Source organism: Hyla sarda, chromosome 1 (genome assembly GCF_029499605.1).
Source record: "Hyla sarda isolate aHylSar1 chromosome 1, aHylSar1.hap1, whole genome shotgun sequence".
Classification (NCBI taxonomy): Eukaryota; Metazoa; Chordata; class Amphibia; order Anura; family Hylidae; genus Hyla; species Hyla sarda.
Window position 1 is genome coordinate 472,921,813 of NC_079189.1, and position 144,179 is coordinate 473,065,991.

Consider the following 144,179-nt stretch of genomic DNA (forward strand, 5'->3'; position numbering starts at 1 on the left):
AGGTCATTTTCTGATGACACATTCCCTTGTGGAGAATATATATATATTTATATTATATAATATATATATATATAGTAAAAGCTTCTTGTACAGCCTTTGTGATTATGTTGTGACCAGACTGAACTATGGCTGGTTCTTTCTTTACCATTATGTTATACAGTACATATACTTGGTGCCTATTGATTGTAGAAGTTGCTTTTTGAGCATTGAATGTTATCGACAGCATTATCTTTTTTGTGTTTCGTTATGGTATTACCTTTGGGAATACTACTTCTGGGACTTGTGTGTGCCTGTGTTGCATTTTGAAGATTATCACTACAATAGAACTTCTTTGATATTGGCTTTGCCAAGGTGAGTTGTTTTTCATTTCCCATGAGTCAAAGAATGACGTCTGTGTGTTTCTCCTGGGTCCAGCTGGTGCAAAGAGCATACCTGATATCCTTGTTGTGTTGTGTTGAAGAGGGGAAATAAGCAGTGGGGACTCGGTCCTCAGTCAAGTGCCATCTGTTTGTGGCTGGTTTCTCTGGTGATTTTCCCCTATCTGAGAATGGTTCCCACAGCAACTGGAGAAAGTTAATTATCTACCTAAATGGTGTGAGAAATGATTAGTTGGCCACCAGGGGGAGCTAAACACAAAGCCAATAGAAATCTGTCAGGCGACTTTGTATGTGCACATGAAGCCACCCCTTATGAAGATATAATCTGCACAATATTGTGCTACAGGTCTTGTAATAAGATAAGTTTGCACGTGCAGAAGTTATGGAACAGCTTTTACTGTACACTATATGACATAGGAATGTAACTCATGGGGTCTGCCGCTCAGGACAAAAACAAGCCACTACAAAGAGCATGGAGAATACCTTGTCCCCTGGTGATGGTTGATTTTCCTGGAGGGTGGGGGGTTGTCTTTAATGGAGTGTAGTAGATATGTAGTGCAAAGTTAAAGAAACTGCATTTCAGATAAAATGGACTCCCTTTTCTGACCTTTTTAAAAGAAGCTGATCAGTGTTAATATTTCTCTTATGTTACTGGTGTGGTCTACCCACCAGAACAACCTGCAGCTTTAAAAAAATAAATAAAAATTCACTGGTATTGCAGAATACCCGTAAGACTTTATTCACACTTGAACATGACTTTTTCTGTAAAGAGTAGATCTTGAATACTGCACTCTCTGTATACAGCAAGCTCCGTTGAATGTTATCTCACACCCCTACCCCTTAATTCCCTGGTTGAACTTGATGGACATATGTCTTTTTTCGACCGTACTAACTATGTAACTATGTAACTAAGTCTGAGTGGATCTCTCCATTTGGCTCTTTGTTCCGTGTCCTATCTTCTATGCAGACCAATGGGTCTCCATGGTGACAGGCTACAACAATCCACCTTACTGCAGTTTTACTACTTTTTTTTTTTTTTCTTGTATGACTTCAAGATCAATATATGATATCCTGCAATAATGTAGATGAAAGTGAAAAAAAAGCTTACTAGGTGTGGGATGGAAAAAAAGACTACACTGACCATGTAGTTTGGGTATAGATTGGGAAAAGAACTGTAAATTAAGCTAAAATAATCCATTTCCATTATTTTTTCACAGTGGATTTTCCAGCGTCTGTTCGAATACATTTGTTAACAAAGATGGCTGATATAGAGTAAGTATCTTGCACTAGCTTATGTAAAGAGCTTCTTGTTAACACCAATACAGATGAAAGTGCCAGGCATTCCCTTTTTTACATTTTTTATTAATAAAAGTCATATTGGCGACACACACTTCCTTTCTGAATTGTGTATATTGATGGCACAACAGGGTGTGTTCTTTATGGCAGCTGTGATTACAGGAGTTAATGGTCAGAAAAGTTTCAATAGACTGAGAGACACTGGAGCTGATAGACTACATCACCAGGTAGTGGCAGAGAAGACACATACAGAGTTAAACCTGTGTGTGTATAGTGTTACTATATCCTTATCCAGGCCTCCAGGTGCATAAGAGAGCTGTCATTGCATACCCCGCCTTCCAAAGCTCGTCAATACACCTTCAGTTACTGTTAGCTGAATGTTCATGCGGCCAGTCTTTATCTGTCCTAATTCTTTCATGCACACGAGTCCTTGGCTGAACATTTGTGTATTTTTAAGGAGAAGGGAATTAAAGGGATATTCCAGGATTTTTTTTTTTGACTATGCTAGAGGGGCTGCCATGTTAGTCTAGTTTATAATATAGTGTATGTACCTGTGTTTGATAGTTGGTCACACAATTCTTATGTGATCTTTGCCCCAATGTTCATTTTTAGCAGCATACAAAATGAGTGTTGTCTCAGGCTTTTCCCAAGTTGGATTGCAGCCCAAGACATAACATCACTAATCAGGTGTTGAAAAGGAGCCTGTCTGTGCTTCAATGGGTGGAGCGACCTCTGGGGGAAATGGAGGGGTGCTTAGCTGTACTCTGATGAGTGGGGTGTCTGGGTGGGAGAAAAGTGACCTTAAACTTACAAACAAGGGATCCTGGGACTTGTAATTGGAGGGAGGGAACTACATCAGAAAATAGCCATTTTACATAAAGAAATCAGCAGCATAATGGTGGATTTGCAACACATAGATTTAGCCCCAAGATGAGCACTGATCCTAAGCATGTCTATTACTGTCTGGCAGGTAAGTACTTAAGTCACCTTATCGTTGATAACCTCTTTTAAGCCGTTGCTAAATAGCTCTCTAGGCGGCTCATCAACCTGAGAACAAAAGGATCGGACAGTTAAAATCCAACATGCCCAATTTTGTCTCCCCTCCAATCTCATCTGTTGAAGATTTGAGGCCCCCCATTTACATTAAAGCAGGGTGCCAACCATCTTCCAGCATTCTGGGAATTGTAGTTCTGCAATAGCTGGATGCGCACTGGATGGTAAACACTGCATTGTCTGTTCCCTAGAAACCAGTAGGATAAGTTTGTTGACTTCCCTGATCGGTAGATGACATTTTGGGATGAAACTGCAGATTAGCACGTGTTAAATCTGCAGTGAATTACTGTAGCCTACAAATGGATAAGGTTTGTTAAATCTCATCCAAATGCTGCAGATCCACAGTATATCATACTAGGTTATAAAAGTAATATCTTAATTAGTGATATTGCAAAAAGTCTCGATGGTAAAGTGTGTCTTTTTGCTGATGAAACAAAGATATGTAACAGGGTTGATGTTCCTGGAGGGATACGCCAAATGGAAAAGGATTTAGGAAAACTAGAAGAATTGTCAGAACTCTGGGTACTGAAATTTAATATGGATCGGTACAAGACAATGCACCTGGGGCGTAAAAATCCTCAGGCAGAATATAGAATATTTGACACAGTCCTGACCTCAGTATCTGAGGAAAGGGATTTAGGAGTAATTATTTCAGAAGACAATTATTTAGGAAGACAATGTAATAGAGCAGCAGGAAACGCTAGCAGAATGCTTGGATGTATAGGGAGAGGTATAAGCAGTAGAAAGAGAGAAGTGCTCATGCCGCTATACAGAACACTGGTGAGACCTCACTTGGAGTATTGTGCACAGTACTGGAGGCCGTATCTCCAGAAGGATATAGATACTCTAGAGAGAGTTCAGAGAAGAGCTACTAAACCAGTACATGGATTGCAGGATAAAACTTACCAGGAAAGGTTAAAGGACCTTAACATGTATAGCTTGGAAGAAAGAAGAGACAGATGGGATATGATAGGGACTTATAAATACATAAAGGGAATCAACACGGTAAAGGAGGAGAGCATATTTAAAAGAAGAAAAACTACCACAAGAGGACATAGTTTTATATTTGAGGGGCAAAGGTCTATGCAGTAATATGAGAATGTATTATTTTACTGAGAGAGTAGTGGATGCATGGAATAGCCTTCCTGCAGAAGTGGTAGCTACAAATACAGTGAAGGAGTTTAAACATGCATGGGATAAGCATAAGGCTATCCTTCATATAAGATAGGGCCAGGGACTATTGATAGGATTCAGATTATTGGGCAGACTAGATGGGCCAAATGGTTCTTATCTGCCGACACATTCTATGTTTCTATGTTGGGTATTGCCACTCAGAAACTAAAGTTCTTTCAATGTAGCAAGGGTGAAATTGGCAGCGCATCTCCGCCCAAAAAACCTGTACATAACGTGTGGATTTTGTGTTGCTATGCACAGCAGAACTTTTCCAATATGTGTGAATTGGGGAAAGTATATTCATTAGGACAGGTAAGCAGTTACAAAGAGGGAGAGTAAGCTGCAGCAAGTGTCATGCTGTGCAAGTACTGATAGATGCAAGATTTGTTTCTTTAAAGAGCAGTCAAATTGTATAAATAATATCTACAACAAAAATCTGGGATAAGTAACTTCCTAATGCTATACTCCCTTTCATTGTTAACTCAAGACATTAAAGATCTAGATGGGAGCAGTAAATTGTTTAGGCGTTAGACCCAACATTTTCCTGATTCAGCAGTTTTTCTCTTTCAGGTACAGACTGGCTTCTGGGACTAGTGAGAAGATTCAGCTTAGCTCCCTAATAGCTGCGTTCCAGGTCACCCGAGACATGATTGCTGCGGAAGCTTAGAGTGGGATGTGGCAACTTGACAGATGTGTGGTCAAGGTTACTCAAGGACAATACAAAAACTGTAACTAGAACATACATGGGTTGTTCTATTTTTGGAACAGAGACTGGATGTTTGCAGTTGCAAGAACATTTGGGAACAGCTCGTATACTGCATGGTCCCTGGGGGCATGAACATTACATTGCCTGACGGGTTCAATGCAGAAATAAATAAAATGAATATATTTTTTTTCTTGAAGTTATTTTTAAGAATTGTGGTCACTGCACAGTGCTGGGTCAGGAGTGCACTGTATAAAACGACTTTTATTTATTTTTATTTTTTTGCATGCGTTGCAAAAGACACATCCTGTGCTGGGAGGTTTCCTTATCTGACTTCTACCATATTGTGAACTCCATAAAATGTATTGCCCCACAACATTGCACAATTCCATTATTTTTTCCTTTTACCCTACATATCTTTTTAACAAAAATTTTTCTTTTCCATCCCTGTGGATGGGGAATCTCTACCCAGAGATTTTCTGGGTGTAGATTCCATCTTTGCCGGGCGTCAGGAGAGCAAGCTGGCGCTAGGATAGCTCAGAATAAATAGCAATGCATTTCCAAGCAGATATTACCTAAAGTATGAACAAGTTAATTCTTTTGGTGGAGTCTGAGATCCAGAATTTCTGCTTTAGAACATCTGCCATGGAAACAATGGGAGGCTGCTGCACTGTAGATTCTGCAGCAAAAATAAAGTCTTAAACCAAAACCGCCTCCATTTTTGGCTGGAGAACTTCATTTGCTTTCATGGAGCTCTTGTGTGGTGTCAAAATCCTAAATATACTTCAATCTCCCCAAAATACATTGCCCTAAGTCAAGTTGTCTGTATGGCTTCTTCTGCTTTAGGGCCTCATGTCTTATATATCGGCTAACAGGTGATTCCAGGAGTTCTCCAAAGTTAAGACTGCTGCAATGAGTTTTTATGAAGAACATAAGATTATTCTTTTTTCAGGCAGACCCCAGTTAGGATAATATGTACATATTGAACTATTACAGTAGTCCCTCAAGTTTCAATATTAATTGTTTCCAAGACGACCATTGTATGTTGAAACCATTGTACGTTGAGGCCATAAGTCTATGGAAACCTGGTAATTGGTTCTGAAGCCTCAATGTCATCCAAAAATAGGGGAAAAAAAGAGTATTAAAGATAAATAGATAACTAATATAGATAAAGCAAGTCCTTACACATAAAAGTAACAAATGGCTGCTGGGAGCTGTAATCACTGTCTATTTCAGTGTTTCCCAACCAGGGTACCTCCCGTTGTTGCAAAACTACAACTCCCCGCATTAGGGATCGACCGATTATCGGTATGGCCGATAATCACGATTTTGGGCATTATCGGTATCAGCAATTATCTTGCTGATAATGCACCGCGACCGCCACCCCCGACCCACCGTGATGCTAGGCGGTATACCGGTATGGATTTTTTCCTATACCGGTCGGGCCCCTCCCCCACCCTCCGAGTCAATAAAAAAAATTTAACTTACCTGTAATGGTGGTGGTCCAGGCCATCCTTCCTTCATATAGTGTCCGGGCGCGTTCCGGGTGGAGGGCGGTCCGGTCCGGGCTGTCCTTCTCCCATGGTCTTCTTCTCCACTCCGGGCAGGCTCCGGCCTAGTACGCTGCATAGACGCTGCTATGCCGTAAAGTCAGGTGCGTCGCTGCGCCAGGCATCACTGCGCAGCGACGTCTATGCAGCGTGCTAGGCCGGAGCCTGCCCGGAGTGGAGAAGATGACCGCCGGAGAAGGACAGCCCAGACTGGACCACCCGGAACGCCCCCGGACACTACATGAACGATGGATGGATGGCCCGGACCACCCTGACAGGTAGGGGAGAGAAGCGGGTGGCGGCGGCGGTCTATGGCCCCGCAAAAGCCACTGCAGATCATTGATTTAAAGCGGACGCTTTAAATCAATGATCTGCAGCGGTGTCACAGGGGGTTAAATAGCCGATAACTTATACCGGAATATCGGCTATCGGCCCTAACCTGCACCGATTATCGGTATTGGCCCTAAAAAAACGATATCGGTCGATCCCTACCCAGCATGCCTGGGCATACTGGGAGTTGTAGTTTTGCAACAGCTGTAGGCACCCTCTTTGGGAAACATTGCTCTATGTAGAGGACAGGAGCTTCTTCAGGGTCCTGTACACAACACACAATGTCCTTAAAAAAAAAAAAAAATAAAGGAAAATGGAGCTGCCCGCACCTGATACCCAAAGGAGCAGCTAACCCTGGCACAGGTAGAGTACAGAACATGTAATACCTCCCTGTACTGTAGGGGGGCACTACCAGACACCAGTCAGTGCATGCACTTAAGGAATACATTGTTTTACCAGTGAAATATCCATTCTGATTGATCAGTTCTTCCAGCCATTGACACGTTTTGCAGATTCCATAGCATTGTATGTTGAGTCTGGTTTCAAGTTACAATGGTCCAGAATAGACGATTGTATGTTGAGGCCATTGTAAGTTGAGGGATCACTGTATTTGCTCTATGCACTGCTTTGCATGAGTTAAACATGTATGAATGAGGTTTTAGAACTACATTAACAGATTGTGCCATATCTAAATGTGGACTTAGTGTGATTTCTTCATTGCCATAGCCCTCCTAAACCAGGAAGGGAATAGACATTTGGGGCAGGCTGCATCGGATCGAGCTCCAATTTAGGTGCATATTGAGTTCTATATTCCAACATAAGGAAGGAGATTCTGTGACTTATTAATTGTGGAGCCCCTAATATTCCTTTAGTGAAATTCTCCATTCTTCCTCCCTGATCCCCCCCACCCACATCCCGTCCTTCCCCTAATCTTTTAACCACTTTATCCCATCCTTTTCTTCCCAAAATATTATATACCAAACCGAGTATTTTTCCCACCCCCTTGTGATTTTTTAATGATCTCTATTAGGGATCGACCGATTATCGGTATGGCCGATAATCACGATTTTGGGCATTATCGGCAATTACCTGCCCCGCACCACAACCTCCCCCCCCGCAATGCGAACGAATTCCCCAAACCCCCCCCCCCCCCCCGAGCCACTGCTTCGCGTCGCACCCCCCACCGTAGTGCTGGGCGGTATACCGGTATGGATTTTTGCCCATACCGCTATACCGGTCGGGCCCCTCCCCCAATAAAGTCAATAAATTTTTTTTAACTTACCCGTAATAGGGGTGGTCCGGGGGCATTCCGGGTGAAGGGTGAACCGGTCCGGGCTGTCCTTCTCCAACGGTCATCTTCTCCACTCCGGGCAGGCTCCGGCCTAGTAGCTGCATAGACGGTGCTACGCCGTGACGTCAGGTGCGTCGCTGCGCAGCGGCGTCTATGCAGCGTACTAGGCCGGAGCCTGCCCGGAGAGGAGAAGATGACCGCCGGAGAAGGACAGCCTGGACCGGTTCACCCGGAACGCCCCCGGACACTACAGGAACGATGGATGGCCCGGACCACCCTGACAGGTAGGGGGAGAGAAGCGGGTGGTGGTGGCGGTCTATGGCACCGCAAAAGCCACTGCAGTGCATTGATTTAAAGCGCCCGCTTTAAATCAATGATCTGCAGCGGTGGTGCGGGGGATAAATAGCCGATAACTTATACCGGAATATTGGTATAAGTTATCGGCTATCGGCCCTAACCTCCACCGATTATCGGTATCAGCCCTAAAAAAAAACGATATCGGTCGATCCCTAATCTCTATCATATCATGGGTTTCTATTCTCAGTTTATCTTTGTCTCTCTTTTTTTATCGCCTCTTTAACCTGTATATATCCAAATATATTTCCTGGGTTAAGCCTAAATTTGTTACACAACCACTTCCATACTCGGATCTCACCTCTCTGAAACAGATGTTCAATTAAATTAATTCCCTTTTTTCTCAAATAATTATATTCTGCAATTTTATTTAATTCTGGTAGACTTTCATTATACCATATTGGGGAGCACCATATACTTCCTGTAAGCCCTATTATTTGTTTCATATTCCCCCATACCTGTGTCAGTAAATTAGCCTTCATATTCTCGTTTTGTGGCCAGCTCTTTAATTTACCACTCTCTAACAATTCCCATATTGAGCTACAATTTTTCCCTTTGGTTCTAAAGAAATCTACCAGGCTCTCCTGCTCTAACATCATACAACTTAACTGACCTGCAATAAAATAAAGAAATTAGGGATACTCAAGCCTCCTCTCTCTAACGGTTGTACAATGTTCTGTATCTTAATTCTGACCCTTTTTTGGACTCATATCAAATCATTTAATTTCCTCTCCAATCTTTTAAAGAAGCCAGATTTTATCCATATGGGTGAAGCTCTCAGGTAATGTAGCATCATTGGGAGTAGAGATGAGCGAACTTACAGTAAATTCGATTCGTCACTAACTTCTCGGCTCGGCAGTTGATGACTTTTCCTGCATAAATTAGTTCAGCTTTCAGGTGCTCTGGTGGGCTGGAGACTCCTTCCTAGGAATGTATCCACCTTTTCCATCCCACCGGAGCACCTGAAGGCTGAACTAATTTACACAGGATAAGTTATCAACTGCCGAGCCGAGACGTTCGTGACGAATCAAATTTACTGTAAGTTCGCTCATCTCTAATTGGGAGGATAACCATTTTTTGCTAAGCCTGTACACACTTTAAAAAAAAAAAGTGTAAACCAAAAAGGCGCAAAAAGTAGCCTGAGGGGTAGCCAAAAGTGTGACAAATCTACACAAAAACAGCTCAATGATAAATGCCCCCCAGTGTTCCAGCTGTGAAAATGGGTAGGAACTCTGTCCCCATGCGTTCCTGCAGGATGCCCATTAAAACGGATAGCTGCTTTTCTAGTAAAGTTATTCAGTGTACTGTAATATTTAGGTACTTATGTCATGTCCTCACTAACTGCTCCCACTGTGAAAGATATATACAGGCTCCAAGGGAGGTGCTTGGTCCCATACATACTATGGACAGGATGGCAGTGTAGCTTCTTATATATGCACTATGGGGGAGATTTATCAACCTGTGAAGAGAAGTTGACCAGTTGCCCATAGCAACCAATCAGATTGCTTCTTTTATTTTTTAAAAGAGCCTCTGAAAAATTAAAGAAGCGATCTTTTTGCTATGGGCAACTGGTCAAATTTTCCTCAGCACAGGTTTTGATAAATCTCCCCCTATGAGAGCATGACATAACATTAGTATTATAGTACACTGAATAATTTTACTATAAAAGAATCAACCTCTTCAAAATGGAATTCACATTTTTTGTTTTAACTATAGTTATTTCCACAAACTATATCTTAGATCTCTCAAACTGTAGCCTTGTACTAGAGCTATTAGACAAAACTCACCACTGGGTACTGCCTAAAACAATATGTTGCCCACAGATTTAAGGCTGCATTTAAAAAAAAAAATAAAATAATAAAGTATGACTTGAGCACAATGGCCATCTTGCACTTAACTTTTTTTTTTTTTGCACTGAACAGGTTCGAGCACAATGGATCCCATTGACTTGAGTGGGGTTAGTCAGGTGTTCAGTATTTTGCAAGAGTTAGGCTGGGTTCTCATCACGTTTTCTCCCATACGTGAGCGCATACGGCAGGGGAGAACTAAAACCTTGCGCTCCCGTATGTAATTTATTTCAATGAGCCGGCCGGCCGGAAACATTCTGTCCGGTCGGCTCATTTTTGCGCCGTATGCGCGTTCTAAAAGTGCATACAGCGCAAAAATGAGCCGACCGTACGTTTCACTCGGGCCGGCTCATTGAAATGAATTACATACGGGAGCGTGAGGTTTTAGTTCTCCCCTGCCGTATGCGCTCACGAATGGGAGAAAACGTGATATGAACCCAGCCTTATGCAGAGAAAAAAAATAAATAGGACCTGCACTATTTTTTTTCTCCACTTAATTCCCATCCTCCTGACAGACTGAGTGACAGTTTTCTTTACTGGACCACAACGACCATGTGAACAAGCCCTAACATCTGTAGTTTGTATGGCATTTCTTTGAGTACATTCACAATTTACACTGCAGATTCTATATTACCCATTGACCTCAACAGGTCTGCAGAAAATCTGCAAGGTGGTTTAGTTGCAGACTTTATGCGTACCCAGGTCATATAGGTAGCAGAATCTATCAGTGTAAAATTTGCTACAGATGCCGTACATGTGAATACACCCTTATTTTGTACATGTCTATTTGGAACATAACAACATTGCCCCGATCATGTAATGTTAAAATGTGCTGCACTTTCTGGAAGGAGGGGGAAAAAAAAAAAAATGTCCATGTGCAGCGCCTGGGCTAACCCAATCACACTCCAAAAAAAAATACAAATTTTATATACACACACACCCATACTCGCATTTGTAATACCTGCCAGCTTTTCTTACAAGGCTGCATTACCCATATCACTGCCCCCACGAGCTGATGCCACATACCTGTGGGTATACAGGCACATCACTGTTGGCATGGAGGACTTGGAATGACTGGTGAACACAGCGAGGATGTAACAGGCAAGTACTGGTGCTTTAAATATGGAATAACAACAAGTAGTAGGAAACTTTAATACAATCCCCTTTAATCATGTGCTATATACCAGAGTCTGTGTGTATGATACTATCTGGGAAAAAAAATAACATACCAAACCATACAGATTTCCTTTTTTATAGTGCAAAATACAAGCTACAAAATTATCACATTGGATGGGTACAGGAATGGTTACTCATTTAATGTGCATACCTTACAATTCCAACAGAAAATTATATTTGCTTTCCCCATCAGTTTATCCAACACTTAAAGGGGAACTCCGGCAGAAACAAGTAGAAAACAAATGTTTTCAAATAAACTGGTGCCTTAAAGTTAAACAGATTTATAAATTACTTCTATTAAAAAAAAAAAAAAACTTAATCTTTCCAGTACTTATTAGCTGCTGTATAAAACAGAAATTTGTGAATTTCTTTTCTGTCATGACAACAGTGCTCTCTGCTGACACCTCTGTCCGTGTCAGGAACTGTCCAGATTAGAATCATATCCCCATAGAAAACCTCTCCTGCTCTGGACAGTTCCTGACACGGACAGAGGTGTCAGCAGAGAGCACTGTGGTCAGACAGAAAAGAACTTCACAGATTTCTCTGTAGTATACAGCAGCTGATAAGTCCTAGAAGGGTTAAGATTTTTTAATAGAAGTGATTTACAAATCTGTTTAACTTTCTGGCACCAGTTGATTTGAAACCTTTGTTTTCCACCGGAGTTCCCCTTTAAGTTCATTTGCTTTTATCTGTTACTAACAGCAGGTAATAAAAAGCAGTGCTGGTGCCTTTAGGCCACACGGACACTTGCGTATTATGGTCCATACTTGAACCAGTATTTGTAAGTCAAAACATAGAACAGATGTATGTCTTTCCATCATAGTTCTCTCTGTAGGTTAAATAACTGGTTTTGGCTTTCAAATACTGATGCAAAAGTACTGCAATCTGACTTAGGTCTTAATGTGTTTAACACAAAATCTTAAAGGGGAAACACAAATATAAATCAAGTTAAACATAGATTTTTATGTTTGTAGATTGGCAGATTTTAACGGTTTTGACTAATGGTGATTATACGTAGATAACCTTTGTGTCTGGTAATATGCCACACATTGCCTTAAATTATTTAACTTGAGTACTACAGCAAAAGGGTTTTAAAAAAGTAAAATAAAATAAAAAAAAAAGCTTAGACAAATGAAAAGAAAAAAAAACCCTGGAGGTAACAACTGTACTTACCTCTCTTGATCACCTGTTGCCTTCAATATAGCAACCCTCAATCTTCGTAATGCTGGGGGCTTAATACCTCACATTGCTGCTCAGCCAATCATTGCTGAGCAGCAATGTAACATTCACCCCCAGCACTAAGTTGATACCCGAGGCTACTGGGGACTGAGGGAAGTAATTCTGTTAAAGCAGGAAGCCTGGGCATATTAAAAAAAAAAAAAAAAATGCTAGAGTACCCCTTTAAACAAATCACCCTAGCAGTGTACACATACAGCACAAGAGCTACTGGACAATGCTGTCAGGTGACCAATGGATGCAATGTCAACCACATGTTATGTGCACTTTACCAGATGGTAGGGCCTTGTTCCCAACCATGATGGATTTTCCCTTCTACTTGTTTAATATTTTCCCCCAAAAAAATTATATAAAAGACCTTTCATTTGAACAGACAAAGTAAATACAGAAATGTGATTGCTTTAACATTAGAATTCCTCAAAACCCCTATAAGTCATTGGTACGAGTGCCATTTTTTTTTCAATAACAATGTTTAAGCATGGCACGGAGTTACTTTTAGGAGTTTTTTTTTTTAGCTTGTTTTCTTTTTTTAAGAATGTTTTCCCCCTTAAGTTGAATCAGGTGTAAATTCCAATGCAAAGAATGAATAGTGCAGTGAAGATTCATAGGGATTGGACTTTAAGTGTTTGTAATAGATGAAAGCGAATGTTAGCGGTCAAAACCACCTTTTTGGCCCTTTACCATTTATGGTGTACACTGAAGGTAGTATAGAAGGGCTACAATCATACATTTCATTTCTAAAATTCAACTCACAAACTACAGCTTTCCGCAATTCTTACAGCACAGCTTGTTTCTGCCATGTTTCCTTTCGGAGTAGGAATGAGGTTTTATGCAGCTTCAGTGTAAGGTTTCAAATTTCTAGTGAGGTTTGTTTCGATATCATCATGACTTCTTAGCTGTGGTGTCTAATAATTAGTCCTGTAAATAAGAAAATCCTTCATTTTCCCTGGAATTGGTAACGCGAGGACCCGATAGGTGGTTAGAAAACGCCGTAGTGTCATACGACACAAGTGGCGCAGAGAAGGCAGAATCCGAGGAGATGTCCAGAACTGTACGTGCCCATCCCTATTTCTGAAATGAAGAATAGAACATTAGCAGGGTTGTTAGCTACTTGTAGGTAGTACCCACATTCTCCAGCCCTCCTCTGGGTAAGGTAAATGAAGAATACAACATAAGCAGGGTTGTGTAAGCTAGAACCCCCCCCAAGTGAATGGAGCAGCAGTGCACATGCGGAACACCATCTCATTTACATGCTAAGAGTTCTACAATGTTCAATAAAACCTATAAAGCAGTGTTTCCCAACCAGGATGCCTCCAGCTGTTGCAAAACTACTACTTCCAGCATGCCTGGAAAGCCGTTGGCTTTCCAGGCATGCTGGAAGTAGTAGTTTTGCAACAGCTGGAGGCACCCTGGTTGAGAAACACCGCTATAAAGAATGGAGCCGTTACAGTCCAAGTGTAAGCAACATTAAAGAAGATATCCAGTCCTGAAAAACGTATCCCCTATCCTAAGGATAGGGAACAAGTTTCAGATCACGGGGGGTCCGACTGCTGGTGGCCCCCCACGATCTCCTGTATGGGGCCCCAGCAGCCCACGGGAAGGGGGCATGTTGACCACACGAAGCAGCGGCTGACACTCCCCCTCAATACAGCGCTTTGGCAGAGCCAGATATTGCCAAAGGCAGCGCTCCGGCTCTCCCATAGTTGTATTGAGGGGGAGTGTCAGCTGCCACTTCGTGTGGTTGTCAACACGCCCCCTTCCCGTGTGCTGCTGGGGCCCATTAGGATAAGCAAGATGTTTTTCAGGACTGGACTACTCCTTTAAAATTAGCTTGACAATATATTTCACATTCTAAATCTTTATTCTTACCCGGTTGCAAGAATTCCCCCCTGTGGAAAAAATGTACAACATAGACCATTGGTAACTGGAGCAGCAGTCAGGGGTTCTTGTAATTCTAAGGACCATACCCTCAAAAATCTGCATTACAATGATAAAAAAATAAGTGTTAATATTTATTGTTAGCCACATTACAGAGATCATATTGCTCATATAAATCCTTACTTTTTGTAGTTGGCTAGTAAAGATTTGTTATGATGACTAAATATATACACAGCAGAACAGGCCGGAGCTAGGACCGCTCGGAAAGGCGCTATCTTATAGAATGCATTTCCTGCAGAGGTCCTGATTCCAGAGTACACAAACAAACATCTGCTGTGGAAATTCTGCCGTGTGCACCGCATAGCAAAATCCCATTGATATCAAAACCAGATTTGGTGTCAGGCAGATTCCGCACGGAAACTCCATCGTGTGAATGTAGCCTTATGGGTAGGGTCACATGCAGCATATTTCACATTGCGCAGTGGAAAATACACTGCGTATTCTACAATGAGCGCACACAGGGCTACCTGGTGGCAGCCTTGGGTGTGCAGTGAGGTTTGAAGGTGTGCCCATGAATCACAGTCACGTCAGCCCCTCCTCCAAACCTCACTGAGCACAGAAGGCTGCCGCCGGGTAGTCCTGGGTGTCTGCTTAAAGAAGAATATGCAGTGTATTTCCTAAAATACACTGTGTATATGCTACGTGGGACCCTACCCTAATGCTGAACTATCAGGCTGTGGGGCTGGGCGGTATGACCAAATGTGTGTATCACGGTATTTTTTAAACTTTTGGTGGTTCCACGGTATATAACTGTATTTCCTATCCCTCCCTCCCTCCCCCCATTTTAATTATCAGCCCACATCCATATCAGGGTACTACTCACATATGTCACCCGCATGCGCTGCCCTTCTCGTCCTGTTTGTTGCGGCCACCGGCACTGACACTCTATACTATACGCTGTATCCCTATGCCCGGGCTGCAAAGGGTAAACAAAATAAACTTTAACGCACCTACGTCGACCTACGCTGGGGACGGGAACGTCAGAGAGCTGTCAGCCTATCACCGGCTGCAGCGATGGTGATAGGCTGAGCCCACTGTCATGTAAGAAGCCAGCTTCTTACATGACAGTGGGCTCAGCCTATCACCGGCCGAGGCGGAACATCGCTGCGGCTGGCGATAGGCTGACGGCTGTCAGACGTTCCCGTCCCCAGGAAACAAGTGAGGTCGGTATCGGACCAACGGGAGGTGAGTTAAAGTTTATTTTGTTTATTTTTTGCAGCCCAGGCATAGGGATACCGCACAGTATAGAGCAGTGGTCTCCAACCTGCGGACCTCCAGATGTTGCAAAACTACAACTCCCAGCATGCTGGGAGTTGTAGTTTTGCAACATCTGGAGGTCCGCAGGTTGGAGACCACTGGTATAGAGGGTCAGCGCCGGCAGCTACAACAAACAGGACGAGGAGGGCAGCGCTTGCGGGTGACATGTGAGTAGTACCCTGATGGGGACAGTGCTAGGCTGGGCTAATAATTAATTGGGGGTTGGGCAGAACAGCACTCGCAGGTCACACAGGATTAGTTCCCCGATGTGGGGACAGCACAGCGCTGGGCTGATTCATTCATTCATTCATTCCCGAGGGGGAGGGGCCAAACCGGTATGGGTTAAAATTCATATCGTGCAGCACAAAAATTTCAGTATTCAATATAAACCGGTATACCGCCCAGCCCTATCCGGCTGCTATTGAAAACAGGACATAAAACAAAAATATACATCTAGATGTATTAATCACAAAATCTGGTTTTGCTCACAGCAAGAAATTGCAGCTCAGCTTTCATTTTACCAGTGTTTGTAAAGATATCAAAGCTGAGCTGTGATTGGTTGTTCCGGGCAAAAACAGACAGATGTGGTGTCAGGCAGATTGAGATGTCTGGGTCCTAGAATTAAACAATATACACTTCTGTTTCTTAAAACACAAAAGGAAAATTAAATACTAATCCAAGAGTTAGTCTGTTAGATAGAGGCAACCTGGTAAACCTTTATGCTGCTGTATCTGAGGTCAGCGTGAGGTAGTAAAACAATCATTTCAGCAGAGCTATGCAAGCACTGTGAGCCAGGAGTACAGGAGGTCAGGATGCCAAAATTGTGGCCCATTCAATGGGTGACACATTAGGTTTGCAACAAAAATAGTAAAAATGCCCCACTTTTAATTTTAGAGTTGGACAGTTTTTTGGTGTATGTCCAACATGAGCCAAATGTAATACAGACAATGGCCCTTATTTACTAAGAGTGTTGTGTAGGTTTCTTTGTGGGTTTTAATTCCCTACAATTTTCCACAGTATTTACTAAGGTTTCCCTACACCTTCCTTTTTTTTTTACACATGCTCTGATCTGTAGGGTTTTCCTCAGCTCAAATCCAACACATTTTCTGTGGAAAGTTTAGTAAAATATGTTGTGATTTTGTGAAAATGTCAGGAACACACCCCCTTTCCCCGACGGGTTTTTTCAATTCAGGTGCAATTTCCGGCGCAGACAGAATTTCAGGCGCAATGCGCCCGAAACTGGCGCACAACCCGACAAAACATGTCGGGTTTGCAATAGTAAATGAGGGTCAATGTGCCAGAATAGTAACCCCATACGCAAACTTACCCAAGCCTGTATAAAAGGGAATCTGACATCAGTAGCCACCGCGCTAACCTGTTGGTACAGGCTTGTAAGGGGACTAGAATTTCCCTTGGAGAAAATAAAATTGTTTTTCTTTCGACTTTATGCCCAGGAAATCCACATGGTAAGCAATGGTTACTCTGAGGATTGCCGGCCGGACGTGACAGAGCAACCGGGGCTGGAAAACACCCCCTGTGCACCAAGTTCCATATTTACAGAACACCAGGGATCCCAGATGGCTAGAGGCAAGAAGCGAGGAGAGGCAAGTATGATTTTTATCAGTGTCACCAGCACTACAAGTCTGTACAACAGGTTAGTGTGGTTCATACTGATGACGGATTCCCTTTAAAGACAAAACAGGTTTTACAAAATTCCCCATTAATGGGAAACTTCGGTGGAAACAAGTGGGAAACAATTTTTTTCAAATCAACTAGTGCCAGAAAGTTAAACAGATTTGTAAACGACTTCTATTTAAAAATCTTAATCCTTCCAGTACTTATAAACTTCTCTATACTACAGAAGAAGTTGTATAGTTAGTTCTTAGTCTGACAACAGTGCTCTCTGCTGACACCTTTGTCCATGTGAGGAACTGTCCAGAGTACAAGCAAATCCCCATAGAAAACCTCTCCTGCTCTGAACAGTTCCTGATATGGACAAAGGTGTCAGCAGAGAGACTGTGGTCAGACTGGAAAGAAGTTCACAAATTTCTCATTAGTATATCTGAAGTATACAGCAGCTGATGAGTACTGGAAGGGTTAAGATTTTTAAATAGAAGTAATTTACAAATCTAACTTTCTGGCACCAGTTGATTTGAAAAATAAGTATTTAATAAAAACAAAATAGATCTAAAAAGATATCCCTGTTACACCCTACTTTTCTCTTGACTGCCTCTAAAGTCATTTATTTTGTCTAGTAATAGCAAGAAGAAGCCGATACCATTGTGGTGATTCTTTACCCTGCTGTCTATGTACAGAAGGTGTTTGGACTATGCTACCAAGTCCCAGGGGGCACCATGACAAGTATATAACAGCAATATCGACAAACAAAAAGGTTAGGACACCAGACCACCCTGAACAACATGATGCTTCACTTTTCTTGTAATAAAACTTAAATGTATTCTGGTAAAAAAAAATTACAAAAAAAGTAAGCAAACAAATAAATAATGGATGCTGGTAAAGGGAATGTTTTGCCAAGATTTTTTTCCTAATTAGAGGCAGATTTTTTTTATGTACTTTTATTTTCTGATTGTAATATGCTTTTATTTTATTATTAGTACATTCTTAAGGGGACATTCTTAAAAAGGGACTGACAGGACTTGTCCCATATAGATGAACTAGCAGTTCATCCAATTCTGTGAACGGTGGTGGCTCCAATGTTATCTCTCTACTAAGGTCACCTTTCATTGTACTCCTGTCTGTGATTAGAAGAAAAGCATTATTACTAGAAATTGCCTGTACAGAACAGGAAGCCACAACAAAGCTTTAGCCCTAGTGGCCCAAATAAACATTGCATGATTTCATGATTATTTTATAATGTATATAGTAACATAGAAAAAACATCACAAAAGAAAAAGAAAAAAAATCAAATATTCAAACAATAGGTAATTTTGCAATGACACATTCCCGTTAAAGAAAATGTGAACAGATTATTATTCTGCAGTGTATTCAGCTTTTGATTAATAATCTAAATAGGATCTATACGCACAAAGCTGAGGAATTTAAAATGAAGACAACTTTCAGAACAGCTTTTTATTTTAAGAACACTGGAGTAATAGAACAAAATTAGTTGTAAAAGGTCTATGGGGGAGATTTATCAAAACCTGTGTAGAGGAAGAGTGGTGCAGTTACCCATGGCAACCAGATTGCGTCTTTCATTTTTAGAGACCTGTGAAAAATGAAAGCAGCAATCTGATTGGTTGCCATGGGCAACTGCACCACTCTTCCCCTAAACAGGTTTTGATAAATCTCCCCCATGGTATATGTGTACATACACACATACATGTTAAGGCTTTAATATCTATATAATAACTAGTAATCTACACTGCTCAAAAAAAATAAAGGGAACACTTAAACAATACAATGTAACTCCAAGTCAATGACACTCCTGTGAAATCACACTGTCCACTCAGGAAGCAACACTGATTGATAATCAATTTCACATGATGTTGTGCAAATGGAACAGACAACAAGTGGAAATTAAAGGCAATTAGCAAGACAATCCCAATAAAGGAGTGGTTTTTCAGGTTGTGACCACAGACCACTTCTCAGTTCCTATGCTTCCTGGCTGATGTTTTGGTCACTTTTGAATGCTGGCTGTGCTTTCACTCTAGTGGTAGCATGAGACAGAGTCTACAACCCACACAAGTGGCTCAGGTAGGATGGCACACCAATGCAAGCTGTGGAAAAAAGGTTTGCTGTGTCTGTTAGCGTAGTGTCCAGAGCATGGAGGCCCTACCAGGAGACAGGCCAGTACATCAGGAGACGTGGAGAAGGCCATAGGAGGGCGGCAACAACCCAGTAGCAGGATCACGACCTCCGCCTTTGTGCGAGGAGGAGAACTGCCAGAGCCCAGCAAAATGACCTCCAGCAGGCCACAAACGTGCATGTGTCCACTCAAACGGTCAGAAACAGACTCCTTGAGGGTAGTATGAGGGCCCGACATCCACAGCTTACAGCTCAACACTGTACAGGTAATTTGGCATTTTCCAGAGAACGCCACCAAGATTGGCAGAGTCTGGAGACGCCGTGGAAAACGTTCTGCTGCCTGCAACATCCTCCAGCATGACTGGTTTGGCAATGGGTCAGTAAAGGTGTGGAGTGGCATTGCTTTGGGGGGCTGCAAAGCCCTCCATCTGCTTGCCAGAGGTGGCCTAACTGCCATTAGGTACCGAGATCCTCAAACCCCTTGTGAGACCATATGCTGGGTTCCTCCTAATGCAACACAATGCTAGACCTCATGTGGCTTGAGTGTGTCAGCAGTTCCTGCAAGAGGACGGTATTGATGCTATAGACTGGCCTGCCCGTACCCCAGACCTGAATCCGATTGAGCACATCTAGGACATCATGTCTTGCTCCATCCACCAACGCCACGTTGCACCACAGACTGTCCAGGAGTTAGCGGATGCTTTAGTTTAAGTCTGGGAGGACATCCCTCAGGAGACCATTTGCCACCTCATTAGGAACCTGCCCAGGCATTGTAGGGATGTCATACAGGCACGTGGAGGCCACAGACTACTGAGCCTCATTTTGACTTGTTTTAAATGGGCACTGTCAGATACAAAAACTTTTCATATGTTGTAAGGCATGCAAAACCAACAGGTTTTGCAATTGCTTTGATTTGAAAATTTCCAGTATTTCATACTGAAAAAGCCAGTCAAACAACTGACCCCCCCACCTGCTTGATCACATACTAGTCCTGCTGTGTCCATGAGTCATGGACCCACTTCCTTGATTGACATCTGTGAGCGCAGGGCTCACAGCTGGAGGAAAAATCCTCCCACTGTCAGCTTGTGTCCCGCTACTGTCAGTGAGGACAAGCTGGGAGTTGTAGTTTTGCCAATGTTAAGCGAGATGTAAGCAGACAGCATACTGAGGGAGGGGGCGGAGACCTGCACAGTTAGGCCACGCCCCCTCCCTTTGAGAGGAATTCAGACTAGTGAGCTAAATGAATAGTGTAATAAAAAAAATAAATAAAGGTGCTAGACACATAAAAATTTGGATTAGGTACTGAGTGATATATTTCAAAAAAAAATATTTTTTTGTTGGATCTGACGAGTACGCTTTAAGGACATTACATCAAAGTTGGATCAGCCTGTAGTGGGGTTTTCCACTTTAATTTTGAGTGTGACTCCATATCCAGACCTCCATGGGTTAATAAATTTGATTTCCATTGATCATTTTTGTGTGATTTTGTTGTCAGCACATTCAACTATGTAAAGACAAAAGTATTTCATATGATTAGTTCATTCATTCAGATCTAGGATGTGTTATCTTAGTGTTCCCTTTATTCTTTTTGATCAGTGTATTATGCTGCAGCCATGGTCATTGTACACAGAAAGAGAACTAGAGTTTTCATTTAAAAAAATGAACAAAAGGTTTTTCTTTTAACTTTCTGCCCAGGGAATTCACACAGTAAGCAATGGTTATGGGAATTGACTCTTTACAAGTCTAAACTGAGTCAATTCATGTAGACCATAAAAAGCAGAACCCAACCCATCATCCCTCACCTGTCATCTGCCAAGCTTGCAAGGTGTAGACCTTCCGGTGAAAAGCAGACTGATCTGAGTGAGCTGAGCTGTGGCTCCGCACTACTGTAATCGACATCACCAGACAATGGAGCGTGGCTGACAGCAAAATACACAAGATATTATGATAGGTTAAAATTACAGTTCACAATATATTCATAAGAAAATTTATCATAACTTTTTAGAGCAACAGTTAACCGTTGCCCATAGCAACCAGATTCCAGCTTTCTTTAAAAAAAAAAAAAAATAATAATTAAAGCTGGAATCTGATCCTGTGTGTCTCAAGGTAAATCTTAAAATGTTTTGATCAACCAAGAGATCCCCGCTGATCCCTAGATACAGCCATGAGGCAAACAGTTGTGCCATTCACTGGCTCTGCACTCCATCAGTCTTCCTGCAAGAGGTGGGCTCCATTATAAGTCTACAGCATCCGATTCCTGCAAGGAGACAGAATGAGCAACAAGCTAGGGAGTGAAACACACTGCTGTGTCCTTTCCTGACTAGATCTAGCGATTGATCGGGAGACACACAACTGGGAACTCGATATGGCAAAAGTATTTTTTAAATGACAGCAACACTTTAAAGTTGGGTTGCACTTTTTTGGTACCTATATTGTTTAATAACTTTTTAATGGGTCACATATTTTGATAATGGTGTTATTTTATCACGAATCATTAAAAGCTATATTTAAGAGCACTTCCCCTGGGAATTATCCACCTTATGATTTTAGCAACACTTTAAAGCAAATCTGTCCCTGTGGAATTTGGTTATAAACCGTAACCACTATTATAAAGATTACAGTAAACTATACTGTTCATACTTCTGTTAGTGTCCGTGTCTTTATTAAAGGAGAACTGCGGCGCAACACTTAACTTGCCCTATGCTCGAGCTGCAAAAACTAAAAGAAAACAAACTTTAACTCACCTGCCTACGCTCCCCCATTGCGCCAATATCGGCGTCCCGTTCCTCTGGCACTGCTCTGCTTCTAGGGCTTGGAACGTCACACTGGACTCAGCAGATCACCAGCTGCAGCGATGTCCCACCTCGGCCGGTGGTAGGCTGAGTGCACGGTCATGTAAGGAGCCTGGGCAGCAGGGAAAAGGTGGGGCAAATATGTACGCAGAGACGGGTGACCACTATCAGAAATGAAGAGGCACAACACTGTGTGTGCTGCTGCCCATTTGTTTTAGGGATCAGTGATTGTCTTAACACCTGGACCCTTTAAAGCAGGGGTGAGGAACCTTTTTTTCTGCAGATGGGTCATTTTGATATTTATACAATCACTCACGGACATGCAAAATATCAATTAAAAAATTAACCTATTATACTTGGTCAAAAATGTAACCCCCCCCCCCCCATTAATGTGTTGGCTGGAACTGAATCTCTTTGGTAAGGTGTATGAGGTTAGCTGGGATTGATGATGTTGCTACTAGCAACTGCTTCTTAACCTTTGCATTTTTCAGTTTGGAGGTAATTCACCCCCTCCTGTTTGCTGGAGGATCCCAACCACTACTTTAAATTTTGAGTATTGGTTAAACAATACAAAAGTCTGTAACTATAAACCAACCAGGTACTCACAGAAACTGCCGTAACTTTGCTCCAGTGTAGGGGTCCCACAAAATCAAGGTAGTGTCATACGAGGCTGTGACTAACAGAGCAGAATCCGGAGAAAAGTCACACGACACTACGCTGTTCTGATGGCCCTCAAGCTTCCGAATTAGGGTATATGAACGCATGCTCCACAGCAGCACCTAAATAATGGCAAAAGAGTCTGTCATACAACCTCTGCTTCTTTAAAGTACCCAATGAACTATTTTTAGGTAACTGTCATATCGTCACTGGTATTTTGCTATGGTCATATAATAGGAGAAATAAGCAATCAGATACTGTAAAAAAATACCTGTCATCAAACTAAACTTATGTAATTATAAGACACTTTGCTATTTACTTGCTGTTAAAATTTTCAACCTTTATATGTGTTTAATGTGAATGAAAAAAATGGCCACTAGGTGGCTCTGTTCTGTTCCCTGCCACAAGTCAAACAGTTAGTTTGGTCGTCTCCTCCCGGCCTGGCAGGAGACCAAACTATGGAAGTGAATGCGGCGCATGGCGAGGCACAGCTCTCGCAGGCTTCAGTGATGGCGTGCCTGCTGGGGAGCACCCACTTTCTCCTGCCGGGAGCTCACACAATGTGAGCAAGGAGAAAGGTATGATACAGAGCTTTTTAAAGATCAAAAAAAATAATAATAAAATAATCTGAGTTAGTGTACCTGTCATTAAACCATATTTTCTAAACTAAGTAATACATGTTATTCTGAAAGATCTGATATATTTAGTTACAAATACGTGTGTTGGCTGGTGAACATTGACAGGTTTTAGACATTATATTTAGATGACATGGTTGAAAAATGGTACACCCTGCGCGGGGAGCAATACTGGTGAACCACACACACAGTGCACCTACATCAATTATGCTGTGAGTCAACAAACCTCATGACCCTAATGCCTTACCACATTGGAGCACATGTAAGACCAGTCAGATCTCATGCCCATCAGTCTCTACTATTAGCTGTGGACACTGGTCAAATCAATGACCAGATTTTGTTATGAGACAGTATTGATGAACCAGTCTCCTTACCACGTTTTCTCCTGCTGCAGAGCACAGCATGGTGCAGTCTGGGGAGATGGAACAGCAGTAAACCCATTGAGCGTGTCCAGAAAGCACCTGGATCAGCTTACCTGGGAAACACAGAGGTCTGTAGTTATTAAAAGGGACATACAAAATCACTGGAAAAAACTGGTTAACTCAAATCTGTACTCCTGTCTGTCCATTGTGCTGCTAAAACCTGTTGTGACGAGGTGGAAAAATCATTTTACTTATAATGTGTCCCAATTGCTCTGAACAGTAGGTATGTGCTCAGAGCTATCGGTACTTATTAAATGGATTATCTAGAAATAGAAAAACAAAGCAAATCTTTTGTAATCCTGGATAACCTCTTTAACCCCTAAAGGACCAAGCCCATTTTCACCTTAAGGACCAGGCCAATTCTATTTTTGCATTTTCGTTTTTTCCTCCTCGCCTTCTAAAATCCATCTACAGACCCATATAAGGGCTTGTTTTTTTGCGTGACCAATTGTACTTTGTAATTAAACCTCTGATTTTACCGTAAAATGTACGGCAAACTCCCCAAAACATTTTTTTAAGAGGGAAATTTAAAATAAAAACCACTATTTTGCACATTTTGGAGGGTTTCGTTTTCACACTGTACACTTTACGGTAAAAATGACATGTGTTCTTTATTCTGTGGGTCAATACCATTACAATGATACCCATGGCTAGATACTTTTTTTTTTTTTTAAGCGGTACAAAAATATAAATCTAAAACTTTTTGTACAAAATCAGTAATCTAAAATTGCCCTATTTTGACCACCTATAACTTTTTCATTTTTCCGTATATAGGGCGGTATGAGGGCTCATTTTTTGCGCCGTCATCTGAACTTTTTAATCGATACCACATTAGCATATATAAAACTTTTATATAATTTTTTTATTACATTTTTTTTAATAAAATGTGACAAAAAAAAGCAGCATTTTTGGACTTTTATTGAAATTTTTTACGTTTACGCCGTTCACCGTACGGGATCATTAACATATTTTTATAGTTCGGACATTTACGCACGCGGCGATACCAAATATGTTTAAAAAAAATTATTACGCTTTTCAGGGGTAAAATGGGAAAAACTGAATTTTTTTTTATGGGGGGAGGGGATTTTTCACTTTTTATTTTTACATTTTTCAACTTTTTTCTTTTACACTTTTTATGTCCCCATAGGGGACTATCTATAGCAATCCTTTGATTGCTAATACTTATCAGTGCTATGTATAGGACATAGCACTGATCAGTATTATCGGCTATCTTCTGCTCTGGTCTGCTCAATCTCAGACCAGAGCAGGAGACGCTGGGAGACGGACGGAGGCAGGTGAGGGGACCTCCGGCCGCCATTACAGATGATCGGATCCCCGTGGCAGGGCTGCGGGCGATCCGATCATCTATTTTATCATGCGCATTGCCGCAGATGCCGTGATCTGTACTGATCACGGCATCTGAGGGGTTAATGGCGGACATCCGTGTATGACGCAAGCACCGCTCCGATGCTTGTGGTCATACACAGGACGTAAATGTACGTCCTGGTGCGCAAAGTACTGCCAAACCAGGACGTACATTTATGTCAGTGGTCGTTAAGGGGTTAAGGCTATGTTCACACGAACGGTATATGCTGTGGATTTTATGCTGCGTTCAGCTATTTATATTGATAGCATAAATCGGAGCATAAATCTTCAGTGTATACAGTTCAAGTGAACATACCATAATAGCTGACTTTTTTAAAAACATTTTTTTGACTATTTGAATTGACTGCAGAGCCGTTCAGTTTTGGACTGCCCCACTGTAGTTTCGCTAACTTCTGCATAGGAGTACATTCGCCTTGTTCAGGTCCAAGAGGCACAATATCACTGAATGGAAACTATTTACCTAGTTTGTTATACGATTACATTTCCTAAAAGCCACAAGTTACCATACTGTGTACCAGAGGAAAAAAAAAGAGAGAATACACTAACTATTTTAGGCTGAACATTAATAATTAGTGCATTAGTTTCACTTTGGTATACAGGTAAAGTCCTGTCACCTCTGCATTAGGTACGGAGGTTCAAACATCAATAGTGAGGGCAGAAGGAAATTAACAGACTGTACTTTTACTTACTTTACCCGCGTTTTGTAAGGTTTCATTCAGACTGTCAGTGATCCTCATGAACAGTCACAGCGGGTGGATGAGTCGCAGTGGCGCACCTCTCCCGGTCCTGCCCACACAATTAACATACAGGACGGGGAGAAGGTGTGCCACTGCAACTCAGCCAACCTCTCAAACCATTCTCTGGAATTACAAGACAGCCTGGATATAGATATACAAATTGATAGCAGGCAAAGTAAGTAAAAGTACAGTCCGTTATATCTCATTATACCCTACCATATTGTGTCTGCACCTCCATACTTCATACAGAGGTGACAGCGCATCCGCAGGGTATTTGATGCCGTGGATGCCCTGCTGGCACACACAGAGTTTTGGCAGAGTGAACTCCCTGCTGCTGCCTTAGCTCTGTGTGTCCGCTTGTGGCTGCAGACGGGAAATCCGCAGATACGCGCGGACACACAGAGCTACGTCAGCAGAAGCAAGGATAACGCTCTGCCTTAAGGGTGTGTGTGCCAGCAGCGCATCCACGGCATCAAATATGTTGCTGATGCACTCCAGTGTGAACGTACCCTAAATCTGTATTAGGAAGAACATATTAAACACATTTATATCTGTGCAGAACATGAGCAAAATATTTTATGTAAACAAAGGGAATACAATTACCATATTGTTTGACTATATGATCACTACTGTGCACAAATTTGCAGCATTTCTGCCATGTATAACCAAATGTGTTAAAAATGCAGTTCATTATATTGTGTCTGTTCTGCATCATATCTAAAAATGTGTAGAATAATGGCACATTTAACCCCTGTGGCAATTCAAGTTCCTCGTGACAACCAGGGTGTGTACTTCCATGAAAGCATAACTACGGATGCAAAGCTATTTCAGCAATTCACACACCCTGACCTACAAACAATTATTGGGTGACTTCATCTGAAATGTATGTGTAATATGCAGACTGACCACAATGAAAGGCACAGTCCAAGCTAAACTCTGTATTATGCCTGGAGCATAGCCTGAGGGGCAGCACATGACAAAGAACACTGAACTATGAATAATAATGCTCTAGGACTGGGCAGAAAACAGTATATTGCTTTTGTTTGATGTATCCCCTGGAAAAAAAATGACAATTCCATTGTAACAATAATTACAGGTTTATAATGTTAGATGTGATTCTCTACCTAGCAGCAGTTATGGACATAGGCTATGTTCACAATGCGTTGAGTCTTTGTATTTGTTGCAATAAGTTATTTTTTTTATTTGAATGGGAAAGTATTCTACTGTATGGAAGAACGGCAGAATCCTTTTTTAGCATCTGTAAAATACACGTCTTTATCCTTTTCAAGTATATAAAACATAAGTTAAAAAAAATAGTCAACAGTAAATTTTGCCAACAATAGACTGATAAAGACATACCATCTTTTTTCAAGTCCCAGATTCTTAGAGTCTTGTCGCGGGATGCTGTAACAAGAGTCAAGCTGCCATTTTTTGTAAAGCTTAGATCTCGTACAACATCCTGGTGCCCAGATAGATTGAAAAGAAGACGACCTGAAATGACAGACTGGCATCAGTTGCTATATGCACAGGCAATGGTTAAACAGTGCTTTAGCCTAAAATTCACAACCTATTTGCGTTAAGTAATGGTAGATGTTTACTGTTGATCCATCCTTAAGGGTGCGTTCACATATTCACGCATATTTTTTCTGCAGATCTGCTTCTGCAGATTTTGCTGCCCATTTGCTTCTGCAGATTTTGCTGCCATTGAAGTCAATCTGCAGCAGAATATATGCACACGTGAATGCACCCTTAAAAGGGGTACTCCGCTGCTCAGCATTTGGAACAAACAGACGTCACGAGGGGTGCAGGGCTATGATGTCAAGTCACAAGCTCTCCGCTCCAGTGTTCAGAACAGTTTGTTCCAAATGCTGAGCAGCGGAGTACTCCTTTAATGAAGAAAGCTGCCATCACTAAAGTCATTGGACAAAGCCCTGTCATGATATTACTAGGGGTGCAAAGCCTCGTGTGCACAAAGACAAAAGGGGAACATGCCAGGTATATCATTTTATTGATATGTACATCAGAAAAAAAAAAAAAAAGGTTTTAAACAGGATTAAGGTTTTTGGTGGTGGGTAAAGGAGAAACTCCTTTCACTATTTAATTAAATTGAATAACTTGAAGCTTCTTAGGCCCCAAAGCAAAAACTAAGGGTCTACAACAAAAAATCAGTTCTATATCTGAATGGAGTTATAGTGTCCGTGTAAAGTACATGGATTTCTGCAGGCCAAATGTGTCAGTGGGAATATACAGGACCTCTAACTACCACATGTTATTTGTAAAACTGGTGGGTTCTTATGTGCCAGAGTGGTCTTTGGACACCTTTAGGTTCAATAGCCAACTGTGACCGCTATCCCTGCACCTACTGTTAAACATCTGATTTAGAAGATTCTTATCCCTAACACTGTGCAGTATAGATTGGTTTTGGCTGTTCAGACAACAAGACAGATTCTGGGCTCACAACCTCTGTCTCCTCTTCTTTCAACATTCTTATTTGTTTAGACGACTGCATCACATACCTAAGTACATTTTTGTTAATACAGAAAGCATTCCTACAGTATGGGAGAATCCCGCAGGCAGCTCATCACGTTTTTTACCTGTGTGTACTTCCCATACTTTGACATGTCCATCGCTGAGTCCAGTTGCCAAAAGAAGCCAAGTGTCGCTAGATTTGGCATCTTGTTGTCTGGAGAGAGGCCATAGCTTCCATCCAGCTGGTGCAGATGAGGAACCAAATGCCAGGCTCCAAACTATTTGACCACAGTCTAATATTTTTTCTTTCAGGCTCCCTTTCCTTTTTACTTCAGAGCCCTTGTAGCACTGACTTTTGGGCCTGAACGATAGTGGCCTCCTAAAAAAAAGACAAAATTGATGTGTGTTTAGACACATTCTTGATCATCCCGCCCTCTCCCATTTTTAATACACTTTAATACACTTTTAATACAAAATTCTGCTATAACTTACAGTTCTTCCTCGTCCAATGGCCACGGGATTAGCTTGATGATGCCATGTCCCTGAGACCAGGAAAACCAGGAGCCGTCAGGAGAAAACGCAACACTCCATGTCTCACAGCTCGACTTCCAATCATAGAAAGGTTCCCGGGAAGGACGGAGTTCTGCCAGCAGGACAGGCATGTCTGGGAAACACAATCAGGTCCACACCATAAATGTCACTTGCAACCATGTAGTAACACAGCACCAACACAGTATAAACATTCAGGCTATATAAAAAAAAAAAAAAAAAAAAAAAAAAAAAAAATATTTAAACAACGTATACATGAATTAGGAAATGAGCACACCATACATTAAAATACGTTTTTAATGTTTTTTTTGTTGTTGTCATTTTATATAAAAGATGCCCAGCTGGTCTAAATAAAAAAAAAAAAAAAAAAAACCTTTACTTACCTGTTTTTGCACTTAAATTTCTTCCTCATTACCTTCTAAAAATCCTGACGCTTTCAATTTTGCACCTACAGACTCATATGAGGGCTTATTTTTTGCACCACCAATTGTACTTTGTAATTGACAATCATTTCACCACAAAATATACAGCGAACCCAGAAAAAAAAATATTTTTGGGCAAAATTTTTGGCAGCTTTCGATTCTGCACAGTGCACTTTTTGGTAAAAATGACACCATATATTTATTCTATACGGTTACAATGATACCCAATTTATGCAGGTTTTCTTTATTTTACAACTTAAAAAAAAAAAATTATAAACTACATGCACCAAAATTAGTATTTTTAAAATTGTCCTCTTCTGACCCCTATAACTTATTTTTCCGTATACGGGGTGGTATAAGGGGTCCTTTTTTGCGCCACGATCTGTAGTTTTTATCGGTACCATGATTGTTTTGATCTGATTTTTTTTAGGGTATACAAAGTGACCAAAAATACGCAATTTTGAACTTTACAATTTTTTTTTTTTTACGTGTACACCATTGACAGTGCGGTTTAATTAACCTTATATTTTTATAGTTCGGACATTTTACGTACGTGGCGGTACCACAAACACATTTTTATTATGTTTATATATTTTTTATATGGAATTTGGGAAAAGGGGGGTTATTTAAACTTTTAATAAGGAAGGGGGTTAATATGTTTTTAATTTATTTTTTATTATAATTTTTTTTACACTTTTTGTCCCCTTAGGGAACTTTTAGGAGGAATCATTAGATTCCTCATACAGATCAATGTGGTTTCATAGGATCCACCCCAATGGACCACCAGGGAGTAGTTAAAGGTACCTTTAACATCGGCGATTTAAAGGGTTAATAGTCGCCCACGGCGATTGCCGTATGTCAGCTATTAACGCTGGCTCTCAGCTACAAGAATCAGCTGAGGGCCAGCCGGTTTGACACGAGCTCGAGTCGGGAGCCTGCGCCATACCAGTTAACGGCACAAGGATGTGTATATACGCCCTTGGTCGTTAACCAGTTAAAGCATACCCGTCAGATCCCACAAAAAAAAATAAAAAATATAAACTGTTATGTTACTCAGTACCTCATCCTAATCATGTACATATAATTTTTATGTATCTATCACCCATTTCACTAAAAATAGCATATTAACATTGCTTACTGTCTTTTCCATCTTGTCAAAGGAAGGGGGCATGTCCCTCTCTTGCCTGTACTGTGATGACTCCTCCCCCTCCCTCACTCTGCTGACTCACTGGTCTGGGCAGGGAGCCTGGCTGTGGGACTCATCAGTGTCCCAGGAGGTATGGGCAACCCTAGTGGTGGGATTTTCAAAGGCAGTTTTCTTTAATAAAATGTGAACATCTTTTATAGAAGTATATAAGAAAATCTAGGGATGTCCCGATACTGGTTTATATCTGCCGGCAGGAGTCCCACCAGCAGGTATCACGAGGTGCGGAAAGGCGCCTGCACTCTCCGCTCCCAAGCTATGCAGTACGCTAAGCTGGGACCCGCATTAATCCTTTAGACGCCACAATCAAAGTTGATCGCGGCATCTAAAAGTCCTAAGATGTACTGCCGGTTAGCTCAGGGATGCAGATCGGAATCACCGCGGTGTAGTTCAGGCATGTCCTAATCAGCTGTGACGACAGCTGGAGGTCCCTTACCCTGCTCCGTGCGTCCGATCGTCGTCCTTTTACTGCTGCCAGCCATGGCAGGCATTAGTAAAGAAGCACCTATAACACTGATCACTGCTATCCTATGGCATAGCATTGATCAGTGTATGCAATCTATAGATTGCATGTAATAGTCCCCTAAGGGGACTAAAAAAATTTTTTGTATAAAACTAAATGTGAATAAACCTCTTCCCAATTAAAAAATAAGTATCACCCCGGTTTTCAAAAAACTGTAAATAAATTTAAAAATATATTTAAAAAAATTAAAAAATTAAAAAATAAAACACCTTTTCCCATTAAGGGTACATTCACATGAGCGGATCCGCATGCCCGGTGTACTTTCACACATCGCGGCCGCTCCCCCTGCTTCATGAGCAAGGCCGAGAGCAGTTGCGATGTGCGAGTACACTGCACACATCGCGGTGTGTCTGCTCATGGCGGCGTATTGCTGCTCCGAGCAGGCACATCTAAAGGCACTACGTAGCGTAGCGGTCCTTCAGCTGCGGATCATATATACGCGGTGGATCCGCCCGTGTGAACGCAACCTTAAAAAGGGGAAAAAGAAAAACCTGCCACATTACATTGAAAAAAGTATCAGTAATTGGTATCGGCGAGTACTTAAAAGGGGTACTCCGGTGGAAAACGTATTTTTTATTTATTTATTTTTTTTTTTTAAATCAACTGATGCCAGAAAGTTAAACAGATTTGTAAATTACTTCTTTAAAAAAAAGCTTAATCCTTCCAGTACTTATCAGCGGCTGTATACTACAGAGGAAATTCTTTTCTTTTTGGATTTCTTTTCCGTCACGACCACAGTGCTCTCTGCTGACACCTCTGTGCATGCCAGGAACTGTCCACAGCAGGAGAAATTCCCCATAGCAAACATATGCTGCTCTGGACAGTTCCTAAAATGGACTGAGGTGTCAGCAGAGAGCTCCCTTTAAGAAAAAGTATCAGTACTCGTACTCTGTCTTAAGAAAAAATGGTATCAGGACACCCCAAAGAAAAACTATTGTTTTGCCAAGATGTACAACATATAAAAAAGTTTTTATATCCGACAGCGCCCATTTAAAGGTTACCAGGACAACATGCAAACAGGAAGCCTAACCTGACCTCCTGAGGTTAGAGAATTAGAAGGGTTTACAGTAAGGACAAGCAAGCACATTCCAGGCAGCTATAAAAGATTCTACAGCCATATAATGATATCAGAGCTGATCTCGCACCTACAAACTCTCACACATTAAACAGTACATTCCACCCACCCACTCAGAGGAAATAAAAGGACTGATCTGCTGCCAGCTCCATGAAAAGAGAGATCCAGGAATAGGCCAACAGATAAACAACTGGCTCGTCACCTGAGAGATCACACCAAGGCCTCACCTCGTGTAATAGGTAAACTTACAAGAACATGTTATACCCTCACACACCACCATGTTTGTCTATAATGTCCAGCATAAAACCGAAGTAAACATGCTCATAAACACATTTCCACCTGCTATTCTACATGCATTTTAAGAGCCCACAAACAAACCTGTGTGTGAAGGCAGGCACTCTATTTTTGACTAGTTTGTGGTTTACTCCTAATTTTTATTTCTTAAAAGGGTTACTCCGCTGCTCAGCTTTTGGAACAAAATGTCATAGCCCTGCCCCCTCATGACATCACTCCCGCCCCCTCAATGCAAGTCTATGGGAGGGGGAGTGACGGCTGTCACGCCCCCTCCCATAGACTTGCATTGAGGGGGTAACCAAAGGGGTAACCCCTTTAATAGCCGCTATGAGCAGTTGTAGATTTCCAACAAACCTTGCTTCTTTTTCTTGTTTTCTTTAGAATAAATTCTCAAAAAAAAATAAAAAAAAATGATATTTATATATACATATATATATATATATATATATATATATATATATATAAAAATAATAATTCATACCCATTTCACTCCCCATAAACCCAATTTTTAAGTCGATATTTTTTTGGGTGAAATTTTGGCACATTTTATAATATGGCACAATTATGTAAATTTATTTGAGGGCAACGTGTAGGCTTAAAGGCCTTTGGATAGGGGATAAGATGTATAAAGCCGGAATACCCCCTTAAACAAAAAGTTTTGGTGAACAGAACTAAAATGGCTGGAGATGAAGAGTAAAAAATGTTCATTGCTTTCTTTATGCTATACCTGCCATTAGGTACCATGATCAGAAAAAGAAAATCCATTATTACATTCCCCTATAAAGGTGGCACTGTCTACATTTATGGTGGCCCTAGTCATTAGACCCTCAATAAGCACAGTATATAAAACTAAAACAGTGGTCTCCACACTGCGGACCTGTAGCTGTTGCAAAACTACAACCCCCAGCATGTTACATGATTCAGGGGATCAGTAGACTAGATCCTTTAGTTCACAAGGGATATTGTTGCTGCAAGTAAGCAGCTAGTTGTACAAAGACTGGTTGTGAATTCAGTGCTGATTATATACCAAAATGTGTGTGTAAAACCCCCCAAATTCATCTAATTGATTTCAAATGGTAAAAATATAAATTAAAAAAAAGCACATATGGCGTATATTTTCATCTGCATAGTTTAATCAATTGATGTGTTTATTGCCCGTAGCAACCAATCAGATCCCTTCTTTCATTTTTCAGAGGCCTTTTACAAAAAAGATTTTTTTTATGCTTACCGTAAAATCTCTCTCGGAGGATCCATTGGGGGACACAGAGACCGTGGGTATATCTTGCTGCCACTAGGCAACAAGAAAAGTCGGCCCCTCCCAGCAGGATATACCCCGCCTACTGACTCCGAGCTAATCAGTTTAGTCCCAAAGCAGTAGGAGAGGACCGACAGAGAAAGATACCAGCATGCATCCGAGGGAACCAGACAAAAAATAACGGAACACTACCCCTCAGACAGAAAACCAAACCATAGTAACCAAAAAAAAAAGCGTGGGTGCTGTGTCCTCCAACAAAGATTTTACGGTAAGCATAAAAAAAATTAAAATAAAAAAAAACTTCTCGGTCAGCTCCATTGGGGGACATAAAGACCGTGGGACGTACCAGAGCAGCCCCCAGGGTGGGAAAAATACCCAAAACAGAATGTGGCAGAAGACTGAGCCACTGCCCCCTGCAACACCTTGCGATCCAAACCAGCGTCCGGGGACGCAAAAGTGTGCACCTGGTAGAATCTGGTGAAGGTGTGCAAAGACGACCAAGTGGTGGCCTTGCAAGACCGAAGCCCTATTGCGTAGTGCCCAAGCAGCCCCAATGGAACACGGGGAATGTGCAGTCACCCGAAAGGGTGGGACCTTTTACTTACGATTTCGAGATGGCGGAACGGATCCACCACGAAATGGTCGCCTTGGAAGCCCCTTGCGACGACCCTCCGGAAAGGTGACGGAAAGAAGGATCCGGACAGCGCAAACCACATCCAGACAATGGAGTGAAAGCTCCTTGGCATTTGATAGAGCCAGACAGAAGGAAGGAAGAATGATCTCCTGGTTCACGTGAAAGGAGGAGAACACCTTGGGCAAGAAGGAGGGAGGCGGATATTAAAAAAAAAAAAAAAAACCTTGTCCTAGTGAAGGACCAAGAAGGAAGAGCGACAAGAGAGAGCCTCCAGCTCAGACACCCTCCTAATGGAGGTAATGGCAATGAGGAAGGAGACATTCCAGGAAAGAAAGCTAAGGAAAGCATCCCAAGGAGGTTAAAACTGAGCTTCCCTCAAAGCACCGAGCACTAGGTTGAGATCCCAAGGAGGGGTCGGAGACCTGTACGGCGGAGCCGCATAGGCCATGCCATGCAGGAAGGTGTGGATGTAAGGGTTGGAAGCCAACAGCCGCTGAAACAATAGAAAGAACCAAAACTTGACCTTTAAAAAGGGAACTGGCCAGGAGGCGCGGAAAGGAAAAGATAACCGGAGAGACGGACTGAGCCTCCCACCACCTGAAATAGGCCCGCCAAGTGTGGTTGCAAATCCTAGTGGAGGAAGGCTTACGTGCCCACAGCATGGTGCAAATCACCCCGGAAGAAAACCCAGGGCCCTCAGAACCGTGGTTTCAACCACCACGACATCAAATGCAGCAACAGTAAATTGGGGGCAGCAAAGAGAACCCAGGGAGAGCAGATTGGGGCAAACCGGAAGACACAGAGGTACGTCAGCGACCAGCCGAATTTCGTCAGCATACCACGCGCGTCTGGGGCCACCAGACTGGTGGAAACGCCCTCCGCCTTGAGTTTCCTCAGAAACCTGGGCAGGAGAGGCTGAGAGGAAAAGAGGTAGGGAAGACTGAAGGACGACCATGGAATTACAAGCGTGTCCACCACCAGAGGGTCGCGTGATTTTGCTACAAAAGGGGCTTTGCGTGCTTGGGTGGGCACCTGCTTGAAGGACGACCCGATGCAAAAGGACCGAACGGACTGAAAGGAAGCAGTCTTCCGACGGGGGTTGGAACGGCGGGGTTTGTTCTGTGGCAGCAGAGAGCTTTTACCTCACGTAGCTTTGGATATGATCTCATCCAGCAGTTTCCCAAAAAAGCCGAGAACCTGAGAAGGGCAACTCAGTGAGATTTCTTCAAAGCAGCATCTGCATCCCATCCTTCAGCCACATGGAGCAACAAATCGCAACAAAGTTACCTGAGGCAATGGCTGTACATCGTGCGGACTTCAAAGCAGCCGAACAGAGGAAATCCCCGGCCTGAGAGAGTTGATGAGCGACATCCGCCAGGTCCTCCTGAGGAGCGCCAGACAGGATGCCTTGGCGCAGCTGAGAAGCCAAAACCGAGATGGCCTTCGATACCCAGGAGGAAGCAAAGGTAGGTAACAAGGACAAACCTGCCGCTTCAAAAGGCAAACTTCGCAAAGTTCTTTATCTTCTTGTCTGCCGGATCCTTAAAAGGACACTGCATCCGCCAGAGGCAGAATAGTCGACTTGGACAGACGCAAAACCGGACGGATCAACCGGCGGCAGCATCAACCACTTGGAAATTAGATCCTGAGGGAAGGGAAACTGAACTTGTATCTTCTTGGTCCCCTGAAACAGTCTATCTGGATGCTTTCAAGCCACATCTAGCAAGGCGTCAAATTCAGTATGAGAGCTGAAAACCTTGGGGGGGGGGGGACGACGAGAGCGGTGAAAAGAAACTTCCGGATCATGATCCGAAGTTCTTGGGTCCTCTAGGTTAAACGTGTCCCTGATTTCTGACACCAAACTGTCCACCATATCAGACACGGCAGAGTGCTCCTCTTGATCCGAGGTGGCGTCCGACTAGTCATCTGCTAATTCCCCTGGAGAGTGGGAGCGTGCGGAGGTACTGGGGGTCAGGAGAAACTGAGAAGGACTCCCTGGGGGGGGGGGGGGGGGGGGGGCTCCAATGCCAAAACCACTGTCCTGGAGACCCTAGAAAGATCAGAGATCGACTGGGAAAGTGAGGAAACTCATTCTTGAGGGGGGGGGGGCAGATAACGCGCGTTCCAGGGGAGCATCCTGGGAAGCAAGTACAGGAGGGATGGAGTGTGTGGTGGAGCAGGCGGAGAAGGTGGATTCAGTGGAACCACTGGGCATTTAGCTCTTGCAGACCACACAAGTAGACGGTGACTAGGGCTGCGGCTGCCTGTCTGGGAGGAGGTTTCGGGTCTGGGGTCAGACATAGGAGCTAGTAAAAAGGGAGACAGCAAATAAAATGGAGCAATCTCACCCAGGTCCTGTGTCCCGCAGCTGGAGCTGAGAAGCAGGCTGAGCTGTCCTGAGGACTGGAGCTGAAGAGGCAGGCAGCTGAAGACAGATGGCCCGCAGAGGATGGAGGGGAAGGGGTGAGCTGCACAGACCCAGGAAGTGACCTCCACACCAGGATTGACCCCATTGGAGAAGGGGGAGGAGTACCGCAGATGAGCCCCCCAAAGCGCGCACAAGAAGACTACAGGCCAGTAGCAGATTGAGGGTGGGAGCCCCATCAGGATAGTGAGTGGGCGGAGCTAAATCCCAGACCAGGCCGCAGCCATGGCCTCAAGTAATTTCCCCCCCCCCCCCCCGTGCCCACTGCTCGCAAAGCGAAAGTAAAGTGCGGCCGGCCGAGCAATCGCATCCCTGCTGACAGGGACTGCGGTCGCACGCTGAAGAAACAAGAGTACAGGCTGCTGCGAGAAGAAAGCAGGGCTGGGGAGTGGGAGGGGGAGGGAAGTTGCCCCGCAATCCCCGACAGTGATCATAGTGAATCACTATCCCCATCCCCAAGAATGAAGAAAAATGCCCAGAAAAAGATACAGAGAATGAAGGAGGGATTGAGGAATATACTCACCCTGCATACAGCCACTCACCTAAGATGTCTTCGGCCAGTTATGGTCACCTGCATCATATCAGGAGACAGCGCGACGAGTAGGGAAGATGGGGGACCTGGACCCGGACCCAAGGTGCAACCCCAGGTGCTGGCTGTTGGTGGGAAGGGGTTAACTGTGCATATTATATGCCCCTTAGTCGCATATGGGGGAACAGGTAGCGCCATGCTTCTGAACCCCCCACCTAAAAAACAGTACAGAAAAGGAGAGAAAACCTAACTATAGGCCCTAGCTAGAAAATAAAAAAGATCAGGTCTGGAGAACTCCAGACATGTGTCTGCCTCCTACTGACAGTAAGCTAAAACTGATTAGCTCAGTCAGTAGGTGGGGTATAGCCTGCCAGTAGCAGGTGACTTTTTGTATGCCTAGTGTCAGCAAGATATACCCATGGTCTCTGTGTCCCCTAATGGAGCACAGCGAGAAAATAAAGAAATGATCTGATTGGTTGCTATGGGATTCTCAGCAACTTTTCCTCTGGAAAGTCATGATAAATCTTCCCCTTTATGTCTGCAGAACAGGCTCAAATACCAATGTGCTCTGCTGGTTTTGTTACATTAACCCTTCAGAGTGGTGACAAGGTGATTGTTGGGCTCACTTCTGTTTTTGGGCCCCTCCATAGAGCACAGCTAGACCTGACAATAGGGTCATTTGAGAAAGTCATATATAGCAGACAGTCATTAAGTTTGTACCATGTAAACATTTAGTTAGTAAACTGATACCAATGGCATCTTGAATAGGACCTTGTGGTATGACGACACAATGTAGCCATGTTACAGGGACAACAAACCTTAACACAAAGCACCACTGACAAACACATTGGTAACTGAAGTGTTCTGTTCTGGTATATCTGTAGCTAAGATACATGCCATCTGTACATTGTAACCACACTGTAGCCCAAATGTATCAATCTGCCTGGAACCAAGTTTGTCTGGAGTTGTCCTATAGTAGCCAATCAGGGCGAGGCTTTCACTTTACCACTTCTTTAACATATGAAAGCTGAACTGTAATTGGTTGCTTTGGGTAAGGCTGGGTTCACACAACGTTTTTGCAATACAGTTTTCGTATACGTTTTCAATTTGAAAACCGTACGGAAGCGTATTGAAAACCGTATGCATCAACTCTCCATTGTGAACCGTATGCCAAACAATGCATCAGGTTGTGTCCGTTTTGCATCCTGTACAGTTTTGTCAGTTTTTTTCCCGTACCCAAAACCGTAGCATGGTTTTTGGTCCAGTGAAAAACCGTATTGAAACGTATACATTTAAAAAAAAAAAAGGGAGTCAATGGGAACCGTACAGAACCGTCTGTGCGTACGGTTCCATCCAGTTTTCACCATATGGTTTTTTACTTTGCACAGTTTTTTTTCTTGGAATTTCAATCAAACAAGTGAAACTTTATTCATAATGGAATGAAAAGTTAAAAACTTACACTTTTTTCTTTAAAAATGGATGCAACCGGACATTTTTCAAACCGTATACGGATTAAAATTTGTACACGTTTTGACAGTTTAGTCAGGTTTTGAGGAATCCGTTTCTTATCAAAAACCTGATACGGGAAATGTATTGCAAAAACGTGGTGTGAACCCAGCCTAACACCAGACAGTTTTGGCTTCAGGCAGATTAAATCCAGCCCATGTGTGTCTAAAACATTTCACAAATTTCTCAAATTCCTTATGCAATTTTTCAAACACATTTATAAAATGTTACCTGAAAAAGCTGCACTGTCAATAGCCATTTTTGCAGTGTGTGTGTTTTTTTTTTTTATATTAGTGAAGACTACTGTTTCTAAGACAACTAATTCTCTATCCTGACACCTTGGGGAGTGCCGATCCACAAGAATCCTTTTTCCATTGTTGCATTGTCCCAACTATAGGCTATGGCAGTGTTTCCCAACCAGGGTGCCTCCAGCTGTTGAAAAACTACAACTCCCAGCATGTTGGGAGTTGTAGTTTTGCAACAGCTGGAGGCACCCTGGTTGGGAAACAGTGGGCTATAGTTTGAAGCTGGGTGCCCCTGCACACTTGGGTCAAATAATGATATATGTGTAATATTGATGAAGTGTAAATAGATTTTATTGTGCAGTCCTTATATACAATTATTTGTTATCGTTTTGGTTCCACCTGGACCTTCATCAGAACATACCGGACTGCTGAGGAGGAATGAGGAGAAATGAACGTAAACGGCCGAGCGCCATTCTGTAGGAGAATGTGGTGGTGACCTAGGTCACTGAAGCAGTACGGAGTGGGATTCCTACTTGTGCACCTCTCCGAAAGGGAGGGCCATATTGATTTGCTTTCATTTATCTGAAAACAGCAATGGCACTTAGATTATAAAAACAAAACAGTGAGGAGCACTAACTACTGCTTCGATCAGAGCTGCTTATATAATTTAACCCGCCTCCTTTTTGCTCACATAGCATCTTGTAAGGCCAGGAAATCAAAGACTCAATTCTCTCCGTACATTCCATCTATACGTGTGTACTGTAAATCATCAGCCCAGCACAGTGCCAGTCTGTTCAGGCCAGTGCCCTAGGTCATGGAATAGCAGCAGTATGCAGAGTAGGTTCTGCCCTGTGATTGGCCAGAAGAGTAAAGAAAGGAAGTCTTGAGTACTACTGTCAAACAGCCCAGATCTGATCTTGGCCACTGAAAATGGAGATTATGAGAATTAGCTGTGCACCATGGAGGAGGCTCTTAGCAGTTCAATAACAGCAGTTAGAGCCCAAATATCTCCTTGTCGCATTTCTGATGGGTCAAAATAACAAAACCATGCATTCTTGTGAAATTACAGGTATGTTTTATTTTCACACAGCCACAAAATATACTGCAGAAATTCCAAGGGTAGCCTCAGATTTCTGCAGCATATCTGGACATTCCAGACCACATTAGTATTCAACCCCACAGATGCTGATAAGCCTCATTCAATTAGCTTATCAGCATTTCAATGAATGTGCTTGAAATAAGCTACATGTAACTTATTCTGGCATACTCAAAATGCAGAAATACTAGGTATTAATACTAGGGATCGATTATCGGATTGGCCGATATTCAGGATTTTGTAAGTTATCGGTATCGGCATCTAACCTTGCCGATAATGCGTCCAGCACGTGAGCCCCCAAGCTGTTGTGAAGTCTCGCTGCTCCACAGGGCAAAACAAGGCGTGCGCACTAGGCGCACAAATCGCGGGACTTCTGGAGAGGAGCTGAAGTCTCGGCCCTGAAGTAGTGCTGTCTGGAGGAGTGGCTTCAGTCAGTTCCATGTTCTGACCAAGTCTGCTCTGCCGCTTGTGTGCCAGCCCAGTTGGATCCAGGGGCGGACTGACCGGCTGGGAAAAGGGCCCGCTGTCCACCGCCTGTCACATTAAAACATATATATATTTTTTTAATTGCCCACGACACCTGGGCCTGGAGAACGGTGCTGTTGGCTGCTGTTTTGCATCTCCCACACAGCCACGGCAGCCCTGTAAGAGAACCACAGTGGCTGCCTGGGAGAGGCGCTTTGAACTCCAACGCTTAGATCATGGGGGTGACGTGACCTCACGTCTAAGCGCAGCAGCGCCACGTCGGAGTTCACTGTGCCACCAATCAGTGCGCCCACCGCCCTACTCTCTCTCTCTCGTAGAGGGCCCCCACTTGTCCTCAGTGTACAGGGCCCCCGCTTGTCCTCAGTGTACAGGGCCCCCGCTTGTCCTCAGTGTATTTGTTGTATTTGACCATATCACCATTGTTTTGCTGCAATCTGACTGGTATGTTTCTGTATTATGTTTATTTACTAATGAAAAAAAAAGATTTACAAAAAAAAAAAGCTAAACATTAACAATAAACATTTTCATTTAACAGCAGATTTGTGTAGAAATTTTTTTTTCACAAAAATTAGAATGCACGGAATATCGGTATAAGTTATCGGCTATCAGCCTGAAATTTCACAGGTTATCGGCTCTAAAAAAAAAAAATATCAATAACGGTCGATCCCTAATTAATATAGCCTAATAAGGAATATCAATAGCTCTGCAAAAAGTGTCCATGTTGCCCTGCTGCAACATGAATACTTATAGTTATGTGCACATATTTTTGTACCGTATTTCCCAGCTATGAAGCAAATTTTTTTAGAAAAAATAAATAAATAAGTTGTGTGTGTTGAATTTGAGTTGTTAATAAAATCATCGTTTTTGGCCACACATCACCCTGTGTAAACAGGAGATGTTTAGCAGATAATGATTGGAGCTTGTTATCTGGGAGGAATCAGCCTAAAAAGGACCAAGCGCACCTTCCCCAAAATACGTGCTGAAAAATTTATGTATTTCAGGGTACATTTTCCAACATATCAGAATAAATTACATCTCAAATACTGTGTGAGTCAAAGCAAGTCAAAAATGGAAAATTACGATTGGCTAAATGTGGCTAAACTCCGCCCATGACCGCAATAAAAACAAAGTCAAGACAGTCAAACCCATGACAGAAAACTGGGACTACACAATTTCTTCAACCATTGTTTTTTACTGTGCATCCTCTGCTATTGTATAATTACAGTGTCTGCAGCTACCCTTAGGTACTGTATGTTCACATGGGCAATATCCATACCTTTGTGAAGCACTGCGATGTGGCTTTTGATGAGCCAGTCAGTGTGTGTGTGTGTGTGTGTGTGTGTGTGTGTGTGTGTGTGTGTGTGTGTGTGTGTGTCCATTTTAGCATTAACAGCCGTGTGGGCTTTGCCCATGTGAACATATGCTCAGGCCAGTGTTTCCCAACCAGTGTGCCTCCAGCTGTGGCAAAACTACAACTCCTAGCATGCCCGGACAGCCATGCTTGGAGTTGTAGTTTTGCCACAGCTGGAGGCACACTGGTTGGGAAACACTGTCTTAGGCTATCACCAGTATCAGGCTAAAAGCTTTCACCCTTTAACATGACCCTATTGAGGAGTATACTCCAATCTGTTACTTAAAGGGGTACTCCTGTGGAAAACTTTTTTTTTAAATGAACTGGTGCCAGAAAGTTAAACAGATTTGTAAATTACTTCTATTAAAAAATCTTAATCCTTCCAGTAATTTTTATGGGCTGTATACTAAAGAGGAAGTGCTTTTCTTTTTAGATCTCTCTTCTGCCAGGACCACAGTGCTCACGGCTGACCTCTGCTGTCCATAGCAGCATATGTTTGATGTGGGGATTTTCTGCTCTGGACAGTTCCTAAAATGGACAGCAGAGAGCACTGTGAACGTGAGAAGAGAAATAAAAAAAGAAAAGCATTTCCTCTGTAGTATACAGTCCCTAAAAAGTACTGGAAGGATTAAGATTTTAATAGAAGTAATTAACAAATCTGTTTATCTTTCTGGCACAAGTTGATAAAAAATAAATAAATAAAAAGGTTTTCCACTGGAGTACCCCTTTAACAACCCAGGGATGTGGAATTCCTATCGCCCGACGCCCGAGACATGCAGTTCCGGGCGCCGGGCGATAGCAATTCGACATCCCTAGGTTGTTAAAGGGGTACTCCAATGGAAAACTTTATTTTTTTTTATTTATTTTTTTTATCAACTTGTGCCCGGCGGTGCTCAGCAGTCAGTATGGAGCGGGCTCCAGACTTCTGCCCGCTCTATACTCTGCAGCCTTAACCTCTGCTTCCCTGGTGTCTGTGGCTCTGTCATTGATAGAGTCTGGCTGGACTAGGCTCTATCAATGGATAACAGAGCACACAGATCAATGGAGTTCAATACAACTCTATTGATCTTTTTGAAGAATCTAATGATTTCTCCTAAAAGTCTAATAAAGTGAATAAAAAAAATTTTCATAAAAGTTTCAAAAAGACACACATGTTAAAAGTTCAAATAACCCCCTTTTCCGATGTAAAAAACATGTAAAATTAATAATAAAATATATTTAGTATCGCTGTGTGCGTAATTGTATGAACTATTAAAATATAACAATGACGTAAAAAAAAAAAAAAAAAAAAAAATAAAAACACAGAATGCCAATTTTTCTAAATATCCCAGAAAAAAAAAAAGTTAAAAAGCGATTAAAAAGTCAGACCAATACCAAAGTGGTACTGATGCAAAAAACAGATTATGGTGCAAAAAATGAGCCCTCATACAGCCTGGTATGCAACATTTTTCTTTTTTTTTTTTTTTTTTTTAAAGCTACAGGTAAAAAAAAATTAAAAAAGTTCTGAATTTTTTTAAATTAGTAAAACATGACGGAAACTATTCAAATCTGGTATTGCTGTAATCAGACCGGCCTAAAGTATCAAAATAACATATTGTCTCACCCACAAGGTAAATGGCATAGAAAAGAAAACCACCAAATTTGCTAAATTATCTTTTCCCGATTATTATCAAATTTCAACGATTATATATTTTTTTGGTTCGGAGAACATGTTATTGAAAAATGTAAAGGTATCATTGTAAAAAGGTAGTTATGGCTATTATAGGGCGAGGAGGAAAAAATGAGAGTGTAAAAGCGAAAATTGGCGCGAACAAGTGGATCGTCATGAGGGACAAGTAGATTTTGCTCCATTTTAGTCCCGTGGACAAGTAGTTTTTTTATTACATTTCCACACCCCTGCAAGCACAGGTTGGGGGCCACAACTGGAGGAGGCTGAAAATAGTACGCCAGTCCTGACTCCATATTCCTAGGGGGAGATTTATCAAAACCTGCGCAAAGGAAAAGTTGCCCAGTTGCCCATAGCAACCAATCAGATCTCTTCTTTCATTTTCCAGAGGCCTTGTTAAGAAATGAAAGAAGCAAGCTGATTGGTTGCTATGGGCAACTTTTCCTCTGGACAGTTTTAATAGTAACAATGTCCACTGTTCCTGGACAGTAGTCTCCAAACGGTGGACCTTTAGATATTGCAAAACTACAACTCCCAGCATGCCCTGGCAGCCAAAGACTGTAGAGAAGTGGTCTCCAAATTAGCCCATCAGATGTTACAAGACTAATATTTCCATTATACCCAAACAGCTTTTAGCTGTCCAGGCATGCTGGGAGTTGTAGTTTAGCAAGGTCTGGAGGTTACATGCCAGCGCCAGGTCAGGTGACACACATTAGGTGCCATGGGAGGGCAGTGCCACCAGTGACTGGCAGCTATACACGACTCACCTTCCTTCACATCTGCATGCACCAGGGCAGTAATGTCCATCTGCGGAGAGACACATAAGGTCAGGGCCGAGGTACAATGACGGATATCCTTGTTCCCGGTGTGAACAGGCAGCTTATTTACCTAGAGGGCAGCGCAGGGTCACCAAGGAGGCAGCAGCTTAGTACATACAGGGGAGCTGGGTCTTCTCCATGGCTGACAGGTAGGCAGGGGCATCAGGACGTGTAGCAGGGCAGCGGGGGGTGGTCGGTGATCGGTGCCGGGTGACTCATAGTGCGGGGGGAGAGGAGGGGCCGGAGGGTCAGGGTACAGCAGCAGGGTTTAGCTTAGTAAATCCCACGTGACGAGCCCGGAGCTGAGGGGATCATGGGGGCAATTGTGCCCGAGGGAGAACCAAGCTCCTGGATCCTACACAGACCCCACACAGAGGGCTGATCTTAGACACTTCCTGTCACGTGATAAGCCATTTTAAATAACCATGGAGAAAGTAGAGTTGTCATACCGCCACCTGCTGGCGGCCCGTGTATTATTACTGTGTGTGTCATGTGATGGATTCATCTCATAGCGGGACACCACCCTGACATTACCGTGTGTTACAGGCTCAAGGAGCCCCCAGAAATACTGAGGGGGTCAGCCATAGTGCACACTCAGGTCACAGAGCACCCCATGTTTGGGCCACAGTCATGACAAGTAAGGTGGATTGATAACATCATGCCTGTCCTTATTTACACAGTACAGTGGTCCCTCAACATACGATGGTAATCCGTTCCAAATGAACCATCGTTTGTTGAAACCATCGTATGTTGAGGGATCCTTGCAATGTAAAGTATAGGACAGTGGTCTACAACCTGCGGACCTCCAGATGTTGCAAAACTACAACACCCAGCATGCCCGGACAGCCGTTGGCTGTCCGGGCATGCTGGGAGTTGTAGTTTTGCAACATCTGGCGGTCCGCAGTTTGAAGACCACTGGTATTGGAGGTTATACTCACGTGTCCCCGCCGCTCTGGACCGTCACCGCTGCCCAGGATGTCGCCTTCCATTGCTGTCGCCGCATCCCCGGGGTGTCCCCGATGCTCCAGCAAGGCCTCTGCTTCCCCAGCTTCCTCGCTCTCCGTCGCCGCCATCACGTCGTTACGCACGTCGCTCCTATTGGATGACGGGACGGCGTGCGCAGCGACGTGACGACGTCGATGGAGAGCGCCGACGAAGCAGGGGGTCCCAAAGAGGACGCGCCAGAGCCCCGAGGACAGGTAAGTGATCGTCAGCGGAGCACACGGGGCACCGTATACGGCTATCCGGTGGCGGCTGAAGCAGTCTGCACTGCCGGACAGCCGTTTATGCGACGGCCCCGACATACAAAAGCATCGTATGTTGATGCTGCCTTCAACATGCGATGACCTCTGAGAGTCCATCATATGTTGAAATGATTGTATGTCAGAGCCATCGTAGGTCGGGGGATCACTGTATTATTTGCACAATATATATATATATATATATATATATATATATATATATATATATATATTTTTTTTTTTTTTTATTTATTTTTTTTTTATTACATATACACACAGTTAAAGGAAATGATGGAATACATCAGGAGATAGATCAATGTTTCCCAACCAGTGTGCCTCCAGCTATTGTAAAACTACTACTCCCAGCATTGTAGTTTCTGGATTGGCTCCATTGGGGGACACAGACCATGGGTATATGCTGCTGCCACTAGTAGGCAGACACTAGGCAACAAGAAAAGTCTGCCCCTCCCAGCAGGATATACCTGCCCGCAGGCACCTGAGCTAATCAGTTTTAGCTTAGTGTCAGTAGGAAGCAGACATAGGTCTGGAGTCACTTATTTTTCTTATTTTTGAGTTTAGGCATGTATTCAATCATGGCAGTAAATATTGGAACCCCTACATTTTTTCTAGAAAATTAAGTATTTCTCACAGAAACACATGTTTATTCCCTTTGTGCGTATTGAAACTAAGCCAAAAAGGGAGGAAAAAAAGCAAATTTTACATAATGATAATGTCCCACCAAACTCCAAAAATGGTCTGGACAAAATTATTGGCACCCTTTCAAAATTGTGGAAAAATAAGATTGTTTCAAGCATGTGATGCTCCTTTAACCCCTTAATGACTGAGGGCATACCCATACGCCCCCGTTCTTAAGGACTGAGGGTGTATGGGTACGCCTGTGGGAATTCCGGTCCCCGCCACTAGCCGGTCGGGGACCGGACCGGGATGCCTGCTGAAATCATTCAGCAGGCATCCCGGCACATCGGTGAGGGGGGTCCTGAGACCCCCCATGTCGGAGATCGCCGCAAATTGCAGGTGAATTCCGAACAGCGATCTGCGGCAATTCCGGGTCATTCCGGGTGACCCGAAAAATAAGGGGGATCGGGAGTGTCTAAGAAACCCAAGATCCCCCTAAAGGGATAGGAGTGGGGTGGCAAGGGCGCCACCCCTCCTGTCCCTGCTATTGGTCAGTCAGAAGCGAATGACCAAAAGCAGATTGGGGACGGAGGGGGGGGGGGTTAAAATTCGGTTCCCCCGTTCTGCCCATCCACAGTAGTCTGGGCAGAACGGGGGGAAGTGGCGGCAGCAGGCAGCGATGACGTGTGGCGTGCTGCCGATTACGGATGGCGGTGAGTTGCTTGGCAACATCTGGAGGGCTACAGTTTGGAGACCACTAGTGGACCTCCAGATGTTGCAAAACTACAACTCCCAGCATGCCCAGACAGCTGTTTGCTGTTTGGGCATGCTGGGATTTGTAGTTTTGCAACAGCTGGAGCGCTACAGTTTGCAGATCACCGTGCAGTGGTCTCTAAACTGTGGCCCTCTAGATCTTGCAAAACTAAAAATTCTCAGCATGCCCACACAGCAGTTTGCTGTCTGGGCATGCTGGGATTTGTAGTTTTGCAACATCTGGAGGGCCACAGTGTGGAGATAACTATGCGTTGGTTTCTAAACCGTGGCCCTCTAAATCTTTTAAAACTACAAGGATGCACGAACAGCAATCGGCTGTCTCGCCATGCTGAGAGTTGTAGTTGCGTATCTCCAGCTGTTGTATAACTACATCTCTCAGCATGCCCTTCGGTGATCAGTACATGCTGGGAGTCGTAGTTTTGCAACAGCTGGAAGCACACTGATTGGAAAATACTGAGTTAGGTAAGAGAACCTAACTGAAGGTTTTCCAACCAGTGTGCCTCCAGCTGTTGCAAAAGTACAACTCCAAGCATGCACCAGTGCATGTTGGGAGTTGTAGTTTTGCAACAGCTGGAGGTTTGCCGCCCCCACATGTGAATGTGCAGGGTACATTCACAAGCGGGTTTACAGTGAGTTTCCTGCTTCAAGTTTGAGGTGCGGCAAATTTTACGCCGCAGCTCAACCTCCTAGCGGGAAACTCACCGTACACCCCGCCTGTCTGAATGTACCCTAAAAGCACTACACTACACTAACACATAATAAAGGGTAAAACACTACATATACACCCCCTTACACTGTCCCCCCAATAAAAATGAAAAACGTATCGTACGGCAGTGTTTCCAAAACAGAGCCTCCAGCTGTTGCAAAACAACAACTCCCAGCATTTCCGGGCAGACACTGACTGTCCAGGCATGCTGGGAGATTAGCAACAGCTGGAGACACCCTGTTTGGGAATCACTGGCATAGAATACCCCTAAGTCCACCCCTATGCAATCCCTAATTTAGTCCTCAAATGCGCATGGCGCTCTCTCATTTCGGAGGCCTGTCGTATTTCAAGGAAACAGTTTAGGGCCACATATGGGGTATTTCGGTACTTGGGAGCAATTGCGTTACAAATTTTGGGGGGCTTTTTCTGCCCCATACTTTTTATTTTCACAAGAGGTAAAAGGGAAAAAAGACCCCCAAAATTTGTAACGATCGGTGCCGCACACTATTAGCCCAGGGTCCTGGCTATCATTAGCTGCCGGTACCATCACGGCGTGACCCCGCGTTATATTCCGGGACCGGGTGCAGGGTGTACAGGTATGCCCTGCGTCCTTAAGAGGTTAACACCCCACAGGTGTTTGACGAATTTTCATTAAAGTTGGATGGGGAAAAAAAATAAAAAATGTTTTAACTAAAATGCTGGTGTTACCCTAAATGTTTCATTTTCACAAGGGAAAATAGGATAAAAAGCCCCCCAAAATTTGTAACCCCATTTCTTCTGAGTAAGAACATACCCCATATGTGGATGTAAAGTGCTCTGCGGGCGAACTACAATGCTCAGAAGAGAAGGAGCGCCATTGGGCTTTTGAAGAGAAAATTTGTCCGGAATTGAAGGCCATGTGTGTTTACAAAGCCCCCATGGTGCCAGAACAATGGACCCCCCCCCCCCCCCACACACACACACACACACCATTTTGGAAACTACACCCCTCACGGAATGTAATGAGGGGTACAGTGAGAATTTACACCCCACAGGTGTCTAAATGAAAAATGTAATTAACAGCTCACTGTTCCAAAGATCTGTCAAATGCCAGTGAGTATTGACACCTTACTGGAAACAGCATGGGTGCATCCTGACAAGCGCTTTCAAGAGACTAAGAAGGTTCAGGCACAGTTTCCTTTTGCCCAGGACCTCATTGCAAGATGAACATCTCCACGAACCGGTTTCCCACCTGTCAAGCAGCCAGGACCCACGGTTAATGATGCGTGGCATTAACCCTTTAGATGCCGTGATCAAAGTTGTGTCTAAATGCGGGAGTTAACAGTGCCTTGTGCTTTTACGTTTTTTTTTTTTTGTTTTTTTGAGTGTGCTATGATAAGATAAATAGGGCAGATTAGAAAAGGTTATGTAGTTAGTGTTAGTGTAGGGTCCTGCCTAAAAAGAGTCTACCTTGTTGTGGTGGCAGGCTTCATATTCTTTGGTTAACAAAGAATTCCTCACTGAAATTACTGATGACGGTCTGACAAATTTTTTACTGTCTTTGTATTTCTAAAATTTTTTTTTAATTGAGAGTGGTTCCTTGGAGGGGCGGGGGGGGGGGGTCCTAGGGGGTGGAGTTAGCATGGACCCTAGGGGGGTGGGGCTTGCCACAGGGGGGGAGGGGGGGGTACCAGGCCTTGAGCTGTGTAAGGGGCCCAAAAATTTCTGATGGCAGCCTTGGATGATATTATCTCAGAGGCGACTGGAGGTAGGCTCCTTAATACCACAGAATAAGTCTCGCCGTACCGACTCCCGAAGGAAGTCGACCTCCTTCTGGTCCTTTTGGTCCTATGGCTCAAGTAGGACGACCAGACCGGCACAATCACAGGATAAGAAGGTTCTTCTTTCAAGACCCTTCCTTCCTGGAAATCGGATAACCGTTCTGGCCGTTTCACAGCCAAGCCGGGCATCCGTAAGCCTCCCTCTGTCTGAAGGGATGCCCCCCACCCAAAGATCCTTCTCGGATTGGAGGGCGTTTGTCCCTTTTCCGGGACGGCAACGTGTAGGACTCTTGGGTCCGAGATGTCGTTTCCAATGGCTATCGGATCGAGTTTATTTTCCAAGGGATTGCTTTTTTTTTTGTTTCCATCCCCCAAACCCCCCCCCCCCCCCCCGTTCCACTTCCCTGGCAGCGGCCTTTCGAGTCATGCTTCGGACCCTTCTCACTCAGGAAGTGGTCGTCCCTGTTCCTCCCAAGGAGCGTTTTTCAGGCTTCTATTCAAACCTGTTTGTGGTTCCCAAGAAAGGGGGTTCCATCCGCCCGAACCTGGATCTGAAGCTCATCAACCGTCATCGTCTCCTACGTCATTTCCGTATGGAGTCTCTCCGTTCTGTAGTGGCATGCATGGATCAAGGAGAGTTTCTGTCCTCAGTGGATATCCGAGACTCCTACCTCCACATCCCCATTTTTCCAGAACATCAGCGATATCTTCGCTTCGCAGTTCCAGAGGGCCATTTTCAGTTTGTGGCTCTTCCCTTTGGACTGGCGACAGCTTCAAGGGTCTTCACCAAGGTCCTGGCGGCAGTGATCGCCATCCTGCGAGCACGGAGTGTGTCCGTAATTCCCTACCTGGATGACCTCCTGGTCAAGGCTCCAACCAAGGCCCAGAATCAAGAGAGTCTCCATCTCACTCTCCATACCTTGTCCCATTTTGGCTGGGTGATCAATCAGGACAAGTCCAACCTGACTTCCACCCAGTCTCTGACCTTCCTGGGACTCCAGTTCGACATGGCGACTGCCCGGATTAAGCTTCCGCCGGACAAGTACCTTGCTCTATTATCAGGAGTTCGGATTCTCCGGAGTTTTGTTGCAGTTTCCATTCGCATGGAAGTCCTGGGTCGGTTGGTGGCGGCCATGGAAGCCGTTCCTTTCACCCAGTTTCATTATCACCCTCTTGAAATTTCTCTTCTGTCCCAGTGGGATAAGTCTCCGCTATAACTCGATCACAGGATCATTCCAGGACTCGCCAGTCCTTCATGTGGTGGCTTCGGTCCCCTCTTCTTCGTCAGGGGCAATCCTTTCTGCCCCTCCACTGACAGGTCATCACAACGGATGCCAGTCTCAGCGGTTGGGGAGAAGTCTTCAGGGACCGGATAGTCCAGGGCCTTTGGTCCTCCTGGGAAGCTCTTCTCCCCATCAACATCCTGGAATTCAGGCCAATCTACCTTTGCCTCCACCATTGGGAGTGCCTTCTACAGGATTGTCCTGTTCATGTCAGGACAGTCAGGGCGGCACACACAGCTCAGCAGCGATGGCCGAGGTCGCCAAGATCCTTCTTTGGGCAGAGCTCAGAGTTCCCTTCATCTGGGCGATTAACAAACCAGGTGTGAAAAATTGGGAGGCGGACTTTCTCAGACGCTCCTCAGCTGACCCCGGCGAGTGGTCTCTTCATCCAGGGGTGTTTGCGGAAATCTGCAACCTTTGGGGCACCCCGGATGTGGACCTCTTTGCGTCCTGGCACAACCAGAATGTTCCTCGCTTTGTGGCAAAGTCCTGGGATCCCTTGGCCCTAGCCGTGGACGCCCTGGTGATTCCCTGGTTGCACTTTGCCCTCCCCTATCTCTTTCCTCCTCTTTCTCTCATTCCCAGGGTCCTGAGGAAGCTCAAAGTGGAGGGCGTTCCCACCATTCTAGTGGCTCCGGACTGGCCCAGGCGGGCGTGGTACGCCGATGTGGTCCGTCTAGTGGACAACGTGCCACTGCGACTTCCACTTCATCTCGTCCTGCTCTTTCAGGGTCCAATTGCCACCCCAGTTTACAGTTGCTGCATTTGACAGCGTGGCGGTTGAGACCGCAGTTCGGAGGGCCAGGGGGTTCTCTCTCCAAGTAGTTTGCACTAGGATCAAGGCATGCAAACCCTCCTCTGCGAAGATTTACCTCCGTACTTGGTTTTCGTAAATTTTTACTCTGTGGTTTCCTATTTCTTTACCTGTCGGTCCTCTTCTACTGCTCTGGGACTAAACTGATTAGCTCAGGTGCCTGTGGGCCGGTATATCTTGTTGGGAGGGGCCGACTTTTCTTGTCGCCTACTGTCAAGCCTCCTAGTGGCAGCAGCATATACCCACGGTTTCTGTGTCCCCCAATGGATCCTCCGAGAAAGAGATTTTACGGTAAGCATAAAAATCTACTTTTTGCAACAGCTGGAGGAGCACTGGATGGGGAACAATGACATACATGGATTGAAATGGTAAATTTTGAGTGTTTCCGCTCGGGGTGGCACTGTATATGGAGGATTTCTAAAGCATTATACACTTATTGACAAAAGAAAATCGATTGAAACTATATGTGTGAATGTAATGATGATATAAAAGATTGATGTAAGAGATTCCAATATTAGAGTGAAAGGATACATTTTTTGGGTAAAACTGTACAACTGAAAAGAGGCTCTAGTACCCTGTTGGGCTGTCTCTAGGCTGGATACAAGAAGAGGTGCGGTTGGGCATGGAGGCATACAGGTTTTGAATGGCATACTGCAGCACATTTGGCCACAGCTGATGGAGCAGGGCCTGTAGATCCTGCACACTTGTATGTTGTAGACCATGACTTCCCGGCTGGTCCTACACATGCTTGATTGATGATAAATCTGGCAGGCCAAGGAAGTGTTACAATCTGATGAGACATTCTTGGGAGACCCTTGTGTGTGGGTGAGCATTACACTGCTGCAAAATGCCAGTGGGAAGCCCTGCCATGACTTATGGCTACCAAATGACCTGCACATAGTGCTGAGCTGTTAGTCTCTCTCGTATCCCTATTAGTGGGAACCAACTGTTGTATGCAATGGCTCCCCAGATCATCACACCAGGGCAGTGTGTAGCTCCGCAGCAAAGGCAGGATTGAAGAACTTCCCGCTAGGCCTCCATAATCAAGAACTTGCTTGTCATCAAATCCCAAAAAGATGGATTTATTGCTAAACAATATGGTTCCAGTCCACTCTCTAGCTAAGGGGCATTGTATATGGAGGCACTCTCTAGCTAAGGGGCATTGTATATGGAGGCACTCTCTAGCTGAGGTGCATAGTATATGGAGGCACACTCTAACCGAGATGCACTGTATATGGAGGCACTCTCTAGCCGAAATGCACTGTATATGGAGGCACTCTCCAGCCGAGATGCACTGTATATGGAAGCACTCTCTAACCGAGATGCACTGTATATAGAGGCACTCTTTAACCGAGATGCACTGTATATGGAGGCAATCTCTAACCGAGATGCACTGTATATGGAGGCACTCTCTAGCCGAGATGCACTGTAAATGGAGGCACTCTCTAGCCGAGATGCACTGTAAATGGAGGCACACTCTAGCCGAAATGCACTGTAAATGGAGGCACTCTCTAGCCGAGATGCACTGTAAATGGAGGCACTCTCTAGCCGAGATGCACTGTAAATGGTGGCACTCTCTAGCTGAGGTGCATTGTGTATGGAGGCACTCTCTAGCTGATGTGCATTGTATATGGAGGCACTCTCTAGCTGAGGTGCATTGTATATGGAGGCATTCTCTAGCTGAGGTGCATTGTATATGGAGGCACTCTCTAGCTGAGGTGCATTGTATATGGAGGCACTCTCTAGCTGAGGTGCATTGTATATGGAGGCACTCTGTAGCTGAGGTGCATTGTATATGGAGGCACCCTCTAGCTGAGGCATATTGTATATGGAGACAATTTAGTTGAAAGGCATTGGGGGAGATTTATGAAAACCTGTGTAGAAGAAAAGTTTACCAGTGGCCCATAGCAATGAATCAGATCACTTTTTTCATTTTTCAGAGGCCTTTTTCAAAAATGAAAGAAGCTGGTTGCTATGGGCAACTGGTTAACTTTTCCTCTGCACAGGTTTTGATAAATTTCCCTCTAGTTGAAGTGCATTGTATATGGAGGCACTCTCTAGCTGAGACACTGAATAAGGCAGAAATTTCTCACTGGATTACTGTATATGGGTGCAGCCTCTATGGCAGTCACTGTGTATGAGGGCAACTGAGCACATCGGAGGGAGACACATCATTTATTTTTCTGGGTGACACATGAAAGGGTTTATCCAGCACTAGAAAAACTGCTGATTTCTTTAAAAACCACCACATTTTTCTGTGGGTCGGATGTTGTGTTGCAGTTACATTCCATTAAAGGGGTGCTCCAGGGTGGGGGCATGACAGCGGTATCACGTGAAGCCAAAAGAACTGTGTGCTCCGCCCACCGGCTGCACAAGGAGACCCAGATGGAAAATGTGAGCCCCTGCCCGTCCTGCGAGTTTGGAGCGGGGAGAGGAGGAGGTGCTGAGGAGATTCCCCGGCTGGGGCATGGGACCCGCTATTGTGTAGGAGGCGGGTATGGAGGAGAGATCACCTGCAAGCTCTCTGTCCCCCAATGCTTCCTAGAGATGGATGTGAGATGAGAGAGCCAGCTGAAGGGAGGGGGGGATGGGGAATGGAGCGCTCTCGTGCTGGCTGCTGGCATTGGAACCCTCCCCAACACACTGCCAGTTGACATGGGAGAGTCCAGCCAGAACAACCCAATCAGGAGCTGGAGGGGGTGGGAGCCAATAAAGAGCGCAAACAACGGAAGAAGAAAGACGCCGAGGGAGACGCTGGGCATGAGAAGCAAGGTTTTTTTTTCAAATTCAAAATATAGGAGTTATATATTTAAGTATATATTTATACATAGGAGCACAAATTGAACAAACCATTAAGACACATTCGGCGGAGGCAATGTTCCCCCACACATTAGGCGCAGGCAGTGTTCCCCCACAGACATACAGCCTCCAGCCATATACAGTGTATGGCTGGAGGCTGTATGCCTGTGTACTGCCCACTTCAGTGCTCTGACCACCGCTCCGGCTATAGCAGTAGGTCTCGGGACCGGTGGTTGGAGCACCGAAGATGACGTGCCGCTGGTCACTTACCAAGCTGGCCAGCGCGCGTCTTCCTCCTTCTCTATCCTCTGGTCCTCGGCACCTTCGTTTCTATGGGCGCACGCACGGGTCGTCAGTGACCCGGCTTGCGCTATGTCCCGGCGGCCCCTGTGTTTTAAAACTTAACGCGGGGCCGCAGGGAGTTAATAGTGATGGGGGGGAATTGCCTACAGGATGGGCAAACACCGGCTCTGCTCTGGGCCTCGGGCCCCAACAATTGCTTGGTTTGCCTGTCCTGTTGCGACCTCCGACACCGAAACCGCGAGACTGACTCACCCTGGGGTTTGATCGAACCCAGTTTAAGAATCACTGGTCTAGATACTCAGTGCTAGAGGTGGAAGAAATAGAGGATAGACAGAAGCAACCTCATACTCCCAACTGTTGGAAGAAGTTTGGCTAGGGGTAAGAAAATCCAACCAATCATTAGATGACTTAACCCCTTAATGACCACAGATGTAAATGTACGTCCTGGTTTGGCGGGACTTCGCACACCAGGACGTACAGTTACGTCCTGTGTATGACCGCGAGCATCGGAACTGTGCTCGTGTCATACACGGCAGGTTCCGGCTGCTAGCAGCAGCTGGGGACCCGCCGGTAATGGCCAACATCCGTGATCGCGCGGATGTCCGCCATTAACCCCTCAGATGCCGTGATCAATACAGATCACGGCATCTGCAGCAGTGCGGTACTTTGAATGGATGATCGGATCCCCCGCAGTGCTGCCGCAGCGTTTCGATCATCCAGCATGGCGGCCGGAGGTCGCCTCACCTGGCTCCGGCAGTCTCCCGGGGTCTTCTGCTCTGGTCTGAGATTGAGCAGAAGATCATGATAATACTGATAGGTGCTATGTCCTATGCATAGCACTGAACAGTATTAGCAATCAAATAATTGCTATAGATAGTCCCCTATGGGGACATAAAAAATGTAAAAAAAAAAAGTTAAAAAAAGTGAAAAATCCCCTTTCCCAATAAAAATAAAAATGGTCAGTTTTTCCCATTTTACTCTCAAAAAGCGTAAATTTTTTTAATGAACATATTTGGTATTGCCGCATGCATAAATGTCCGAACTATCAAAATGTTATGTTAATATGTTAATGATCCAGTACAGCGAATGGCGTAAATGTAAAAAAAAAAAATTAAAAGTCCAAAAATGCTGTTTTTTGTCACATTTTATTCATATTTTTTTTTTAAAATGATCTAAAAGTTTTATATATGCAAATGTGGTATCGATAAAAAGTACAGATGACAGCGCAAAAAATGAGCCCTCATACCGCCCTATATACGGAAAAATGAAAAGGTTATAGGTGGTTAAAATAGGGCGATTTTAGATTAATGATTTTGTACAAAAAGTTTTAGATTTTTTTTTAAGCGGTACAAAAATATCTAGCCATGGGTATCATTTTAATCGTATTGACCCACAGAGTAAAGAACACATGTAATTTTTACCGTACAGTGTGAAAACAAAACCCTCCAAAATGTGCAAAATTGTGGTTATCATTTAAATTTCCTCCCTAAAAAAAAAAAAAAAAATTCGGGTTTTATGGTAAAATGAGAGGTTTCATTACAAAGTACAATTAGTCACACAAAAAAGAAGCCCTTATATGGGTCTGTAGATGGAAATATAAAAAAAAAAAGTTATGGATTTTAGAAGGCGAGGAGGAAAAAACGAAAACGCAAAAATAAAATTGGCCTGGTCCTTAAGGTTAAAAGGGCTTGGTCCTTAAGGGGTTGAATAAGCAACTAGGGGGACTCTCCACTGAAATTTCCTTGATACGACATGATATGACCATAATGAGAGAAAAGGTTCAGAAATAAACTTACCTAAAATGGAGAAAAGGATCTGTGGTTTGGAGGGGGAAGTGAGCTCCTTGAAGGATAATGTTACCATGAAGGAAAAATTAACAGATCTAGAGGATAGGTCCAGGAGGTGTAACGTTCGAATAGTGGAGCTTCCGGAGTGGGAGGAGGGAGAAGATACACTTTTAAACTTCTGTCTAGGATGGTTGAAGGAAACTATAGGGGGAGAAAATCTCACACAGTGGTTTGGAAAAGAACGAGCCCATAGTGTTCCACGTAAAGAGCCCCTACCAGGGGGACCCTCTAGAACAATACTTATAAAGGTCCTTACGTCCCAGGATAGATAATGCTGAGAAAGGCAAGGGAGATGGGAAATCCCACTTACAATGGGAATAAGATATTTATGTACCCGGATTTCTCATGGGAGACGCAAAAGGGAAGAGCCTCATTTAGAGAGGTAAAGAGGAAACTAAAGAAACATTTTATCCCCTATCCAAAGCATAGGAGAAAAGATGTCTGATCGCGGGGGGCCCGCTGCTGAGACCCCCCGCGATCTCCCTGAAGCACCCGCTTTCTATGCGGGTGCTGAATCTCCAGTTTCAGAAACCTCCGGGTTTCCAGGACTGGGGACGTGACGTCACGCCATGCCCCCTCCATTCATGTCTATGGGAGGGGGAGTGATGGCTGTCAGACATCTTAGGGGGACAAAATGTTTTTGCCCGGAATACCCCTTTAAGAATAGAATATAAGAGTAAAATACTGATTTTTGAGAACTCGCAGGAGGTCAATGATTGGATGGAGAGAGAGGGAGTTTAGGAGAGTGAATAACGGCGGAAATTACGCGCTTCTGTGGCTCCCTCTCTCCAGTATTGATATGGGTTTCTGAATATGGGTATCCCCGTAGTAAAGGGTGGGATGGAACACATGGGGGTTGGTCACTTGGTGAGAGACACATGGTTGATTATAGCGTGTGTTATAAGATGGGAGGAAGGGGAGGGGAGAATATTATTATTTGGAAGAATATGGGGAATATCTCCTTAAAGAAGCACAAAATAGGGTTTGAAAAAAACAGCTACTTTGAAAAAAGAAAACCCCTTGTCCACTTTCACCTTTATTATTTACGATTATATATATATATATATATATATATATATATATATATAGAACCCCTGGTGGCTTGGATTAGAGAGAGCAATATGTTTGAGGGCTTTAAAGTGAATGGGGGGAGAAATAGGATACTATTATATGCAGATGATATCTTCCTTTTTGTAAGGCATCCCCAAAAGAGAGTTCCATACATAATGAAGATGTTTGAGGAATATGCCTGTGTAGCTGGACTGGAAATAAACTGGAGCAAATCCACTCTGCTTCCTTTGGATGAGGAGTTAGAAAATATGGGAGGGAAATTTTTTTAAGTAGGTTGGAATGCTTCACCTAATTTGGGGGTAAAAATAGCAGCTAATATAAGGCCATTAATACTCAAACTGAAGAATAGAATATGGGAAAAAATGCCTTTCATAGTGTCAGAACGGGCTGCAATTGTAAAAATTGTAGTTTTGCCTCAAATCTTGTTTGTTTGTGGTGCATCACTGATGTGGATCAACAAAGTATGGTACCGGAGGATGGAGGTTTTATTGGGAAGGTTACTATGGGATAGAAAACGAGTCAGATTTAAATATAGACAGTTTACTGCACCATGGGAGAAAGGAGGACTAGGACTACCCAATTTACTAATCTATTATATAGCGACACAGTTGGTCCGGATTGTGAACTGGAGGGACTCCCAATTTTTGGGCACAGTGGTTAGAGAGAATAGGTTAGACAATATATATGAGGTCCTAGAATTAAATTCACAAGAGGATAGGAATAGCACAAAAAAATTGTTGATGTTAAAATTCAGTAAAGTGTGGAATAAGCTGATAAGCATGTTATATTTAAATAATAGTATGGGGTTCACACCACTATGGAATAAGAAGAAGTTAGCAGAGTTTTTAATGTGTGATTGGAATTTTGGGGAAAAAAAAGGAGTTAAAAAAGTTGAACAGTTAAAAAGCTGTTTGAAAATGGGCAACTACACAGGCTTAGTTATGTAAGACAAGTATATGGATTAAGGGATACAGAATGATTATACTATTTACAAATTAGTCACACCATGGGGAACACAAGAAATAAGGAATGGTTTAAGGTAGAGAAGCACAAGATAGTAGAGGCACTAATTAAAATGGATAGTATAAAAAAAAAAAAAGTGTGTCAATAATATATAAAAATTTGAATGAGTGTAGGAATAAATGGGGTAGAAAGGGTTAAGAAGAAATGGAAAGAGTACACGGATCAGGTCAAAATATTAGTAAGGTATCATGTAATATGCAACATAAAATCACGGGGAGTTTTTTTTTTTTTAGTATGGACTATGTTTGGGTAACATATTGTATGTAATCACAATGTGAAGTATTGTATACTGCAAAACAATTTTGAGATATAACATGTCCATGTTGGAAATGTTCAAATACTCCCTTTTGTAAATTGAAATTTATCAATAAAAAGATAAAAAAATAAAGAAATGAATAAATACAAAAAAAGAAGGGGTGCTCCAGGGTAGTACATATTTAAAAAAAATAAAAATAAATGAAAAAGAGCACCAAAGCCAACACAACCAGATATGTTCCCTGTAAATGATTCTTCCTGATATGCATGGCTCCTGCCCTTTACTCGGGCTGCTTGATATTCTTTGCCATCCTTCCTTCCACCTTCAGCATGAATACTACGTTTCCCAGCAGCCATTGCAGCTCTGTTCTCACTGCCATCAAAGCCCGCATCCTTCTGCTCTGTGAGCAGAGAGATACAGTTTGATTGGCTAAGGCTGCAGACACCTCCCAGCTATAGAAAGCTTGACCAGGGGCGTTGCTAGGTCTCCAAAAGACCGGGGGCTAGAGCCCACATCCCAGCCCTTTCCCTAACCACACCCTCAAACACGCCACTAACCACACCCAGCCCCCTTCTGTAATATTCTTCCACTACTGTACTCAACACCCAGCACATACGCGACAATAGGACATCAGGTTGGCGTACTTTCAGCCGGTGCGACTTGTCGCTGAAAAGTCGCTTTTGATAAATTCAGCACAAATGCATTTTTCTGTGTAAAATAGACTAGAATGCATCATGTTCTAAAAATCCTCTAAAGCAAAAGTCGCAGAAAAGTCGCACATATTTAGACTGCGAATTTCTGTGCGACAAATTTAGACAGGAAAAACCAGTCTAAATCATTTGATAAATATCCTCAATAAGCATTATAACCCTGCCAGAAACTGTATCACCTGAATATAACCATGTCAGACATCATGCCCCCTGAATATAACCCTACCAGAAATAGTGTCCCCTGCCACGCACTGCCATACAATGTTTCTTCTTAGTTCGGCTGAATCTCACCCTTGCACTGTCCTTCTTCAGACCCCTGTCTTCCTCCTCCAGACTCCTCTGCCCCCTTCTCTTCCAGACTCCTTTGTCCCTCTCCTCCAGACCTCTGTCTTCCTCCCAGCTCCTCTGTCCCCCTCATGCAGACCCCCTCAGTCTCCCTCCCAGCCCAGCTCCTCTGTCCTCCTCCTCTTAGTCTTCCTCCCATCTCCTCTGTCCCCCTCCAAACCCCTAAGTCTTGCTTCAGGCTCTTCATCAGAAATATCCCCCCCACTACGCACCAAAACATCCCTAAGGCTTCTCCCCTCTCCCTGTCAAATCTCCCCTCCTCCGCATCACATTATTCCCCCTCCCTGTCACATCTCCCCCCTCCTCCCTGTCACATCTCTCCCCCTCCTCCCAGTCACATCTCTCATATTATTGTTGTGCCAGGGCACGGGGGAAACAAAAAAAAAACTGAATCTTACCTAGCTCCAGTCCCCTGCAGCTCCCGTTCTCCTCTGTGGGGTTTCGGTATCTTCTCTCTGCTCCTGACAAGTGCTGGTTTCAGGAACTTTCCTGCTCAGCCAACAACTGGCCTGACACATGACACTGCTGCGGCCACTGATTGGCTGAGTGGGAAAGGTACTGAAACCAGCACTTATCGGGGGCAGAGAGAAGATACCAAGACCCCTCAGAGGAGAACGAGAGCTGCGGCAGACCTACAGGGACTGGGGCTAGGTGAGCATAGTTTTTTTTAATGTTTTCTCCGTACCCTTATTATTACTTAGGACAGTGTTCCCCAACCAGGGTGCCCCCAGCTGTTGCAAAACTACAACTCCCAACCCAGACAGCCTTTGGCTATCTGGGCATGCTGATGGTTGTAGTTTTGCTACAGCTGGAGGCACCCTGGTTTGGAAAAATTAATTTAGCATTTAAATTTTGGCAGTGGCCCAGACAATGCGTGCATGATATGATGCAGCCCTAATACATACAGACATCTATCTATCATACATGCATCATACATATATGCACACATCATACCTACACACCTCGTACATACATGCACACATCTACATCAACCCGCCACCAGCAAACCCAACACCCCCCCCCCTCCCGTCATGGGGTCAACAGCGTGGCTCTGTGGCAGCACACTGAAGCATGCCGGCCTTCTCCGGTGAAGCCAGGGTAGGCAGGGCCTAGGAGCAGATGTCACGCCGTGCCAGACCTCCTCCCATGAGCTACCACTGCCTTAAAGCTGTAGTGGCAAGAATTAGAAAAACTAAATAAATAGTGGTGTCCTGAGACCCGGGGCTATGGGCCTAAGACACGGGGCTATAGCCCAGTTAGCGCACCGTACACCCCAGCCCCCCCCCCCGTGACGCCCCTGAGCATGACTCATCCGTGCAGGGCAGAAACCACATGGTCTGTGTCTCTCAGTAGGGTGGAAGTTGCTTTCAGGGAGGGACTTTTACAGAGACATAGTGGATGAATAGATGACGTATTTTCTTTTGGCTGTCTGGGCATACTAGAAGTTGCAGTTTTGCAACAGTTGGAAACACACTGTTTGAAAAAATGGGCTTGTTTGTAGGATTATTAGGAATATTTAGAAGCTATGATGATGTCCATCTGTCAACCGTAAATGAGAATTTAAACATTTTAATGCAATATTTTACAAAGAGCTTTCTAAATGGTTGTAGATACACATGAATTACATTAATTATGATGGTAAAGAAAGCAATTGACTATATTATTTAAAAGAATTTTAATAAATTCAGAGAATAAAAAACAGCCACAAGAACGTACAAGAAAAGCAATGCAGACAATAAAAATGACATTCTGTACATTTGGACAATGATGAATAAATACAGTTTTTTTGTGTGCCCTCACCTACTGGAACTTATGCTCCACGTCACAAGCCCTGACTAATACAAAACAATGCAGGCATTGTTGGTTACTTCTTATAGCCAGGCTTCCGTGGATACATGTCATTCATAACAAATTTACATAGTTATCATTCTACTCACAAAATAACTATATGGAACAGAGTAAATGTATTACATAAAGCAATGAATGGGAAAGGCAAATAAACTGACAACATAGCTGGAGATTTTACTCTCTAAAAAAGAAAACTGAATTAATAACATTGGTTTACTGAATCAACAGAAATATCCTGATCTCCTGGTGGTATTGCTGCAGAGATCTGTTACCTGAAGTATATATCAACACATACACGTACCTACACATAAACCACATTGAAGAAAAAAACACTTTTTAGATTGTGCGTCCAGGACACTAGGCACCTGCATTCACAGCAAATGGTCCTCCTTAGGAGGAAATAACAAGATACCCTGATGCGGACCAAACATAGTTAAAAAAAATTAAAATAGAATAATGGACAGACATTTTTGATGTAAAGAATTTCGATATGGTGCTTTTACAAATAATCTCAAATAATGTTCTATCACAATAGGACGAACACTGAAGGTGTTAGCTATTGATAAGAGCCTTTGCAATGGGCTGTGCCCTCCCTGAATTCAAGTGAAGATAGTGACCGGTTCATAAACATTACAGGTCTTCCTCTACATTTTCACCTCCTGTTTCTTCCGAGACCTCTATGAGCAAATCAGGAATGATATCTATGAAGATAAAAAAATTATAATTTTAAAAGAATGGAGCACAACTATACAGTGTAGGCGAGTGCATCAATATTAACCATGGTTCTATGTGTTCTTTTAGATACAGTGGTTGTCTTGTTATGCTTACAAGCCTGTTTCCTGCCTCTGAATCCTCACATGTTGCTATGATTTTAGAATACCCTTGTACCAAGAACTGTAGATATTTGTGGCCCGACTTTTGATTTATGTGAAGATACATTTGCATTGATCTTCCTTTACATGCATCCCAAACTCGGACGACCTATATCAACAGGTGAGACTTAAAGGGGTATTCTGGGATTTTTTTTTTTTATTTGACTATGCTGCAGTGGCTGTAAGGTTAGTGTAATATAATAATATAGTGTTTGTACCTGTGTTTGATGGATGGTAGACAAGGAGTGGTAATTAGTATAAGGCCCACACAGCCTCGGATATATACCCCACAGACAAAATAATATTTATCATAGGAAATTAAGGAGTGTCGCAAAAAAAAAAAAAGTTTTATTCATATCAATAAAAACCACCAGATAGAAGAAGTGCTTCTCAACCAAGTGTGTAAGAAACAATAATGCTGATAAACAGCCGAGGGGAGACATACGAAAAATAATTTTAACCATGAGTCACAAACCCTCAAAGCATAATATAAACGTGTATGCACTCCTTATGGATATGCGGGTGCATAAACAGAACGTGTGGTTACCATCTGAATGGAAATTTTCCCACAATTACTACTGATGCAGTCTATAGATGCAAAGAACATACACCAGCATATACAAAAATACCTTCCCAAAGTATGTTCCCAACGCGTTTCTGTCCTACATGCTGGATAATATTCATGGGGATGTCCTCAGGGGAACCTATATCACACAATGTAATAGTCAAAATGAAAATAACATTTCCTGTAAATAGGCACAATAGCCCTACGCAATTGTGTATAGATGTTCCACACTGGCCCTTTTAGATAATCAGCTCCTGCAACAAAAGGTGATAAAAAAAAAAGGGGATAGTAAATGACCTTACCCCTCCAAAGGCTGTTTTCCCCAGCTTCCCCATAGCTTCCTAACACTACTAACCAATAGTAGGGAAACTTGTTTAAACCGCACCCCCATTTTAGGGTGTTTTCCATGCGGCCATTGTCGTGCATGCGGTAACGTGGAAAAAAACAGAACACTATTGGACCTTTGTACTAATAAGATATATCCTATTAAAAACTTCATCAATTGTATCACTAAATCAGTTATTTATGTTGCCACATGTCCTTGCAACAAACGCTATGTGGGCAAAACATTCAGGGAACTACGCAAAAGAATCTTGGAACACCTGGATGATATAAGGAACAACAGAAATACACCAGTGGCTAACCACATGAGAAAACATCATGCTGGAGATACTAGGGGCTTGAGATTTGTTGGGGTCCAGAAAGTGACTCCATCACCACATGGAGGTGATTTAAACAAAATCCTTCTGCAACATGAGTGCAGATGGATTTTTAACCTGAACACTATCACACCATGTGGACTTAATGAACAACTCAACTTTTCACCGTTCATTAAAATTTTGTTCACTCATTAATACTTACAGGCATTTGTCGGACTAGTGACCGGAGGTGGAGTCAGGTAGGTGAGGGAAGATCCCAGTGGATCATTGCATTTAGGGAAGTTAGGGTACATTAGGAGGTTCCTGTCCCCGATACTGTCCTTTGAAGGACGTCCATGCCGCTTAGCTCCTAGGGTCTCAGTGTAGGTTGTAACAGGGCTAGGTTAGTTCTCTAGGCCTCGGCTTTACTCTCCCTCCCCCTTTTTTGCCCAAATAGGTCTCCCTTGGTCACTAGTCCTACCCTTTACGCATTTTTCTAATTTTTCATTTCATTTATTTTATATACAGTCCAACCATTTGTCTTGTATAAGATATTAACCATACAAATGTAATCTATTTCTATATACTTTTTCATTATTGTTAGTAACATTGCATCACTCTGTTGTAATCCATTCCTGGGTATTCCGTTTAAATTGTCTATATCTTGTGTACCATCTATTGCAGGGGTCTCAAACTCCCGGCCCACGGAACGAAAGTTTGTGGCCCACACCAGGGATGTGTGATTTGTATTGCCCGACGCCCGGGACATGCAGTTCCGGGCGCCGGGCAGGTGGTTTCTTCAGGCATTTAGGCATTCGTGCAAGCAGCGCTAAATGCCAGAAGGCTTCACTTACCCTGTCCTCCCCGTTTTCGGTTGGCCGGCCGAGTGTGATGAGGGACGTCGCGCATGTGACTTCCCTCTGCAGACCCGCACCCGCTCAGTGACGTCACTCGTCAGGCTGCTGCCGGAGAGAAGTGCAGCGCAGGACAGGTAAGTGTGTCTATGTGTGTGTGTCTGTGTGTGAGTCGGGGGGGGGAAAACGACAATGCTACCTAATGTGGGGAACCTGCTATCTAATGTGGGGAACCTGCCACTACCTAATGTGGGGAACCTGCCAATACCTAATGTGGAGAACCTGCTGCCTACCTAATGTGGGGAACCCCCAGAAGTAGCACCCCCATCATCCGTCAGCTCATGCTATTACCACACGGGGTAGGGGGAATGGGGGTGGGGGGTTGCTGTCAGATGATGGGGGTGTTTCTGGTGGATGATGAGGGGCGCATGATGGGGGCATTATATGTGAGGGGCACATGATGGGGTCATTGTATGTCAGGGGTGCATCAGCTCATGCTATTACCACACGGGGTAGGGGGAATGGGGGGGGTTGCTGTCGGATGATGGGGGTGTTTCTGGTGGATGATGAGGGGCACATGATGGGGGCATTATATGTGAGGGGCACATGATGGGGTCATTGTATGTCAGGGGTGCATGATGGGGTCATTATATGTGAGGGGCACATGATGGGGGGCATTATATGTAAGGGACGCATGCAGCCCAGCCTCACCTAGCTGTTACCTCCAGTGGCCCCCGGATAATTTGCGTTTGAGACCCCTGATCTAATGCCATTGAGGTCTTTCCATTGCCATAGCCTCCCTGTACACTAATGTTACTTGAGGGTTTATCCTGGCAATGCATTGGCTTATCCTCACTCTAAGCTGCCAGTGTATCCAGCAGGGCTTGTCTGTGACTACCTGTGGTCTTTGCTGTTTGGGTCTCTAACATTTATGTGATTATAAATAGTATATTTATGCACTTTTACATTTTTGCCCCTTCCCTGCCAGAAACCAAGATGGCGATCTGGCCATCACATACGGCACACCCACTCCCGTTCAGCACATCCTTCTAAGCGAGTGCTATGGTGCATGCGCTCTTAGTAGCGGTCCTGCCCCTCCTCTGACGTCAGGAGGTGAGCAGACCGGATGCTGATAAAACCGGAAGTGCGTTAGGCGCCGGCTTCACCACGAGCCGAACCAGCACGCCGGGAGAACCTCCCGTCCTCCTGCCACTGCAGGAGCGTCCTCGCTACTACTGCTCGCCGCAAATTGTAAGTACACACCGAAGCAGTGTGTATTTTGTAGGTTACAATACAATTGTTATATTGCCCCGTCATTTTCATTCCAGGGCTACTTTTCCACATAAATTCTGTGAGTATAACTTTCCAATACTATGGAGAGAAAACAGCCTTTGGAGGGGTAAGGTCATTTACTATCCCTTTTTTTAATCACCTTTTGTTGCAGGAGCTGATTATCTAAACGGGCCAGTGTGGAACATCTATACACAACTGCATAGGGCTATTGTGCCTATTTGCAGGAAATTTTATTTTCATTTTGATTATTACATTGTGTGATATAGGTTCCCCTGAGGACATCCCCATGCATATTATCCAGCATGTAGGACAGAAACGCATTGGGAACACATTTTCGTATATGCTGGTGTATGTTCTTTGCATCAATAGACTGCATCAGTAGTAATTGTGGGAAAATTTCCATTCAGATGATAACCACACGTTCTGTTTATGCACCCGCATATCCATAAGGAGTGCATACACGTTTATATTATGCTTTGAGGGTTTGTGACTCACAGTTAAAAAAAATTTTCATATGTCTCCCCTCAGCTGTTTATCAGCATTATTATTTCTTACACACTTGGTTGGGAAGCACTTCTATCTGATGGCTTTTATTGACATGAATAAAACTGTCTTTTTTTAGCGACACTCCTTGTTTTCCTAGGATAAAGTTTGATGGATGGTCTCACAATTCTTATGTAATTTTTGCTCCGAGCATACAAAATTAGTGTTGCCCCAGCTTTCCCCAGGTTGCAGTGTGGCCCAAAACATCACTAGTCAGGTGTCGAAAGGAGCCTGTCTGTATTTCAATGGGTGAAGTGGATCATTCTTCACAGGGCTGCAGGGAATTGTAGTTTCCAACACAGCACACATGCAAGGCAGCTCAGATGTTCTGCAATAAGTAGGGTGGCTGATGTGTGGGAGGGAGAAAAAAGTCCTCACATTTACAAATAAGGGATCATGGGACTTGTTGGAGGAAAGGAACTCCAACAGAAAATAACCAGGTCACAAAAAGGAAGCAGCAGCAATATGGTGGACCCAAAAAACAGCCAATTAGTCCCAAGACAAGCATGGATCCTTCCTAAGCATGTCCATTACTATCTGGCAGTTAAGTACTAAAGTCACCTTGTATTGGATAACCCCTTTAAAAGTCAACAATTCTGTAACTCAGTACATTGCAATAAGCTCTCAGTTTAAAAGCAGATCTATTCTTTGAAGTCATTTAGAACAGACTGTAATATAACAAGTACGTACTGTCAGGTGGACTGTGGAACAAAACTTCATGTTTACAAACGTTTCCATTTGCAGTTGCGGGGCTACTAGTTTCAGCATCAGTGTACTGGGTGCTTACAACTGAATGACCAACTTCTTGTAGCTCATCCTCCTCTTCTGATTCTACAAGTATCAGAACTTCAGTTGCACCTTTTCTGCAACATAACAAAAAGTCACATTAAAAAGTATTGTTACTTTACCAAATCTCTGTAGGTTATAAATAACATAACATGCAAACTAAAAAGTCAGGTATAATGTGTCAAATCAACACGGTATGATGTGCATTTATTATATATGTATATTTAATTAAATACAAGAGATACTTTTTCTGGTGTGTGCAAATAAGTAATTAAACGCTAAACAAAAAACTCGATGTATATGTGTTTTTAGAAGTTTATAGCAGTGTGCCTCCAGCGGTAGCAAAACAACAGGAATTAATTTTTATATACAATGTCCAATTTAGTGGTATTGATTGTAGAGCGATGGGGACATTTTTGCTCAGCTAGGGTTAGTCTATGAAGTCAATAAAAGGCATATAATAAGGGTAGCTTTCCACGGGTTGGCCTTATGAAGTGAGCATTTCCTTAAACTAGCCTTCCTATGCCATGCACTAAATAAGATAAATCATCAAAAGCAGCGTTTACTAAGTAAATTTGTTTTACAGATTTTACTGGTGTTCTCTCTCACCAAAATATATATCTAAGACTTGAGAAAGAGAATAGGGTGAGCTTTTTTCCTATTTTTTCCCCCTTTTACAATGTCAGGAACAAAAGAATAGATAAGTCTCCCTAAAGTGTACGCTTATTTATATAACATTATTTGGTAGCAGTGAAAGCTACATTACAGGGAAAGGCATAGAGGGGAATAGGACCCTCCCTAAACATCCCTAACATCTTGGACACACAGTAGGCCTCCACCATCTCCCCTATCTGTCCAGGCAGGTTCTTACAATTCAGTTTGAAAAATCCCAAATGGATCTGTGTGAAAAATAACACTATACAAACTGGTTTGTTCAGTGGGTGCAAGGGATAGGGCTGTTACCATTAGACACCCGATAACCTGTGCCTATGGCAGCAGTGTTGAGGGAGGGCAGTACTTCAGTAAGACAGAGTTTACGTCAGCATTGTGCTTAAAACTACACAACTTAGTGCGGAGAAAAACATACCACAGGGATTATTTTTTCTCTGCTCAACTCCTATGATAGAAACCTGATGGACCCCATTCAAAGTCAATGGGACCTGTTGGTGTCCCTTCTGCTCTGACCTGTTCAGCGCAAAAAGAAGTGAACAGGCATTGAATGAAAGGAAGCACAACGCTGATGTAAACTTAACCTAAGTTTAAAAGGAAAAAAATAAAAGAAGAAATAAATAGTTTTAATGTAGCTACTGCCCCCAGGCTGTGGCCTGGAGAAAATAATACAATTTTTCCCCCTTTGGTCCTTTGGTTGAATCCACATGGGAAGGAACACCTGTAAAATGTACCTGTAGATTTTAAGCCTGAAAACCCCCAATAATATATAGGGACATTTATCAATGTTTGCTTATGTATTCCTTTTTTTAGTACTTTTTTCTTTACTTTTTTTGCTTATGTGTGACTTATTTATCAACTGGTTTCAGCCTGTTGATAATTTTCTTTCACGTAAGCAATTTCTTCTTTTTTACTTTGGTAGTAGCTTTTTCTGCTCCATGTTTGAGCTGGAGTAAATTTAGTCAATTTTTAACCTTGTTGCGACTTTTAATAAATACCAGACTACCCGTACTCCATTTTAAAATTATTACTTCGTAGTTAAGTTTTTGAAAACTTGCTATTCTCGCTTTCCAGTTCAAATGTCGCACGAAAAATCGCATAGTCGCAGGTGCAACATTTTTGCAACTTTTTTAGTAAAGAAAAATTAACTAAATCGCTTGATAAATGCCTGTCATAGTGTCCATTTTATTCATCCTGGATGCAACAAAGTGTTTTGCTGTCTTCAGTTTTAATCGGTCTACTCTTTCTATTGGCTCTTTGCTCTGGCTATTGAAGAAAGTGTATATGACCTCTAGGTATCCTAATGCAGCAGAGGGAAAGGGGTCATACTAATGCACTTAAAAGGAAATGAAAAGTATTACTCACCTGAAGGGGTTGGCTGTGATAATCCACAATGACATAGGGGGAAAAAAGTTCAGATGTTAGTATGTTTGGTATTTAAATATATATTTTTTATTATTGCAGAATACAAAGAGATCTCATATTGCCATTCTGAAAAGAGTAAAAGAAACATTGACAAATTGATTATTATCTGTCTCTATTTAGGTCATGGATTGCATAACAATGTCACATGATAAGCGGCCGCTACTGGGAAAATGCATGGCTGACTGCAACTTCCCTTGGTGGTACTGAATGTCTCCAGTAGATTTTTGTCCTTTGGATTTTACTGTTAAGATTAGTAGCAGATCACGTAAAATGGAGTTATGCATATCTAAAACACAACTAAAAATGGTACTTTCCAAAAGCGGATAGAAAATGCATATTATTCAATGTGTAATAAAAAGTTTTACAATTTTCCAATATGGAACACACATCTGCATGCAACTATTCAGTGGATGTTTTCATTGTTAAATTCCAGAGGATAGAAGTCTATCCTGGTTGAGGCATTTAAACATGAAGGGCAATATCACCATGTACACTGAAACATTCCAGTTAGAAGTGATAAGACATACCTTTAATATAGAGCTGAGGGTCACAATAGAGTACAGTTCCTATAATAAGGGCGACTACGATGAGGAAAAGGATCAGGATAGCAGATACCAACCCAACAATGTTATGGGGTTCTGAGTAATAAAAAGTAGGAAGACAATAAACAAAAGAATGGCCAAACACATATTCACATGATTTATTTACATATTTTCAGTTTTTCCATAATATATATAACATAGCAGGCCCCTGAATTTTGACCTATTCAAAAAATATACTATTAGAATCTTTTTTGTAATACATATGTCTCGGAAGTGCATCTAAATGTGGCTATTGGATGCTAAAAGAACACAATGCTCTTAAAAGGTGCAGAAGCCCCTTTGTGATAGTTCCATGGGTTGGACCACCACAAAAACTTTATTGCATATTTTAGCTCTCAGCAGTTTCTGTCACTCCCATAGAGTTTGGAATGGGGCAGCAGGCCATGTTACCACCACTACTCTTTTCTTCTGTTGTCTCCCATTACTATCCATTGGTAGATGTCCCAGCATTTGACCTATTGACTGGAACACCCCTTTAATATAACTGCTTTATTAGCAATAGTCTATATCACTGCTTTCATTGCATATTGCACATAACTTGCACATATGTTTTTTTACCCTAGTCTTTTTGAAGTTTTCCAAAAAAGCAATGCAATAGTTGTAAGCCTGTAAAGGTCTCTATGCATCTTGCACTACAGAAGGCCAAATCAAAGGTGTATGGGGGCCCGACACTCCGACATTATCTGAGAAGGGTCGGGCATGCTGGAGTTTCGCTGCCCAACCACTTTATTCAGGCAGGGATAAGAAGAGCAGTCATGCCGCTCCATAGAGAATACATGAACATTCCACCACGTTGAACATTCGTATGTATGAGGATGGGAGAAATAACTGTTATTGATAATGTATGTGAATCTTTAAATATAAAATTAGTAGAATCCTAAAGGGGTTATGTAGCCAAAGGGCTATATATTTGTTTTTTTAAATATGCAGATTCTGTCAAATATAAAAAAAAAAAAAAAAAAACCCTACTCACTTTCATCGCTCCTGCGGTGCCTCTGGTATCACTGCTCCAGTCCCTGTTGCGATTCTCTTCCTTCCTCTGGGGCCCAATACGTCACGCTGCAGCTCAGAGAAGTTCCTGACTTGGCCAGTGATTGGCTGAACTGCAATATGACATATTGAGCCTGAACACCAGGAAAAAGACAGGGGCCAGGGATAAATAGGTCAAACTGTTAACTACTAGTCAAAGCATGAATACAGTGACCCCCCGACCTACGATGGCCCCGACATATGATCAAATCGACATACGATGGCCTCTCAGAGGCCATCGCATGTCGATGTCAGCTTCGACATATGATGCTTTTTTATGTCGGGGCCATCGCATTAAGTGCTATCCGGCAGCGCAAAATGCTTAAGCTGCTGCCGGAGAGCAGCTTAATGTTCCCCGTGTGGTGCGGTAAGTATTACTTACCCCTCTACGATGCTCCGGGGTGCCCTCCGGGTCCAGCGCTGGTCTTCCGGTGTCTTCTCGGCCCTCTCCGATGACGTCAATACGCTGCTGCGCACGTCATCCAATAGGAATGGTGTATGGAGCGGTGTAATGACGTTGCTACACAGGCCCAGTAAGGCCTTGCAGAAGACAGCAGAGGACCGGAGAAGACAGCAGAGGACCGGAGAAGACAGCGGAGAGCCCAGCAGAGGCTCGGGTTCACCATCGGGAGCGGCGGGGACACCATCGCGAGCGGCGGGGACACCATCGCGAGCGGCGGGGACAGGCGAGTACAGCTTCCTATACTTTACATTGCACGAATCCCTCAACATACGATGGATTCGACAAACGATGGCTCGTTTGGAACGAATTACCATCGTATGTTGAGGGACCACTGTATACTATAAAACAGAAAGAGGCAGAGCTTCCCATGGGATAGTATTGCTGGATTCTAGGTGTGTTCGTGTAGGAACAAAAACTAGCAAAACTGCCCACCTTTGGTAGTTGGTGTATGAGCAACAACTACTGTGTCCGTAGGTATCCAAGGAAGTGGTGCCGCTTTTCCAGGGTCGGTGTGGAGAGATTCCAGGCCGATGGTTATAATGGAAAGATATGTAGGGGAAAAAACGGAATGATAGCACAATCTACTCAGATGTTGATTTAAATAATAATCTTCTTTTCAAGGCTTACACATGCCTCTTCCTCAGGTAGAAAAAGGCTTACATACATGCATAATAAAAGTATCTGTTTAAAAAGGACCTGACGTCAGGTCCGTAACCCTGCCCCCATGGGCGTGGCCTCGCGATTTTTGGCACTAAGAGAATCCTTTTAAACAGACACTTTTACTCTGCATGTATGTAAGCCTGTTTTTACCTGAGGAAGAGGCATGTATAAGCCTCGAAACGTGTTATGATTTGGCTTTAATAAAGAAGATTATTATTTAAACCAACATCTAAATGAATTGCGCTATGATTCCGTTTTTTTCCCTGCATCTCTTTCCATTATAACTACTAGTCAAGGCAGTACACTGTATTGGGCCTAAGAATCAGAAAGAGCATTCCAGCGGGGACTGCAGCACCCTGGGAGCTCTGAAGTTGAGTAGAGGTTAATTATTATATTTTTTTATATCAGACAAAATGCCTGGAAATATTATAAGTCTAATGTTATTATATTGTTGCTAATTTGTTGACCTAAGTCTTTGATTTTAATACCATTATGACAATATTAAAAGTAAATCAGTATTCTACTCACTTCTTACATCTAGCCATATATAAATCTCTCTGGTTGCAACTCCATTCTGGGCCATGCAGATATAATGTCCTTCATCTTCCTCCTTGGAGCAGTTTACAATGGTGAGGTAGGAAACCTTGTTGATCTGTACGATCTGGTATTTTGTCCCTGACTGGATCTCCACATTTGGGTTGCTTAGGTTACGCAACCAAGCTATTACAGCTGGAGGGTTATCACCGGATACAGAACATGACAGGGTTACATTTTCTCCTTTTAAGCAGGTTCTCAGAGCATTAGACTGGGGCATTGGGTATCCTGAAAGAAAGGGAGTACAATGAACACCATTGCCATTTCTAAAGGATAACAAATCAGAAAAGCAAATTTTTATTTTATCTAACATGCAAATGACACCACCAAACAGATACAGTCAATGTTGATGCCACCTTCATTTACATGAGAAAGAATTGTCCATGCATTTGCTTCCAAGTAATAATCTAAGTTCCTGCTTTATCTGCCACAATAGACCTACATTTATCTGAAGTCTGCACACAATAGACTTATTGTTAACTGGGAAGTGGAAACATAGTTTAAAAGGGATTTTTTGCTATGATATGTCATAACTTTAATAACTAATGTGGGTCCAGCCTCTGGGATCCAAACAAAGCTGTAGCACTAACACTCTCCAGATCAGTGGGGGCCCCAGAGGTAGGACCACCACCGATCTTAAAGCGATCGCACATCCTAGTCACTCAAGTAATTTAGTTTCAGGATGTGTTTTTTTTGGCAGTCAGTAATAAAGGATAAAAAAATAAAGGGGATGGGTACGGAATTATTTGTACTCACACCTCACCCATCATTTAAAGGGAACTGTCACATTGGACATGCAGTGGGATCTGTGGGCAGCAAGTTACATTGCAGAAGGACTTGAGCAAATTGATATACAGTTTTGTGGGAAAAGCTTTGAGTATCACTTGTATTTCATTCATTTAAATACCTGCTAAGTCCAATGGGTGGTTTTGCTCAGTTATTCCCAGCTATTCAGTGAAACCTCTTCGAGACACCCACTCAAAATCGTACAAAAAGTTAAAAATCTGTCACAAAAAAATCTGGTCTGGATAATGGGGTGGTTTTCTTAAAGGAAAACTGTCATTTATTTTGTCCCGCACTATCCACGGGTATCTGTGGATAGTGCTGGAGACGCTGAACATTTTGAGTCCTACCTTGCCCGGATCCGCTGCGCCGTTCGCCCGTTATAGCTGGTTTTCTGTATATTCAAATAAGCTGCTAACTGGCACCGCCCGGCTAATGAATATTCATACGTTGTCTTACGCTCTCCATCTCATCTCGGCCGAGTCCTGGACGATACTGCGCATGCGCAGGATTTCCTACTATAACCGGAAGCTGTCTTCAGCGTTGCTTCAAACGCTGAAGACAGCTTTCCGGTATAGTAGGAAATTCCGCGCATGCGCAGTATCGTCGAGGACTCGGCCGAGATGAGACGGAGAGTGTAAGACAACGTATGAATATTCATTAGCCGGGCGGTGATGCGGGCCAGGCGGCGGTTGCGTCACAGTGCCAGTTAAAGGCAGTAACCCCGCCCATGCCAGTTAGCAGCTAATTTGAATATACCGAAAACCAGCTATAATGGGCAAACGGCGCAGCGGATCCGGGCAAGGTAGGACTCAAAATGTTCAGCGTCTCCCGCACTATCCACAGATACCCGTGGATAGTGCGGGACAAAACATATGACAGTTTTCCTTTAAAGAGGTTTTTAAAGTATCTATATGCACTCTTTTAGAAAGGAAGGCTATCAATCATTGAGTAGGGGTGCCCAAGTCATACCCATTTTCCAATGATTAATGTGACAGGTTCCCTTTAAAAGGGTATTCCAGCTTATAACACGTATTCCTAATACACAGGATAGGGGATAAGTGTCTGATTGCCGGCATCCGACCACTGGGAAACCCTGCACAATCTTGAGAACTCTTAGACAATTATTGTTCTATTCTAAGACTCTAGACTTTGGCCCTAAAGTACACAGGTTCCAGGGTCATTCATGGCAGAGAGGGGGTGCTAGAGCAAAGATCTCAATAGACCCCCTACGCATTTCCAGGGTTTGCTGACCAGGAAAGGAGCATAGTGGTTTTCTTCCCTCCAGAACTACACCAATTCCCCATCCCATTGTTTGCAAAAAATGTAGTTTCTTTAGTAAAGAGGAGTTCTGTACTGGTTCTCCCCCAGTTTCATAAGGGATAGACCAACCAGGTATGAGCTTCCTTAATCCAATGGTCCCCTGGCTTTATGGTCTATATGCTCTCCCACGGTCCGGTTGAGTAGAGCAGAAATAAAACATTTTTGTCATTCCTCACAAGCTTTGCTGAATGAATGGAATTGCTGCATTCTGCTGAAATTCTGCCGCAACTGGAGTGGAATTTTGTCCGAATTCAGAATTCATAATGTGCAGCAAATTCTAGCAGAATTTCGCACGGAAATTCTGAAGTGTGAACATAGCCTAAGGCCTAAAGCTTTCACACGAAATTCTGTGATAAAATTTAACCAGAAATTCTGCCGAAATTTACTGTCCTTAGACTTTGGATTCCGCTGTCCCGTTCACACAGCAGAAGCTGCTGCCGCCGCCACTGTTTGAGTCAATGGGGTTTTGAATTTCAGAGGAATTCTGTGTTTTGAGAACACTGATTTCAGCAGAAATTGTGTGTTAGGGTGCGTTCCCACATGGCATATACGCAGCGTATTTCACGCTGCACAAAATTTACGGCAGCAGCGGGAAATATGTTGCGTAGTTCTTGCTCACTATACACACAGGGCTTTCCGGCGGCAGCCCTATGTGTGCAGTGAGTTTTGGAGGCGGAGCCGCACGTCACAGTCACACCGCCACACGGCTCCGCCTCCAAAAATCACTACACGCATACGGCTGCCGCCGGAAAGCCCTGTGTGTATAGTGAGCAAGGAATATGCAGCGTATTTCCCGCTGCTGCCGTAAATTTTGCGTAGCGTGAAATACGCTGCGTATACGCCGTGTGGGAATGCACCCTTATAGCGAAATTTCCATTGTCTTAACATAGCCTAAGGCATTGTTTCCCAACCAGGGTGCCCCCAGCTGTTGCAAAACTACAACTCCCAGCATGCTCGGACAGCTGAAGGCTGTCCGAGCATGCTGAGAGTTGTCGTTTTGCAACAGCTGGAGGCATCCTGGTAAGGAAACACTGGTCTAAGGGCTTGTAATCAGCTCGTATATTTATAACACTGTAGACAATCCATCTAATTTCTCAAAGCACTGTCTGGAACAGCAGTGGTTCAGAGGGCAGGAGGGTGTCCCCAAACACACCTGACAGTATGTGACCAGCTATATGCATAGAGAACCCATTTAGCCTTATCGGATTTGTGCAGCGGACAGAGAATGAGAACTCAGATGACTTGTAATATCTTTCTTAATTGAGCACTAAACACCGATAATCCCCAGTGGTATAATGGTAATTGCTGCCATTAGTCTCCATATACACCACTGATAAAATGCCACTAGCAATGTTAAAGGTACCGATCCCATACACAAATAGAAAGGATGAAGTCAACCTGTTCTGAAAATAAAAGCATTGTAATACGCAAGCTTTAATGTTTTCTAAATGACAGCTATATCAATGTTATCAAAAAGTTATCAATGTAGCTAGTTCCCTTTAGGGAGTTCAGATGAAAAATTCTAAGTATGTTCTGGCCTGGCTACAACATATGACTCACAGAAATTCTCTATCACCCACTGAGCCTAGCACAATAGCTTATTTTTACAAATAGCAGCCTACGACTCTTCATATGGATCACACAGTAAGTACAATAAATATACTGTTTGGTCAGCAAAGAGCAGGAAGGCATTTAGAGGTAAAGCTTAGCTTATATAGTATAAGAGCAACATAGTAATAAAAGCTAGGAGAGGAGGATTAGCTTTATGGACTTCAGTCTGAATTTAGTTTAACCTCTTACAGGGGTACTCCGGTAGAAACTTTTTTTATTTTATTTTTTTATTTTTATTTTTTTCAATGAACTGGTGCCAGAAAGTTAAAACAGATTTTTAAATTACTTCTATTTCAAAATCTTAATCCTTTCAGTACTTATTAGCAGCTGTATGCTACAGAGGAAATTCTTTTCTTTTTGAATTTCTTTTTTGTCTTGTCCACAGTGCTCTCTGCTGACACATCCGTCAGTGTCAGGAACTGTCCAGAACCGGATAGGTTTGCTATGGAGATTTTCTCCTGCTATGGACAGTTCCTGATATGGGCATCAGGTGTCAGCAGAAAGCACTGTGGACAAGACAAAAAAAATTCAGAAAGAAAAGAATTTCCTCTATAGCATGCAGCTGCTAATAAGTACTGGAAGGGTGAAGATTTTTTTATAGAAATAATTTACAAACCTGTTTAACTTTCTGGCACCAGTTGATTTAAAAAAAAAAAAAAAAAAGTTTTCCACCGGAGTACCCCTTTAACCCCTTAAGAACTCAGCCCATTTGGGCCTTAATGACAATTTTATTTTTACGTTTTAGTTTTTTCCTCCTCCTTTCCTTCAAAAAATCATAACTCTTATATCTTCATCCACAGACTAGTATGAGGGTTTGTTTCTTGTGCGACCAGTTGTCCGTTGTAATGCCATCACTCACTTTACCATAAAATGTATGGCGCAACCCAAAAAATACTATTTGTTTGGGGAATTTTGAAAATTTTGGAAGGTTTCGTTTTCACGCCGTACAATTTACAGGTAAAAATGACTTGTGTTATTTATTCTTTGGATCAATACGATTAAAATGATGCCCATGATAATATACTTTTCTATTACTGTTGCGCTTAAAAAAAAACGCAAACTGTTTAACCAAATTAGTACGTTTAAAATCCCCCTATTTTGAGGACCTATAACTTTTTCATTTTTCCGTATAAGCGGCGGTATGAGGGCTCATTTTTTGCGCCATGATCTATACTTTTTGATGATACCATATTTGCTTATATAAAACTTTTAATAAATTTTTTATAAATTTTTTTGGAATAAAATGTTATAAAAAAGCAGCTATATTGGACTTTTTATTATGTTCATGCCATTCACCGTACAGTATCATTAACATTTTATTTTAATAGTTGGGATATTTACGCACGTGGCGATACCAAATATGTATATAAAATATATTTTTATTTATTTCTTTACACTTTTTGGGGGTGAAACAGGGAAAATGGGACAATTTACGTTTTTATTGGGGGAGGGGGTTTTTCACTTTTTTTTTATACACTTTAATAGTCCCCATAGGGGACTATTTATAGCAATCATTCGATTGCTAACACTGTTCAGTGCTATGCATAGGACATAGCACTGATCAGTATTATCGGTCATCTTCTGCTCTGGTCTGCTCGATCAAAAACCCGTGGAAGGCAGCGGAGGCAGGTGAGGGGACCTCCGTCTGTGGCAGCGCTGCGGGAGATTTGATCATCAATTTTAGTGTCTGCAATGCTGCAGATGCCGTGATCTGTATTGATCACGGCATCTGAGGGGTTAATGGCGGACATCCGCTATCAGCAGCCGGGACCTGCTGCGCATGACACGAGCATCGCTCTGATGCTCGCGGTTATGCATAGGACGTAAATGTATGTCCTGGTGCATTAAGTACCAGCTCACCAGGACGTACATTTACGTCCTGCGTCGTTAATGGGGTACTCCCGTGGAAAACTTTTTTTTTTATTTTTATTATCAACTGGTGCCAGAAAGTTAAACAGATTTGTAAATTACTTCTATAAAGAAAAAAAAAATCTTAATCCTTCCAGTACCTTTTAGGAGATGTATTTTACAGAGGAAATGGTGTTCTTTTTAGATTTCTCTTCTGTCACGACCACAATGCTGTCTGTTGACCTCTGCTGTCCATTTTAGGAACTGTCCAGAGCAGGAGAAAATCCCCATAGCAAACATATGCAGCTCTGGACAGTTCCTAAAATGGACAGCAGAGGTCAGCAGAGAGCACTTGTGCCATATAACCACTTATGAACACAACAACCCTGGGCAGTAGCCCGGGGCACTAAGATCCCCTTTAAAGAAACTCCCCTAAAATGTAACATTTAATGTAAATGTCTAATATATATTGTAACAAAAATATGTTAAAAACCGAGTGTTACTGTACATTTGACAAGTGACGAGTCTAAGGTCTTGTTCACATTGCCGTCGGTCTCCGCTATTCGGAGTTCCGTCGGCAATCCGGCCAGAAGGATGGGAGTTTAGCGAGAAAAATCAGTACAAGCACTATTTTTTCTCCGCTAAAATTCTGTAAAATTACCGGGTCACCGACAGACCCCATGCAAGTGAATGGGGTCCGTCAAGACCCGGTAGTAGCCCAACCCGTTTTAGGGACCGAATTAGCGGGTCGGATGCAAACGGCCGTGTGAACCTAGCCTAATGGGCAGTAACACTAGGTCTTTAACATATTTTTGTCACAATATATTTTAGATGTTTACATTAAAAGTTACATTTTAGGGGATTTTATTTAAAATAGATCTTAGTGCCCCGGGCTACGGCCCAGGGTTGTTGTGTTCATTGTTGTAGGGGATTTCTGACTCTTTCCTGGGGCTAATTGTTTAGTATGTAACCAATTAGATGCCATGGTTGCTATTGACCAAAGCATCTGAGGATTAACAGCTTGGATTGAAGTTATCTCCCGTCACTGCAGCAGACTGTGAGGTGTAATATGTAGATGACTTGCGCTGTTGAACTAGTGTGATCAAACCATCGCTGTACATGTGCGTTTTTTTTTTTTTTTTTTTTTTTTTTTGAGCCAATGGCTTAAAAAAAAGATTGTGCACTATGGAGGAGCCCTTTGTATCAGAAAGGTCCCTAAATGGTAAGATGGTATATGGGTGTCCACACCTGGTACCTTCTGTGATCAGCTATAATCTAAGGATAGTGCTCTTCTTCTGTAGTGCTTATTGCATAGCTCCCATTGAAATCAATAGGCTGTCTGCGTAATCCATAAGTGTGGCACCCTAGAGAACTAAAGACAATTTTACAGCTGCTGTGCCATATATGCTCCCCTATATGAGAGTCTTGAATGATTTCTGGACCAGGCAACCCTTTTAACGGAACGTTCACACGTACAGGATCTGCTGCATATTTTGTGCAGCTGATTATGCTACACATTAACTTCAATGGGTAGCAAAATCAACTGCAGAAAATATGCAACAGATCCTGTACATGTAAATGTTCCCTATAGGTATATTCACATGCCGCAGAAATCTCTTAAAAAAATAAGGGCCCTTTTAAACAGACTAAAACCAATCAAATACTCCTAAGTGTCTTAGGGCCAAACAATGAAAATTACAATTTTAGGGACAAGTCCCCAAGGACTGCCCTAAACTAGAGACCACTTAACTAAATTATTAAAACTTAACTTTTATTACAACTACTTAATTATAAATTGTGCTTTTTGGTACCATAGTGAAAAAATGTTAAAAAGTCCGGTCATCCACTCTGTGACTACAAATAGGTCAATACTTCGAATATACTTTGTGATCAGTGTCACTGTGGGAAAGTCTAGTTCTTACAGACCGCTTTACCAACACTGACTGGAAAGAACTCCCACCCAATTTCAGTATTACTCTTGTGTCACTAGGATGCAGTTTTATAAAAACATTATAGCCCCTCCTGCTAACGTTTCGCCAGCGTACCCTGGCTTTTTCAAAGAAGTTAGGACACTTTTCCTCACTTCTTTGAAAAAGTCAGGGTACGCTGGCGAAACGTTAGCAGGAGGGGCTATAATGTTTTTATAAAAATGACTGACCCCGTTCTCAATACAAGTACCGATTTCGTAGATTGGCACTTTACACTGCTCAACTATCTTGCAGCAGGATTGGTCATGCAGCCCTTCCCTTTCTTCATTTTCAGCTGCACATCCCCATTTTTAATGTTTACAATGTGTTGCTGACTAAAATGACACAGAGCTACACTGGCCTATTCCACTAATATTCTCCTTGTGTAATAAGGCTCTAAAAGGTTTGTGAATATATCTTTAAAGGAAACTGGTCATGTCATATTATCCCCTGTGGAAACAAAGAATGATGACAGCGCAGCACTCACCCTTGATAGTGGTTTATTCAGATCAAACGATACACAGGAAAGTGATGATCCCCAGTACAGTGGGGTCTGGGGGGGGGGGGGGGGGGGGAGAACAGGAATGAGGACTCAAATGGAGTCCTTGCAGCAACGTTTCGTAGCAAAAACCGCTTGGTCACGCCGTTCAAGGCGAGACCAAGCGGTTTTTGCTACGAAACGTTGCTGCAAGGACTCCATTAAGTCCTCATTCCTGTTCTCCCCCCCCCCCCCCGGACCCCACTGTACTGCGGATCATCACTTTCCTGTGTATCGTTTGATCTGAATAAACCACTATCAAGGGTGAGTGCTGCGCTGTCATCATTCTTTGTTTCCACAATTTCGCACCTCTGTCTATTGCTGCATTGCACCGCCCAGTGTACAGTACAGGCCCCTGATCACCATGCACAAATCCAATTAACAGGACCCCAGTGCCGAGTGCTCGTACTCTATTTTCCATTATATTATCCCCTGTAACCATTAGCAACAGGTTCAAGAGCAATGAATTAGCATTCCTACCATGTTTGTATGACTGCATGAAAATTCCTAACAAGCAGTCCACTGGGCGGTGCATTGTTTAAAAGTAGTCACCAGGCCCAGGCTTGATTGACAGCCTGGGCACAGCGGAATTCTCCCATGCTCAAGTGTGTACATGCTGTTCTATCGTAAGATTACCTCATGTTCCGATTTAGGGATTAGTTTAATCAGTTTCTGAATTAAGAAGCAATTCCACAAAAGACATGCAGCACAATGTAGCAGCAAAGTTTCCTTACCTAAGTGAACATCACACGTCTCCTTTTTTATTTCATTTGCCATTAGGTAGTTTCCGCTGCAAGTAAACTTTTGTCCGTTATCATACTGAGAGCCATTAAGTGTCACCACCAATGTGTCTGAAGTCCCATTTGACAGAAGATAACCATTATTTTCCCATTTCAAATGTGGGGATGGATAACCATTAAGCCAACTGCATGTCAATGACAATCCCGAAGGAGCCCCTGTGTTCTCTACATTGCATGCCATATAAGAAGTAGGTGGATCTGTAGAAAAATACAAAAAATAATGCAGTAATATATATATAGATATTTATTTATATAATATTTTGTACAATATAGAGACAGTCAATTCTTAAAGTGGCACTCCAGTGTTTTGAACATTTTGTTCAGAATGCTTGGAGCCGGCGGCCGTGATCATGACATCAGAGCCACGCTCCCTGTGATGTCACACCATGCCCTCTCAATTCATGTCTATGGAAGGGGGCATGTCAGCTGTCACGTCCCCTCCCATAGACATGAATGGAGGGGGCGTGGTGTGACGTCACGTGGGGCATGTTGTCACGACCACTGCTGCCGGAACCCAGTTTTCATTTAGAATGCCGGGTGCTGTGGCTGTGGGAGATTAAGGGGGGGCCTTTGGATAGGGGATAAGATGTCTAGCAGCGGAGAACCCCTTTAAAGGAGTACTCCCGTGGAAAACTTTTTTTTTTTAAATCAACTGGTGCCAGAAAGTTAAACCAGATTTGTAAATTACTTCTATTTAAAAATCTTAATCCTTCAAGTACTTTTTAGGGGCTATATACTACAGAAGAAATGCTTTTCTTTTTGGACTTCTCTGATGTCATGAGCACAGTGCTTTCTGACCTCTGCTGTCCATTTTAGGAACTGTCCAGAGCAGCATATGTTTGCTATGGGGATTTTCTCCTGCTCTAGACAGTACAGCAGAGGTCAGCAGAGAGCACTGTGGTCGTGACATCAGAAAATCCAAAAAGAAAAGCATTTCTTCTGTAGTATATAGCCCCTAAAAAGTACTGGAAGGATTAAGATTTTTTAATAGAAGTAATTTACAAATCTGTTTAACTTTCTGGCACCAGTTGATTAAAAAAAAAAGTTTTCCACTGGAGTACCCCTTTAAGTGGTGTTCCAGAACATAAGACAATACATGTTAGATTTGGCTCATATTGACACTGTACTGTTACTTTAGGGTGTCAGTGTTTTAGAAAGCAAAAATAGTGTTGTCTGTTAGTAGTCAAAAGAACCAGAACCCAATTGGACCCTGTTATAAGGTGGGCACGGTTTTGACCCTGGCAGCAGAAACCTCTTGGTATTCTGTTGGTTTCTGCCAATAACAGTACAGTTATAGTAACTATAGCCCATACTAACAGGTCCCTTCTTTCCACCTGCTTGGTAAACTAGGAGAGAAGTTATGCCACAAGTCCTGAATATAGCAATAATAATGCAGGCTCATAAAGTTTTGACTCACTATAAATGACTTAATCTTATCTCTATCCTCTGTTTATTTCAAAACAAGACAATTCAGTGTATGTAAAAATAAGGGCTCATGCACTGCAACATGGAGCTTGTATGGCTCAGAGGGACTCTGGAATGTTCCAAAAGAAGACTACATCCATATACATATACGGGGCATTTATCATCGTTGCTTTGGTAAGCAAGTTCTGTAGGCATTTTTTTTGCCTTAGTTTTGCTTATGTAGGACACATATTACACTATCACAGGGGGTTGATAAATTTGGCTCACATAAGCAAGAACCAATAAATCACTTGGATACCACTTTTTTTAAGCACACATAAGCAAAAACCAATAAATGACTTCAGAACAACACTTGGCAGCACCACTTTTTTTTTTACCACTAATGTACTTGCTCATTTTTTTTTTTTTTTTTTTTACTTCTCATTTCAGATCTGTGTATCCTGTGGAATACTTTAGATTCTGAGGAGTACAGTGACCAGCTTTTTTTTTTTTTTTGTTTACTGTTAATAAAATGGTTAACGATGGCTTGTGGGGAAGAGTTTTTTTGGAATAAATTTTTTTTTAAACGTGTTGGTTTTTTTTTATTTTTTATTTACTTGACATGCTTAGTAGTGCAAGCCGTCTTATAGACGGAGTCCATTACTAAGCCGAGGCTTAGCATTAACCACAAAAACAGCTAGCGCTAACCCCCAATTATTACCCCGGTACCCACCGCCACAGGGGTGCTGGGAAGAGCCGGTACCAACATGCCCGGAGTGTAAAAAATGGCGCTCCTGGGCCTAGGCGGTAACAGGCTGGTGTTATGTACTTGGTATTTGGCTGGAAAAAAAAATAGGGGAAACCCTATGCTTTAAAAAAAAAATATATATATATATATATATATATATATATATATATATATATATTTTTTTTTTTTTTATTATTTATGGAAAAAAAAAAGCATAAGGTTCCCCCTATTTTTATTCTCAGCCAAATACCAACCAAGCAGCAATAGCCAGACGTTCCCAGGGTGGGCGAGGACCATTGTTACTGGCCCTCCCCAGCCTAAATAACATCAGCCTGTTGTCTTGAAGTGCGGCGGGTGACAAGCAAGCCAGGGAAGCGGGCGGTAATGCGCTCCGCTCCCTGGCCAGGGGTGATAAGAAAATCACTGTAATTTCTTATTTCCCGCCGAGTCCTGTGACATGGTGTTGCGACTTTTTGTCTGATGGATTATACCACAAAAAAATATTTTTCTGTTGAAATAGGAGGGGGTACATGCTCCTCTATGGAAGCCCTTTACGTTTGGTTTGGCATGGGCTCTTAGCCAGTAAGTGTATGAAACATACTGTAAAAAAAGGTGCTGTTGGCAAGTCCTTCTCAATACGATTTTTGGAGCTACATTTTAAACTATCTATGGACCTGGAGAGTTATCCAAAATCATACTTACAATATACGAGAAGCTGGAGAGTGTGGATGAGCGTCTTGTTACTAAGAGGATTTACAACAGAACATGTGAAGTTTCCCTGGTAATTTGCCTGTATGTTGCTCAGAGAAAAAGTGAGCAAGCTTGCATTTATTGAATCGAAAAGCTCAGGTTTAACCCCTGTGTTGAACACAATCGAATTTGCTGGTTCAGGGATGGAATAACTAGAGCAGCTGAAGGTTATGTTGGAACCACTTGAAGTGTAATGCGTACCATTAGGCAGTATCTTGGTAGGGTATATCAGGAAGGTGATGTTATGAGGACCACCTAAATGGATAAACGGAAGTTAATACTGGCATGAATTTTTGGTTGACAACAATGGGGGACATTTATAAAAAGATTTACTCCCTTTTTCTTTCTTATAATTGTCTCTCAAATGTTGCATGCGACAATGCTATTTTATTTTTTATGCGACTTTACACCTGTAGAGTGAGAATAGCAAGTTTTGAAAATGGAATTGCAGTGGTCAGATATTTACAACGTGAGGCTGTCGCAAATAAGTCGCACACCATCAAAAAAATGTCATACATTTACTCCAGCTCAACCCTGGCTTACAGATTTTGCTTACATGAGCAAAATCTCAAAATGGAAAACAGAATGGAGGAAAAAAGACAATTTGCTTACGTGAGACAAATTTAAAATGGCAGTGTGACTATTTTGTTGCACGTAAGCAAAACATTAAGCTAAATAAAACAACTAAAAGACATACATAAGCAAGCTTTTATAAATGTCCCCCAAGCTTGATAAAAAAGTTAAGACATAGATAAGATGAATTGTTTCATTATTACTGAACTCTGATACTAATAGAAACATCACTTCCCTACTGCACTTTTATAAGCAGGACTGATCCAACAGAGCATTTTATGGCCAACTAAGTTCTGTATTTCATTGTATTATTCTGAATAGGTTAAGGGGTTTGTCCGAGAAATAAACTAATTCAATAAATTCCACTGAAACTGACAAGCTGTTCACCCATACTAAATCCAATATACTGGGTAATAGTGCAGGTGAACAGCATTAAAACGAGGGGTCACTTACTTTAATTGGTTCTGTAGTGGCAAAGTTCTGGCCGTTTAATCCCCTACTGCTATAGCGTAATGGTGGCGGGGAGCTGGCTCATTGAGCTTCCCTGCCTCCTCAATATGCATCGCTCTGCCTGCCCCTGTAATGAATATACAAATTTCTTCACGCTCTCATTCTAGCACTAGGATGTGAGAGCCTGTTTTCACGTTAGCGCTCTGCTCTCATATCAGAACACAGGCACCGCTGTCATACTACACCCAAATTTGTGTAGCAAGGCAGCGGCACTGGCACTCTGCTCCAAGGCTATTTAACGACAGTCAATTCCACACAATTTATTTCAGCATAGCGTTTTTTAATGGAAGGAAAGTGTTATCGGACACCTAACCACAATACTGCAACAGGTCCTGCTCTGAACACGCCTTGACCCTCCCCCCCCCCCCCCCTTATAGACACATACAGCTGACTGATTTTTGCCAGGGGAAGCCATGGCCAGCTATACACTTCCCCTGCAGCTGCTGAGGCAGGGGTTATGGAGTATTACATGTAATCCATTTAGATAAATGGTTGTCAGTCTACTACATTGGGACTGCTCCTACGAGTGCCTCTCTGTTCTGGCTGTCAATGAATGCCCAAGGTTTTGATTGTGCAAATGGCAGGGAAAGAGGAGAAATAAACACATACCGAGGATATACTTCCTATCTACATCATAGGCAAAGGTTGCTCAAAGTGATCTAAATAATACATGGATCTCCATCTTTTGTATGTTGCTTGCAGGGCTATCAATGTGACTCATACATTCTGCATTCCACAGTAATTATACATAATCTGTCCATCCTGATACAATACATTAAGATACAGTTACTTAATGCTAATCCTAAGCAAAGAAGAAAGTGAATATAGAATGTGAATATAGATTCCTAACATATAGTATTAACAATATACCATAATCTATGTAATACAATAAGTGATACTCATGTAACACAATATACTATATTTCGTAAAAGATGTTCCCATAAGTACAATATGTGGTCATGAAGACATTCTGCTTGGTGTCCAGCACAACTGGTAATACAGTCATCACAATAAACCAGCATGCATTTGGTAGGTTCGGTAGACTGTCTAAGGTGTATGGTGGCCTTCCAACAATTCCCCAACTGATGTCGGTGGAAAGAAGAGCTGGCAGCATGTTGGATTTTTACTGTCTGACCCTATTGTTATGGATGATATAAGCTGGCGCTGTCTGGCTGCAGGTTGCCCCTCCTCTCCCCATGACAAAGCATTAGCAAACATTCATGTGTATGAGGAGGTATCCAACCCATTCAGTGTCAAACTAGGTGGAGACACACTTTGTTGACAAGAGTAATGGGAAGACCTAGTTGTCAATTTATTCATCCATTTATAGAAGGAAAAACAGGTAAAAGGTACAAAGAAAAAGGTTTTCTAGATGAAATTAAAATGTATTTATTAAACAGACATATTAGGAAAGCTGTCCTTTTTGGTACATGGGCATAATATGCATCCATGTATACATTCAGAAATGGTGGCTATGTAGAGAGAATATCTCTAGACAACGTATTCAAACATCTCCTCGCATAAGAGGATAAAACGGAGAGATACCTCAGTATAACCCCTTCCAACATCTTTGACAATATTAATGACTTCTTTTAGATTGAAAAAAAATATTGCTTTAGGGTAGGGTCACATGTGCCGTATTTTGCTGCGGCATATTTTCCAATCCATTCAAGTAATTGAGTAGCATAATCAGCTGCGTATTTTGCTACCCATTGGGTAGGAAAATATGTAGCAGCAAATACGTCTTGTGTGACCCTACCCTCATGCTATCTTTTTGGCCAGTCACTTTCTAATTATGTTTAACCCTTGAGATTGCCTTTGGCTAGATATCTACGCTCCTAGAGAAGTCCAGCATGTCTCCAAATATGGAAAGGCAGTATTTAGGCACCAGCAGAGACAGGTTTTCTACAAAAGGTTTCTTGTTTAGCCCTTTAAAGGACGCACTGAGAATATTTATTTATAAAGGGAGGCAAGTGATATTTTGGAAGCTGGTGGACCGGAAAAATGAATTCTCTATTTTTGAGTCCTAAACTGATCTGAACGTGTGCTTACTTGCTATTTTTAGCTGTATTTGAGCCACAGCGTCTGTCGTGTCTGAACAGTTTTGGCAGCTATAGAGTCCTTCATCTTCTAGGCGAAGATCTGATATCACAAGAGAACTCCCATTCAGTCTTGAGTATCTGGGATTTGAAGAGGCATCTTTGTTACAAGTTAGTAAGTCTTTTTTAGGGTTCTCCATAAACCAGGCAACACTCTTCGTATTTTCTGCGATGGGGCTACATGGTAGAACTGCTTGTCCACCCACTTCTCCAGGGATGATTAAAACTGAAGCTTTAATATGAGAAAGTGCACAAAAAAATAGAGGTTAACACCTTAAATAGATGATTAATACACTCTTTAAAAAGGGTTTTCCACTTTAGACAATGATTAAATATTATTTGGATAAGAACCCATCAAGGTGCTAAGTGGTAAAAACCCCTTTACAATTTAGAAGTAGTAGCACTGCTTGCTGTGCTCTTTTGATCAGTTCAGGTATTTTTTGGTGCCCACTGGTGCAGATGTCACATTTAGCAATCAGAAGGGGTCAGACGGTCAGATTTCCTCCAATTGGACTTTGAAGACATAGCTTAGCAACTTGCCTTCAATGACATAAATGGAGGTACTTCAAACAAATATAGAGCCCCACATAGCAGAAGCTGATTCCAATGACTGCACAGTGTACCAGCAAAACCACGTGGCCACTGACCACCACCTGCAAGCTTAATTTTTGTCTGCATGTGGCTATCGCAACATCTGGCTCTACTCTGAAAAATCATTAAAACATAAATTTACCGTTTTCTCATTCACCCAATGTACATAATGCTAATTTTATTACATGAGTGTGCTGTTAGAGAATTATATTTAAGTTCTATGATATTAAACATAAAAAATGGCCAATTAACATGAAATATATATATATATATATATCAAAAAGGGTTATTTTGAGGTGAAAATCAGATATCCATTTACACTTTATGTAAAGTATCCAGTCTAAGGCCTCGTTCACATTGCCGCTGGACTCAGTTATTCGGTGTTCCGTCGGCAATCCAGCCAGAAGGACAGGAGTTTAGCGGAGAAAAAAAAAAATAGTGCAAGCACTATTTTTTTTCTCTGCTAAAATCCTTTTAAATTACTGTGTCACCGACGGACCCCATGCAAGTGAATGGGGTCCGTCATGACCCAGTAGTAGCGGTTGCATCTGACCCATTTCATGGTCCGATGCAATACAAAACTTGGTCTGTGTGTAACCAACTTTACTATTGTTTCAGTTCACTTCTTAGCACATTTTACAATCTAAAGTGCTGATCAGACTATTCCTTTCACCAAGCAAGGGAGAGAGATCTTAGGAATTTGTTTATAAACTCACATCAAGAATTGGAACACATTTTCCATACCCTGCCACAAAAGTTATATAAATACAGATATGAGTCTATTCACACCTTTTTGCACCTTTTAAGTTTTTTCCTAATTCCCATCTGTCTGTTCTGATCAAAACAATGGATCCGATTGATTTGAATATCTAATTCTGCCCCAAATTATCTCAAAATGCATTCATCATCACTTCTTATAACACTTTCCAATCTGACTTCAATGCTTTCATTTTTTCCACAGAAGTCAATGGGATGATTAGTGCAATAAATGGGATCCAGGGATGCAAAGAATGTCAACCAATGTATTGTGTTTAGTCATTTGTCATCCTACAGTATTTTAACTTGAGGTGATCCCAAAAATGATGGCACTGATCAAAATGTCCTTCTTGCCACAATGGACGTACAAAAACTACAGAAAAAAAATATTACCAAAAATGTATTTTTGCACTAGTTTTAGATAAACAAAAACATTACAAATACTGTACAAAATGTCTGTAGGTGGGTGCATAAGGATTTATTCTTCTATTCTAAAATCTGTTCAAAATGACCCATTCTATATAATGAAAATCATTGGATAACCACATATCATATACTGATCAGGTCAACCTCTATCCATCGTGATAAAAGCTGTCCCCTAATAAACCCCAACTTGCAACAGGGGAAACACGCTGGGACTCCATTAGGTCCTAGGATACACTAATTAAATAAAAAAAAATATATATATATATATTTTTTTTTATATTAAAGTGGGGCAAAAAAATATTTAGTCAGCCACCAATTGTGCAAGTTCTCCCACTTAAAAAGATGAGAGAGGCCTGTAATTTTCCTCATAGGTATACCTCAAGAGACATAATGAGAAAAAAAAATCCATAAAATCACATAGATTTTAGATTTTTAAAGAATTTATTTGCAAATTATGGTGGAAAATAAGTTATTGGTCACCTACAAACAAGCAAGATTTCTGGCTCTCAAAGACCTGTAACTTCTTCTTTAAGAGTCTCGTCTGTCCTCCACTCATCACCTGTATTAATGACACCTGTTTGAACTTGTTATCAGTATAAAAGACACCTGTCTTTAACCTCAAACAGTCACACTCCAAACTCCACTATGGCCAAGACCAAAGAGCTGTCAAAGGACACCAGAAACAAAATTGTAGACCTGCACCAGTCTGGGAAGACTGAATCTGCAATAGGCAAGCAGCTTGGTGTGAAGAAATCAACTGTGGGAGCAATTATTAAAAAATGGAAGACATACAAGACCACTGATAATCTCCCTTGATCTGGGGCTCCACGCAAGATCTTACCCCGTGGTGTCAAAATGATCCCAAGAGCGGTGAGCAAAAATCCCAGAACCACAAGGGGGACCTAGCGAATGACCTGCAGAGAGCTGGGACCAAAGTAACAAAGGCTACCATCAGTAACACACAACACCATCAGGGATTCAAATCATGCAGTGCCACACGTGTCCCCCTGCTTAAGCCAGTACATGTCCGGGCCCGTCTGAAGTTTGCTAGAGAGAATTTGGATGACCCGGAAGAGTATTGGGAGAATTTCATATGGTTAGATGAAACCAAAGTAGAACTTTTTGGTAAAAACTGAACTCATCGTGTTTGGAGGATAAAGAATGCTGAGTTGCATCCAAAGAACATCATGCCTACTGTGAATCATGGGGGTGGAAACATCTGGAGATATTTATTAAAACCTGTCCAGAGGAAAAGTTTCTGAGTTACCCATAGCAACCAATCAGATCACTTCTTTCATTTTTAAAAGGGCCTGTGCAAAATGAAAGGTGCGATGTGATTGGTTGCTATGGGCAACTGGGCAACTTTTACTCTGCACAGCTTTTGATAAATCTCCCCCATCATGCTTTGGGGCTCTTTTTCTGTTAAGGGACCAGGACGACTGATCTGTGTAAAGGAAAGAATGAATGGGGCCATGTATTGTGAGATTTTGAGTGAAAACCTGCTTCCATCAGCAAGGGCATTGAAGATGACAATGATCCCAAACACACCGCCCGGGCAATGAAATTCTTTAAAAATAAAATTCTTTGCAAATAAATTCTTTAAAAAATCAGACAATGTGATCTTATGGATTTTGTTTTCTCATTATCTCTCTCACAGTTGAGGTATTCCTATGATGAAAATGACAGGCCTCTCTCATCTTTTTAAGTTGGAGAACTTGCACAATTCATGGCTGACTAAATATTTTTTTGCCCCAATATTTATATATATATATATATATATATATATATATATATATATATATATATATATAGTCTCATTATTACGTGTCTACAGTCTTGTGTTCGGGAAAGAGATAGTATAGTGAGAAATAGAGGGGTTAAAGTATAAGTTAACAGTATAGGGTTTATATAGGCTATATTCTTGTGTATAAAGTACCAGATCTTATTGTGTATCTGTGACTAATAACGTTGCTAATTGAAGTCAGAAGACTGTGCTAAAGGTTAGAGCACGCAATTTTTCAACCAACAAGAAGCATATGCTGATAAGATTGCTTTAAACTCATACAAAAGTAAGTAAAAGATATATTCTCCCTGGGGGAGATTTATTAAAACCTGTGTAAAGAAAAAGTTGCCCAGTTGCTAAATCTCCCTCCCTGTCCCTAGATTGTTGTCTGGTAGTTGCCAAACACCAACTGGGTCTTATTAAAAGGTCCACAGTACCAGCAGGAAGATGTTTTTGTTAGGCCTCATTCACATCAGTGTTGAGCTCCGCCGCTGAGTCTAAATTACAGGACTTTAATGGAGAAAAAAAAAAATACTGCAAACGGTCATTTTTTCTCTTCCAAAACAACTGACACCTGACAGAAACCAAACAGACCCCATTTAAAATCAATGGGACCAGGCGGTCGGTTTGGCACAAAAAAATAAAAAACAATAAAAAAAAGCCAAACAGACAACAAGCAGGACAGAGAACAACGCTGATGTGAACTTAGCCTTATCTGGTGAGGTTTCATTATGTAGACTTTTTGCACAGATTTTAAATATTTTAAAATAAAGTGTATTTTAGAGGTTGGGTTATTCTGAAGGGAGAAGGTCTAATTGTGTACCTCACGAGAGTGATCCTGAATTTAGTCCTGCAATGAATTGTAGGAGCATAAAGAAATACAGAATGTAACCTTTTATTTTAACACAACCAGCAGAGGAAGTAACTACTTAGCTGCCTAAGGCATGAAGTGACATTTTAATCTGTACTTAACCCCTTAACGACGCAGGACGTAAATGTACATCCTGGTGATGTGGTACTTAACGCACCAGGACGTACATTTACGTAACCATGGGCATCGGAGCGATGCCGGCATCATGTGCATCAGGTCCCGGCTGTGGATCGCAGCAAGGGACCCGACGGTAATGGCGGACACCCGCGATCCCGCGGATGTCCGCCTTTAACCCCTCAGATGCCGTGATCAATACAGATCACGGCATCTGCAGCATCGCGGTCACTTAACAGGATGATCGGATCCGATCATCCTGCACAGCAAACGGAGGTCCCCTCAACTGGTTCCACTGTCTTCCGGGAGTCTTCTGCTCTGATCTGCCTTCCCGCAGACCAGAGCAGAAGATGACCAATAACCCTGATCAGTGCTATGTCCTATACATAGCACTGAACAGTATTAGCAATCGAATGGTTGCTATAAATAGTCCCCTATGGGGACTATAAGAGTGTAAAAATAAAAGTAAAAAAATTTGAAAAACCCCCTCCCCCAATAAAAACGTAAATTGTCCCATTTTCCCTATTTTACCCCCAAAAAGCGTAAAAAAATTATTTTATATATATATTTGGTATCTCCACGTGCGTAAATATCCATACTATTAAAATAAACTGTAAATGATCCCTTACGGTGAACGGCGTGAACGTAAAAAAAAAAACAAAAAAAAAAAAAGTCCAAAATAGCTGCTTTTTTATAACATTTTATTCCAAAATAAAAAATGTAATAAAAGTTTTGTATAAGCAAATATGGTATCAATAAAAAGTACAGATCACGGCGCAAAAAATGACCGCCGCTTATACGGAAAAATGAAAAAGTTATAGGTCTTCAAAATAGGGGGATTTAAAACGTACTAATTTTGTTAAAAAGTTAGCGATTTTTTTTTAAGCGCAACAGTAATAGAAAAGTGTATAATCATGGGTATCATTTTAATCGTATTGACCCAGAGAATAAAAAACACATGTCATTTTTACCATAAATTGTACGGTGTGAAAACAAAATCTTCCAAAATTTGCAAAATTTTTTAATTTTAGTTTAGTTTTCTTTTTAATTTCACCACACAAATAGTATTTTTTTGGTTGCGCCATACATTTTATGGTAAAGTGAGTGATGGCATTACAACGGACAACTGGTCGCGCAATACACAAGCCCCCATACTAGTCTGTGGATGAAAATATAAAAGAGTCATGATTTTTTGAAGGGGAGGAGGAAAAAACTTAATGGGTTAAAAAAAAAAAAATGTTGAGCCTCATGCATGCAGCAAAAACAGCAGTCCTGCAATAGTGCCCTGCATTGGGATTAGGATTTCGCGAGACCCAATAAAAGCGTGCAGGCAGTGATGAGGTGGTTGCCGGTGACTTGTTGCGGGAGGAAGTAGAACACACACTTTGCAGGAGGGGGCAGTAATGGTCAATAATCCAGTGGGAGCAGGATTAAAAAGGGGTATTCCGGCCTTAGACAGGGGGCGTGGTGTCACGTCACGTCCCCGGAGAAGAGCCCGACACAGAATGCTGTGAGCTGCACCGAGACCACCAGGGTCCCAGCGGCGGGACTCTCGCGATAAGACAAGGCCGGAATACCCCTTTAAGAAAACAGCCCCAAAATGAAAGAAGTGATTTGTTTGGTTGCTATGGGCAACTCAGCAACTTTTCCTCTGGACAGGTTTTGATAAACCTCCCCCTATATGATTTCCTTAAAAAGGAAAACTGTCACCTTGATCACCCACACCAAACCCAATACGCTGGGTTATAGTGTGGGTGACCAGGAATCTAAAGAGGGATCACTTACTATAATCGGCACTGTGGTTCCCGAAATACTGGCTGGCGAAGTTCCCCTTCTGAATTCAGGGAGTCGCGCGCCGGAGGCGGGGTATGGAAACTACCTGGCACATGCGCTCTACCGACAGAGTCACAGAATATGAATATGCTAACCAAGGGGAACGGCTGATTGAGAAGACGGAAAGAAGCAGGGGAGGCCAGCCGCCTCCTGCGCGCAACTCCCTGAATTCAGAAGGGGAACGTCGCCAGCCAATATTTTGGGAACCACAACAACGATTATAGTAAGTGACCCCTCTATGGATTCCTGGTCACCCACACTATAACCCAGTGTATTGGATTTAGTGTGGGTGATCAGGGTGACAGTTTTCCTTTAAATGCCTATCTGTAGTATAACCCAGGGATATTACAATCCATATAGATATGAGACCACAACCATAAGACTTAAAGTTACTCTTCATGAAAATTTTAGTATTGAAGATCAGAATAATAGATTTATAAGGGAGCTCCTTCTCTATGAACTTACACCCCTGTACCAAGGAGTAAAGATATGCTAAGTGTAGGTTGAAGTTTTTTTTTTTTTTTGGGGGGGGGGGGGGGGGGGCTTAGTTGTTTAACTGTGTGTTAGTTGCAGTTTTGGAGATTGCACGCTATTTATTTTTAGGATATTCATATTACTTGATTGCACTTCATATGATAATTTATACTTTCTGCATATACACTGGCAATTTTCCATGATTAATTATTTGTATTACTAATTCCTATTATATTTTGGCCTCTCTCTGGTGGTTGTTAGTCTTTTATGAGCTTTGTAAATGTTTTTAATCTTATGTGGTATCTTTGAAAATCTTGTAATATAAATTGTGTTATATATTTGGAAATGACTTCTACGTGCACATACAGCTGTCTGTCTTTTCCTAGTGCTTTTCTATGAACTTTGCTTTATTGAGCTGGAAGCCTTACACAATATTTCTGTGGTACAGTAATGCTCGTGTTGTGATTCATCAGATTATCTCAGACTAAATCGATACAACCAGCTAATATAACTAGAAAGTTTTAGCCTATTAAATCATACCATGTTATCAAAGTTCCATTTTTTCCCGAAATATTTCTTTTACCTTATTCACATGTTTCAGAGGTTCCATTAGAAGTCTCCGTCAGCAATTCTAAACACGACAGAAACCAATGGACCCCATTAAAGGGGTACTCCGGCGCTAAGACATGTTATCTCCTATCCAAAGGATAGGGGATAAGATGCCTGATCGCGGGGGTCCCGCTGCTGGGGACCCCCGTGATCTTGCACACAGCACCCCGTTACAATCAGTCCCCAGAGCATGTTCGCTCCGGGTCTGATTACTGGCGATCACGGGGCCGAAGCATTGTGACATCACAGCTCTGCCCCCGTGTGACTTCACGCTGCTCCCCCTCAATGAAACGCCCCCTCCTATAGACTTGCATTGAGGGGGCGGAGCGTTACATCACACGGGGGCAGAGCCTTGACGTCACAATGCTCCGACCCCGTGATCGCCAGTAATCAGACCCGGGAGCGAACATGCTCCGGGGACTGATTGTAAGGGGGTGCTGCGTGCAAGATCACGGGGGTCCCCAGCGGCGGGACTCCCACGATCAGGCATCTTATCCCCTATCCTTTGGATGGGGATAAGATGTCTTAGCGCCGGAGTACCCCTTTAAAGTCACTTAAGAATCCACATTAAATCTACTGACAGTCTGAATTCAACACAAACTCATTCACCTTCACTGTGGAAAGGTCTGCCACAGATATAAGTGGCATGTTAGGCTAGGTTCACACAGCCATTGTCTCCCGTCCCACTATTCTCCCGTATTGCTGCCCAAACGGACCATACTAACAAACGGATGCAAACTGATGCAATTTAGTGGCATCCTTTTGCATCAGTTTTTCATCCGTTAACTGTAAAAAAGTCAGCCACCTACAGAACAGCAGCCGGGGGGTACTACTACTCCTATCATGGAACAGACAGAGTACTCCCCCGCCGGGAGTCATGAATGGCTGGCACCAAATGGCCATTCACGGCTCTTGGCGGGAGTTTTAAAATTCAACAATGAGGACCAGTGTTTTATATGAGCCGGGTGTTTGACATTCAGCTGGTCAGCCAGGGAGCGCAGTGCAATGCCACCACTGGTCCTCAATGTTGAATAAAAAAACGCCGAGAGCCGGTGCCGAGTACACCGTCTATTCAGGACTCCCGGAGAGGGATTTGAAAATGAAAGTAAGGGATACTATATACATTACAGGGGAGCAAAGAATGCCACTAGCTTCCCTGGTTAATAGCTTATGATCGCAGCAAGTCTCAAAAGTGTTCCATTATAGGGGTAGTAGTACAAGCACTACTGTAGTCTCCCCAGCCGCCCGCAGTTGGGGGAACTACTCATCCCACCATGGAAACAAGTCAGTTCCATGATGGGAGTAGTAGTAGTCCCACAGCACTGCAGGAGTCAGTTGCTTGCATCTTTTCTGAGCATGCTCAGAAGTAATAATGGTTCAAAAACTGATTTTAAAACACCGGGTGCAAACGGATGACATTAAAGTGCAACGTCTTTTCTTCACTAAAAATTATGGAATAGGGACCATACAAGTGCGAACGGGTGACAAAGGACTGTAAAAAAAAAAATGGGATCAATGGGATCTATTTACAGCCGTTGGTAAGTAGTTTGCAAAAGGCTTGAACGGATTTGAGAAGGGGCAGGAATTAATGGAGACAGATGTTATTGTGAATGAGCCCTTACCTATTTCTGATAGAAATGCCAAGGACTAGCCCCATTGAATGGCAATGTACCTTCTCCTCGTGTGTATCAGCTGCACCCCACCACCAACTCTCTGGCAGAAATATGAAGCTACTCATATAGCTTTTAGATACATTCCCCATACCTATATTTTCCTCAGGAGTAAAAAATCATTGTCCACAGATAATAAGATCTCTCAAAGGGCATATTCACATGCGGCAGATATATTGCATATACTTCTTTGGCTCAAAAACAACATTGATCTAAATACGTTTTTTTTTTTTTTTTTTTTTTTAATGCAGGTACCTGGAGTTTTGAAAACCTTATTCCGATGAATAGGGCAGTCATAGAAATTTCCACAACAAAACCGCGACTGAGAAATCATCCTTAGGTACAGTATTGTTCACACAAGACTGAAATGCATCAGATCTTGACCGTCCTATTGAAGTCAGGCCTCATACACATCATCCGGGGACCTCCATTCGCAGATTCCGTTCCAATGACAAGTTAAACAGAGAAGAAAAGTACAGATTTTTTTCCCCCTGCTCAACTCCTGCAAGACAACGAACAGAAGACGGAAACCTGACAAACCCCATGTAAATTCAATAGGATTTGTCAGAACAACAGTCCAGCTCCTGTCTGTCATGGAGGTGTTGTTAGTTCTTTATTTATTTTTTTTTTTAAATGAGCTGAAGCAAGTGCAACAAAAAGTGCAAACGTGTCACACTAAAAAATAAAATAAAAACGTGCACAAAGGATGCGGTTTATCGCTAAGCCCTTCTCCAATAGGAGAGAGGCCCCACAAACCTACCCTTCCCCTCCGGGCCAAAAGGCACCTGCAAGGATCCAAGTTCAATGCCCCTTTTCGCCGAAGCTACTAAGGGGCTACGAATGTACCTGGCTTCAATCTAGGCGTTAACCAGGGTATCAGCCAAGGAGCCATATACTGATGGCATCTTGACCGAAGCCAAGATGCCCAGGAGTTGCAGGGAGGTGAGGAACACACACACACACCTCCCCTAGACCGCCAGGAGGGACACCCAGAAGGGCTACTGCATCCTGACAAATCTTGTGTACCAACAAAACACGTAGAGTGGCACAGTGACATACAAAAAGAATAAGTGAATGAGTGCAGATATACTGCCTGGTCATCTGGCCGGATCTATAAGAAAAAATGTCCCTGATCCTAGCCAGAAGGCCGGGATACCAAGGGTGAGTGCCAGAGGTGAAGAGTGTGGGGTGCAGTGCGCTCACTCAGTGAGTTATAACATCCAGTGAGTTTCGGCACCTCAGGGTCACCACTCCCTGAGGCACAAAAGTACCTGGGCTCGAGACCCTCCCAACCTCATGGTGAGACCCGGAGGAAACAGGTTACATCGGGCAGCCGTCGAGCCAATTCCTCAGAACCAGCCCCGGAATGCCCTGGTACACCTGCCCCCTCCATGCAGCACCCATCCCCACCAGCACTTCGGGTCACCTGCTGAAACTGATAACAACAGATAAAAGAAGGGGTCACTCCAGACTACTGACCACCCTAGCCACAGATTATTTAAAAAGGACCTCTCTGAAGTTCAGCATTATGGCACCTTACAAACCTTGAAATGCAGTTATCAATCTGGCTAAAACCAAATCAGCCTGGTTTTGCCCACAGCAACCAATCACAGCTCAGCTTTAATATCTTAACCCCTTAACGATGCAGGACGTAAATGTACGTCCTGGTGAGCTGGTACTTAACGCACCAGGACATACATTTATGTCCTATGCATAACCGCGAGCTCGCTTCATGCGTGGCAGGTCCCGGCTGCTCATAGCAGCCAGGGACCTGCCCGTAATGGCGGACATCCGCGATCGCGTGGATGTCCGCCATTAACCCCTCAGATGCCGTGATCAATACAGATCACGGCATCTGCAGCATTGCGGTTACTAAAATGGATGATCGGATCGCCCGCGCTGCTGCTGCGGCGATCCGATCATCCAGCATGGCAGACGGAGGTCCCCTCTCCTGACTCCGCTGCCTTCCATGGGTCTTCTGCTCTCGTCTGCGATCGAGCAGACCAGAGCAGAAGATGACCGATAATACTGATCAGTGCTATGTCCTATGCATAGCACTGAACAGTATTAGCAATTGAATGATTGCTATAAATAGTCCCCTATGGGGACTATTAAAGTGTTAAAAAAAAAAGTGATAAACCCCTTTCCCCAATAAAAACGTAAATTGTCCCATTTTCCCTATTTCACCCCAAAAAAAGTGTAAAAACAACAAACATTTTATATACATATTTGGTATTGCCGCGTGCGTAAATATCCCAACTATTGAAATAAAAATGTAATGATACCGTACGGTGAACGGCGTGAACGTAAAAAAAAAAATAAAAAAAAAGGCCAAAATAGCTGCTTTTTTATAACATTTTATTCCCAAAAATTTTTATAAGAAAAGTATTAGAGTTTTTATATAAGCAAATATGGTATAAATAAAAAGTACAGATCATGGCGCAAAATATGAGCCCTCATACCGCCGCTTATATGGAAAAATGAAAAAGTTATAGGTCTTCAAAATAGGGGGATGTTAAATGTATTAATTTGGTTAAACAGCTTGCGATTTTTTTTTAAGCGCAACAGTAATAGAAAAGTATATTATCATGGGTATCATTGTAATCGTATTGACCCAAAGAATAAAGAACATATGTCATTATTACCGAAAACGAAACCTTCCAAAATTTGTGGTTTTCTTTTTAATTTCCCCACACAAATAGTATTTTTTTGGCTGCGCCATACAATTCATAAAGTGAGTGATGGCATTACAACGGACAACTGGTCGCGCAAAAAACAAGCCCTCATACTAGTCTGTGGATGAAAATATAAAAGAGTTATGATTTTTTCGAGGCGAGGAGGAAAAAACGAAAACGTAAAAATAAAATCGTGTGAGTCCTTAAGGCCCAAATGTGCCGAGTCCTTAAGGGATTAAAGGGGTACTTCACTACTTTATTGTGGGGAGTCCAACCACTGTGACCCCCGTGATTTCCAAAACAGAGTCCTGTCTCTCTCATGAAGCGGTGGGGCCGGCGCGGGCTCCATGCATTGTCTATGGGTGATCTGGGACAGCTTATAGGGCAGTGGTCTTCAAACTGTGGACCTCCAGATGCTGCAATACTACAACTCCAATCATGCCCAGGCAGCGTTGGGAGTTGCATTTGTGCATTATCTGGAGGTCCACAGCAGTGTTTCCCAACCAGGGTGCCTCCAGCTGTTGCAAAACTACAACTCCCAACATGCCCGGACAGCCTCCGGCTGTCCGGGCATGCTGGGAATTGTAGTTTTGCAACAGCTGGAGGCATCCTGATTGGGAAACACTGGTCCACAGTTTGGAGACCACTAGTATAGGGGATCATTTTTAAAAGTAATGGAGAACCCCTTGAATAAGCCCTGGTAAAATGAAAGCTGAGCTGTGATTGGTCTTTAGGTAAAACCAAATGAATAAATCTGGAGGAGTAATTGGTCGCCCCCATACGATCCCGAAAGTTATCTGCGCATAGTAAAAGTTTCGGGTACATTGGGCTCTAGGCTTCGATCTCTGCCCCAGGGAGAAGAAACCGCGAGTCCAGGACTGACTGACAGGTAAGTACACAGCAGACCGATCTTATCAGCACGACTTCCGGCCATGTCTGCGATATCGCCAGCAGCTATTGTGGAACCACAACTCCCAGCTGGCCCGGTCAGAGCACGCTGGGAGTCCTGCTGGAGAGGCACAGGGTGAGCAGCGGGGACGGGTGCAGAGTGATGGCTCCTACCTCCACAGGATCCCCCGCACAGTGCACAGAGGACCAGGAGCAGCTTCTCCAGGGGCCCCATCTACACGGACGAGTCCTTCTCTTCTCCAGCAAGTGGCAGGACCGGCGGGGGCTCTCAGGGCATCGCCCGCCCCTCCATGTCTCATGTAGACGGTGAGAAGACGCGGGGCCGTGCACACTAGAGGCGGCTACTGTCCGGCACCGCACACCACCGATTCAAATGCAGGTGACAAATCCAACTCGCTGCTCTTCCGGCTTGTTAGTCGCGACGCCCCTCCCTGTGCCCAGGTAGGGCAGTGCCCCTCCTCCTACACAGGCAGCCTGGCCCCAGTACCTGGGAGTGAACAACTGGGAGCACTGGCACCGGGGTCACTGCGTCCTGTCACTGACCCTTACAACTGCAGGAAAAGAAATACTCCCTCACACATATGTCAATATATATATATATATATATATATATATATATATATATATATATATATATATATATATATATATATATACAGTATGGGGGAGATTTAGCAAAACCTGTCCAGAGGAAAAGTTGCTGAGTTGCCCATGGCAACCAATCAGATCGCTTCTTTCATTTTGCAGAGGTATTTTCAAAAATGAAAGAAGCAATCTGATTGGTTGCCATGGGCAACTCAGCAACTTTTCTTTTGGACAGGTTTTGATAAATCTCCCCCAGTGTGCCTCCAGCTGTTGTAAACACTCAGCATGCACAGACGGGCTTTGGCATGCTGGAAGTTGTAGTTTTGCAATAGCTGGAGGCACGGCAGCTGGGAAACACTGCATTATCCCATCCCTGTGGCAACCGTTTTCATCTTTTCGCTTTCGCTTTTTTTTTTTTCTGAAGTTTTTTGCTCTGATAACAGAGGAAGATACATGCTTGCAGCTGCTGGAGATGGTAAGGAAGCCCAAAACAGCCCAGAGAACAGTTTTAACCCCTTAAGGACCAGGCCATTTTACACCTTAAGGACCAGAGCGTTTTTTGCAATTCTGACCACTGTCACTTTAAACATTAATAACTCTGGAATGCTTTTAGTTATCATTCTGATTCCGAGATTGTTTTTTCGTGACATATTCTACTTTAACTTAGTGGTAAAATTTTATGGTAACTTGCATCCTTTCTTGGTGAAAAATCCCAAAATTTGATGAAAAAAATGAAAATTTTGCATTTTTCTAACTTTGAAGCTCTCTGATTGTAAGGAAAATGGATATTCAAAATAAAACATTTTTGGGTTCACATATACAATATGTCTACTTTATGTTTGCATCATAAAATTTATGAGTTTTTACTTTTGGAAGACACCAGAGGGCTTCAAAGTTCAGCAGCAATTTGGAAATTTTTCACAAAATTTTCAAACTCCCTATTTTTCATGGACCAGTTCAGGTTTGAAGTGGATTTGAAGGGTCTTCATATTAGAAATACCCCATAAATTACCCCATTATAAAAACTACACCCCCCAAAGTATTCAAAATGACATTCAATAAGTGTATTAACCCTTTAGGTGTTTCACAGGAATAGCAGAAAAGTGAAGGAGAAAATTCACAATCTTCATTTTTTACACTCGCATGTTCTTGTAAACCCAATTTTTGAATTTTTGCAAGGGGTAAAAAGGAGAAAATTTTTACTTGTATTTGTAGCCCAATTTCTCTCGAGTAAGCACATACCTCATATGTCTATGTTAATTGTTCAGCGGGCGCAGTAGAGGGCTCAGAAGGGAAGGAGCGACAAATGGTTTTTGGGGGGCATGTCACCTTTAGGAAGCCCCTATGGTGCCAGGACAGCAAAAAAAAAACACATGGCATACCATTTTGGAAACTAGACCCCTCGGGGAACGTAACAAGGGGTAAAGTGAACCTTAATACCCCACAGGTGATTCACAACTTTTGCATATGTAAAAAATAAAAAAAAATGTTTTACCTAAAATGCTTGGTTTCCCAAAATTTTTACATTTTTAAAAAGGGTAATAGCAGAAAATACCCCCCAAAATTTGAAGCCCAATTTCTCCCGCTTCAGAAAACACCCCATATGGGGGTGAGAAGTGCTCTGCTGGCGCACTACAGGTCTCAGAAGAGAAGGAGTCACATTTGGCTTTTTGAAAGCAAATTTTGCTCTGGGGGCATGCCGCATTTAGGAAGCCCCTATGGTGCCAGGACAGCAAAAAAAAAACACATGGCATACCATTTTGGAAACTAGACCCCTCGGGGAACGTAACAAGGGGTAATGTGAACCTTAATACCCCACAGGTGATTCACAACTTTTGCATATGTAAAAAAAAAAAAAAAAAATTTTTACCTAAAATGTTGGTTTCCCAAAAATTTTAGATTTTTAAAAAGGGTAATAGCAGAAAATACCCCCCATAATTTGTAACACAATTTCTCCCGAGTACGGCGATACCCCATATGTGACCCTAAACTGTTGCCTTGAAATACGACAGGGCTCCAAAGTGAGAGCGCCATGCGCATTTGAGGCCTAAATTAGGGATTGCATAGGGGTGGACATAGGGGTATTCTACGCCAGTGATTCCCAAATAGGGTGCCTCCAGCTGTTGTAAAAGTCCCAGCATGCCTGGACAGTCAGTGGCTATCTGGCAATACTGGGAGTAGTTGTTTTGCAACAGCTGGAGGCTCCGTTTTGGAAACAGTGGCGTACCAGACGTTTTTCATTTTTATTGGGGAGGGGAGGGGGGCTGTGTAGGGGTATGTGTATATGTAGTGTTTTTTACTTTTTATTTTATTTTTTGTGGTAGTGTAGTGTTTTTAGGGTACAGTCGCACGGGCGGGGGTTCACAGTAGTTTCTCGCTGGCAGTTTGAGCAGCGGCAGAAAATTTGCCTCAGCTCAAACTTGCAGCCGGATACTTACTGTAATCCTCCGCCCATGTGAGTGTACCCTGTACATTCACATTGGGGGGGGGGAACATCCAGCTGTTGCAAAACTACAACTCCCAGCATGTACGGTCTATCAGTGCATGTTGGGAGTTGTAGTTTTGCAACAGCTGGAGGCTCCGTTTTGGAAACGGTGGCGTACCAGACGTTTTTCATTTTTATTGTAGGGGTATGTGTATATGTAGTGTTTTTTTACTTTTTATTTTATTGTGTGTTAGTGTAGTGTTTTTAGGGTACAGTCACACCGGCGGGGGGTTCACAGTAGTTTCTCGCTGGCAGCTTGAGCTGCAGCAGAAAATTTGCTGCAGCTCAAACTTGCAGCCGGATACTTACTGTAATCCTCCGCCCATGTGAGTGTACCCTGTACATTCACATTGGGGGGGGGGAACATCCAGCTGTTGCAAAACTACAACTCCCAGCATGTACGGTCTATCAGTGCATGCTGGGAGTTGTAGTTTTGCAACAGCTGGAGACACACAGGTTGTGAAACACCGAGTTTGGCAACAAACTCAGTCTTTTGCAACCAGTGTGCCTTCAGCTGTTGCAAAAGCTACAACCCCCAGCATGTACGGACAGCGGAAGGGCATGCTGGGTGTTGTAGTTATGCAACAGCGGGAGGCATACTACTTTGGCTGGGGATGCTGGGGATTGTAGTTATGCAACAGCTGGAGACACACTGGTTTGCTACTTAACTCAGTGTGCCTTCAGCTGTTGCAAAACTACAACTCTCAGCAGTCACCGACAGCCAACGGGCATGCTGGGAGTTGTAGTTATGCAACCACCAGATGCACCACTACAACTCCCAGCATGCACTTAAGCTGTTTGTGCAAGCTGGGAGTTGTAGTTACACAACAGCTGAAGGTACATTTTTCCATAGAAAGAATGTGCCTCCAGCTGTTGCAAAACCATAAGTCCCAGCATGCCCATAAGTGCATGCTGGGAGTTGTGGTGGTCTGCCTCCTCCTGTTGCATAACTACAGCTCCCAGCATGCCCTTTTTGCATGCTGGGAGCTGTTGCTAAGCAACAGCAGGAGGCTGTCACTCACCTCCTGCTGCTGCTTGATCGCCGCACAGGTCAGTCCCGCTGCCGCCGCCGCCGTCGTCGCTCCTGGGGCCCCGATCCCAACATTAACGCCGGGGATCGGGGTCCCCAGCACCAGGGGTGCACGTCCCGCACCCGCTCACGTTCTCCGGAAGAGGGGCGGAGCGGGTGCGGGAGTGACACCCGCAGCAGGCGCCCTGATTCGTCGGCCGGTAATCCGGCCGACGAATCAGGGCGATCGTGAGGTGGCACCAGTGCCACCTCACCCCTGCAGGCTCTGGCTGTTCGGGGCCGTCTCTGACGGCCCCGATCAGCCAGTAATTCCGGGTCACCGGGTCACTGGAGACCCGATTGACCCGGAATCGCCGCAGATCGCTGGACTGAATTGTCCAGCGATCTGCGGCCATCGCCGACATGGGGGGGCATAATGACCCCCCTGGGCGATATGCCGCGATGCCTGCTGAACGATTTCAGCAGGCATCGGGCACCGGCTCCCCTCCGGCTAGCGGCAGGGGGCCGGGAAAGGACAGGACGTACTCCTACGTCCTCGGTCCTTAAGGACTCGGAAACGGGGGCGTAGGAGTACGTCCATTGTCCTTAAGGGGTTAAACCCCTTCAGGACACAGCCCATTTTGGGAAATTTTCATTTTTGTATTTTCCCTCCTCCCACATAACACTTTTTTTTTTGTTTTTTTTTTCCATCCACATTTTTTTTTCTGTGACCAATTGTACTTTGCAATGATGTTTTATTTTACCTTAAAATGTACAGCATAGCAAAAAATCTAAAATTATACCCAATTTACGTAGCTGTTTTAATATTGTACTCCTTTTTTTTTATTTTATTTTTTATTTTTTTAAAGTCAAACTTTTATTTTATAAAATCAGTATGCTTAAATGGGCACTGTCACCAACTTTATTTTTTGATATGTTGTAGTACTTATGTACTACAGCATATCTCTAATATACTTTTTTAAAAATTTTTTTTATTAAAATAGTTAAATTTACATTTGAAAACCGGCCACTAGGGGTCTCCCTCCTAGTGGCCGGCTGCAGCCTGGCGTGACGTCACGCCTGAAAAAGGACCGATGCGGCCGGGCATCAGTCCTTTTGCATTCAGCCTGCGCTCGCTCCCTGCCTGTCAATCAGACAGGCAGGGAGCGAGTGCATTGGCTCTCTGGCCACTGGCTGAGAGGCCATTCCTCCCGCACATCGCCGCCGCCGCCTCCTCCTCCGCCTCGTCGCCGCCGCTGTCCCTGAACACCCACTGCCGGACTCTGCAGTAAGTATAATGGGGGGGGGGGGGGGGTTGTGATGGGTGGAACGGGGTATGGCGCGGGGGGGGGGGGGGGGAAGGAGACGGAGGGGACGGGCTAGCGCCGCATGTAACTAATAGTTTATCTACATAGTGTGCCTCCAGCTGTTTCAATACTACAACTCCCAGCATTCCCTGACAGCCAATAGATGTCAGGGCATGCTGGGAGTTGTAGTGATGAAACAGCTGGAGGCACCCTGTGTAGATGAACTAAGGGCGGAAGTCCCCCCCCCAGCAGGCATCAGTGAGGTGGTGCCTGCTGGGGAAGTCTGCCTGGTAGTGAGCACAACCAGGCAGACAAAAGGCATTTTTAATATAGTAAAAATAAAAATTAAAAGCAGGGAGGGGGTTAGGGATAGAAGGGCAATAGGCAGGGACAGAAAAAAAAATAGGATGGTGGGAGCTACCCTTTAAAATTGTTATATTCTGACCCCTACAATTTTTTTTTTTGTAAACTAGGAAAAGGGTGGTGATTTACATTTGTATTAAAGGAGGGGCTTTTCTATCTATCTATCTATCTATATATATTTAAAAGATTTTTTTTTATAATTTACACTCTTTAAATTCCTATGAGGATGACTCTGATATGCAAGAAGAGTTAATTTGAAAGAGTTAATAAAAAATTCTTTGTGAATACTCAATAAGGGCTCATTCCCACAAGTGGGAAACGTGCTGCAAGTTTGAAATGGGCGAGCTCTCTGCGGGGTGTTTGCAGCAGATTTTCAGCAGTGGCGATTCCATTGCCGTAAATCAGCTGCGGACAGCCCGCCCCTTTCAAACTTGCAGTGGGAAATATGCTGTGAGTTTGAAACAAAACCCACTCATGTGAATGAGCCCTAAGTCCTCAGACTTATTCAGCTCAAATATCGGATCACATGCGGGCAACTATAACAGGACTTTAATAATGTGGTGCTCACAAGGAAGATTGGTGGAATTGTCTAGGGCACCTGTGGCTAGTAGTCCCTTTGACAAACTCTCAAGTATAGTAACAAATGGCTTTAAGGCTAAGTTTCTACTTGTTTTTTTGTGCTGCATTTTTTGGGTAGAAAAAAAAACGCATGAAAAAACGCCAGCGACTTTTTTTTTTTTTTTCATTTGTATGGAAATTGCACCTTGGCAGTTTTTTTTTTTTTTTTTTGGTACCCAAAATTTGTTGGGTACCAAAAAAAAGAAAAAAAAAGGATGCAGTAGTGATGGAATTTTTTTTTTTAAACAAAATGTATATAATAACAAAACTTTTATTCTTTTTTAATAAAGTGTGTGTGTGTTTCACTTTTTTCCATGATGGTGGTAGTAGTAGTACCTGTACTATAGACATATCACACCGGGTGTCAGTCCTGACACCCGATGCAAGCGTCCATAATATGGCAGAGATGCGGCTCTATACAGTGCTCACATCTCTGCACTATACTCCGGCCAGTGATGTGAATAGAACATCACTCATTCATATTTTCCGCCCAGAGCTGTGATTGGCCGGATGGTTGCAGCCAATCACAGCTCTCAGAGGGAAATATGAATGAGTGAGTGGCCAAGTATAGTGAAGAGATGCGAGCGCTGTATACAGCCGCTCTGCATCTCTGCTATAGAAAGGATGATCACAGCAGGTGTCAGTAGTGATACCCACTGTGATCTGTTCTTACCTGCAGGTACTACTACTCCCAACATGGAGCACACTCTGCTCCATGCTGGGAGCTGTAGTACTTGCATTAATAGACAGATTGCAGCGAGTGTAACTTCTGACACCCGCTGAAATCTGTCTATTAATGCAGGTACTACAGCTCCCAGCATGGAGCAGAGTGTGCTCCATGTTGGGAATAGTAGAACCTGCAGTTAAGGAAAGATCACAGCGGATGTCACTCCTCCTGACACTCGCTGTGATCCTCCTGTATAAGTTATAGATGCGGCCGCTCTTCTATGGTCCCTGCACTGACGTATATATACACATATTCATATTTTCCATAGAGACCTGTGATCGGCTGGAACCATCTGGCCAATCACAGCTCTCTGCGGGAAATATGAATATGTGTATATATAAGTCAGTGCAGGGGACCATAGAAGAGCGGCCGCATCTATAACTTATAGAGGAGGATCGCAACGGGCGATCTGTCTATTAGTACATGTACTACTACTCCCATCATGGAACAGTGTGTTCCATGCTGGGAGTAGTAGTACTACCAAAAAGAAAAAAGTAAAAAATAAAGAAAAAAGTGAAAAACACACACACTACATTTTTATTATTGTCGGCTACATTTTTAGGTCCCCACCCGCCCACATAAATTGATCCCTGTTTAAAAATTAATACAAATTTTGTTATAAAAAAGATACATTTTGTTAGATACAATTTTTTCCTTCACTACTTTTATTTAAAAAAAAGGTATCTCCACCACTTTTTTTGATCGCTAAAGTCCAAAAAAGAATGAAAACCACTGCAAAAATGCCAAAGTTAAAACCCACATATTGTTTTTCTTTGCGTTTTCTTCACTCCCATAGACTTCTATGGGAGAAAAATGCCACGATTTTAACTAAAAAAATCGCCAATGGCTCAACATGCTGCGATTACCGAGGATCTGAAAAAAAGAAAGAGTGGGGGGAAAAAACCGCCAAAAGGATTTTAAAAAACGCCAAGTGGAATAAGAATTTTGCGATTTCTCATTGATTTACAGCTAACATCTGACCACAGCGTGTTTTGGACGAAAAAACACCATGCAGCAGAATTGCCGTTTTTCTTGGCGTTTTCACAAAAAAAAAAAAAAAAAAAAAACAAGTTGAAACTTAGCCTAAAGGGGTACTCCAGTGGAAAACAAAATCAACTGGTGCCAGAAAGTTAAACAGATTTGTAAATTACTTCTATTTAAAAATCTTAATCCTTCCAGTACTTATCAGCTGCTGTATACTACAGAGGAAGTTTTCTTCATTTTGAATTTCTTTTCTATCTAACCACAGTGCTCTCTGCTGACACCTCTCTTTGTTTCAGGAACTCTCCAGAGCAGGAGAGGTTTGCCATGGGGATTTGCTCCTACTCTTGACAGTTCCTGACATGGACAGAGGTTTCAGCAGAGAACACTGCGGTCAGACAGAAAAGAAATCCAAACAAGAAAGGAACTTCCTGTGGAGCATACAGCAGCTGATAAAAACTGTAAGAATTAAGATTTTTAAATAGAAGTAATTTACAAATCTATTTAACTTTCAAGCGCCAGTTAACCCCTTAAGGACCAAGGGCGTACAGGTACGCCCTTGGACCTGCTCTCCTGATATAACGCGGGGTTACACAGTAACCCCGCGTCATATCACGGCGGGCCCGGCGTCATAGTGAAGCCGGGACCCGCCTCTAATAGCGCGCAGTGCCGATCGCGGCACCGCGCGCTATTAACCCTTTAGCCGCGCGCTCAGAGCTGAGCCGCGCGGCTAAAAGTGAAACCGAAAGTGGCCGGCTAGCTCAGTCGGGCTGTTCGGGATAGCCGCGGCTAATCGCGTCATCCCGAACAGCTGACAGGACAGCGGGAGGGCCCCTACCTGCCTCCTCGCTGTCCGATCGCCGAATGACTGCTCAGTGCCTGAGATCCAGGCATGAGCAGTCATGCGGCAGAATCGTTGATCACTGGTTTCTTATGAGAAACCAGTGATCAATAATGAAGATCAGTGTGTGCAGTGTTATAGGTCCCTATGGGACCTATAACACTGCAAAAAAAAAGTGAAAAAAAAGTGAATAAAGATCATTTAACTCCTCCCCTATTAAAAGTTTGAATCACCCCCCTTTTCCAATAAAAAAAAAACACAGTGTAAATAAAAAGAAAAATGAACATATATGGTATCACCGCGTGCGGAAATGTCCGAATTATAAAAATATATCATTAATTAAACTGCTCGGTCAATGGCGTGCGCGCAAAAAAATTCCAAAGTCCAAAATAGTGCATTTTTGGTCACTTTTTATATCATTTAAAAATGAATAAAAAGCGATCAATAAGTCCTATCAATGCAAAAATTGTACCGTTAAAAACTTCAGATCACGGCGCAAAAAATGAGCCCTCATACCGCCCCATACACGGAAAAATAAAAAAGTTATAGGGGTCAGAAGATGACAATTTAAAACGTATTAATTTTCCTGTATGTAGTTATGATTTTTTCCAGAAGTCCGAAAAAATCAAATCTATATAAGTAGGGTATCATTTTAATCGTATGGACCTACAGAATAAAGATAAGGTGTCATTTTTACCGAAAAATGTACTACGTAGAAACGGAAGCCTCCAAAAGTTACAAAACTGCGTTTTTTTTTCAATTTTGTCGCACAATGATTTTTTTTTCCGTTTCACCGTAGATTTTTGGGCAAAATGACTGACGTCATTACAAATTAGAATTGGTGGCGCAAAAAATAAGCCATCATATGGATTTTTAGGTGCAAAATTGAAAGAGTTATGATTTTTTAAAGGCAAGGAGCAAAAAACGAAAATGCAAAAACGGAAAACCCCCCAATCCTTAAGGGGTTAAATAAAAAAAAATTCCCACCGCCATACCCGTTTAAGGCTGGCTAACCCTGCATGTCCCCCTGTGGACTGATGCAACTTTTACATATGAGGGGTGAGGGTCTTCACATGATAGGAAGCCCTAGACCCAGGGTACCCAGAATGATGTAGGCAATAGAATAACTCCAGACACATAGGTAACTTGTAAACTTTACTGAAGTCCACTGCGCACAACCAAACAATACACTCCTTACTGTACAGGGTAGCAAATTTACCGGGGAATTTCTCATTGTCTGTGTTTACCCGGACATGCTTCATGTGTACTTTCCCCTCATTTATCAGAGGTGTACGGTCTTCCTAAATAGCAAAGTTGCTTAGATGTAGACATGTTTGGTTCAGGCTGGTGTGAGTTTGCTACAAAATTTCATGCTTATGCACATTTTTTTGCACCTAAATGTCAAGACACATTTCATAAATACATTACCACTGCAAACCAAACAGAGAAATCGTTCTACAACTCCACTTTCTACAAAATCACTTACAGCTACACCCTGTGAAAAGGTGCACGGTAATTGCGCAAAACTTTATTGTGCAAAATTTGCACCTTATACAGACAAAAAAAAAACAATCCATCACATGGTCTTTTAGGATGGATGCTTGGAAATTGGTCACAGTTTCCTTTTAGCAACTTTGCAAACAGAAATACTAAGACAAGAGTCTCAAAATATGCTATACACACTTAGATGTTGCTAGTAGTGATGTAAGACAATAAGACAAATCGCTACTGACAGGGATGTGGAATTCTTATCGCCCGATGCCCGGGACATGCATCACCCGGCAGGTGAATTTTTCAGGTCCAAGCAGGTCCAGACCTGAAAGCCCCCGACAAGCACGGCGGCTCTCAGGGTGTATGGAGCAGGCTCCTGACTCGAGCCCGCTCCGTACTCTGCAGCCCCCAGTTGATTTCAGTAGCCAGGGGCTGACACCGCCCCCCCCCCCCCAAGACTGGACCCTGGATCCGCCACTGGGTTGAGGGGGGTGCTGGCTACCTACTTGAATAAGTACCTGGCTACCTAATTTTATACCTGGATGCCTGACTACATACCTGCAGCAAAGAGGTACTGAGGCAGCACAGCCAGAGTATAGTGACCCCCCCCCCGACCTACGATGGCCCCGACATACGATAATTTCAACATGTGATGGCCTCTCAGAGGCCATCGCGTGTTGAAGGCAGCATCAACATACAATGCTTTTGTATGTCGGGGCCATCACATAAACGGCTATCCGGCAGGGCTGACTCCATCGTCGTCATCATGTCGCCATGCACGCCGTCCCATCATCCAATAGGAGCGGCGTGCGTAGTGACGTGATGGCGGTGACTTGAGAGCGACAATCCTGGAGAAGCAGAGACGTCCGGAGCGTCGGACACCACGGGGACGCGGCGACAGCGATGGATGGCGACATCCAGGGCAGCGGTGACAGTCCGGAGCGGCGGGGACAGGTCAGTACAATGTCCTATACTTTACATTGCACGGATCCCTCAACATACGATGGTTTCAACAAACGATGGTTCATTTGGAACGGATTACCATGGTATGTTGAGGGACCACTGTAAAGTATAGTAGGTGTGTGCAGGATGGTGTTGAACAGTCCCAGTCGCAGACTGTATGGAGATATCCAGCAAAAAAGTTCAGCAGCACACCAGAAGAGTTGCAAGCAAAGGGATTTTCTTGGCCCATGTTCAGAAACAACGTTTCTTGTATGCCTTTCTCAAGCATGCTTCTGGTGTGCTGCTGAACCTTTTTGCTGGATACCTACATACCTGGCTGCCTAACTACCTACCTACATATCTTGTTACCTACCTATATACTTAACTACCTAACTATGTACATACCTGGCCTATATACCTGGCTACCTAACGATGTATATACCTACCTACATCTCTGGTTATCTAGCTAGTCACCTACCTACATATCTGGCTATTTGATATACCTACCTAACTGGCTACCTACCTACTTGCCCTTTTACTGTGTGGGACACCAAGGAGGGCATTATTACAGTTTGTGGACCTATAGATGGAAAGATTGTGTAGAGGAGGGGAACAATGTATATTTATATATAAAACATATTTGTCCTACAGATGTTAAGAGATCGACATGGCGGTCTGATCCGGATGGAGAAGAAAAAAGAAGAGGACGCTGATGATCAAAAAAGACGTAATTGTGAATCCCTAGATGTAACTGTATTCACTTCTAAGGTATACAGATCCTGTGTACTGCTGATATCTACCGTCATATGGTTCTGTATATAATCACTTATATAGTATACAGATTTCTGTACAGCTGGTAACTACCACTATATAAGCACTGCATATAATCACTTATATAGTATACTGGTCTGTGTATAGCGGTTTTATTCAGTACAGTATGGCGGTATTATCCAGTTATTGTGTGGTGGTATATATTTTCTCCTTGTATACCGGTATTAGTGGTCATGGAAATTTTTTTAAACCTATTTTACCTATGTTAGTGTTTCTTATATGTATAATGTCAGGCCCAAGGCCTGATTATTAAAATCCTATATGTGTATTATAATTATAACTGTGTGATGTATTATCCAAGCCATGGGTGAGAGGTCATTCAGACTGTGGGTTTGTGTATTGCATTTTATTGGGGGTCTGGCTGTTTGTTTACATCTGGCTGTTTGTTTACATCTCCTTTGAAGCAGCAGGATGTAAGGGCACTCTGGTCCCATCATATAATCAAACAGATAAGGGGTCAGGAAGAGAGAAGACCCCTTGGTGGGATCAGAGGGGAGGGGGGGAATGGAGTCTCCATCCCAAGAAAGCAGATATGATATTTAAACTATGCTATACTAAAAGTTGTGTGTTCAATGCAGTGCAACTAGCTGACAAAATCATCCTAAGAACAGCACTCTCCTGGACTGCTATATCATCATGCTGTAAGAACTTTTGTTTTCTGAACTTGTCTTGCAAAACTCTTTTATATATGTTTGTACCTGTATGTCATTTGTTCCTGTGTGTATATATATATATATATATATATATATATATATATATATATATATAGCACTGTGATACCTTTTATCAGATTAAATGTTTAATTAATCAGCTCTGGTCTTTGATCTCTAAATATATGAGCTCACCTTTCTGAAGGCAGCTCTGGTGGAAACACGTTTATCTAAGGGTTAATTTGGTGACTTGCTGGGACTAGTAGTGGATACCCAGATGTCTGGGGGCCTTAACCCTTGCACCATCACACTCTCTCTAATGTCTTGGCTGGACCGATAGGGTGTGATCGTGACAACTGGTGGCAGCGTCGGGATATATTTAGAGATTTTTTGGTGCTTGCTGGATTTTACCTGTAAGGAAATCTTAGCACTAAAAAAGAAATTGCATACATCTTCTTGTGTGTAAATTCCAAAGACAGAGCTCAGTGCTGGTTTAAAAGACATACAAAAAGAGTGAAAGACAGTTCTGTCCTCCCCATCTCCTCTTTTACCTCCTCTGTCTCATCTCGGAAATATGGAGGCATATCGCAAACAGTCCAAGCCTGCACTGGAGCTAATGTGCCAAGAAAAGGACATCCCTACTGCAGGAAAGAACAAGGAACAACTTATTGCTGATCTTGTGGAGTATGATGCCCGTGCAGAAGAGCTGAGTGACATGAGGCAAAGTCCTGCAACTGGAACTGCCATCCAAGGACTGATATCTCCTGGGGAATACAACATTACTCCACATGAGGCCTTGGACTCTTATATGCGGACTGCCTTACAACACCTTGGGAATGTGGATCCCGATATGAAACTCCAACTGCTTCTCCAGTACCAAACTGCAGAGAGAGAGGCACAAGCCGCAGAAAGAGAGGCCCAGCGAAGGCATGAACTGGAGGTTCTGAGGCTGAGAGGGGATGCTTCTTCCGCACGGAGTGATGTGTAGGATCAAGGAGACCACAAACCCCGCTTGGAACATTTCCCCATGTTGGAGAAAGATGGTGATCTGGATGTGTTCCTGAGGGGATTTGAATTCCATCTACCTAAGGAACAGTGGGGACAATATCTAACCCCACGATTGCGAGGAAAAGCTCTGGATGTGTTTGCTTCTCTTTCCTCTGAGAGTGACCAGGACTATGAGGCAATAAAATCTGCCCTGCTCAAAAGTTTTAATCTGACTCCAGAGACTTATCGGAAAAAGTTTCGGACTTTGCAACAAAGTGCCTCAGGAAGCTGCACTCAACATGCAGGTCAGCTAAGGACTGCATTCAGGCAATGGACTGGGGGCCTACAAGTCACTACCTATGAGGCCCTGGAGGACTTGATGGTCCTGGATCAGTTTCTCCAAACACGGAGCTTTGAAGCCAGAGAGTGGATTTTGGACGGCAAGCCCAAGACAGCCATGGAAGCAGCAGAACTAGGAGATGACTTTGCCAACAACCGGGCGCCAGCAGCAAAGCATGGATCTGCACAAGCTGGAGCAAGTACCTGGAGGGGAGCCACACAACCACAAATCACTAAGCCAGCCGGAAAATTCTTGCCAACATTCCCAAAAGCAACAGGAGCCACATTGGCTCAGGGGGACACCCGCTGATGTTACAGATGCAACAATATTGGGCACCTGAGTGCCACTTGCTCCAACAAAAATAATTCTCCACCAGTAGCTGGAGGACACACAGCCATTCTTCTGGTGTACGGAGCGGTGGAGAAAAGAGCGGATAACCTGCAGAGTGTAACTGTGGGTGACCGGGTTTGCGAGATTCTGGAGCCTCCTTTACCTTGGTGCGGCCTGAAGTGGTGGATACAGAAGACATCATCTCTGGAAGAACCATGGCTTTAAAAGGAATTGGAGGTGTGCGGCCTGCTGTGCCCATGGCCCGTGTGTACCTGGATTGGGGTACAGGCAAGGGTTTGCGGGAGGTGGGGGTCTCTGAGGACATCCCTGTTAATGTTCTGCTGGGGAATGATTTGGGTCGGATGCTCTGTCATTATGCTCCAGAGGACACTACCTGCACACCGGAAGGGCTAGGAGAGAGCCCTGTTCATTCTGAGGTACTGTGCGAGACTTTGGGAGACACTGCGAAATGTGGTAACTGGGAGGGGGTGCAGGGTATTGATAATTGTTTACCTGTGACTGAACCAGTAATGTTTCCCAAAAGTGGAATGGGGTGTATTGTAAAATGTGGTGACAATGCATTGCCAATGCCAAAACCTAGTGGAGATGGGCTAGGGGGAGGGGTTGGTGTGTCCCTGGTGACATGTAAGGATGAGGGACCAGCAGTGAGTGATATGTCCCAATCCTAAGGAGGAGGAGGGAACGAGTGATAGCCCTGTGAATGATGCCTGTAACATTGTTATGTCTGGAACTGAGGGAGAGAAAGGTGGAGATGCTAGTTCACCTGGGGGAAATGTGCTCCCTGATGCCCCAAGATGGGGGGAGGGAAATGAGCATTTCCGGGAAGCTCTGCGCAGTGACCCTTCCCTTAAAGGGCTGAGACAACGTGCTGAGCATACAGATGTTGACACAGAGGGGCATCGGGTATATTGGGAAAGTGATATCTTGTACTGGGAGTCCCTTTCCAAAGGCATGCTAGGGGCCCAGGAGGGAGAAAGGCCGTTAGTGGTTCCTAGCCAGTACAGGAAAGAGCTGCTGAGGTTGGCCCATGAGACCCCCCCCCCTGGCAGGACATTTGGGAGTGGCCTATGCGGTCATAGAGAAGGAATGTCTAGCTGTGGTCTGGGCTTTGCAAAAATTACAGCCATACCTATATGGCAGGGATTTTACTGTCATAACTGATCACAACCCTCTACATTGGTTGGGCAGAGTGTCCGGTAACAATGGCACCTTGAAACAAATGCTAAAAACATTTGTAGAATTGGAGGGCAGAGACTGGGAAAAGTATTTACCCCATCTGTTATTTGCTTACAGGGAGGTACCCCAAGAGTCTATAGGTTTCTCGCCCTTTGAGTTATTATATGGTCACAAAGTGCGGGGACCCCGAGATTTAGTTAGGGAAGAATGGGAAGGGGGGCTACCTGCCCCTGAGACTTCTGTGGTGGAGTATGTTCTGAGATTCAGGGACAGGATGCAGACATTGACTGGGCTGGTACATGACAACCTCTTAGCAGCACAGTCCAGGCAGAAGTACTCACAATGCAAGGGACCGGGTCTATGAAGTGGGACAGAAGGTAATGGTTCTGAACCCCATCAGGCAGAATAAGTTGCAGGCTGCCTGGGAGGGTCCCTTCCCCATTTTGCAGTGCCTAGAACCCAGCACATATATAGTTGCCCTTGATGAGAAAGGACCAGTACCACATTAATTTGGCATACTATGACCCTGAGAAGGTGGTACTCAGTGTATGTAGTGCACCAGAGGAAGGGCTGGGTAGTGATTCCCTACTGGACCTAGTTGAGGAAGCTAAGAGCCAGGGATCCCTTCAGGATGTGGAGATCAATCCACAGCTCTCAGATAAAAGGAGGAGGCAGCTTAATCAGGTACTAGGCCCCTTCAGTGCCATCTTTGCCTGGGAATGCAGGGCCTGTGGTGTCAAGAAAAGAAGGGTTAAGGGAGACAGATCGATCAGGCTGGAGAGGCAAGATCTCTCTGTCCCCATCTTAAGGGGGAAGTGTCAGGCCCAAGGCCTGATTATTAAAATCCTATATGTGTATTATAATTATAACTGTGTGATGTATTATCCAAGCCATGGGCGAGAGGTCATTCAGACTGTGGGTTTGTGTATTGCATTTTATTGGGGGGTCTGGCTGTTTGTTTACATCTCCTTTGAAGTCAAAGGCTTTTTTGAAGCAGCAGGATGTAAGGGGCACTCTGGTCCCATCATATAATCAAACAGATAAGGGGTCAGGAAGAGAGAATACCCCCTGGTGGGATCAGAGGGGAGGGGGGAATGGAGTCTCCCTCCCAAGAAAACAGATATGATATTTAAACAATGCTAGACTAAAAGTTCGGTGTTCAATGCTGTGCAACAAGCTGACAAGACCACCCTAAGAACAGCACTCTCCTGGACTGCTATATCATCATGCTGTAAGAACTTCATCTTTTGTTTTCTGAACTTGTCTTGCAAAACTCTTTTGTACCTGTATGTCATTTGTTTCTGTATTTTTATATATATAGCACTGTGATACCTTTTATCAGATTAAATGTTTAATTAATCAGCTCTGGTCTTTGATCTCTAAATATATGAGCTCACCTTTCTGAAGGCAGCTCTGGTGGAAACACGTTTATCTAAGGGTTAATTTGGTGACTTGCTGGGACTAGTAGTGGATACCCAGAGGTCTGGTGGTCTTAACCCTTGCACCATCACACTCTCTCTAATGTCTTGGCTGGACCGATAGGGTGTGATCATGACATAAATTTTAGTTTTATTTTGTGTGTGGGATTTGGGTGGAATAGTGGCATGGCAGAAGTGTGACAAACGGCGGATCCTCGCAGGGGGCCCTTGCCTTTTTTGGTACAGGGCATTGAGTATTAGTAGTTCACCCCTGTTTGTGGGTAAACCTTCTGAATGCCACAAGGGGGTGTGATCCCTATGACCTGACTCGCCTACACTCCACCTGCAGATGATGTCATAGAGAGATGGGTGGGGCGTGTTAGATTTTTTTTTACATCATCTTTCAGTTGGAAGGCCATAACAACCTCATCCAACTAAAGTATAAGGTATATGGGCAACTTTAGTTAGATTTCCTCTTAGAGCATCCACCTCATTAGTGCTGGTAGGCAAACTTGCTCAGTAGCACAGTCAGGCCACTAGTAATATCCTTCTTGAGATTTTCTTATTCACTATAAAGGGTGTGTTCACAAGCTCAGCTTTTCAATGGCAATTATTGAATACAAAGAAAGGTATAGATTTGAAAAAAGAAGTTTGAGTCTTTCCTCTATATGTCCTCCATTTGTTATCAATTGTTGCAATTAAAAACCTGAATGTGTAAACACACCCTTCTAAATTCTATTTAAGGTCTTCACTTAAAGTACTTCCTTTACTAGAAAAGTTAATACACTGAAAAGTATTTAGGCGTCCCCGCGAACTTTAACACAGATCTATCTAGGATAACAAGAAAAAGCTGTTCCTATACACATACCAGATTAGTGGGAGTAGTATATGAAATCAACATTGAAGGCAGGCAAGTAGCAAATAGAGCTGACAATGAAACGAGTCAGGATCGCAGCGGGTGATCTGTCTATTAGTACAGGTAGTACTACTCCCATCATGGAACAGTGTGTTCCATGCTGGGAGTAGTAGTACTAACTAAAAAAAAATGTTAAAAATAAAGCAAAAAAGTGAAAAACACACACACAATACATTTTTATAATTGTCGGCTACATTTTTATTTCCTGCCACACCTAAATTGATCCCTGTTTAAAAAGTAATAGTTTTTTTTCCCCCCAATAATATACATTTCTTTTAGATACAATTTTTTCCTTCACTACTGTATATTTTTTAAAAAAATTTTTTAATGGTACCCTACGAAATTTTATTAAAAACAGCTATCTACATCACTTTTTTGGAACGCAAACCCCCCAATTATTACCCCGGTACCCACCGCCACAGGGGTGCCGGGAAGAGCCGGTACCAACAGGCCCGGAGCGTCAAAAATGGCACTCCTGGGCCTAGGCGGTAACAGGCTGGTGTTATTTAGGCTGGGGAGGGCCAGTAACAATGGTCCTTGCCCACCCTGATAATGTCAGGCTGTTGCTGTTTGGTTGGTATTGTGCTGAGAATGAAAATACGGGGAACCCTATTCATTTTTAATTTATTTAAATAAAAAAAACGTATAGGGTTCCCCGTATTTTCATTCTCAGCACAACATTGTTACTGGCCCTCCCCAGCCAGCCTGTTACCGCCTAGGCCCAGGAGCGCCATTTTTGACGCCCCGGGCCTGTTGATACCGGCTCTTCCCGGCACCCCTGTGGTGGTGGGTACCGGGTAATAATTGGGGGTTAGCGCTAGATGGTTTTTGGGGCCAAAACGGACAATGTGAACAGAGCTTCAGACTAGCCTGAATCCCGTCTGTAGCCCCGCCCCTAATCACGTCATCACTAGGGGCGGAGCTACACGGACCTGCCCGGGACTCGAGGGAAGTAAGCGGACTTCGTCTTCTGTATACATTATATACAGCTATCTATAGATAGCTGTATATAGTGTATACCGCCCAAAGGGTTAACCTACACTGTCCAGCAGTGTAAGTTAACTCTTTCCTTGCTGGGCTTGTATACACATTGCAGGCTCACTGCAAGTTCTTGCTGGGCAGTAGATATACGATGTATACCTACGGCTCAGCGTCAGCTGTTCTCCCGGCTCTGTAGCCTTGAGAACAGCTGATCCCAACATTCACATCAGGAAGATCGCAGCGGGTGTCAGGAGGAGTGACATCCGCTGTGATCTGTCCCTTACTGCACACTCTGCTCCATGCTGGGAGTTGTAGTACCTGCATTATTAGACAGATCGCAGCGAGTGTAACTTCTGACATCCGCTGTGATCTGTCTATTAATTCAGGTACTACAGCTCCCAGCATGGAGCAGAGTGTACTCCATGTTGGGAGTAGTAGTACTTGCAGTTAAAGAAAGATCACTGCGGGTATCACTCCTGACACCCGCTGCGATCCTACTGCATAATATATGGATGCGGCGGCAGCTCTCCTATGGTCCCCTGCACGGCCGTATATATACACATATTCCTATTTCTCACAGAGAGCTGTGATTGGCTGGAACCATCTGGCCAATCACAGCTCTGCGGGAAATATGAATGTGTATATATACGGCAGTGCAGGGTATCATAGAAGAGCGGCCGCTGCATCTATACATTATACAGGAGGATCGCAACGAACCCTGGCGATCTGTCAATAAGTACAGGTAACTACTACTCACATCATGGAACAGTGTTCCATGCTGGGAGTAGTAGTACTACCTAAAAAAATGTAAAAAAAAAAAAAAAAAAAAAGGGAAAAACACACACACATTACATTTTTTGTGCTTTACCCGCTCACATAAATTGATCCTTGTTTAAAAATTAATAAACATTTCGTAATAAAAAATATACATTTCATTAGATACAATTTTTTTCCATCACTACTGTATCTTTTTTATGGTACCCTACGAAATTTTAATAAAAAGGGTATCTCCATAATTTTTTTAGGATCGCTAAAGTCCAAAAAAGAATAAAAACCGCCTTCAAAAACGCAAAATTTAAAACCAACATGGCATTTTTCCTGGTGTTTTTGCTCTCCCATAGACTTCTGTGGCAGGAAAACGCCACTATTTCAGGGCAAAAAACGCTAAACTAGGTTTTGTCGGGCATTTTGAAAATCCAGCCTCTGAGCCCGAAATTGCTGAAAAACGCCAAAAGGATTTTAAAAATGCCAAACTGAAAAACGCCAAGTGAATCTGGCATTTTGCAGTTTACTATTGACTTGCAGCTAACATCTGGACGTGGCGTTTTTTCACTGAAAAAACGCCATGTGGGCAAATTGGTGTTTTTTTATGGTGTTTTTGCAAAAAAAAAAACCTCAGTGGAGTTCCAGCCTAAGGCTTCTTTCACACTACCTTCATGTTCCTGAATTTTAACAGCCTTTTTTTTGCTCAAAAAGGTCATGAAAAAATAGTCAAAATAACATAGCAGGTGCTAATGGTTGAACAATGTCCATTATTTTAGTAGGCATTCCGTCAAAATAACGGGTATGTTCATCCGTTAGCACCCGTTATTTCATCTGTCGTACCATTATAGTCCATTTTTTTGTGACCTTTTAACCCCTCTTTAACTCCTTTCTACCGGAGTCACTTCCTTTTAACTCCTAAAACTCTGCCTCCTACAACAAGACAAAAGTATAAAAGGCTGCCTCAAAGAACCCACACCAGTCTATGTCCAAACATTGAGAAGGAGAGTGCTGTTGGTCTTTGCTGACAGACTTTTTTTTCCCCATTGTGCTGATCACCATGCTGCCTGCCCACCTTCTTTATAGGTTTGATGTCTTACTTATGTGTGCCCGAAGGAGAATACTGCAGGAACCGCAAAGGAGACGTCAACATCGCAGTTGCTCCTGGGTCCACCCGATCACCGATGCCCACATGACACGTGGGGTGCATAGAACCCTGTATGTTGGGCTCCATCAGCACCCTGCAAAGTTTTTCAAGTTTGTCAGTGGCCATTTTCAACAAGCTTCTTCTTCGAGTATCTTAAAGAATATGACGCCAGGACACCCTTCTCCGTAGGAGCATCTTACCAGAGGAACGTCTCATTTTCACCCTGAGGTATGTAGCCATATTCCTAGTTGTATGTTAATCTAATGTTATGCTTGAATTACTAAAAAGGTGTTTTTGTTATTACAGCTTCCTGGCCACTGGAGAGAGTTTCTCCTCGCTCCACTTTCAGTTCCGCCTTGGTATTTCCACCATCTCCGGCATTGTGCAGACCACCTGCAAGGCCATGTGGGATTGCCTTCTTGAAGAATACCTTCCTGAACAGTCAGCTCAACAATGGCTTGTCATTGACGATAGATTTGGGGAAGTCACACAGTTTCCCAACTGTGTTGCAGCAGTAGACAGCAAACACATCCGGATCCAGAAGCAGTCCAACACCAGGTCAGAGTACTTCAACTACAAGAAGTACTTTTCCCCCATTCTTATGGCCATGTGGATGCCGACTAAAAAATTTGTTGCGGTGGACATCAGGTCATATAGAAGGACCAATGACTCTGAGGTGTCCAAAAGCTCTGCCATGGGGAGGAGGATCTATTCTAGAGAGATGGGACTTTCCTGGGACTGATGGCTCTCCAATGCATTTTGTTTTTTGTTGGTGATGAGGCGTTTCAGATGTATGGCAGCTTGCTGAAGCCATACGCCAAGCGAGGACTGAACCACCGCCAAACAATCTACAACTACAGACTGTCACATGCCAGACATCATGTTGAGTGTGCTTTTGGAATTTTGAGCAACAGATGGCGGGTCTTCACTCAACAGATTCAATTGTTCCCAGATGTAGTGGACCAAGTGATGAAGGCAGTTGTTCTGCATAACTACATCCTCACCAAGGAGCCTCTTCCTAGTGATCATGAAGAAGAGGATTCATCGCTACCCGGACTACAGAAGGCAACATAGCTGTCATGCAAATGAGAGACCAATTCTCGGAATACTTTGACAGATCCTGGCAGGAGGGTCTCCCTGGGACAGCATTTGGACCATGCTGGGGTGAGGAGATTAGGGAGGGGCATGGTATAGGCCCAAATGCTGGAAATGTCATAGGCTCAGATGCTGGGAATGTCCCAGAGAGTGGGGCTGGGAGTGGAAGATGGGATGAATGGGGCTAGGGTGAGGGGGGGCAGTGGCGGATCCTCTTAAGGAGCTTGACTGACTCAATGCATAATTTGCACTGCTGATGAAGAGTCGGGTTCTCCATCATGGGAGCGACACTCTGGAGAAACAATAAGCAGTCTTAAGGAGGAACAGTAGACTGCCCCCACCTGCCATGACTGGCGAAACTCCTCCCTAAAGGCTACCATTGTTTCATCCAGTCTCGTCATGCTGTCCCTTCATCATCCCAGAACCTCTCCTACCAGTCCCCACCTGATTGACCAGATGACTGAAGGAAGTAGTGAACCCTTAGCGACCTGATCCAGCCGATAAGGTTGACGCCTTTGATCAGCAGTGCTGGGTTGGACGTGTGGGGTGGTTAGAGGACTCCATTTCCCTGGTGTGGGGGCTGCCTCTGAGACACTTTAAGTTGTCCTAAAACAGAAAAAAGAGAAAAGATTTTTAGATTTTATTGCAGGCAGGAGGCTTGTATCAAAGTGCAAATCTTTTTTAATGCTCAATAGAAAAAAGAAAAAATGAACATAACATAATGTAAGAAAAAGGAATACGGCGTCCTAGCAACAATGTGCAACACCCCTAGGACAACAACCAATCACATCCTGTCATAGCTAATATTAGTCCTCTCTGGCTCCTCCTCTCCCTCTTTCTTTCTGCTCAGTAGCAAGGAGAAAGATAAGTATATTTACTCTCCCAAGTTGTGGGAAATCCCTGGGACTTGGGAGTTCTTTCCTCTACGTTAATTAACCCACCTTGGTTTTTCCATGTACTCAGTAGCATATGATATAGCTGTCCTTGTGGCAGCTTTCATTTTGGGTATTTCTGTATGCCTGTATTCCTATCCCTCTCCCTTCCCATAGTTGCTTGGTCTGTTAGTTGGGGTTTTTGGGGTACCAGCGTATGTATTATGTACACCAGTATTCGCTTACTTGTATAGTTTCCCGAGTGATGGGGGGTCAGGGATCCATTAGTGCGGGTCCGCCATTCTCCTGTGACGTAGTCCTTCTTCCCCACTCGTAGTCTCGCGATTTCAGCTTTGCACGTCTCGCGTGCTGTGTTCTTTTGCTGCGCAGGGGATTCGCTGTGCATAGAATTTGCTGCACATCAGATTCTGTGCATGGGAATTTTCGGCGCATAGGATTCGCAACGCTGGTGTATTCACTGCGCATTGCGCAATTTCTTCCATGCACATAGGTTATATGTTACTTTATGTAGATTATATATACCCGGTTGTTATATAATTGGGTACCTTTGTTTCTCTCATTACAGATCTGTGGCATATCTTGCATTCCCTTTGATTGCTATTATCACGTTTGCAGCATGTCTGATGATGGGCTCAATGTCATTATGGAGGAAACTTCTTCCCATTCACGTGAGTCTGAATTTCTGACTATGGATCAGATTCAGCAGCTGGTCAACAGCTCCCTACATTCAGCCTTGGCCTCCGCCATGGCGTCTATGAATGAGAACATTGCCAAGTCCGTGTCATTGGCTATGGGCCAGATGCGACAAGATGCTATGGCTGTGTCGGTTACACCTCCATTGGACCAGCCTAAAACTACCCAAGCCTCAGGCTTGTTAAGACCCGGCAAGTCTTACCGGAAGAGAAACCATTGTTCAGACAGAGGTAACTCACCTGTTCCCCATGTCATTTGGGATAATCAGTCAGGTGAAGGTAATAATAATAATAAAAAAAAATCTACTGTATTCTGGCCTCAAAACACATAAAGAGGTATTAGACCGTAACAACAATTTAACCCCACCGGGGTTAACAAGACCTCTATATATTATGTGCTCAAACTAAAACGTAACTTTTAATTGATCTGAACTAAATAATATAATAAATGGTGAGAATCACACATTTAAAAACACAATCCCCTAAATGTCTCTGACAGTGGTAGGATTAAGAAGAATCACTGGTGGCCTCAATATAGTATGAGAGCACTCATAGGTGTTTATGTGTACACCATTTGATCAAATATTGGGGACATCTAGTGTCTTCCATATATAGTGTGCTCTCATATGAGCTATATAGATCTTGCCAATAGCCTGCTGTGCACTGCAGGTTAAAGGACCAGTGTATTGTAGCCTATTATTTGTGCATTGTATGGAGGACACTTGGGGGTTGCAGATTAAAACGTAATACTGTCACACCCCGGGGGTGTTCACCCATCCGACTAGTTGTATTTATTTTTATATCTAGTTATTTTATTTTATTATATTATGTATAAACTAGTCCACGTTTTATTACGACCTAGAATTCAGTCCACAGTTTACAATGAACTTTGAATTGCCGCCAAATTACACTGAAATGGACCATAAAAGCCACAAAACAATTGGGGGTACATCACAGCTATTGATAAAGGGGTCTCCCCGAAACGCATCTAGCAATCCACCCTACCATACCGACCACCTATAGGATCCATCTCCAGCCACTCAGACTTGCAACAGCTGGAACCCCCTCAATCAGGGACCACTGCTTTGAAACTAACTGGGACGTGCGCTCTCTGCCACGAGAACGCTGCCCATATACAAGGTTTGGATCACCATTGCCTGCACACTTACCCAGCTGCCTGCCGCAGTATCTTCCGTATAGCAGGACCTCCTTTATGTCCCCACATCCCACCGGAGAAACCCTGAGGATTAACCACACAGACGCATTGAGCCGGCCGCCGAGCAGAGCCAGTCTGTGTCATGGAGCCCAGCACACCAGGGGCTGCCACCCGAGGGTTTCCTTCAGGACGGAGCAGTGAGTGGTGCAGAAGCACCAACTACTTTTATTTTACTGTTGCAATCTGTGTCAAAACATGTTACTATTGGTTACCACAAAGACAAAGACAATTTATTTAACATCATCTACAAAGACTTGCTACTATTTGACATCATAGAGAACCTACTATATTTCAAAACTGACTGATACACGGCCAGCTCCAGAATAATCCATTAGATGGTACTGTATAGACTGTTTTTAATTTTTTTTTTATTTTTTTTCAAATTTAAAAGAAATTTTATTAGCAGAGGAGTAACAAGTGTACATAAAAAGAACCAACAACAGTCTGGAGAGACCCAAAATACAAGGGGCAGAAAGTCAAACTGATACATATTAATATTGGAGTACAAGTGCATCAAAACAATGAGCAGAACACAAAAAGCATATACTGTATAAGGTTCAATTAGATCCTGCTCGAGTGACCAGAAAATAAAGGGAGTATGGAGAAAGGTGACTCGCTGGATGCACAAGATGTAAGCAGCAAGGATACAACAGAAAGATAAAACTATGAATAAAAAGAGGATAGGCAACACACTCACAGACACAAAAATACACAAGAGAAAAGGGGTCAAGGAAGAGAGACTAAGGAAGTACATAGAGACAGGACACGTAAAAGATAAAGGACAAGAGATCCTTAGGCAGAGACCGCTACCCAGAGTACCAGCGGGGGCAGACAGCGCACGAGTAAAGAAGCACATAAGAGCAGGGGATGAAGCAGGCTCACATTACAACAGTGAACTATACCTCCCAGAGGAACAGAATTCCCCCCATGGAAGCCAGGTGGCACCCACTCTCACAACGTCGTTCGGGAGGACAGCTAATAGCTCCTCCATGTGACGCGTTTGCACCACTTCAGCCATCCATTCTTCTATGGGGGGGGGGGGGGGGCGGGATTTCCACTTCCGAGGGATGATTGATTTGGCAGCCTGCAGAAGGTGCCTGACTAATGATCGTTTATATTTTGCCTGCGCCATGGGGAACATGAAGAGAAGCGTAGCCTCTGGGGTGTGAGGTACCTTAACGCCCGTGACCTCCCCCACGACCTGGAATACAGAGTTCCAAAACCCGGTCAGGGCCGGACACGCCCACCAAATATGAGTCATCGTACCCTCAGCAGTACCACATCTCCAACATGTACTGGGCACAGAAGGGTACCATCGGTGTAACATCGACGGCACTCGGTACCATCTAAAAAGGACTTTGTAGCATGTTTCTTGGGATTTAGAGGCAATAATCGCTTTATGTGTTAGGTAAAAACATTTCGCCCATTCTTCATCAGAAAACGATTTGCCTAATTCAGTTTCCCAAGCCCGACAATAGGCCGGAAGGGAGCTAGATCTGGGCGATAGTAAAAGATCAACCATTAAAGAGATGGCATGCCGAGGGTAAGAGGAGGCAAGGCAGAGATTCTCAAAGGGCGATAGTGGGCGGTGCACCCTAGCTTGATGGGGGAGCGAGGAAAAGAAATGACGCAATTGAAGATAAGCGAATGGGGCGCGTCTAGATGGGGGCCTATCAGCAAGCAGCTCCTCTAGGGTTTTGAGTCTCCCATCCTTCACTATATCCCGGAGCCTGATAGGATGTGTTAGCGTGGCCCCAAAGAAATCACCTCCCGAGGGGTCTCCGGGTGGGAAGGAGGGATTACCCGACACCGGGAGGAGTGGGCCCATTCTGTCAATCAGGCTCTCCTCACCACCTATCGCATGCAGGGAGGCTAGAGTGTGGCGTGTGATGAACGAGGAGGGGAACGTGTCTTGTTGGGCGGGAGACCATGTCCACGGCAGGGTAGCTAAAGGTCTTGGAGAAAGATCCTGGGCCAGGTGAACCCACAATTTAGTTTCAAGATTATGCGACCAGTCCAGGACACGAGCATGTACACATGCCAAATAGTACAGACGGCAGTCAGGCAAGCCAGTTCCTCCTGACAACTTGGGTCTGGAGAGAAGGATGCGATTCAGGCGGGGACATGTCAAGGACCAGACAAATAAGCCGAAACACGTACGCACCGAGCGCCAAAAGGAAGTGGGTATATGAATGAGTAAGGTCTGCAGGAGGTACAATAAACGGGGCATAAGTGTCATTTTCAGGATGTTCATTCGCCCAAACCAAGAAAACTCCCTCTTAGTCCAGACCGACAGGTCCGAGTGGAAACGGGCCAGCAGTGGGGAGAAATTAAGAGAGAACAGTTGAGAAAGGTCGGATGAGATCCTTGTGCCCAGGTACGAAATCCCCCTAGACGGCCAAGTAAAAGGAAATGCAGAGCGAAGGGAAGCCTCCACACGCCCCGGTAATGAAACATTCAAAGCCTCCGATTTAGAGTAATTAATTTTAAAATTTGACCAGGAGCCAAACTCAGTGAGCTTGTGCATAAGGTTCGGCAGGGACACTATGGGGTCCGTCAAGTAGACCAAGAGGTCGTCGGCGAATGCTGAGCACTTGTACTCGCGCCCACCTACCACCACACCATGAATGTTGGGGTCTGATCGAATAGAGGCCAAAAGATGCTCCATCAACAGAACGTAGAGGAGCGGGGACAGGGGGCACCCCTGTCGCGTGCCGTTTTTTATCTGGAAGGGGGAGGACATGGCGCCATTAAGTTTGAGTCGGGCCGCAGGGGAGCAGTAGAGGGCCATAATTTTAGCTGCGAAAACCGGGCCCAAACCAATATGTCGTAGAGTCTGTGCCAGGGAGGACCAGGAAATGCGATCAAAAGCCTTTTCGGCATCCAGGGAAAGAATCATCAGAGGCAGTTTAGAAGACTTGGCATGGTGAATAATATCCAAAGTCTTGATGGTATTATCCCTGGCTTCCCTCCCCGGCACAAACCCCACCTGATCTAGATGGACCAAACTGGGGAGAATGGAATTCAAACGAACGGCCAACAATTTCGAGTAAATCTTGAGGTCTACGTTTAAAAGGGATATGGGCCGGTAACTGCCACAAACCTCAGGGTTCTTCCCAGGCTTCGGGAGCACCACAATGTGGGCCAGGGCAGAAGAGAAGAAACTATAATCTCTGTCCAGGGGATGTTGCAACCGCCAAATGTCATTCAACTGCAATAAAGCCAAGGCCCGCTTCACGCGCTTGATGGCTGCATAGGACAAGCTAGAGTATCCAAAGTAGGGTCAAGAGTCAAGTTCAGATCCCCGCACAGAACCACCGTCCCCCCGAATCAAGTGCAGCGCAACATCTATTAGGTTAACCCCTTAAGTACCAAGGACGTACCGGTACGTCCTTGGTCCTGCTCTCCTGATATAATGCGGGGTTACACAGTAACCCCGCATCATATCACGGCGGGCCCGGCGTCATAGTGAAGCCGGGACCCGCCTCTAATAGCGTGCAGCGCCGATCACAGCGCCGCGCGCTATTAACCCTTTAGCCGCGCGCTCAGAGCCGCGCGGCTAAAAGCGAAACCGAAAGTGGCCGGCTAGCTCAGTCGGGCTGTTCGGGATAGCCGCGGCTAATCGCGGCATCCCGAACAGCTGACAGGACAGCGGGAGGGCCCCTACCTGCCTCCTCGCTGTCCGATCGCCGAATGACTGCTCAGTGCCTGAGATCCAGGCATGAGCAGTCATGCGGCAGAATCGTTGATCACTGGTTTCTTATGAGAAACCAGTGATCAATGATGAAGATCAGTGTGTGCAGTGTTATAGGTCCCTATGGGACCTATAACACTGCAAAAAAAAAGTGAATAAAGATCATTTAACTCCTCCCCTATTAAAAGTTTGAATCACCCCCCTTTTCCAATAAAAAAAAAAAACACAGTGTAAATAAAATTAAAAATAAACATATATGGTATCACCGCGTGCGGAAATGTCCGAATTATAAAAATATATCATTAATTAAACTGCTGGTCAATAGCGTGCGCGCAAAAAAAATTCAAAAGTCCAAAATAGTGCATTTTTGGTCACTTTTTATATCATTTAAAAATGATCAATAAACGATCAATAAGTCCTATCAATGCAAAAATGGTACCGTTAAAAACTTCAGATCATGGCGCAAAAAATGAGCCCTCATACCGCCCCATACACGGAAAAATAAAAAAGTTATAGGGGTCAGAATATGACAATTTTAAACGTATTAATTCTCCTGCATGTAGTTATGATTTTTTCCAGAAGTCCGACAAAATCAAACCTATATAAGTAGGGTATCATTTTAATCGTATGGACCTACAGAATGAAGATAAGGTGTCATTTTTACCGAAAAATTTACTACGTAGAAACGGAAGCCCCCAAAAGTTACAAAACAGCGTTTTTTTTTTCAATTTTGTCACACAATGATTTTTTTTTTCCGTTTCACCGTAGATTTTTGGGCAAAATGACTGACGTTATTACAAAGTAGAATTGGTGGCGCAAAAAATAAACCATCATATGGATTTTTAGGTGCAAAATTGAAAGAGTTATGATTTTTTAAAGGCAAGGAGCAAAAAACGAAAATGCAAAAACTGAAAAAAACCCTGTCCTTAACCCCTTAACGACGCAGGACGTATATTTACGTCCTGCGCCGGCTCCCGCGATATGAAGCGGGATCGTGCCGCGATCCCGCATCATATCGCGTGGGTCCTGGCGCTAATCAACGCCCGGGACCCGCGGCTAATACCACACATCGCCGATCGCGGCGATGTGCGGTATTAACCCTTTAGAAGCGGCGGTCAAAGCTGACCGCCACTTCTAAAGTGAAACTGAAAGTATCCCGGCTGCTCAGTCGGGCTGTTCGGGACCGCCGCGGTGAAATCGCGGCGTCCCGAACAGCTGATCGGACACCGGGAGGGCCCTTACCTGCCTCCTCGGTGTCCGATCGACGAATGACTGCTCCGTGCCTGAGATCCAGGCAGGAGCAGTCAAGCGCCGATAATGCTGATCACGCCTGTGATCAGGATGAGAGATCAGTGTGTGCAGTGTTATAGGTCCCTATGGGACCTATAACACTGCAAAAAAGGTCATTTAACCCCTTCCCTAATAAAAGTTTGAATCACCCCCCTTTTCCCATAAGAAAAATAAAACAGTGTAAAAAAAATAAATAAATAAACATATGTGGTATCGCTGCGTGCGTAAATGTCCGAACTATAAAAATATATCATTAATTAAGCCGTACGGTCAATGGCGTACGCGCAAAAAAATTCCAAAGTCCAAAAAAGCGTATTTTGGTAACTTTTTATAACATTAAAAAGTGATCAAAAAGTCAGATCAAAACAAAAATCATACCAATAAAAACTTCAGATCACGGCGCAAAAAATGAGTCCTCATACCGCCCCGTACGTGGAAAAATAAAAAAGTTATAGGGGTCAGAAGATGACATTTTTAAACGTATACATTTTCCTGCATGTAGTTATGATTTTTTCCAGAAGTGCGACAAAATCAAACCTATATAAGTAGGGTATCATTTTAACCGTATGGACCTACAGAATAATGATAAGGTGTAACTTTTACCGAAATATGCACTGCGTAGAAACGGAAGCCCCCAAAAGTTACAAAATGGCGTTTTTTTTTTCGATTTTGTCGCACAATGATTTTTTTTTCCGTTTCGCCGTGCATTTTTGGGTAAAATGACTAATGTCACTGCAAAGTAGAATTGGCGACGCAAAAAATAAGCCATAATATGGATTTTTAGGTGGAAAATTGAAAGGGTTATGATTTTTAAAAGGTAAGGAGGAAAAAACGAAAGTGCAAAAACGGAAAAACCCTGAGTCCTTAAGGGGTTAAGCAAAAACTCCACCTTGCCCTGGTTAGGAGCATATGCATTGATGACAGTGAATAGTCTACCATTAAGCGATAAGGACAGGATAATATACCTCGCATGCGCATCTAGTGTAACATCCAAGACCTGATGGGCCAGGGACCTATGTATTGCTATGGCTACCCCTTTAGCACACGCCTCTGAGTTATTGGCACAGAACCAAATTGGATAATGTGTATTATTGGTGAGCGCCGGCGCATGGCCTGTCTTAAAGTGGGTTTCCTGAAAACAAGCGATGTGTATCTTATGTTTGTGAAGATGGTGAAGAATCTGGGTTCTCTTCGCAGGCGCATTGAGCCCCTTTACGTTGTACGATGCCACATTAAGAGTTGCCATGCGAAGAGGATGTCCCCCACCCAAACGTCACACTCCATAAGCTACAGGTTCCGCAAGCAAGCTGGGCAGCAGCCTCCAAGGAAAGAAGGAAAACCAGTGTAGAGGAGAAAACACCAACGAGACAAGAAAGACAGAGACAACCACACCCGAGAAAAGAACAGGGTAGCAGCAGTGAAACTGCCGCGGCACCAACCAAACAAGAAGTGGCACTCAACCAAGGAAGATTACCAACCGGGAGAAACCCCCGGAGAGATCTCCAACCTACAAGGGGAAAGAGGGTAGCGAAGAAGCAAGAGGGAGAGCCCGAGCCCAGCACCCCCAGGATGAAGCTCAGCAGAAAAAGGAAGCATGAGAGCAACACCAGCAGACATGAAGGGAGCAGATGTAGAGGAAACAAGTAAGCACGAAAAAGAGGAAAAGGCGGAACAGGACCCAGAAGGGAAGATAACATGAGGTCAAACAGGAGCGAGAGGGGACAGTCCTTCCCATACTGATCTGCAAATACAAAAGAGAGAAAAGACAACCATGGCAATCAAAACAAAGTCACAGCAATAATTAGTCTAGTCAGCCATCAGGGACTCGGTGCGCTCTAGAGGGTACAGGAACGGATTCCCAGTGGGTGACCCATCTCTGACAGCGGCGACCCCTGGAGGGGGCGCCTGAGCGGGCCTGCTTAGGGGACCGTTGAGGAGACCGTGGCAACTGTCTCTTGGGCGCTGAGGGTGTCAGAGTGGGCCAGTCCGGCAGAGAGAGAGGAGGAATGTCCAAGTCCTTCAGAAATCTGGGGAGATCGTCCGGTGAAAGTAGAGTATGCATCCTGCTCTCCTTGCGAACCAGAAGGGCAAAGGGAAACCCCCAGCGGTAGGGGAAGTCTTTTCCTCTAAGGACCTCAAGAAGGTCCAGGCAAAACGGAGAATGTCCTCCTTGATGGCATAGAAGTGCACTCTACAGATGACGCCTCTGGGACAGTTATCATCAGGGTTCGGTGGGCGCAGGGCTCTGTGGGCCCTGTCCAATTCAATATGAGCATCCAGAGGTCTGTCCAGCAAGTCATTGAATATCGCCAACAGTGCCGGATACAGTTCATTCTGATATTATTGCGCCTATTGCGATTTTCGACATCATCAAGATGTTGTTGCAGTGCAAATAATTGTTCACTATGTCTCTGAACCGTGTCTTGGAGAGTTTTTCAGCAGTGGCAGTAGTATCCTGAACAGTCTCAATCACCGACACTTTAGATGATAAGACAGTCACTTCAGAGCGAAGGTGTACAAACTCCTGCTTACATTCATCTACCAGTTGTTTAGCCATGGCGGAAAAGTCCTCCTTAATAGGCAGAGAGGAGAGCAGGGAGCGAAGATCCGCTAGGGTGATTGATCTGTCAATGTCCTCAGCAGGAGACCGTGCCTCCCTGGAAGAACCCCGAGCGGAGCTCATAGATGAAGCATGAGAATGGCAGTCCAGGACAGGGGTCCGGTAGGCAAGCGGGGTCCCCTGGAGACTTGGGGGGACCTCTCAGAGAGGAGTGTGTGATCCCATTATCCAGGGCAATGGCTAGTGTGGGTGGAGCAGGAGAGGGGGATCCCGGGCCATGGCCAGGCATTGGGGTAGCCTGCAACATTGTGGGACCCTAGGGGGAGCCCAAGGGCCACTGCGAGGAAGGAGGTGCGCCTGCTGGCTGAGGCCCCTGGAGTGTGGGGGATAAGGCATAGAAAGCCAACATGGGCGAGGGGCCAGGAAGAGGCAGAGGCGGCCAGTCCACAGGGGTGTGCATCTGGCCCACAGGGGTGTCGCTCCGGGCCTGGCACTGGATATGGCCCCCCTCAATCACCGGGGGGATGGCAGGCCCCCACATTGACACCTGCTCTTCAGGAGACGCAGGTAACAGCTCCCCCCCCCTGATATTGTGGGGGAGAGGAGGCCTCCGGCACCCTCCCCGGGCTCCCCCCGCAGCCATAAGAAGACTCCAGCCGGCCACTCACCCCGCCTCAGCGTGGCCTAGTGCCTGCAGGGGCCGCAACACTCTCACCTCATAGGCAACAGATGGAGGGACAGCCTGAGCAGTGCCGCGGTCCCCCGCCGGCCGAACGTCTGAATCCACAGCAGGGGCCTTCTCCGAAAACGGGGCGGGGGCCTCTTCATCAGGTGTGGCGCGGGCAGCCTCTGCAGTGGATGAGGCGGAGGCCCCGGCGGTGACAAGGCAGCAGGGGCTGGTGGCCCCAGCGACTCCGGTGAGGACGTAGGAGCCGTGCCGCAGGATGGGACCAGCCCAGCAGCAGGAGGAGGCGACCCACCCGCAGGTCGCGGCGCCGCTTCTAGTAGTACAGGTGAGGAGTCAGGGACCGCCACCATCTTGGAGGGAGGCAGGGAGGAACTTCTCCGCGGCTGTGAGCCGGTGAAATATCCCGAAATGTCCGCCTGAGGGGACGAGGGACGGGTCCCGGTCCCTTTCTGGGTCTTCTTGTGCTTATTCCTCATGGAAGTAGCTGGTGGAACAGGGCAATACAGGTCGCCGGGCTCGGAGCTCAGAGTGTGTGCGACCTCACAGCTCCATGGCTAGCCACGCCCCCTCATTATTTTTATTTTTATCAATATAGTATCAATATAGTATCATTATACTGTTTACCAACTAGTCCATAGCAAGGGCCCTGCTTGGACTATTTTCTGCGTACCAGTTCAATACATATTTGATAAATATCATTTATACAACTAGTCCTGTTAATATTTATTATTTCACTATTTTTATACACACTAACATTATTTCACTATCCCAATTATCTATATGCATATACTGATTACACATCGCCACATCTGTTTACCTAGACGTCTGTATCCTTTATTTAAATATTTTATCTTCTCCTTGACACGTGGGGTTACGTGTATCACAGTAACTTCGGTATACAGCACATAGTGTGAGCCCCCCATTATCTCTTTTTATAGTTAAAATTGCATTAGCATCTGATTACTCTAAGCCTAACTGTCCAGCTTGTATTAATAATAGGATCATTGCTGCAGGTGGGTGCAGGTGGGTGCAGGTGTAATTAATTTGAAATTAAAAAATATTTTTTTTTTTTCTTGTTACTAATTTTTATTGTGTTCAATTTTAGAATCCCCGTCCTTAATTATGCAAATGCAAGACATTATTAAGAGCCAGATAGAGTCTGGCCTTAAGGGTTTCTACCTGTAGTTACCACTCTACAGACGGTATTGGCCCCTTCTGTCCCTGATGATTTTGAGGAGGAAGAAGGTCTGATTTTTGTTCATTCTGATTCAGGTATTTCTTTTATCTGATATTGGGTTGTTCAGTGTTTTATACTATGGTGGTCATAGTTTTATATTCCCTACAGGGGATGGCTCCCGTTAATCGGAGGATGACTTGTCGGGAAAGCCTCTTTTTCTGTCGGAGGATTCTGAGCAATTAAGCCTGTGAGGTCCACCATGGGGCTTGAGGAGACTAAAGAGCAAAAGTCTATTCAAGAAATAATGTTTGAGGGCCTAGAAGAAAGGAAATGAAGAGTTTTACCAGTTCATAAAACCATTTCTCAATTAATTAAGAAAGAATGGGTGACTCCGGATAAGAAAACCTTAATTCCCAGGGCAATTAAAAGAAAGTACCCCTTTTCAGAGGCTGGCACTAAGTATTGGGATCGCCCTCCTAAAATTGATGTGGCAGTTTCCAAGGTCTCCAGGAAAGGGTCTTTACCATTTGAGGATTTTGGTACCTTAAAAGACCCTATGGACAGAAAAGCGGACATTTTTCTCAAAAGGGCTTGGGAGACTGCAGGGGCCACTCTAAAACTCACTGTCGCTGGTACCACTGTTGCAAGATCCTTGGTGATGTGGGTTGACCAGTTGTCTTCATTTGTGCAAAATTATGTGCCCAAAGAGCAGACTCTTTCTTTAATGGCTACAATTAAAAAAGCTTCTACTTTTCTGGCGGATTCATCTTCAAACGCAGTTTGGTTATCCGCCAGATCTGCAGCACTAACTAACTTTACTAGGAGAGCGCTCTGGATAAAAAATTGGTCAGGGGAAAGTGGCTCTAAAAGTAAGTTGTGTGCCATCCCATGTGAGGGAGAATTTTTGTTTGGATCTGATGTATTAGACAAGGCTGGGGATAGAAAGAAGAGGTTCCCATCTTCCCAGCCCCTTAGGGAAAATAGGCCTTTCCACTTTAAAGGGAAGAGAGGTGGTCAGAATAAAAAGAGATCCTTCTAACAAGTGGAAGTTTTCTCGTAAGGGGAGTGGCCCTATGTTCAATCAGCCTAGCACTTCCACCAAAAAACCTGACTCCCAATGACTGGATCTCTGAGTAGGTGGCAGACTTAAAGAATATTTCCCAGAGTGGGGGAAATATTTCTAATAATTCTTGGATAATCCAAACTATTCGAGACGGTCTCTGTCTGGATTTTGTTTGTTTGCCACCTACTCTGTTCCTGGTCACAAAATCCCCTCCAGGACCTTCAGGTCAGTCCTCTTTACAAGGAGAAGTATTATCCTTTATAGAGAGAGGTGCTTTGGTGATTTGATTTATAAACGTTTTAAAATGGAGACAATAAAATCCACAGTTAAACTTTTTGTTTAAGGATTGTTTTATGTTGTCTTTATATTTAAAATATGCCTACCTTCATGTCCCTATCCACTCAGATTATCAGACATATTTAAGGATTGCATTTTTGTAAATTCTCAACTCCATCATTTACAGTTTTGTGCCCTGCCCTTTGGTATAGCCATTGCTCCTAGAGTATTCACAAAGGTAGTTTCAGAAATGGCATCCCATATTCGGGAGGGAGAAGGGATTTGTATTCCCTATCTAGATGACTTTCTGCTGGTGGCAGAATCAGAAGTTATAGTAAAAAAAATGTTGTCCTGTACTATTGATATCCTCCATAAGCTGGGCTGGCTAAATAATTGGAAAAAAATCCTCCCTTATTCCTTCTCAAAAAAGTATTTTTGGGCATTTTGTTTAACTTTAGTTCAAATATCTTTTCCAGCTAAAAGAGAAGATTATCTCTTCAGTCGGGGAAATTATTAGGTACTCCTGTATATCTATTAGGAAGGGAATGTCAGTTTTAGGTTTGTTCACAGCAGCCATCCCAGCAGTCCCCTGGCTGGCTTCTTTAGACTGGTGGTTAGTGAGTGATATCCTTTCTAAAAGGTGTAGATTGGGTTTCTCAGGACCCTGTTGTCATCATTACTGATGCCAGTCCTTGGGGATGGGGTGCTCATTTGGATAATCTTAATTTTCAGGGCCTCTGGAAGGATGAGGTGATGGCTAGATCCTCTAATTTTAAGGATCTTTTAGCAGTGTCTAATGCTCTTGAATCAGCTAGTGACTTCATTAGGGGCTCTAATGTAAAAATCTTCTCGGATAATACCACCACTATATCTGTCATAAATAGACAGGGAACTACGAGAAGTCCATCCCTTATGAATATGTCTTTTCAGGTCCTGTCCTTTGCAGAATCCCATCTAAAGACTATCTCTGCAGTGCATATAAAAGGGTATCTCAATTTCAGGGCAGACTTTCTAAGCCGCCAATTAATTCTTCACGGGGAATGGCGGTTGAATCCCAAAATATTCATCAAGATCACAGCCCTATGGGGAACCCCTCAAGTGGATCTTTTCGCTACCAGGCTCAACAAACAGGTCAGAGACTTTCTTTCCCTAAGTCCAGCAAACAGTCCATTAGTGGTGGACGCACTTTCTCAGACTTGGGATTGGGACTTTCCTCCCCTGACTCTAATTCCCAGAGTCATAAGAAAAATCAGAGGACAGAGCAACAGTTGTCCTAATCACCCCATTCTGGCCAAGGAGAGCATGGTTCTCCTGTCTGTCTCTAGCAGACCCCTGGGTTTTCCCAGAAATCCAGGACCTTCTCAGCCAAGGCCCGGTCCCTCATCCAGATGTCCACAACCTTCCTCTGACAGCTTGGCTCTTTGAAAGTATAATTTTGAAGTCCAAAGGTCTCTCAGACGCTGGTATATCCACTTTACAGTACAGTAGAAAACCAATGACTACAAAGATTTATTTTAGAATTTGGAAAAAGTTTTTGTCATTTTTAGATTCTACCAATTTTGATTTTGACAGGCCAAATTATGGCTTTATTCTTGATTTTTTTTTTTTTTTACCAAAAGGACTTGAGAAAGGATTAAGGGCTGCCACCCTCAAGGTACAAGTAGCTGCTCTAGGGGCGTTATATGGCCAGAAAATTGCTAATCATCCCTGGGTGGTGAGATTCTTTAAGTCTGTTACCAGAATGCAGCTATTCAGTCCACCAGCTGTTTCTCCTAGGAATCTTACTTTGGTGCTTAACTCTCTCTGTAGGAGTCCCTTTGAGGCTTTGTCTTCTATACCCCTGAAGATTTTGGTTAAAAAAAAAAAAATGCTTTTCTTATAGCTGTCACATCTGCCAGGAGAGTTGGGGAGCTAGCGGCCTTATCCACTAGAGAACCCAATATTCAAATCTGAGATGATAGGATTATTTTAAAACCTGACCCTGCCTTTTTACCTAAGGTTGTTTCAGATTTTCATTTATCTCAAGAAGTTGTCCTTCCATCCTTCTGTGCGAATCCATCTTCAGAAGGTGAAAATTTGTTCCACATGCTTGATGTCCGCAGATGTGTCATAGAGTATTTAGAAAGGACCAAAACTAGTGTCAGAGCAGATACTATTGGTAGATGGGTAAGGCAGGCCATTGTTGCAACTTATTCCTCTGCAGGTCTGTCTCCTCCAGCCAACCTGAGAGCCCACTCTACTAGAGCAATCACCTCATCATGGGCAGAGAAAAGAGGTGATTCTATTGCTCAAATCTGTAGGGCAGCTACATGGTCGTCCCCACATACTTTTTTTTTCTGCACTATAGGCTATGGGCTGATGATCTATCCTTTATTACTCACCGGTAATTCTCTCTCTTCGTAGTCACGACAGCACCACGTACTATTCCCACCCTTTTTCTTGTTCTTCTCACATGTGGTGTGTTCACTGTGGTGTTAAAAAAATAAAGAAAGAAAGAAAAATGTATATACATTTGTTATCTGTTTACTGTTGTTTGCTAACCTTATGTAGGATGCTTCTTAAGTCTCGGTAATTCACTGAAGCAGAGAGGGATGTGCATCCTTTTTATACTCTAGGTTTCCTGTTCCTGGAGGAGGAGTCCATCTCTCTGGTGGTGCTGTCGTGACTACGAGGAAATAGAATTACCGGTGAGTAATTACCGGCTTTTCAGTCACCCTCCTCGGAAAATCAAAAATTTTGCCATTAGTAAACAAGGAATGGTTAGAGAAGACTTTATATCATGTACTTACTCCCGCAGTTCTGCACTCCTCTTGAGGAAGTCCAGGCTGCATGCTTAACGATATTGTGACTTCTTTGTGGCACCAGAGCCACTCTGTACGCATGCCTCCTCTTTATGGTCCCTTCTATATCGGTCCCGCACAGAAGACCACCTTCTCTTGATTTGTTTGCCTGGAACAACAAAGAAAAATTAGGAGAACAGACACCACAAATGTTGAGAATGAGTTTTAAAAAATTAAACAATTTCTCTCCTATGTCAATCTTCGGTGCCAGCGAGAAGTACTCCCAGGAGGTACAGATAGACCGATACACCTATTTTTGTTTTATAAATCAGTTTATTTTTATTTTTGCAATCAGCACAATCAGGCTGGAACTCCACTGAGGTTTTTTTTGCAAAAACGCCGTCAAAAATGTCAATTTTCTTGCACGGCGTCCAGATGTTAGCTGCAAGTCAATGGTAAACTGCAAAATGCCAGATTCACTTGGCGTTTTTCAGTTTGGCGTTTTTTAAATCCTTTTGTTGTTTTCCGGGTTCAGAGGCTGGATTTTCAAAACGCCTGCCAAAACCTAGTTTGGCATTTTTTGCCCTGAAATCGTGGCATTTTCCCCCCATAGAAGTCTATGGGAGAGCAAAAACGCCAAGAAAAACGCCATGTTGGTTTTAAATTTTGCGTTTTTGCAGGCGGTTTTTATTCTTTTTTTAGACTTTGAAGATCATGGAAAAATTATGGAGATACCTCTTTTATGAAAATTTAGCAGGGTACCATAATAAAAATTAATAAAAAAGATACAGTAGTGATGGAAAAAAATTGTACCTAACGAAATGTATCTTTTTTATTACGAAATGTTTATTCATTTTTAACCCCTTCCCGCTATTGGACGTATGCATACGTCCAGGCGAACTACACGTTTGCGCAAATGGACGTATGCATACGTCCAAACGATCTCCTGCACTGCCGCGGGCAGCGCAGGAGATCGCAGGTGGGACTCAGCTGTCAATCACAGCCGGAGTCCCACCGCAGCTGCCGGAGCCGCGATCGCGTCGGTCCCAGCAGCATTAACCCCATAGATGCCGTGATCAGTTCTGATCACAGCATCTATGGTGTTTGCAGGGGGAGCGCTCTCACCCTGCCCATCAACGGCGGCGCCGCGATAAAATAAGGGGGATCGAGGGTGTCCAAGACACCCTCGATCCCCCTTGAAGAGATAGGAGTGAGGTGGCAGGGTTGCCACCCCTCCTATCCCTGCTATTGATCGGCCGAGCGACCGACCAATAGCAGACTGGGGGCGGGGGGATTAAAGTTCGGTTTCCCCTGCTATGCCCACCCATCGGTGTCCTGGCACAGCGGGGGGAACCGTCTAGTAGCGGCGGTCACTTACCCGGCGGCGGAGCTCCAGATGACGGCGGCGGCTGTGATCATGGCGGCTGTGGAGGTGAGTATGGCGCCGCGTGTCCGGGAGTCTGTTGTCTAGCAACATCTGCAGGGCGACAGTTTGGTGAGTGGTCTCTAAACTGTGGCCCTCCAGATGTTGCAAAACTACAACTCCCACCATGCCTTGACAGCTGTTTGCTGTGTTGGCATGCTGGGAGTTGTAGTTTTGCAAGATTTAGAGGGGTTCAGGCTAGAGATCACTGACAGTGGTCTCTAAACTGTAGCCCTCCAGATGTTACAAAACTACAACTCCCAGCATTCCCAGACAGCAGTTTGCTGTCTTAGCATGCTGAGATTTGTAGTTTTGCAACATCTGGAGGGCCACAGTTTAGAGACCACTGTCAGTGATCTCTATACTGAACCCCTCTAAATCTTGCAAAACTACAACTCCCAGCATTCAGGAACAGCAAATGGCTGTCTCGGCATGCTGGGAGTTGTACTTGCGTGCCTCCAGCTGTTGCATAACTACATCTCCCAGCATTCCCTTTGGCAATCAGTACATGCTGAGAGTTGTAGTTCTGCAACAGCTGGAGGCACACTGGTTGGGAAATACCGAGTTTGGTAATAGGTTCTATTACCTAACTCAGTATTTTCCAACCAGTGTGCCTCCAGCTGTTGCAAAACTACAACTCCCAGCATGCACGTTCTGTCAGTGCATGCTGAGAGTTGTAGTTTTGCTCCCCCCCCCCCCTCCCATGTGAATGTACAGGTTACATTCACACTGGCGGCAGATTACAGCGAGTTCCCTGCTTCAAGTTTGAGCTGCAGCCGCAGTTCAAACTCCTAGCGGGAGACTCCGTGTAATCCGCCGTCAGTGTGAATGTAACCTAAAAACACTACACTACACTAACATAAAATAAAGAGTAAAACACTACCGGCACCCTGTTTGGGAATCACTGGTGTAGAATACCCCTATGTCCACCCCTATGCAAATCCCTAATTTAGGCCTCAAATGCGCATTGCGCTCTCACTTTGGAGCCCTGTCGTATTTCAAGGCAACAGTTTAGGGCCACATATGGGGTATCGCTTTACTCTGGAGAAATTGCCTAACAAATTTTGGGGGGCTTTTACCCCTTATGAAAAGGTGAAGTTGGGCTCTACACCAGCATGTTAGTGTAAAAGAAAACATTTTTGTACACTAACATACTGGTGTTGCCCCATACTTTAAAATTTCACAAGCGGTAAAAGAAAAAAAGCCTCCAAAATTTGTAACGCAATTTCTCCTGAGTACGGAGATACCCCATATGTGGGCGCAAAGTGTTCTGGGGACGCACAACAAGGCTCAGAAGGGAGAGTGCACCATGTAAATTTGAGGTCTAAATTGGTGATTTGCACAGAGGTGGCTGATTTTACAGCGGTTCTGACATAAGTGCAAAACAATAAATACCCACATGTGACCCCATTTTGGAAACTACACCCCTCACGGAATGTAATAAGGGGTACAGTGAGCATTTACGCCCCACAGGTGTCTGACAGATTTTTGAAACGGGTCTGTGAAAATGAAAAATAAAATTTTTAATTTGCACAGCCCACTGTTCCAAAGATCCGTCAAATGCCAGTGGGGTGTAAATTCTCCCTGCACCCCTTATTACCTTCCGTGAGGGGTGTAGTTTTAAAAATGGGGTCACATGTGGGGGGGTCCACTGTTCTGGCACCACGGGGGGCTTTGGAAATGCACATGGCCAAATTCTCTCTCCAAAAGCTCAATGATGCTCCTTCTCTTCTGAGCATTGTAGTTTGCCCCCAGTGCACTTCACGTCCACTTATGGGGTATTTCCATACTCAGAAGAGATGGGGTTACAAATTTTGGGGGGTATTTTCTGCTATTATCCCTTGTAAAAATGTAAAATTCGGGGGAAAACAAGCATTTTAGTGTAAAAAAAATTATTATTTTTTTACATATGCAAAAGTCGTGAAACACCTGTGGGGTATTAAGGTTCACTTTACCCCTTGTTACGTTCCCCAAGGGGTCTAGTTTCCAAAATGGTATGCTATGTGTTTTTTCTTTCTGTCCTGGCACCATAGGGGCTTCCTAAATGCGGTATGCCCCCAGAGCAAAATTTGCTTCCAAAAAGCCAAATGTGGCTCCTTCTCTTCTGATACCTGTAGTGCGCCAGCAGAGCACTTTTCATCCCCATATTGGGTGTTTTCTGAATAGGGAGAAATTGAGCTTCAAATTTTGGGGGGTATTTTCTGCTATTACCTTTTTTAAAAATGTAAAATTTTTGCTAAACCAAGCATTTTTGGTAAAAAAAAATTTTTTTTTTTACATATGCAAAAGTCGTGAAACACCTGTGAGGTATTAAGGTTCACTTTATCCCTTGTTACGTTCCTCAAGGGGTCTAGTTTCCAAAATGGTATGCCATGTGTTTTTTTTTTTTGCTGTCCTGGCACCATAGGGGCTTCCTAAATGCGACATGCCCCCCCGAGCAAAATTTGCTCTCAAAAAGCCAAATATGACTCCTTCTCTTCTGAGCATTGTAGTTCGCCTGTAGTGCACTTCAGGTCAACTTATGGGGTGTCTCCATACTCAGAAGAGATGGGGTTACAAATTTTGGGGGGTATTTTCTGGGGGGTATTTTCTGCTATTAACCCTTGCAAAAATGTGAAATTTGGGGAGAAACACACATTTTAGTGAAAAAAACATTTTTTTTTTACATATGCAAAAGTCATGAAACACCTGTGGGGTATTAAGGCTCACTTAATTCCTTGTTACGTTCCTCAAGGGGTCTAGTTTCCAAAATGGTATGCCATGTGTTTTTTTTTTGCTGTTTTGGCACCATAGGGGCTTCCTAAATGCAACATGCCCCCAAAAACCATTTCAGAAAAACGTACTCTCCAAAATCCCCTTGTCGCTCCTTCGCTTCTGAGCCCTCTACTGCGCCCGCCGAACAATTTACATAGACATATGAGGTATGTGCTTACTCGAGAGAAATTGGGCTACAAATTTAAGTATAAATTTTATCCTTTTACCCCTTGTAAAAATTCAAAAATTGGGTCTACAAGAACATGCAAGTGTAAAAAATGAAGATTTTGAATTTTCTCCTTCACTTTGCTGCTTTTCCTGTGAAACACCTAAAGGGTTAAAACACTTACTGAATGTCATTTTGAATACTTTGGGGGATGTAGTTTTTATAATGGGGTCATTTATGGGGTATTTCTAATATGAAGACCCTTCAAATCCACTTCAAACCTTAACTGGTCCATGAAAAATAGCGAGTTTGAAAATTTTGTGAAAAATTGTAAAATTGCTGCTGAACTTTGAAGCCCTCTGATGTCTTCCAAAAGTAAAAACACGTCAATTTTATGATGCAATCATAAAGTAGACATATTGTATATGTGAATAAAATTTTTTTATTTTGAATATCCATTTTCCTTACAAGCAGAGAGCTTCAAAGTTAGAAAAATGCTAAATTTTCAATTTTTTCATCAAATTTGGGGATTTTTCACCAAGAAAGGATGCAAGTTACCACAAAAATTTACCACTATGTTAAAGTAGAATATGTCACGAAAAAACAATCTCTGAATCAGATTGATAAGTAAAAGCATTCCAGAGTTATTAATGTTTAAAGTGACAGTGGTCAGATGTGCAAAAAAGGGCTGCGTCCTAGAGGTGAAAATGGGCTGTGTCCTTAAGGGGTTAAACAGGGATCAATTTATGTGAGCGGTTAAAGCGCTAAAAATGTAAACGACAATAATAAAAATGTAGTGTGTGTGTGTGTGGGTGTGTGTGTGTTTTTCTCATTTTTTTTTTTTTTTTTTTACATTTTTTAAATTGTACTACTACTCCCAGCATGGAACACACTGTTCCATGATGGGA

General features: G+C 43.5%; 3 protein-coding genes and 1 long non-coding RNA gene across 11 annotated transcripts in view; 2 read left to right on the forward strand and 2 right to left on the reverse strand.

The window, feature by feature from the left end:
- Positions 1–5,732, forward strand: part of RFC5 (replication factor C subunit 5) — a 125,070-nt gene extending 119,338 nt beyond the window's left edge. For 3 of the 4 annotated variants that reach the window (XM_056537096.1, XM_056537083.1, XM_056537105.1), the window contains 2 exons: positions 1,595–1,649; positions 4,470–5,732. In XM_056537096.1, the coding sequence (XP_056393071.1) occupies positions 1,595–1,649; positions 4,470–4,566 (152 nt within the window). In that variant the 3' untranslated portion in view covers positions 4,567–5,732. The remainder of the gene's footprint in view (positions 1–1,594; positions 1,650–4,469) is intronic. The other variant, XM_056537089.1, reaches the window with a different exon arrangement.
- A 5,874-nt stretch (positions 5,733–11,606) lies between these two features.
- Positions 11,607–44,932, reverse strand: WSB2 (WD repeat and SOCS box containing 2). Its single transcript, XM_056537154.1, has 10 exons — positions 44,593–44,932; positions 44,472–44,511; positions 28,937–29,108; positions 28,570–28,823; positions 27,335–27,466; positions 23,805–23,905; positions 22,745–22,917; positions 21,149–21,265; positions 14,256–14,363; positions 11,607–13,457 (listed from the first exon to the last, which is right to left on the reverse strand). Exons 2-10 carry the CDS (start codon positions 44,509–44,511, stop codon positions 13,292–13,294), a joined length of 1,263 nt encoding a protein of 420 aa, XP_056393129.1. The 5' UTR covers positions 44,593–44,932; the 3' UTR covers positions 11,607–13,291.
- A 102-nt stretch (positions 44,933–45,034) lies between these two features.
- On the forward strand, positions 45,035–83,762 carry LOC130285575 (uncharacterized). Of its 2 annotated transcripts, none has more exons than XR_008847387.1 (4): positions 45,035–45,159; positions 81,782–81,989; positions 83,267–83,400; positions 83,656–83,762. It is a non-coding gene; the product is annotated as an uncharacterized LOC130285575 (long non-coding RNA). The 2 variants fall into 2 exon arrangements; XR_008847388.1 differs by lacking the exon at positions 45,035–45,159 and adding an exon at positions 76,659–76,681.
- VSIG10 (V-set and immunoglobulin domain containing 10) lies at positions 61,796–101,172 on the reverse strand. 4 transcript variants are annotated; one of them, XM_056537137.1, is made up of 9 exons: positions 100,750–101,172; positions 87,839–88,117; positions 84,905–84,958; positions 81,736–81,999; positions 72,866–73,159; positions 70,111–70,221; positions 69,524–69,536; positions 67,394–67,566; positions 61,796–62,639 (listed from the first exon to the last, which is right to left on the reverse strand). In XM_056537137.1, the coding sequence occupies exons 1-9, from the start codon at positions 100,808–100,810 to the stop codon at positions 62,569–62,571; spliced, it is 1,320 nt and encodes a 439-aa protein (XP_056393112.1). In that variant the 5' UTR covers positions 100,811–101,172; the 3' UTR covers positions 61,796–62,568. The 4 variants fall into 4 exon arrangements, with proteins under 4 accessions (XP_056393112.1, XP_056393095.1, XP_056393121.1 ...); XM_056537120.1 differs by having other exon boundaries at positions 84,656–84,958; XM_056537146.1 differs by lacking the exon at positions 87,839–88,117 and having other exon boundaries at positions 84,656–84,958.
- Positions 101,173–144,179: the final 43,007 nt, after the last annotated feature.

What these genes read in the sequence shown, in the direction of transcription:
- WSB2 (XM_056537154.1), bottom strand. Translation starts at nt 44,511, where the DNA reads ATGGACATTACTGCCCTGGTGCATGCAGATGTGAAGGAAG. An exon ending in CCATTGGACGAGGAAGAACT is followed by an intron (nt 28,824 to 28,936) that starts GTAAGTTATAGC and finishes TCTTTTTTTTAG; the next exon opens with GAGGCCACTATCGTTCAGGC. An exon ending in CTGCAGCAGGAGAAAACGTG is followed by an intron (nt 22,918 to 23,804) that starts GTAAGGAGACTG and finishes GCCATTATTTAG; the next exon opens with GTGCTGCTGTGGAGCATGCG.
- VSIG10 (XM_056537120.1), bottom strand. Translation starts at nt 100,810, where the DNA reads ATGGGGCCCCTGGAGAAGCTGCTCCTGGTCCTCTGTGCACTGTGCGGG. An exon ending in GACGTGTGATGTTCACTTAG is followed by an intron (nt 73,160 to 81,735) that starts GTAAGGAAACTT and finishes CCTTTCTTTCAG; the next exon opens with GATACCCAATGCCCCAGTCT. An exon ending in TATATGGCTAGATGTAAGAA is followed by an intron (nt 70,222 to 72,865) that starts GTGAGTAGAATA and finishes TTTATTACTCAG; the next exon opens with AACCCCATAACATTGTTGGG.